Source organism: Falco cherrug, chromosome 13 (genome assembly GCF_023634085.1).
Source record: "Falco cherrug isolate bFalChe1 chromosome 13, bFalChe1.pri, whole genome shotgun sequence".
Taxonomy (NCBI): domain Eukaryota; kingdom Metazoa; phylum Chordata; class Aves; order Falconiformes; family Falconidae; genus Falco; species Falco cherrug.
In genome coordinates, this window is record NC_073709.1 from 30212344 (window position 1) to 30354519 (window position 142176).

Sequence of the window (142176 nt, forward strand, 5' to 3'; positions counted from 1 at the left end):
GGAAAGGTGTTGCAAGCTGCAACTGATATGTCATCTAGACATTTGCTACACAAGGATGGATCAAGGTCATGATAATTCTTCTCATACTCATCTCAAAACAACAGGTTACTTAAATCAGTCAATGTTTGCTCTTCTGTGATTGCAGTGGGAAAACACACATCTAAAAATGACCTCCTAACAGTGACGTTAGGCTTTCTGAGGTGTGTCTGTCAATTGGAAGCCATGGGAGTAATTTGCTTTTACTGTGGTTAGGCACAAGCGGAAGCTAGTCAGGTAGTAATGAGTGCTTTCATATGACTTATTAAAGTGTTAGCATCAATTATTTATTGCAAATGATGGATTTGTAATCTAAAAAGATCTCATGATAATGGACACCTCATTATGTTCTTTATTAATAGAAGCGGGGGAAAAAGCAGAACTAGTTTGAATTGCTTCAGTCTACTGTGGTCTCACCAAGTGGTTGTAAACACATCTTTGTACGATATTTCACTATCTGAGCTGGAAATAGAATGGACACCGTTACCTGTAAAGTAATCATTACTGGCTTGATGCTGCTTGTAACTGTCTTCATTATAACTACGGAATCAAGTGTCATCTGCACTTCAGGCACAAAATCTCATTGTACTAGTTCTAGAATGACTATGAGTGCCTTATTGATTATATCATTATGAGGATTAGTGAACTTCAGGGTGTTTAATTTGTTACAGCCATACAGAGAATGAATGTTGAGCCTAAGTGCTAAGACCAAAGTTGTATTAGTTGTCCAACCCAGCACATAAAGTTTTATGTGGAACTTCTGAATGTTAAAATTTAATCAAAATCTTAGATAGCATCTTCCTAATTGCATAAGCTTGCAGATTTTATCAGCCCTAGACCGAATACACAGGAAAACTCAATCACTGGTAACCATGGATATTAATTTAGAAGGAGTGGTAAGAAGTACACATCTCCTTCAGGCAGCAGCAAACCTTTTCAGATTCTTAATTGGCATAAATCAATGAAGAGCACTTTGAGTGGGATATGTCCTCTATTTAAAAGAAACAAACTTCAAGAGGCAGAATTGCTGAAATCTGAAGAAACAAAAGGCAAGATTTAATTGCAGTGGAGTTGGTGTAACTGTTAAGGGCTCTGGTTACCTTAGAGGAATTAGTAAAATATCAACTAGGAAATAGTTACCTAAACTTAAGAGGAACACTAGCAGCTTAATTAAGCAGAAGATACTGATTTTTTTACAAATGCTTCAGTTTTCACTTTATTCTGAGTTCTGGCTTTCAACCAGAGACAAGTTAGCACTGGCCCATCAAACTGCAGGAGAAATTTAATCAGCCCCACTTTCCAACTATTGTGCAAACAAATTGGCAAGATAAAATGACAAGTAAGTTCTACAAAGCTTGTGCAATTGGTAGTCCCTGGAGCAATTTGTATAACTATTCAGTTTCATGTCCCTTGGTGAAGGCCACCAAACTTTTGCAATTTTTGATTGAATGGACTTTTAATAATCAAAAATTAAACCTTCAAAAGAGGTGTAAACACATCTGGAAATGATCCTTATACATGATGGGAATGTTTGGACTGGTATGTGGACTGGGTTTGTCTCTGCAAGACAAATCTTCCTGGTTGGCCATGTTTATTTCAGGAGCGTGATCATTGCCTCTTGAAAGAATGTGGGGCAGGGTGAGATTGAGGGCTTGCTTTTCCCTGAGTTTGTGCATGCCAGATCTTCCTCTGAGGAGGGCTCTGCAGTGGACAGCTGATGTTCTGCTCTAAAAACGTTAGAGCAGAATAACTTACTGATACGTGGGAAAGTAGAGCTGTAATGAAAAGTCCTAGATGGTCTTGGGTAACATCGAGCCAATGTAATTATTGGGAAAGAGGAAGAATTTGCAGGCAAAAGGGGAGTGAAGAGCTTTAGCTATAATCAGTGATTTTTCCTGTGGTCTGTTGCTGGATCAGCTGGGAGAGTCTGGTGGAAATGTCTTTGTGTAGACTTGTGAATGCTCTGTGTAGACCTGGAAAAATTGTCTTCCCTGCCTGCTCTGCCACAGATGCAGGTGGGAGCTGGAAATGAAATCATGGGAACATTCTTAATTTAGCTCTGCAGTATTGAAGTTTCTGCTTTCTAAGAATTCAAGAAGGAATACTGATTTTTCTTTCAAGAATCTAGAGTAAATGAAAATCAAACCCATCGGAATTGGGTCCATTTCAACAAATTAATTTAAAGCAGTATTTTGAAGTGATAGAATTAGTTGGATGGTCTAGTAACTTTAAAAGCTCCTAGTACAGACATTGTAGAAATGGGAGTGTGGATTGATTGCTTCTATTTCTGTGCTACTGCTGATTTACTATATAATCTAAGAGTTCCTCTTAGTGCCTCAGCTTTTCCTGTCTGTAAAACTGCAAGTAACAACATTACAGGGTGTTGTGCAAATGTTAATTAATGTTCATTAGATTATTTTGGTAGCTCTTGGTAACATAGCAACATGAAGTTATTACAGGGAGAAATAATAATATGTGGCCCAGTACCAGCAATGTGCGAAACCGAATGAATATACCTGTTAAAGTTTTTAAAGCATAGATCCAATCAAATCAACCTTAAACAATGGGTAAAATAGACTTAAAGAAATCCTGTTACTTCTTACAAACTCTTCTCAAATCATTAATATGCACATTGAAGATGTAAAATTTCAGGTTTGAATTGCAACTTTAATTCCAAGCCTTTATTGACTTTAGGAGCTTAATTGGGAAGGTATGGGGTACATAAGGTCAAGTTTATAATTCTCCTGAGGATGTATACCCTACAAAACACCAAATGAAAATAACAATTGATGCTTTGTAGAAAAAAAATTCTGTATGGGGGGGTTTAGGATTTTTTTAATAAACAGTTCAATTGACCAAAACTACCCTTTCATTGAGGTCTGATAAGGTGCTTCCTCTGTGATGATACAATTCTACATCTTTGTACAGGTATAGCTTTGAAGTCACTGTTGTAGTTGGATTGCGTTCCCCAACAACGTCTTAGGTGTAACAGTATGAATAAATAACACAGAAACACTTCCATTCTGTTGTCTTGCAGGTTTTCTTGGCAACTTTTGTGCCCTGATATTTTTTCTGGCAAAGTTTTCTTTGGTAAAATGTCAATATATTTTGTATGTGCTTTTTCATCTGTAAGGTGTAGTTTTTGGTCTGTATCTGTTAGGTAAATTGGGTTACAGTCAGACTGTTTTAAGTTTACTGTTCATATTCTATTAATTTCATAGCTAAACTAGGAGAATACGACAGGATTATGTTGCATTCACAACATCTCCTTTGGTTTGCCAATTTATAAACAGTCCCTGGGTAATTATAAACACTTGTATAAACTTTCCAGAATGACATCATTGACAGTGTACCATTGAGTCATTTGAGGCATCCTATAATATGAATGAGTCAGAGCAGGAATCTTATTTGCTTTGTTTCTAGTATACTCTTTGAAGGATCTGTCTCTAGCATGTGTAGTATCCCACGTCTGACTTTGCAGTTCCTCTGCCATGTCTGTTTCCCAGCTAGGTTTTGTCACATGGGATTGCATAACTTGAGAAGAGGAATATGGTATTTCCAAATATTAATTTCTTCTCGCATCTCCAGTTAGGCTTTGGAGCATTTCTCACTCTGCTCTAGTGGATGATGAGGTGACACTTCAGTCCCTTGCTTTCCAGCAGCAAGGTAGCTATCTTGGCTCATTGAGACTCTAGCTCTCAGTCAATATTGGACTTGGGCCGTCCTGGCAATCCACATACCTCATGCACATTTATTACAATGAAATGTAGTTGGTTGTGGAGGGTTTGCCATGAGTCAAGCATAACTTTCATTTCAGGATTCAGTCAATGTTAATATTTGCTTAACTAGCAAATAGTTAGCGGGGCATTCTTTAATGTGCTTAAAGATTTTGTAATATTGATACCTGATCCTTATGAAAGTACAATAAATCAAGCAATGGGGCAGGTGCTGCCTCCATGCATTATCCTGTTGTTCTGGTATCATTTAGATAGTTTAAATGAACCGGTGCCTTCCTGTAGGTGCTGCCTCACTCCTCAGCAGGATGAGGCCCTTGTCTGAAGGAGCTGGAAACGGGTGTGGCAGACTGCATGATGCCCAAGTAGAGAGACACAAAAGGGAAGTGTCCAAGAATTCTATCAAGAAGAGGTTGCTATGCTTTTGGGGCTCCCACTGCACTGGTTTAACTGATACATCATGTGATATGGAGTGAGACAGAAATGGAAGCTGTAAGTGGTGAAGACGTTCTTTATTAGAAGAAATTGTCTGGGCTAGAGAAATCATACCTAGGTCTAAATTGCTCCTCTCTGAGACTCGCATGCGTATTGGAAAAGTTACGGAGGCTGGGCAAAGCAGGTAGGGATGCTCCATTTCAGGGCTTCCTGTCTAGCAGAGCAGGGACCTCACACACAGAGCTCATGAAGCCAAATATGTGTGAGAAGGAAGAAGCTCATCTAGGGTCTTCTGCTGTTTTATGCCTGAAAAGCTTGCTGTCATCCAGCTGTTTACTTCTAACAAATAGAGAAATAGTAAACTATGCTAGATTGCAGGCTTTTTTTTCTTAAGCTATTAAGAGGTGTCTAGGGTGACAAAACCCAAAATTAACCATTGTTTCTTTGGCAGAGACCGTCTGACAGGTTGGAGAGGACAGCAGGTGCCTATTTTCTACCTCTCAAGGGGTGAAAACAAAGCACTCTGTCGCTGTTGCTGTTTCTGTCTTTGTCTCTGGAGCTCTTCACCTTGCTTCTGGTCCTGACTTGTTGGAAATGTAGTTCTGATACTTTTGTTAAAGAATTCCAGGTAAGAGGTACCACCCAAGGTGAAACATGCCAGTTGGAAATGAGCTACAACAGCTACTGTAGGTGGTGACTGAATTGCAAATGTGGGAGCACATGTTTTTGTCTGCAGGACAATCAGGCTGGAAGAAGCCATCTGGCTTGGTCCTGGAATGCACCCACACTGCTGTGAGGGGGAGAATCCATTGCTTCACACTGAGGAGCCAGACACCTGGCCATCCCGCTTGGCAGATGGTTGTCTTTTCTGCAACCAAGCCTCCTCTCCACTGAGGTCAGAAATAAGAAGGGAGAGGCAGAGGAGCACTCCATATCCAAGGATGGAGGTGCACTGTCTTCACTCTCAAGGAAGTCGAGAAGGGTTAATGATTCCAGACTTGGGTCCGTAAGCTGCAGAGTAGAAGTAGGTGGCTGAGTAGGGGACAAATGTAAAGGGAAACACATCATCACCTTTCCAGATAAAAAGCCTAGCTCAGAAAGGTAATCAACCTTCTTTTGACAGTATGGTCAGAACTTGGAGGCAGCAGTGATCTGCTGTAGAGTGATTCTGCAGGCTAGCAAGTAGCAGATGTGGTCTGGAGAGACTGAAACACATGGCATGTGTCCTAAATCAACCAGGATTTTCAGGAAATCATAATAATCAGTGGAGATCCACAAGATGGATTAGATACTGTAGTGGCATCTGTTCAAGAAACTTCTCTAAGGGAATTGCTGTCAAAGTGTATTTATGATTCCTCTGTTTGGAATCTTTGATGGAACTTTTGAAGTCACAGTTTTGGATTAATCGAAGATAAAGTGGATCCTGAGTAAGAACTCAACTGAAAGGGGTAAGGGTCATGTCATAAGACGATGATTATGAAGGAGTAAGACTAAAAGCTGAAGTAAATAAGAACAAGAAGGAAACATTGAGATTTATCTGTTCCACCCTTTCCTTTCTTGCACTCAGAAGTTCTGTGGACCTAGATGGGAAACTCAAAATACCTAGTCAGAACCATAGATGAATGCCCGACTGTGGGAACACTGTGACCCCTGCTGGACTTGGTCTGTGGACATATTTGTGCAGACAGTCCCCTGTGTTGAACTTGGGTGCATTCAACTCAGTGGAGTGAGACTGCCTGGCTCCAAGAGCCCTTTAAGATCAGTTTCCCTGTTGTGGAACTGCTCAGTCCAGGCTCAATGCTAGGATACCTGGGAAGACTCTTAAAATATAGAATATGACATCAAGTAAGTGTCTTCTGACATGTCACTGGAAAAAAGCTCTAGAACTTTTTTAAGTGAAAACTCACTTGGTACCTCTTCATCAGAGCATTGCCATATTTGGAGAACATTGCCTATCTGTGCTTTTCCAGGCATGGGCTTTGCCTTGTTAAAGACTGTGTCATCTGGATGGTTCCTCCTTTCCCTTGAGGAAAGGGAGTTCCAATGCATTGCCATAACTTGACACCAGCTCTTCATTCTGACTCTCACTCTTGTAACTCAAAGATGTTTATTCAAAATAGTGTGTGAAATGTGGGATAAACAGATCAGCAGTTTAATAATTCTGGAGTATGCTGTGATATTGAGACATCCTTTATACAGAAAGGCTGGAACAACAATGCTGGATTTGGTCTTGATAATTTTTTTTGTTGGGGGGGGTCAATTAAGAGCGTTATAAAGTCTCACCAAGCAATAGTGACAAGAGTTTGCTTCTCCAGGTGAGGCGATGAATACTATCAATTGTATGATGATATTTAAATGATTGAACAGTATCCAAAATTGTAAGTGGTCAGTTACAATTGTTTGGAAACTTTGTGCATTGTGGAGCATGCTTCCAGGAGTCTGCATTATCAATACATCAAGAACAATTTGCTGGAATGATTTGTGAAGACTTTTTTAAAAATAAAAAGCATACAGGAAAATTCTCATTGTTTTGCCAGGACATAAATTGAAAAGAGGAAGGAAAAAAGTAATGTGGATTATTTATCCTGGTTTATCTTGATTGCCAGATTTCGGATCCCTTTCAGCTTTTACAGTGGAATAAACAAACAACTGTTTGTGTTAGGTTTTTTGAAGTTCAACATTAGTCAAGCTGTATGACAGAATCTGAATGTGTATTTTTAAAAATGTTTTTCTTTTCTTCCAGCCTAGGAGTTTCATATTTTAAATCAAATTTAGCTTATGCTATGTCTGTTTTTCCCAATGTTTTCCATCTCATGTGTGAAAGCTAGAAGACAATCAGCTTGCTGAGGTGTATTCTGGGTGTCCCGATGTAACACATCTCAATTGCATAAATGGATTTTGTAATCTTTTCGCTCTGTTGCTTGCACAATATGGATTAAGTTAATTATTTATAGCTTGTCAGGGCAGCTGTTGAAGTGTCCCATGCAATGCAAAAGAAATTGATTCTGATAGGAAGCCATCCAACTGTGCCTTGTCAGTGCAGTTAGGGCCAGAAGACTTTTGAATTAATAGATGAATTTAGAAATTTTTTTCCAGAGAAACGAATGTATCCTATTTGTTCCATCGAATAATTTTCCTGTGTTCATAATTTCTTTTTGAAATGCTTTACAAGTGTCTCTGTTGCTCCCTTTAGCGACTGGCGGAGCAGCCGCCAGGTGGCGGGCGGCCCGCCGGGGCGCAGCGTGCCCAGGGACCCCTCACCAGCATCACTTAGAGGAGCGGGGGGGATGCCCCATCACTTTTTTTCTTGCAGGTCCTTTTTCTTCTCTTAATGTCTGCTGATGAGAGGGGTCACTGCATTTAAGCTGGCCTTCACAAACTCTTAGCCTGGAGGAGCTGCCATAAGTGGATGGTCAACTGTATCTCACCGTTGGGGTCCCACTGTGGAGTGAGCAGGGCAGGCAAGAGAATTACCCTGGTGGTGCCCCCCTGGCCATCCCTGCCTGCCCTCACCGGGCACAGGGCCCGGGTGCTGCCTGCCAGGCCCTTGACCTTCTCCCGCAGTCCTGCCGCTGACCTCTCCAGCTGACCAGCTCTGGGATCCGCTCCCCCTCCTCGCCCAATAGGGGCTTGCTTTTTGCAAAGTCGCTGCTGAGTCAGGCTGTCACAGATCAGCAGACACTGACCATGAAAGTTCTTAATTATTTTTTTTCTGTAGTTTATCCTGAACATCGTGTCATCTTTCTGCGTCCAAACTTCCTCTGACGTCAGTGCAAGTAAGGGATCAGGGTCAATTTTTTTTTTTCTTACAAGAAATGCTGACCTGAACACTCATCAGGTTAGGAGACCTGAGAAACTTGAAGCGTGAGAAAAATACCTCATAAAATCAAAGATGTCGTCAATGGTGCCCCAAAACTGGTGGGTACTCAATTTTATTTATATATGGGGTTTTTAGTGGTTTTAACGTAAAAACCATTTCTTGTGCTAAAGGGATCTTCCTGAGATACAAAGAAGAGATGTGAATAACTACAAACTAAACCAGTTTGTATCTTAGACTGCAACATTACTTGAGTTGAGTGGCTGCACTCACTACAAATCTTTATCCAAATAAGATGTAATGGACATCTAGGACTTGTGATAACAGATTATACTCTGAACTCTCTAAACTCTCCTGCTCTTGGAAATTCACTGGATTATGCATTATGGAATAAGCTACTCACTCCATAGTTGTTTCTTAATTGAGAAAACAAAACTGTTCCAGGAAAATTGGTAGTACTTGCGCTGTTCTTCAAGCTTATGTTGCTTTCTCAGTGTGGGAAAACAGTCCAATGTGTTTACTTTTGTTTTAATTGATCTTTTTTTGACTTTGCATCCTTTTTTCTGGGACGTCAGTGCTGGGAACTGTAAACACAGTGAAGATATGTACATGTTATGTTTCTGTCAACAGAGTATAGGTTCTGGGTTCAGATTCTAGTCTCAGTGAAAACGGTGGGTGGTTTCCCCACTAGGTGGAATTCAGAAAGCATTTGATGTTTTATTTAACTTCTCTCCCACTGAGTACAGTGAGAAAGGAGCTCAGCTCTCAGTACTCCTGAAAATTTCACCCTTGATGTCATCACTATTTGTCCTGCCGTTTGGTCAGGTTCTCTAACTTCTCTGTACTGCAATAATTTCTTCAGTAAGATAAGAAACTCAAACTAGCTCTTTTAAATCCATGTAGAAATGAGAAGTGTGATGTGTAAAAAGGCTGGTTTTATAAGAATGTTCCTTTTCAAGGGATAGTTTTGTACATTTTATGATACTAGGAAAGTTAGATATAACTAAACTTTTTTTGTCCAAATAACAGTTCTACTCATAGAACTCATACATAGTGCAGACTACTCAATGCGTGACTCCAATAAATGGATCAAAATAGGTGTTTGAAGGCCAGCCTGGTGAAAGTCTGCATCCCATAAAGGAAGAGGCAACTATTAGAAATGGACCTTGCCTTTGAAGAATAAAATGTAGCTTCCAGAACAGTCTAGTGAGAGCCTGTCTACCATCACTTTTTGCTATTTCTAAAGTAACAATCATCATGTATCTAATTGGCTGCCACTCCTTGATCTTATGGGTGTTTGCTAGATTGTGATTCTTCCCCTAGTCTGTAGCTGCTTTGTCTAAAGTGGAAGAAGTGGAAGTGGTGACGCAGATAGTCCGTGCTCTGAACTGCCGAAGAGACTGCCAGAGTGGGGCCCTGTTCTTGATCTTTGTTCAGTCACAGTAGAAGTGACTGACAATAATAAACTTCTGGACTAGGGGGAAAAAATTTAAAAAGTAAAATCTATGAATACAGGCAAATATTAGCTGACCAGTTCAACAGATAAGTTTCATAAAATAAAGATCTGATTAAAAAATTGCTTCTGCCATGCACAGCTGTGATGTTGTGGTGATGGAAAAAGATCTGAGTACTTAGTATCTATGGCTTGGTGTTGATGCTAGAATCCTGTCAGTTCTTACTTATTTCACCTGTCTGTGCAGGCTACTGTTTGTATTTTTGTGCTTAATATTCTGTCATGTGTGGAATCTGCAGGAGGTTGCATGTTACAGACTCTACTGGCTTCTAAAAGCTATTATCTGCTGCAGTAATCAGTATCATAAAAATAACAACTACGTCTTTCCTCTGGGATCTCATAGCCTTTTTTTTTTTTTTTTCCTTCAGAGGCTTTTGGTTTAGTAGTTTAGATTGCAAACTTTGTGGCACAGAAACTGAAATGTCTCCCTCTTATTGGAAGTATTCTATTGTGGTAATATACCCAATAATACTATAGAACCACTGCTGCAACTCTCCTGGGACAGAAATGTCAGAGCATTTATGTATGGAATCCAGTTTAGGATTAGAACCATCAAAGTCTTCAAGGGAGATGGATTTGAAATTCTGGGTTCAACTCCACTGTGTTTCTATTTATATAAAATAGCTTCTACTTTGTTCAAGGGAATAAAAGCTTTCTGTGCCATCTTTAATAAAGTGTCTAATATTGGCCTCTCTGCATGCTTGAGATGCATCTGATTTATCTTCTGGAAGGATCACTGAAAAAGCATTGCAAAGAAACCATGGGTTTACTCAGCAGAAACCAGACAGAGGTGCGATCGCACATTCCTGTATTGCTAGTAAGAGAGATAACAGAGAGCAGAAAACAGCTAGGAGTTGGTTATCAATTTCTACAGTCCCAACCTTGTGTAACCATTAGGGCACACTTACCTTGTCCTGGGAAAAGCAGCTTTGAGAATTCCTATATATGCATATCTTTATACCTTATCTTCTCTTTTATCATTTTTCTCAAGTAGTTTTCTAAGCTGTTTGGTTAAAGCCTATCTTATCGTCTTAAATTAACAAGGTTGGTAATCATGTTTACATCGAGATACATCAGCAGCATTCTCCTGAAAGTACAGGTATATCTGTACTCTAGTTAGGTGTCTGCATTAGTCATGCTGGATATTTTATTGCAACAGCCCTGTAATTCATTTGTTGGTAAATATCTCAGCCTTGTTTTGCTGGCTTGAGTTCTACAAAGTAATCTCCTGCCAACCATGAAAACTGTCAGCTCTGTCTTTTCTATGCAGATATAAAATAATACAGGATACAAAATAAGTGGGGGAAAACAGTTTTAATAAAAAAGGAAGCCACTCCAGTTCAAAAGGGAGATGAAAACAGTGGTATTTGTCATCAGGTGGTATAAAGGGCAATCATGGTAAATGATCAGAAATATTTTGGGTCTAAGTTCATCATGCAAATATAGGAAGAAGCATAACAGAGGGAATACATTAATTTCTATTTTAACTGGTTTTCTAGTGAATACTTGAAAAGTGGAGGTAACTTATTCTTCATGAATTGGAAAGCTTCAAGAATGATGAAGATGTAAGCTTTCTGTTTAGTGCCTTTAAATGCCCATACCTGGGCACAAAGTCTGTCACTGAAAGCAGCAAGTCTGACTGAGGTACTTATAAATGAAAATAATCCAGGTAATTAATATATCTCTTCTGAGTAGTCAGGGATTTGTAGACATGTTTAAGATGTACATAATTCCAGGCTTTCCATGTGCAGTCATCTTTCTTCCCTGTCTAATAAAATAATTTTGGGAGTATGAAGGCTTTTTTATTCCAGGTTAAGATTGTAGGATATCAGGAACATGACTTAAGAAAATCTGTCTTTCGGGTGTGAGGTAAGATTGAAGGGGAAACACAGGACTTGAAGTAATTTGAGTAATATTTGTAACTTCTGTAATATATGCACAACATATTATCCAGTTTGTAGGCTGTTCAAGGTTCATTTTGAAAGCAGTTCATCTCTTCTTTCATGCACTGCTCTTGGAAGGGTGTTCTTCAATGTTACTGCTATAATGTTTATGGCTTTTCTATTTTTCACCTTAAATGATTCATGCTGAGTTTGTAGCAATTGATCTTGAGCCAGCACTGCCCATGATTTTCCAGTGGGTCTTCTGCTTTCCTGCCTGATGTTTGTCTGTTAATATTTACGTAGTGGCAAATTATTTAAAATGAATTTGTTTTGAAGGTAAATCAGTCTGGGTGATACAAGCTGACCACAATGGCTGTAATTGAGACAACTATCCTGCTTCAGTGATGATGATGATGGCATCTGCTCTCCTGCATTATACTGGTAACAAAACTCTCCTGAAATTCTCTGGGGGACTGGCTTGCCATACTTGTTCAGTCTAGAAAAGTACTTTTGCCAAGTGTCAGTCGTCTTAATGGTAGAAGCCAGTTGGGACCTATAAGGAAATCCTAATACAAGGTACTAAGAGGTACAGGTCTGTGCAGGGAGGCAGTCTTTTTCTTAGACAAACTTAAGTAGCTGGAGAATGCTCACAAGCTTTTGGTATGCAAATCCTTCCTAGACACAGCAGTCAAATATTAGGTTGATTCAGGAATCCTTCTTTTGTTAACAGAAGCAGCTGTGGATGATTTATTTTGAACAAACTGTCCACCAAAATACTGCATTCTAAAATGAGAAAGTGATTAACAGTGAGATACACAGGGCAGCCAGAGGAGTTGTGCAGATGCCTAGACAGGTTTAGGACAGTATATTAAATAGAAATTTACATCATATAGCTGGTACCACTGTTTCAAAAAAGGAGCTGTGTGCTGGACTGCATCCGGTGTATAGACAAGAGAAAACTAGATTAAATGATCTCTTGAACAAAATTCACCCATCCCTTCACCGGGACAGAAGAAAATAAGTGAGGCAGACCTCTGTGTAGAGACTGTCTCCTAGGAAGAAAAGCAGTGGAAAATTAGCCATGTAGGGTATGGGGTGGGAACAAGCTTTTACTGACTTAGGCTGATCCAGAAGCTCCTACTTGCCTGCTCAGGGATCTTGGAATATCAGGGCATTATTTGATGCCAGAGAGGAGGTGCTTTAGTAGCTGTTCAGAAGAATGAAGAGCTTTACATGGTTGTTGCAGCTGTCCCCTCCCCTTTCCTCCTTGAAATGCTGGAGATGGTGCTTCCACGTGTGACAAAGAGCAGCCAGTCTCTGCAAGAGGACTCTGCTGCTTTCATCCTAGGACAGAGGTACTCCTAGAATGTCAGCAGATGAAAAGGAAGAAAGGCCAAGAAGAAAGTTTAAAATACCTTACTGATTTTATTGAGTTATATTAGCAGGGCAGGGGTCTGCAGTTTCTCTTTCATGATACCCTGGAAGCAAGTAAAAGATGCCTGATAGGTGTCAAGTTAGCTGCTGCTGCTGAAGACAAGGAACACGCATTAACATGTCTGCTTGGAAAGAAGTTGCCTTTTGGGTCAGATATCTGAAACAACCTTTATTTGGTCTGCTGGAGCTAGGTAATGAAAGAAAAACTGCAAATAGAATTAATGCAAAAGTCTTGTTTCGCTAATAGTTCTGAAAACTAGTGACAACCGGTACTTCTCAACAGAAGGCAGAATTAACTAACTTAGTTCATTTCTTCTTGCTGCCAGAGGAAGCCAGGTGGTAGGACAAGGAAAAGAACTATAATTAAACTCCATCCATTTTCAAATGCAGCTGAAGAGATCATAATTCATGAAATTAATCCATACAATTAGACAATATTCATACAATTATAAACTGAACACTGAATGATTAGTGATTCATGAATAATGAGGTAGTATCCACTCACAAACCTCATGAGGAGATCCAATTTGTATTTGCTTTGTGACCATGATCCTTTTTAAACCTGTATCTGTAACCAGCAAATAATTTAGACACCTCATAAGAAAGTGCATGAAACTTAGGGGGTTTTTTTTGTTTTTACTCTGAGAAATGCCTTTGCAATAAGAAAAAAAATCTATGAAATTGCCATATGAGTATGAAAGTAAGGTATTGCGTATTTTTTCAAAGTAGCAAGTTTACTGCCTGGATTAAGATCCTGAAGATTCCATTTCTTTGAGATCTTTTGGGAGACTTTATTGGCAAAGTATGAATGTTCCTATCCAGTCAGATAAAAAGTCCACTTATTTCAGGAGCCAGTCTTCCACAGTGGTCAATAGGTGATGTCAGGGAGATCAGGCATCCTCAGGCAATACTCTGCCTTCACATTCACAGTCTATAATCAATACTATGTGATTATTTTTTTTTTTTATTTACACAGAGAACGCTCACAAGAAAACGCAACCACCAGTAGTTCATGCTCTGAAGAAGAATCTCTAAGAAGTAAGATATGGTGTGTAAAGCCCTAAGTAGCCTGGTGTGCCCTTATAACTGACTCTGATTGCAGCAGGTGGAGATCTCTTGAGATGTCTGGAAAGAGTGCTAGTGCATGTTTCCAGAAAGGCTATCTGTGCCAGCCACGGATCTAAAGCAAACAAGTTGTTTCCACTGGAAGGTGCTGTACACATGCTTTAGCAACAGTAGATACTTCATAAATTTGTAGAAGTAGTTTGACTATTAGAGAGAGGCAGCAGGCCTGCAGAGTTAATGTGAAAACCCTGGAAGCTTGATGCATGGGATACTGCATCAATGACTTGGGACTTTTTCTTTACTATTTGCTTTACAGAATTGCTCCTCGTAAATCCCTCCACAGAATCCTTTTCAGAACTGTCTGTTCTATTTGTTCTTTCCTTCTATTTTCCACAAAAGGAACAGGAGAACAAAGCAACACACCACCTTACCTTTGTTTTAAACCTTTTCCTTTTCTACCTCTGGCACTGGTTTGTTGTACTTTCATGTGTTTACCTAATTTTGTCAGTAAACTCCTTAGGTAGGAATGGGGTTTCTGTAAATTTTACCGTATTTATTGAGCTACACATATGGTCATCTGCCGAACAGATTATCATTATGATTGCAACAGCCAGGTCTGTGGGATTAATCAGTAAGAATGAGAAAAGCCAGCTGCTTTTTTAAAAAAATATTATTCTTGACTAATATCTATTGCTTTCTGAGCTTTTTACTGAGAGAGACTGCAGAAAATTTTGAGCTTCTAAACCATACCTATCTCTTAAGTTATGAATGGGCAAAGGGATGGTTTCTAAAATGGGAAACCTTTTAGACTTTGACTGACTGGTAAGTCAGAATGCTTTGTCTCATAACCAATTTGCATCTGATTGGCAAAATTTTTTAGTTTTAGCTCACTTGAGTTCTACACTAATAGAGATGTTCTTATGTTATAGAAGTTTACTGAGAGTTGGTGGCCTTCCTTTTTCACTCCTTTCTGTCACTTCTGGCAATCCATTGTTCTGTTTTGGGTGGGTTTCCAAAAATGGCTAGGAGACATCAATAGCACAAGCACTCTCATGCTCCAGAGTTATTTAGAGGATTTGGAAAACTCCTCTCCTAGGTGTCTTGGTTTGCTGCCTGTGAAATGGGTATGGTAATAGACTATCCCATCAGGTTGAGGACAGAATGAATGGATTTGGTACTGTATGATCAGTGACACTGCTGAGGACGGGGTCTGAAGTTTTATATTACGGTGTAATCTGCCTATAGAGGTCACTATTACGGATGTGTTTATTTTTATATTGCATACATCGGAGATTGATGGGTCAAAAATAAACATTATGATGGCATATCACAAGATGCTGTTTCTGGTTTAGCAGAAAGGGGTATTTTAGCTAAGGCTAGGCAAAAATTTGCACATGGGATTCCTTAAAAAAGAGATGACTTGATTACAGGTGTTCTTTAAACCTAAGAACAACATTATGCGTTATGGAAAACACAGATTAGGAAATTAAGTACGTTTGATTTTGGTGTTAATGCTGTAATGGTTAGTTGCTTTAAGATTGCTGTAACACGTTACCTGTGGTTATGAGTAATAATTATTTAAAATATTTCAAAACTACTTATGAGTACTAGGCTTGTACACTAATTTTGAGATTGATGCTTGCTACGTGAGGGTAGTGCTTGTGTAAATTTGCACAGATACAAGGCAACACAGCCAAAGATTTCTTGGAGAAAAGTGTCATTTTTCCAATACTCTTACACCACAAAGTGGGAGGTGCCAGACAATAGGTGTCAGCACTAGTTCAGCTATGCACAACTTTACTGCAAATGTAGATTAACAGCTGGTGTTAAGCACAAGTTTGCTGTGAACTATGCTTTCAGCAAACTGAATGCCTGTAAGGAAGTGCTGAGACAATGTTTGACACTTGTTATAATATAGCTTTTCTAAAGGATAAACTGGGCAATAGAATACATGAGTCAGAAGAGAAAAGCTGGTAAAAATAATGTGTGTATTGTATTCACTCTGACACATTTCCAAAATACTGAAGGAAGGACTTTTTCTTAGGCTTATGATGGGACTCAGTGATCTTAAGGGTCTTTTCCAACCTAAATGATTCTATGAAAATAATAATTTGATTAGGTTTTGTTGTTTTGTGAATTGTTCAGAGAGGTTCCTGGGAGGAAGACTTTGATGTAATGCTTTCCCAGGGACTTTAAGAAAACAAAAGGAAACCCACCTAATTGAAACTAACAAGCCTGGTATGCTGAAGAAGGAAAGCAAAGTCACAAAAATCAGAATGGAGCAGACAGGATTAAGTACAGTGCTAGGAAATTTCCATGAAACTTTAGAATTGTTGTTTTGTGGAAGAACTTAAAACTGGAATTAGGGGTTTAGAGTTCTTGTTTGTGAAACCAACACATGCCATATTTGGCATCTGTGGACAATTCTGTGAAAATTTCAGAAGAAAAACCAGGAAAACTTTATGCAAAATGTATGGTTGTGTAATGGAGAAACCAGAAGAAACCACCACCAAGAAACTGAAAGACAAAACATTCTTCAAAGAATTGGCTTTCCTTTTTGTTTCGCTGGCAACATGCAACTAAGTTTGAGGATGTGAGGATTAAGCTGAAAAAGGTAAGCCTAAATGCTTTAAGAACCCAGTGAAAACATTGTGGTCTTAGCCCAGCACCTCTTTTGAGGTGCTGGATCAGAATGTCAGTTCTGTAGAATTGCTTTTATCTGGACAAAAATACATGTTTAAATTATGTCCTTGCAGATAGTGTACTGTAGCTTTAAAACTGTAAGGAAAATAGTGAATTAGTCTTGTAGTCTGTCTCCTGGCTGATGTGCATGTATTGAAGAGTTTTTAGATAAGCAGGCGCTCTTGTTAGGGATCTGGGCATGGTGGATGCCCAGTGAATGGCTATAAACAGAGCTTTTTCTTGTCAATATTCAGTGAGGGATAGTTGGGAGACACACACGCACACCCCTCCTCCGGAGTTTGCCTTGTATTGCAAAATACTGTGAATTCCTGGCAGCTGTTGCAGTGGCACACCGAGTGCCCCAAGCCTGGCAGTATACTCTAAAGGGAATGCAGCTGAATTGTGATCTATTGCTATATAAAAGGGGGCGGGTCATTCTGCTCTTTCCAGCTCCTTTTCTGTCATTACTGCTGCAGAAGCACCAACCAAACGCAGCTGGCACGCCTCTTCGTTGGCTCTTATATAATATGGGGTTACACAGGGCAATGATGTAGAAATAAAGTCAAACATTCTTTAGGCAGACTCATATTACTTGTCGTATCGCTGGTGCTCACTTCACTGTGGGGCATAGGGCTGCTCTTGGAAGGGTGATCTGTGACCCTATTTGAGTGAATTTTGGAAAGGTGTGCAGGATGGCTCCAAACGAGACGGGGGATGAACTAGTGTTCTTTGTGAATGGTAAAAAGGTAAGGAAGATTCCAGCTTTCTGTACGGCTTGCTCCTGGAATGTGGCTTGATTACTTATTTTTTCTAGTCATCTTTTTCCTCTAAAGTTTTCTGATACTGTCACAATTGCCATGGCTTTTAAATATTAAACTGTGAAGACTATTGGTTTGCTAAGTGGCTTTTTTCTCTTCTTTGACTGACTTTATGTTCCTTTTACATTTTAGATTTGTTGGCAATTTTGTTGCAGAATTTACTGCAATTCTGAGAACTACTTTTTAAATAAAGGTGCACTGATTTAATACAGGCATTTCCAATAGAAATAATTTTAGTAATTACAACAGATCTGGAAAACCTAACTCAAATATAAGCATCTATATATAATTCATATGTTCAGTAAGTAATTCTGACATTTGATTTTTAAAAGGGATTTAAGTAAAATCAATGTTTGTTCCGTTTCTGTTTAAGAAGCTAGAAAACTTTAAAATCAAAGCCCATGAACTGATACTGTTTCCTACACCAACTGCTGATAACTACCTAAGAAGGGGCTGTGTCTCACAGGAGTGTGGGGTTGTCCTTGCACATGCTGGACACCTTTGAACAGTTTGTCCCAGAGCCGCCTCTTTCACTTTGGGCTTCCCCTGGCTAGCATTGCAGCCTTGACTCTTCAAAAGCTTGTAACAAGTCAAGGCTGCTTCTTTTATGAACTACTAGTGCCAAGTTCTGTTTCTGAGCTCAGCTCAATGCTAATCTTGCCCCTCGCGCCCCCTCCTTGCCTAGATACTTGGGCAGGGAAACTTATGCCAAAGCAGCTTCCAGCTGGGAAGCTTGGGGAGGGGAGAGGGGTGCATGTCTACTGCGTACTGTGGGGCTCAGAGTTTGTGGACCTTGCCTGTGCCCTGCTTAGGGGTAAATTACATGCAGCACTAATTTTGGGCTACAGAATTTTTTAATTCCTTGAGGGATCGCACAATATCCTTAGTTGGTTAGAAAGCTCTGTGCCCTGCCCTACAGACTGGCACAGGATTATTACCAATTTTGCTTTTGTTGATCTTTCATGCTAGTTTAGTCAAGTGTAAACGTGGATGAGATTGTTGCTACAATTAGGGTATTATAGTTATAAATTTGATCCTAAACTGGATTGGAATTTGAACTTTCCAAGGTACTAAAATATCAAAGTTTTGCTTTATGTAAGTATTCATAGTTAGGTGAAGAATGAAGTTTATCTAGTATGGATTCTAAGTTAAAGAGCTCTGAAATGTAATACTAATGTGGAAGCCAGCCCCGATTCTGAGGTTTTATAAAGAAGGACTGAAGAACTGAAGCTGTGTTCACACAGATTAGTAATGGTTCATATGTCAATGTTAATTGACATATCAGCTATTCATTGTTTCTAGAGAAAGGTGGAAACTTGAACCTCCATGTTAATCGTGACTAGCTAATTGAGTCTGGCAATCGAGATAGTGAAGCAGTGGCACAGGATGATCTGTGAATTTGATGAATTTTCTGCTATGATGGGCACAGATGGTATACCATTAACTTGTCTTCTTGCTCTGTGAATATTTTGGTGACTCCAGATCCCTCCTCTGTGAACATCAATTTTTAGGTGGAAAACTAGGAGCTTTTTGAGTCTTGCAGTAGGAGGCTGCCACAAGTGTGCTGGGCAATCCAGATCCTGATACAGACCAAGTGTGCTATCTTCTTTTCTTTTTCTGGTATGCTCTAATGAAAGAGAATTGTGGTTCTGGTGCTGGACCAGCTAAGATTCAAAACCAGTATGCCACTCACGGTAGGTATGAAGAGTTTATAAACAAATTCCTATATATGTTTACAGCTGGTGCTTCAGCACTGGCTTGTGCTCAGGTATTGCAGGAGCTCTGTGTAAATCAGTAGAAAAGCCCTTCTTCTTGGAGGAGACTCTGGGCTAACATATGAAAATGTGTATTAGTTAAAGCAAAAGAGAAGATGCTGAGCTGCACAGAACTGGATCTATGGGACCCTCTTCTATGCATGTGGGGTGAGGCAGAGAAGGGGAGAAAGAGCAGCCTAGACCCTAAAGGCTAGCAGCAGAAGACAACTAGTTCCTTTTATATCTGTTCTTGCTATGTCCTGGAGCTAATGAGCATGCTGTGAATGGCATTGACCTTGGTGTGTTTCAGCAACTTTATGGAACTGCAGTTCTTGTTTACAAGAGCCACATCTTGTAGTTGACCTTGTGCACGTGTAAAGGGATTTATCACAGTGTGATCTTGCAGTTGTTGGCTAAAAAAATGCACCAGGGAACGATTAATACTACCAACGGTACCAACTCATTCCACGTGTCCAGATTATCTCAGCATCCTTCCCTGCTGGCTCATGGAAGGGGCAGTGCTAGCAAAGGAGCAGGTTCCACTTGATCAGAGAGGAGAGGGCTTCCTGGGTTGTGCTCTGCCCAGAGCCTCTTTTTTTTTTTTTTTTTCTTTTTTTTCCTATTCCCTTTTTGGGTGTGCTGTCAAAGTGGCTTGAGGTACACCACCACCACAGCTCCCCAAATGCAGGTTTAAGAGAGAATTGGACTCATGGGGCAATCTGATTTGTGGCAACAAATGTGGAGTTTGTTGGGATATTTCTGCACACGAGAGGTTATGTGATGGAGGGGGTGGTGGGAGTTGGCCGGGCAAGGCTGCTGAAACAGCAGGAAAGCAAGTTAGGGTATGGCTCCATCCATCTGGAGTCCTGACTAAATACTCCAGTCAGTTCCCTGCAAAGAATGTGATAGCATGGCCAGTGGGAAAGGTTACTGCTGTGTGAATTCGTGACAGCTTGACATTGCTAATGGGTTGCTGATATTCTGTCACAGTACAAAACTGCTTGATAAGAGGTGGTTGATAAGATAGGGACTTTCACGGCAGCAAATCCTTCTCCTGCATTAGCTCAGACTGCAATGTTGTCATGAAAAAGTCTCCTCAGAACAGCTGAGCATACTTCACATTCAGGATTGTTTATTTTAAGCACCTGTTTACTTCACTGGGCATAAAGTTTGGCACACTGCTAAGGCAAAGTTATCTTGATAGCCTGCCTAGGCTAGAATGGAAAACACCACACACAATTTAAAGCTAATAATGGCAATTTTGTTTTCCTCAGCTGACGAATCTGTCTCATGCATATGTAGCAAGTAATTTTAGTTCAAACATGTGGAGTCAATATTTCAATTTCTATCCTGAATATTAAGAGGGGTTCCGTGCTGGAAGCCACATTAGACCTCTTTCAGAGCCTATGGATCTTTGATTGCAGATAGGAGCAGACAAAATAAAGGATTTTTTTGAGCTTTGGGACCCTCTGGGTCCTACACAGTGAATTACAAGTTCTCAGTTTGTTGGTTTAAAGCAGACAAAATGTTCTCGTGACCAGTAACAGATTTACATTGTGTGGTAATATTAATTTTTTTCATCTCTGTTCTTATCTTTTTCCCTAGTAAATGAATTTGAAATCTCTTAATGACTTTAGGAATACATACTCACAGATTTTAAGGTCTTAGGAGACCTTTGCTGTCAACTAGTCTAATGCTGCATGGCAGCCTGGTTAAAACCTTTCACCTTCCCTTCTTGCAACTAATTGAGTAACTAGGGACTAGTGATTGAATGGGAGCTTGTCATTCAGAAAAACATCTGTTTCTCATTTATAGACCCTGGCTGATGGAAAGGTTAGTGTGTTGTTTGGTAAACTGGGAAAGTTTCTGTTTTCTTTTCCTTTTTGTTCCTTTATTTACCTTGCACAGATACTGTTCTTTCAAATTAGTATACCCAGAAAGTTAGAGAGGATTTTTCAATTTAAATATGATGCTTTATGTAGTAAAAAGTTATCTGAGTTAGTGAAAAGCTGGTAGAGAAGATGGCAAAGAAAATACTGAGAGCCAAGATTTGTACATGAAATCACGGGGAAGTGAGCTCAACACCTCTCTGGACCACCAATGGGCTCTAGGAGTGTGGAGTACTGCTTAGGAATTTGTTCCGTGTAGTACTTGAAGCCTGAAGAACTACAGAGCCAGACCAGGCTCCCTGCTGAGATGATCTGAGTGCTTAGATTCCTAGAATCAGTGGACGAATAGATGTGCAGTACAGAGCAGATCTGTTGGGAGTCATGACTGTCCGTGCCATCCTGACATTTCCGACAAAGTTTCTGCATTTGATTAATTTTTAAGCTACCACATACAGTATAAGCCATAGTTTTGAATCTGTCAAAATGAAGCCATCAATCTGATGCAATATGAGGTTTGGTTTAAAAAAAACAAAACCAAAAACCTGAAATCCAGTAACTGAGCAAAAAGGAAATATTTATTTAATCACAATATCTAAGGAGGCCGATCCTACTCCCACTGAAGGCAATGGATAATTCGGTTTCTGTACAAGGACACTGATGGAGGTGAGAAAGAATTGTTTTGATGGGTAAGATATTCAGCTGTGAATCATATTGTTCTGGGCATCAGACAAGAGAAGATGTTATCCCCACCCACAGAGTTTTAAAATATTTTAAGAACAAATCACAGCAGGTGATTGTAACAAACCACTGGAGGAGTGACATGTTGCAGGATAAAACCAGCATCAATGACAACGAACAAAAGACAGGAACAGAGAGACTCATAAACAAGCATCCCTCCGTCAGGGATCTGAGGGCAAAGAAATGACCCCTTGCTCTCTGATGTGTGAGATTTGGTTTAATCCAGAACGCTCTCCAAACTCTTACCCCTTATCTCCCTCCTATCCCAAGCCTCTGCCAATATTGCAGATATACAGCTGCAGTGGAGCAGTTTGAAGTGACTGAAGTAGGAATCCTGGGCTATTGGTTTGAATAGGGTAAGAGTGTGTGGATTGTTCAGGATGTATTCTACTGCATAGTGGGAACCACTTTCTGATAAAGGTGAACAGAAGTTTGACTTTGGGACTTAACACATGCTCAAGTACTTCATTACAAGTCTGTGGAGCTGAGTGGCTAAATGAAGGCTTAGGGCTGCGTTTTGTTTCTTAACTTCCTGAAAAGGAGCCGTTGGACCAAACTTTTAATGGCTTGATTTGAGTACACAATGCGAGTGCTTCTTGAATTCTTTCCTTGAAAACTTCTTGAGACGTTTTCTCTGATCTAAGCATAGAATAATGTCAATGGTCTTTAATATTCTGAAGCTTTTTCTCTGTGCCTGGCTATCTTGGAAGCTGCTTTGGAAGGGTTTGCAATGGCTGTTGGCACAGCCCTGAGGAAGCAACTGAGTTTGACAGTGAGGGTATGAGTTGCTGGTGAAGGGTCTTTGACTGTGAAATGGCTCTGAAAGACCTTTTGTCCATGGGACATTTTTGGAATTATGTGCTCATGCCTGTTTACCAAACTACTGCAGAGGCATATACATGCTTAGTTTGAAACAGCTGGTCATGAAAGAGCCAACGTATGCTCTTACTTGGTTTTATGCATCCAGAAGGTGAGGGAACAGGAGCAGTCTGCTCTGAATAGCAGCAATATGAGTGCTATATGATTTACAGGGAGACATCCCCAAGCTAGAGGAATGAAATCTTGTTTCCTTGTAGATTATTCCCAGTGTAGGAATCAGATGTGCAAAAAGTGACCAGTTGTGTTTTGTAGCAGTGGCTTTATCAGGTATGATAAAAATGTGAACTCAAATAGGATGTATTAACTATGTCTCTTTAGAATAACCCTGTCACATGTAAAGGAATAAAACTGAAGCAGTACACAGGTTATGGAGGTTTCTTATCGGTAAGAAGAAAGGCTTACACGAATGACCTCTGTTCAATTTGCCCTTCAAACTGGGAGTGATTAATTTAAACAACCCGTAACTATTGTACTTAGGACTTGCACATGCAAGAGCCAAGAACACATGATTACATTCTGGCACACAGTGAATATGGAAAAGTTTCTTGATGCTCTATTAATAACAGAAAAAGGGGAAGACAAGCTCTGCAGCCATTTGGAGGCAAGGGGCAGAACTTTGGTTTCTGACCATTGGGCAGAGGTTGAGGTAAAATCTAATTTTATGTCTAATAGGTAACTACTAATAGTGTTGTTCACTAATAGCATGGAGCAGACTCAAAGTGCAGAAAAAATTTCTCCTTGGTTGGAATTCCACATTCCCACATTTAAGATGGCTACTAATGTCACACTGATTGATTTAACATTAGCAGGGAAGAAAGAGAAAATTCAAGATAATTGGTACTTGCTGGCTGTCCTGCAGCACCTGTATTGGTCATGTTAGGGTTTCCACTGTCATTTTTTTTCTCTGTGAAGTCTACTATTGATGCAGTTTCTGTCATTCTGTTTATCTGGTCATTTTCTCTGTCTCGTAATAGTGAGAAGGAGAAGGGACAGAGGTCAGTTATGCATGGTCAATAAAGATGAGATGCTATTTGGGGAGATGTCAGGAATTCAAAAGTCAAGCACAAAACAGTTCTTTATCTGCTCACCACTTACTCTGTTTGCCATTTTTGTTGAAGGGTTTTTTAAAATTTGCATCAGTGTGCCATGGCTGAAAACCTGACATATATAATGCTTATACTTTTCTTTGTCACACTAAATTCAGGGAAATGTCGTGTCTGGATACCTGTGCTGAACATAGTGAGGGGAGTTAATCACTGGTTCTGCTTCCTGCTTTGGAAAAGAAGAAAAGGCCAAACTTTCTCCTTCCAACATACCTGTGTTGTAAAGCCTTCTGTGTGTAACAGTACCTTTCCCTTCTTGCAGGTGGTGGAAAAAGATGTGGACCCAGAAACAACTCTTCTAACCTATCTACGAAGAAAATGTATCCAATGTCAGAAGAAATAGCAGAAGGGTTTAAATGCCTGCAGTATTTCATAATTGTTTACTGTTCTGCCTGTCACTTGAGTGCTAGGCAGAACTTGTGCGCAGAGTTTAACCCGGAAAAGATTACAGCTGGTATTCTAAGCTTAAGCAATAACAAATTTTAAATAATATACTTTAAATACAGTTTAAAGAATTCATTAGTGTTTTAAAGGGAAAACTCTCCGAAATTCTAGGAATTAGAATATGATGGAAAGAAAGCAATATTGAGATGACAATAAAATTGAAGGGAAGTTTAGTTTGTTCTACGCAAATTGTAAAGAAATTTCTGGCCAAAACATTACAGCCGCTTGAGCTGCTTGCTGTATCATCCAATAACTTGGTTATTACCAGATAGTTAATATCCAATAGCTTGGTTATCCTGTGGCCTGTTTATCAGATGACCTAGGGATGCAAACTCAGAGGCAAGGGTTCCCACCACATACTATGGGCATGTTTACGTGAGCGGATGCAAATGGTCACGTTTCACTCCTGTTTGAAACTGGTCGCCTCATGAGTCAGATTAGCCTCAGGAGCTGGGTAGCTATTACTGTGATGACCAGGCTGGCTATACCAGGTCTAGTTCAGTAGGCAGTGTCATCCCATCTTTTCTGAGTTTTTGTCTGACCAGCTGGGTGTGTACATTTGCCAAATGGTTCACATCTGTGTTGGTGTATTTCTTAAAAAGAATCATGCATATTTCCTTCACCATGCTGCCATGTCCTGTTTGTCTGGGTTCTGAAAGAAGTATGGGGGTGTAAAACACAATCCTCTTTGGGGTTTCCAGCAGATCAACAGCCCTATTTTGTCTGACTAACTTGGGTGGGTAAAGTTCAAGAGGAAAAATAAATGGCATGACTTGTGCCTGTGTGCACTTTTACTGCTAGACCTGTTATGTTTAAGTTCATTATTATCTAGTGCAAACAGCTTTGTGAAGAGGTAGTCGGAGCTCTTCAAAAGCTTCTGATCTTCTACTGACTTCTAATGGCTGGTGAGCTTATTTCATAGATATCTGGTCAAATACTTTGAGAAATATGTTTTATTGGGGCAGATTAGCACTGTTGTCAAGAGAAACGTTGAAAGGCATAGGAAAGCTGTATTTCTGCTGAAGCAGGGATGTGATTGTATGAAAAGTAGACATGGTGCTTAGGGACATGGTTCAGCGGTAGACTTGCCTGTTGTGGTTGGACCTGATGATCTTAAAGGTCTTTTTCCAACCTAAGTAATCCCATGATTGCTACGATTCTATGAAAATAGCCTGTTCCAGAATCTTTGCAGTAAAAAATTATTTGTAATTTCATTGTTACCAACGAAATTACAAATAATATGCAACATGAATTTTACACACAAGGAGGAGTCATCTTTGCAACAAGTCGAATTCTTGTGGTAGATTTCCTTACTGACAGAATTGTTGAATCGTTACTCATAAAGTTGAGCTCCTGCTCAACATTACTGAGTGCTTTGTCTCCCTGATTTCATTTACTTTTTTGAGTCTAATGGAAAGTGGGAACTGTTAAAGTTCAGAATTTTTTTGTTTATTCTAAGAATCTATTGGAATGTAGAATGCCTCCATATTAGGGCTTTGGGTGTTGATCTCAAGGCTCACATGCCAGCACTTGAAGCTTTGCTAATGTTAAATCATTAACATAACAAGAGTGCTTGGTTTCCAGCAAGAACTCCTTGTTAAGCCTTGATTGACACCTGTTTGAGCAGGCTGCTGCCAACAGTTTTTGTGTTTTCCTTGATTCCTGGTCTCTCAGTGGGCCTATGTGGAACCAAACTAGGCTGTGGAGAAGGTGGATGTGGTGCTTGCACTGTTATGATATCCAAGTATGATCCCTTTCGGAAGAAAATCCTGTATCCTTTGCAATTTGAACTCTTCAACAGAGAAATGAAATGAGGACACATCCAGGTTCTTGACATTCCAGACATGGTACTAATTTAAAAAAAAAAGTTATATAATGTATGTTTCTGCCAAAACATAATTCTTCACTTTCAGAGCATAAACTCAGAAGGCTAATGTGAGAACATATTTTTTTCTACAGCATTGCACAGTGTTGATAGGGAACTATTTTATTGTGCCCTAAAATATCTGCACTGACTCTAGCATGCAGGCTATCTGCTTTTCCCAATTCAGAAAACCTTTATTTTTTTTCTCTTGTAATGTAATAAACTTTTTGTTGTGATGACCCAAATAATTATTACTGTGATAAAATCTTTATTGCTGTTGTATTACTATAATAATCTGGTTTCTGTATGCCAGCAGATACTAACATTTTCTCTACTTCTATTATAACCTTCAGAATTACTCGTATTACCTGAAACAAACTTTCTTCCTGTTCTTACTTTAATTAATGGAAGAGTGAAGCAATGGAATCAAACAAAAAAGGGAATGGAAAGAGAGGATAACCAGGGATAGGCCAGGACAGGCCCTGGTTTATTTTTACTGGGGGGAATGGAAAGCACTGAAATCTTGGATTTATTTGGAATAATGTTTGGAGCTACTTTGACTTGGGATCATTTAACTCTAGTGGTTCTGCTTAGGAATGTGGCCTTGAATAAGGTATCTTTAGGGTCATTATTCTGCCTTGATAGAAATGAAATAAAATAGCTAGTTCCTGTAAGAATTTTGGCAACATTATTCTGTTTTCCTTCAGCCTGGACTCCTTCCCCGTGTGTACCATCTAGAAATGGTTTCCTAGGTAAAAGGCCAAGAGCTCTGTGCCTTTATGTAACTTTGTGAGTGGGCCAGGCCAGCTGTGTGACATCTTGGTATTTGTAGTCCACCCCTATAAATTACTTACATGGGTTCTGTAGCTTAACATGCAATGAGAATGTTTAAAGTTGTTATTTCTAGGTCAAACCCTACGGTGCATACTCAGTTTAAATTTCAAGCGAAGTTGATGAGAACTTTGGCTGACTAGGTGCTAAAAGATTTGCTTTGTAACTAATACCTGAATCGGATCTATTTAAGTTCTCCTATTGTGTCCACTGCTACAGTTTCTGAGTACTCTTTAATCCTCCGGTTCCCTTTTTTCTTTGTTGAGCAGCAATGTCAAATGAAGTGACCTTAATTTATTATTTTAGTCACCATACTGCCAATGCTTGCCTCTTCCCTGTTTGTGCTCTGCATCACGTAGCTGTAACTACTGTTGAAGGTATAGGAAACACAAAATCCAGGCTGCACCCAGCCCAGGTAAGATATTAATACCGGAACTTTCAAACCCTCTATTCATGTTTTCTTATGTTAATCCTGTTCCAGGGTGCTGGGACTTCCATCATGATGTGAAATTTGGGAGTGTGACTTTCCACATGAGTAGTCTTTACTTGCAGGAATGATTAAATGATGGAATCAAACTCCCGGGTCAATGCTGGAGCTCTGTTTTGCCCTAACAAGTTAACTGGCGCTATCCTAATGGTGCTAATTAGCACTTAACTGGTGCCAATGATTTCGTTCTAGGGCTACATGGCTGGACTTGGTCCAAACCTTCGTTCTAGGGCTACATGGCTGGACTTGGTCCAAACCTGGACAAATCCCGGGAACTGGGAAGACTGATGTGGTGAAAGCCTATATAAAGACTTGGAGCCAAGAAATCTGAGTTAGGTTTTGGCTTTCCTATGGCCTTCCATGAATGGCCTTGACTTCTTGTCTTGCATAGTTAGGAACCTTCACTGCAGTAACATTTGGTTCAGCAACGTTTCTGGAGTCCCAGAATATTTTTTGTGGGGAGGAGTGACAGGAATGCGAAGCCTTGCTCATCTAGCAAGGTGTTATAATGCACTTTTTATGGAAGCAGACGTGCCTCAGCGTTTTCAGAGATACTGCTCCTTTAAAGGGAAACTATGATTTATCTCAGTTGGTACAGTGGGCAGGACTTGTGCCAATAACTATCTAAGACAGTAAACAACAAAGTGAAAAATAAGTTAGACACGCATGAATGAATGGCACCTAGTTTGACCTTTGTTTGCTTGTTGTCTTTCACTTCCCTTCCCTGCAGATTCTAACGGCTAAGCTTTGAAATTCAGACTCAGGTCTATACAGGTAGCTCCAGCTTTTCTAGCATGGTAAATCTGAAGAACTCCTAATCTCATTCTACTCCAGTCTCATAAGACCTTACCTGGAGTACTGCATTCAGCTCTGGGGTCCCAAGCATAAGAATGACCTGGACCTGTTGGAGTGAGTCCAGAGGAGGCCACAAAGATGATGGGAGAGCTGGAGCACCTCTCCCATGAAGACAGGCTGAGAGAGTTGGGGTTGCTCAGCCTGGAGAAGAGAAGGCTGTGGGGAGACCTTATAGGGGGACTTATAAGAAAGATGGGGACAGACTATTTAGTAGAGCCTGTAGCTATAGGACAAGGGGTAGTGGTTTGCAACAAAATGTTCATAAATTTAGATTAGCTATTAGGAAGAAATTCTTTACTACAAGGGTGGTGAGACACTGGAACAAGTTGCCCAGAGAGACTGTGGATGCTCCAACTGTGGAGGTGTTCAAGGCCAGGTTGGATGGGGCTTCGAGCAACCTGGTCTAGTGGAAGGTGTCCCTGCCTGTGGTGGGCAGGTTGGAACTAGATGATCTTTAAGGTCCCTTCCAACCCAACCCATTCTGTGATTCACTGGAGGCTTCTAGTCGCTTTCAGTTACAGTGGGAGTTCAAAGCATAGATGCAAAGTGTTCCCTTCTTTGAAGTCTGCTTCACAGATTAATTGACCATCTCATCAGAGAACATTTGATGATAATCTCGGCTCCTCTAGCGAGATTGTATTTTAACAGGGATGTTACAGAAACAAGCACAATAAACTCACATTGATACTATCAGCTGATAATTGTTGTTACTTTTTCTCAGGAGAGAATAGCAAAAAGTCATGGGTCCCAGTGTGGCTTCTGCACTCCAGGCATTGTCATGTCCATGTATACGTTGCTTCGGAACAAACCTGAGCCCAGAATGGAGGACATAGAAGATGCTTTCCAAGGTAAATGCTCATAGCCCTGCAAGAGATGAAACCTGCTTTGCTTTCATTACCCCTGCTTCACCAAAAGGGATGGAGGTGCACCTTTGTTTAATGTATTTTGTTAAAGACAACTGATTATTATGAGGTTAAGAACTAGCTTTTCTGCTAGGAGATTGGCCAGGTGCTATGAAGTGAACAAAAATGGCCTGTAGAAGATCTCACAGAAGCTCATTGTTTGCTCTGAAGCAGGCACAAGTGGCCTCAGTCTTGGATTAGGACCTCACTAAACGGAGACCAAAATGTGACCTGTTCATGGGGGGGGGGGGGGGCTTGTAAGAGCCTCCACACCTTCTTGTTTATTCATTGCTGTCACAAGAGCCTGCAGAGGTGACAGAGAGCATTTATGCCAGCCAACCTCAAGTAAAGGACCAAGACAGCAATATAGGTGATGGAATGGGGCAGAATCCAGCTGAGTAAATCACCTGAGAGGCTGCTGTTATCGCTGAGCTAGAACTGTTACCATGCTTCCAGCAGTGACCTGAGGGGAAATGAGATGCAGGAGAAAGCAACCTCCTTGTAATTCAGGAGTTGGTATACTGATTAGGCTCACACAATTGAGGTAAATGAATACTGAATAGGGCAGACTGATAATTTTTTTTTAATTAATTTCAATTTAAAATTTCAACAAAAAGGGATGGTGGGATTGTTGCAAGATTACTAATGAAATTTTCCTTCTCCCGTTTTTTTTCATTAGCTTTATCTAGATTTGACCAGCTTTTGTGAGAAACAATAAAAGGTTCTAAAAGAAGAGAAGTTCTCAGCCAAATGACATAAAATCTTTATCCTTTTGTTTTGGCAATGCAGGGAACTTGTGTCGGTGCACAGGGTACAGACCAATTCTGGAAGGATACAGGACATTTGCTAAAGTAAGTGGCTTCAGATAATGTTTAAAAAAATACACCACGAGCTGAAATGGGGAAGAAGGAAACATACATGCTACAGCCACCCAGCTACAACAACACTGCTCCAACTCTTGACCCCTTTGTGTGTACTTCATGCATTAATAATGCAGGAAGACCAACTCTTTTACTCATTCCACTTGTTGGAATTGCAGCACTTTAATAAGATCTGCCCAATTGTCCCTTTTTTGTGTGTCTCTGAAAAACTCACTATCTCTGCATAATACAGCTTGCAGATAGATGATCCTTGACGTGGAAAAAGTGCAAAGGTATGGTGCATGAAAATGCACATACTGTGGGGGGGAATCTGATGAGAAAGTTGCTTTCTTGGAAGATCAGCTGCAGAGCAGAATAGCTCTGGAAAGAAAGTGGAGTCATTTCTGTATAGCTCCTGACCGGAATTAATCTGTTGGTTTGGGTGAGGTACGAAGCTTTGCCATAAGTTTTCACTAGTCCTTTTGTTCCTGAAGGACTACTGGAGGCTGTGAAGAAAAGTAGATCATTAGGTACTTCAGTGATTACTAGCCACTTGTGAGGCAACACCGGTATTAAATGTCAGAAGTAAAGAATTTAGAATGCTGCCCACTAATTCCGTTTCATTGTCTGGAATGATGATCACCAAAAGAGAATACAAGCAGTAGTGAAATCTATTACAATGGCTGGTAAACCCAGTTGATACAGTTGGGTTTCCAACAGGCTTTGTACAGTGTCTCACCAAAGGCTTTTAAAGACAATAAGCAGCCATGGGGTAAGAGGGAAGATCTCTGTATGGATGAAACATTGGTTAAAAGGTGGGAAATGACAGGTAGGAGAAAATGGTGTAGTTTTACAATGAAGGGAGGTCACTGGTGGATTTCTGCTGGGAGCTGTGGTGGGAGCAAGGTTGTTCAAGACATCCCTAAATGCAGTGGAAAATTGAGTAGTGATGTGAGAGAGTGAGTTAACTGATGTCAAGTTAGTCTGGGTAGTGAAAACAGTAACAGATTTTGAGGAACTTCAGAAGGACTTTATGAACCTGAGCGACTGAAGAACGGAATGGGATACAAGGCTCAGGGCAAATAAATGTGAAGCAAGTTACAGAATGAAAGGCAGTCCTCATTTCACATGTAAAATGACAGGCTGTGAGCAGACACAAGATCATCTTCCTGTTACCATGCAGGAAGATGATCTTGGAGGTATGGTAGACAGTTCCACGGAAGCATGAATTCAGTGCTCACTGGCAAACAAAACAAGTCAAAGGCTAGAGAGCAAACCAGAAAACACTGTCATGCCACTGTCTGCATCATGATTCTTCCTGCACTTGAGCGCTTTGTGCGGTTCTGGTCCTCTCATCTCTAATAGAGTATAGCAGAATAGGAAAAGATTCAGAGAAGTGGAATAAGGATCATATCTGTGGTAATCTGGCTTCCATACAAGTAGTCTGGGATGCTTCAGCCTGGAAAAAAGATGCCAGGGAGGGGAAGGGGCTCTACACAACCCTTACAGCGGTTTGTGTTGACCTCTGACAGAGAGCTACAAAATTGTGACTGTCAGGTGGAATGTGGACAGGCATCTGCTGTTTGCTGGCTCTTCCAATATAGAAGCAGTGTCAAGAAATGAAACTAGTAGGAGTAAGGTTGAAAACAAAGGCAGATGGTCTACCACCAGGTAGCTGACCTGCAGAACTCACCAAAGAGTGTTGTGGGTATCAAAAACTTACAGAGGCTCCAGGGGACTCTTAACAGGTACTTGGACAGAGCTACTAAAGAGACAGAAACCATACTGGGCTCAGGTAGTCCCCTGAGCTGAATGCAATTAGATGCAGGTGGGGTACCAGGGGTTGTATTGTATGTGCTGGTCCCTTTTCTCTGGGTATATCCTTTCAGCTCCAGCTGGACCAGAGATACTGGCTGAATGGTCAGAGTAGTTCTAAACCAGGTCTATCAGTAGACTGGATATGACCTAGACATCACGCTGCAGGACACTGCCTTCCACTGGCAAGGGAGACACCTACTTGCTTGGCACCTTCCATCTCCCATTCCTGCTTTGGGTATAATAAACGTGGGATCAATTTCTCTCTAAAGCGAATCAGGTCTACTTCATTTCTTTGGAATCTGCACGTTTTTTTCTCAGAGTTTTTGTCCCCACAGGACTTGAATTGCTGTGGCAGAGTAGCCAATGGCACTGGATGCTGTCGTAGTGAGAGGGAAAATAGCATGGTAAGCTGAATTTTAAAAGCCATAACCTCAATTTGCAATACAGTACTAGAGTTTTGATGCATTAGTCACCTCTCTGGCCCTACTGTGGTATACTGGCACATATTCAGAGCTGTCTGAGCTGGTCTGAATGTCTGCTTCTTAGAAAACACTGTGACTGCATATGTCCTGGTTAGCATGGCTAGCCATCATGACACAGGTTCTACTTCAGTGTGCTACATATGTTCCTTCTGAATCTGTGCGGTGCAACGCTTTCGTGAAATAAAATGGTGACAACTACAAGCAATGTCACTAGCTTCTGGTATATTGAAGTGATCCATCTTTCTGTGAAAACAGATCTGAAACCCACTTAATTCTGCAGTGTAATCTTTCTCAAACTTTGTAGTCCAATGATGAATGAAACCATTTAATCACCATTCCAATAAATTGCACAATTGGAGCATTTTGGTGTATCTGAAGGAAAAAAGTAAATCATATTTAATGTACTAGTTGAGGCACAAACAATGGAGGGCTGAAACCAAGGAACTGGGGCATAAGGTAGTATGAGTATAAAATGAGTTTAGGAAAGAGAGAATATAATTAAATTATTTTCCAGGAAATTTCAGTGAATTCCTGTGGATTCTTTTTTAGGAAGCATCCAGCATTGCATGGATTACTCCAGCAATTAAGGCTGCTTAGAGTTCTTTAGTCAAAGTAGTTTATTAATGAAAAGTATTACTGCAAATTTTTGTGATTGATAAAAGGGGAGGAATATATCCTGTAAACATTGGAATGTTGTGACTGTGTAGAATAGCTGAAGCATGCTTGTTTGTTCAGAATGGGGGCTGCTGTGGAGGGAAAGCCAATGGTCCAGGCTGCTGCATGAATGGAAAAGAAGACAATATGGTAAGGTGCCTCTCAAATATTACTTTTTTCTCTATTTCTGATGTTTTGAAGTCTTAGCTCTGTCTTGTTCTGTGCCAAAGCTCCATACTTCTAATTTATCTGTATTTATGTAAAGCAGTTTTTATATTTTATGGTGGTCTTGCCTCAAAAGAGGTACCTAAGATGTAATTTAACATGCCAATGTGGAAGTGATATCACTTTTGATTAGCAAAAGCCTGTTAGTGTGTTCAGGGTTCAGGTTTCTGACCAGACATGCGCTGTTATCAGAAAAAGATGACTGAAGAGCCTGAAATGCTGGTTCAGGTGGTATCTTTACACTGCATTTGCCATTCTTTGCTCCATGAAATAATAATAGGGATTTGACTGGAAAGAGGAATGAGTTAGGGCTGTATGTGGATAGCTTTCTCTGCTGCCCAGCCATTTGCTTTTTCTCCCTCGTAGGCAATGATCTCCTCCAGCCTCTTCAACACTTCTGAGTTCCAGCCATTGGACCCTACACAGGAGCCAATCTTCCCACCAGAGCTAATGGTAAGTATATTCAAACAGAAATAGTATGTGGTTCCTTGGTTTTGTTGCTCTGCCCAGGGTTTGAGTGCCTGCAGTGTCTCTGCCTTGAGGAAAAGGCAGTACACAAGATGGCTGCTGGTGAAAGAAGATGTGTGGGCATGAACGCTTCTGTTTTATAAAAGGGAAGGCTTTTAAGCCAGGGTGGCTTGAAAGATACGCAGGCCAAGTGGCTGCCCCAGCTGGCTGGCTTTCCTCTCTTTCTTACCATACGTGCTTGCTCTTGGGTTGCCCTCCTTTCCGGTCACTGCCTCCCCAGGGGTGAAACAGTGGCTGACATCTAGATTTCAGTTTAATAGGTCAGATGTGAACTTCTACATTAGACAGCCGTATCTGAACTAATCACCCTGTGCTCCCTTTATAGTGTAGGAAGAGAAGCATGAGCTATGGGATGCAGCTGAATGTTTCAACTAGATGACCTCCCAAAAGCACCAACTTCTCTCCACTCAGTGTAGCAGGAGTAGAAGTTGGCTGGCTCACACTGACATAAAAAGTTAAATGTGATTAGTTTCTCTCCAGGTTTCGTTCCTGTCTTTTTTTGGGGGTAGTTTTCTCCTAAGTAAATGTGTCCCAGACAGGAATCTAGTCCAGCATATGGCATGTTTACAGCTTTCTTCACATTTAACAAACAACTGAAATCCAGCCCTTAGTTCTGCTGCTGCACCCAGCCTAAACATGTCAGGAGCTGCAGCATGAGTAGGTTCCCATAGACCATAGCATAATATATATTTAGCTTGAGGTAAGTCCCCTCTGTTTCCTCTCTTAGACGTTTTCCTACCTAAGGTTGATCTAATGTTGCTGGGAGGCAGCCATGTTAGGCTGGTTTCTTCAGTCACTGGATGAAGGAATTAAAAAGGGAACCAGAATGTGGGCTTGCAGCTAGTAACTAAAATTCAGTGGTGCTAAAGACTGACATTTTTGCAGTGAGATAAGAATAGAAAACCCATTACTTCTAAGAATGCTGAAGCCATGGGCATCTACCAGAACTTTGGTCAGATGGAGCTTGCTGGAGAGGTCTTGCTGGGGAGATGTGGCAGCAGGATGCACCTGGCAGTATTAGGAAGGGAAAACTTTTGTCAGCATGAAAAAGACCCTTGTCACTGCTAGCGGAAGGATGGGGAATGGCTAACTGCCAACAGCAGTGTGGATATCACAGCCACCTATCAGTAACTCGACTGAAATGGAGCTAAGCCTGGCATAGGCGTGGGCAGCATGTGAGCGGGGATTCTTGGCTCGATGTAGGGTCTGAGCTCTATCTGAACTCACTTTGCAGACTCAGAGTAACAAGCAGCAGAAACAGATGTGTTTCAAAGGCGAGCGTGTAATGTGGATCCAGCCTACAACTCTCAAGGAACTGGTGGCTCTCAAATCGCAGTACCCCAGTGCCAAGCTTGTTGTGGGGAACACAGAAGTGGGTAAGAGCAGTTGGAACACTTTACATGGAGTATTTTGTGAGAACAGTGCAAATGTAAACCTCCTTCATGCCATTGCTGTTAATAATCTTTAGGATGTATGTAGGAACAAATTTTCTTCTCAGGTAGATTAATCTCACAGTGATGTTTTTCCATGGTGTTTGCTGTGTTGAGCAAAAAAAAAATAAAAATGTGGTTATCTAGACCTGAGCTTTTGTGCTAGTTTTGTGGAATTTTGAGAAGAGGGGAGTGACACAGCATTAGTGTCCTTGTAATCGCATGAATTCAGATGTGAAACCTGTGTTTTGGAAGATTTTTCAGTGAATAAACTCAAAACTTGAAATCTTACTGTTTTTCCCCTGAAAATATATACTCCTGCATACATACATGCTGAGGAGGAGAGTTCAGATGTATTAGTAATTCTGTTATCCTGAGCAATTGGTTCAGGAAACAATCCTCAAACTTTGTATGGCTGATTGTATTCATTGTTCTTTCCTGAAGGATCATGTACAACAATAGCCAGGTTGCACAAGCACTAAACAGTGTATTTATGATTATTGTAATCCTAGAAAAGAGTCTCTAAAACTTCTCTGATGGAATTCTGGTATTAGTGAGAAAACAGCTTTTAGTCTGGTATATCTGTGACCTTACATAGTCTCTGTAACAGATGGTCAATGAACTGGCTCTTTAATAGTCTTGTTGCCATTTCTTTGGGAAACAGTTAACTTAAGCTTTGTCACCTGCACGTAACTGAAGGACTCTTCTTTTTCCTTAAGGTATTGAGATGAGATTAAAGAACATGCTGTATCCAGTGATCATAGCACCAGCATGGATCTCCGAAATGAATGCTGTTCAGCACACTGAAACAGGTGAGTAAAAAAGAGGCAGAATACCTGTGAAGTGAGTGGGGACTCCACAGAATGACAAAGAGGATATGAAGGAAAATCCCCAGTCTAAAAACTGCTTTCTGTATGCATTGATGCCTCTCCTGTGCAGGGAATCGAGTGAGTGATATATATATATAAAAAATAATATATCAGAGGGCTTTCACTAGTATATCAGACATTTTATGTTTGGTGTTTTACGTATATTGACTGGGTTAATAATGGGTTTCAGTGGACAATCTTTTTATTTAGAAAGATTTTAAAATTAGTAACTGGGGGAAAGATGCTGGATTTGACAAGTCTAAGTGACTAAGTATTGCATTTATATTTGTGGTGGAAATAGGTCAACCTTACAAATAAAGTAATTAGGACAATGTAGTGCATGTGGCCCAATGTCTGGTAGCATGTTTAAGGTGTAGAAACTGGAGAGGAGGTGGAGTTCACTTCTTAAAGGCCAAACTAATACCTATAGGAGGGTGATATCGTTCATAATATAATACACTGAGGCAAAAGGGTGGTGGGTTACTTTCATGTGAGGGGCAGTACCACTATAAGCTGTGACTTAAATGTGATTTTTTTTTACTGAGAATGTGATGTTGACATGCAGTGTATACAACATAGTCTAGTGTGACTGAATGTCTTCTCTAAACCCTGCTCTTTGATTAGACTCAGTGGCATCTAAGTTTTATAGATAGTTATAACTGTCTTCCTGTAGCTTAATGTTTGGGAGAGCAACAATTCTTTTTGTTTGTTTACAGGGGTAATCTTTGGTGCTGCCTGTACCCTGAGCTCAGTAGAGGAGGTTCTGAGAAAAGCAGTGGCAGAGCTTCCTCCTTACAAAACAGAGATCTTCCATGCTGTCCTTGAACAGCTGCGCTGGTTTGCAGGGCCACAGATCAGGAATGTTGCCGTAAGTGACTCAGGAGCATTAGGGACTGGAATTGAAAGAGTCTGAGCAGCTGGCCTGCCTCATCCAGTGTCGGTGTGCCTTGTGCTTCTCGCACAAGAGCATTTGCAAACCTAGGCAAAGCAGCTAGTGCACATAAACCAACCCCAGGAAATGATAGCAACGTAGGTCTTAGCTGGTGTCTGTGCTATACTGGTATCGCAGACTTAGCAAGCAAGGGAAACCTGGCAGTTGTCCAGCTATTCCACTTCTGTTATCAGGATAAGTAGGGGAAACAGTAGTGAGATTTGACTAGTTTAACAAAAATGTATTTAGAGTGCTGGAAAAACTTCAAAGAAGCAGGAGTGTAGATTTTTGCCAGCTCAACTATGGTAGTTGTAGTGCTAATGTATCAGATTGGCCAAATTTTCCTCTAGTTTTAAAGGGAAAAGAGGAAGTGGGTTTGGTGTGTTCAAACTAGTTATACTAAAAGAAAAAAATATCAAGCAAGCAGATGAACCAACCTACCAAACACAAAATTTTGTTCCACAAGATACTGTGCCATACACTTATTGTAGCCAAAAAACTTAGGTTCCTGAATGTTACTGAAAAGATGCTCTATACTTTCATGACTCTTCCTTTAATTGCAGCTACAGTGATTGAATTTTGGCATTGTTGGGCGTATGTGGTTTGAGCACGAGGTGGTTTTGATGCGTTACCCAAAGACTGTTCCTAAAACTGTTTTGGGCGAGTGTTAGTATTGACTGGGACAGCAATTGATTTCATGGGGTTTACATTTTCCCACTTCATTAGGGGCCTAAAATTGCTGATGGAACAAAAAGCATTTATCAGAGCTAACCTCTAATGCACTGTGTATGTAGCAGTGCAGGATTACAAGATACTATGACTGTATCTTCAGTTTTTTAAATATTTATCTGATGCATATATTATCACTCTAGGCTCTTGGTGGTAACATAATGACAGCAAGCCCCATCTCTGACTTAAATCCTGTGTTAATGGCAAGTGGAAGCAAACTGACTCTGGTATCAAATGGTGAGTTCCTTAATTTCCTCGTGGCACTGTGGGGAGTTGGATAGTTAACAGACCTTTGCCATGGATTGTTAGGTCAGGTCAGAACTTGAAAGTGGAAGTTAACATTAAGTAAAATAGGCTTAGTCTGAGTCTGAGCCCTTTTAAAGGCTGAATTCCTAAAGCTAGGCCTAGGTTTGGCTTCCTAAAGCATTTTGAACTTCTATGCCATAATGAATTGCTGGTACTGTGTATGTATGTGTATGTTACAGACATGTCCTTGTGAAGAGCTGGTTGTAGATGTCTATTGATGTAAAAAAATAGACATGACATTGTTTCTGTCACTATCATACCTTGATCATTGTGGATTTTTCAGATAAAGATTTGTTTTTTCTGTGAAGAAGGCCAAATGTCTCAGTATTTGCTCTTAGGAAGATTTTTTTTTTAATAGATTTCTTGAAGTGGACTGTCTGATCAGTGATTTTCTCTTGTACTGGTTTGTGTGCAGCTTAGGGAAAGGGGAAAGAGGGAATTATGTTGGGATGTTGGAAACTGGTTCACCTGGAGGCTCAGCTTTAATTAGATAAAGGAGGGAGGTCTCTTTGATCAGTTCCTGGGCAAACAAATCGTGTGTAGGCAGAAGATGTCATAGATTCCATAAGGACCAAAGTAAATCTGAGAAAATCCTTCCTGATTTGGTGAAAGAGGGTGGAAAAATGAAAACTGCTATCATATCATGAGTAATTTGTGTAGGTTGAAGGCTTTCACGCATACAGTTTCCGTTCTTCAGCTAAGTTGTTCATTCATCTGCCATTGATCTCTCCTTGCTGTACAGAGGGCAAAAGGACTATCACAATGGATGAGAAGTTTTTCACCGGATATAGAAAGACAATAGTTAAGCCTGAAGAAATACTTCTCTCTGTTGAAATACCCTACAGCAAGAAGGTAAGCTTGTAGGAAAAGACTTCAATGTCCATGGAGCTAAATCACTGTTATCTGAGTGTAATTTTTAGCATTAGGCACCTTTTTCCATGGAGACTGACCTCCAAACGCAGTGTAGTTCCAAGTGGACCAGGAAGCAGCTAAATTATGTCATAAAAATCTAGCAACATGCTGGTTTTGGCAAGCAAGGAGAACTGGGCTTCATGGTAAAATACACTAAGCCCAAGTGCAAAGAACATAAATTTCATTTTGTCCGAAGCTTTTTGAATGGATTCAGTTATGATGAAAGGTGATGTTCCCAGAGGTCTCAGTTTTGTTGGCAAAATAGTACAGCAAAGGTGCTAGCAGTTCCTGAAGTTCTTGCTTAAATTCTGTGAACTGAAATGGGGAAAAGAAGTGGGGAAAGGTGTGTATGGATAAGAGGGAAGTTCAGTATCTGCATCCTTGCCTTGCAAGACTGAAACTACAAGGACTGATTATTGGGGCAATGATTAGCAATAAGGACTGATTATTATTTTGGCAATGCGGAGTTGCAACTTCAAATGTGCCTGCAAAACTTCCTTCAAACAGAGCAATGAACACCTCTTCTGTAGCAGCACTTACCATAACTAATTCAGAGTGTCTAAGAGAGAAACCTCTTTTTTCCCTTTAGGGCTGAGAACATCAGGCTGTAGTTTTATGGCTGTGAAGGTATTTACCTTTTTAGGGCTTAGAGCTAGAAGATGCAAGGATTCACAGTGTAGTGACACATTTTCTTTATAAATGGAAAACACTGACATACTTGAAATGTCATCATTTTATGAGGTAGAACCAATAAATCCTTTGTCTATCCTTTTTAGTTTTTCTAACTATAAAGAAAACACAGCTATTTTGTTTATGGTGTTTTCCCATCCATTTCTGAATAATTCTTCTTTGATCTTGTGATAATTGCAGGAAGCATTGCCTTTTGCCAAAATCAGAAACATGCTTGAGGTAGTCAATGGAAATCACCATATTCCTCCACCCATATGACAGTCATGGCAATTACCCAAAACAAATGTCTTGCAGCAGGGCAATGGCTTCACCCCTAGGTTATATGCAGCTCATTGATCTGAAAAACTAAAACAACTTTTGAACTTGCTACTTCATGGTTTCTTGGCTGATCTTTGCTCACAATCATCAAGTCAGAGAGACTAAAGCTCATCAGAGGATGTCTGAGGGTGCTGGCACGTGGCAGGCAAAGTCTTCTGGAACTGTGATTTCCTCACAACTGGAAGCAGAGCTGTGTCAGCACACAGCTAGATCAAATTTTTTGGTTTGTTTGTTTAAAACTGGTGTTGCCTCTTGCATTGATGTGGCTTGTCACACCAAGGGTAAGACTGGTGAAACAGACAGAATTACGTTAAAGAAGTTTAGTAGTTTATGAGATTCAGTGTTACTGCAGGGGAACTGAGCTCCAGGTAGTTTTTATCGCAGAGCGGCTGTTAAGGGAGAGGAGCTAACACCTTTATTTCCTGCAAGTTTGTGTGTCAGATATTTAAGATAATCAGGGAATAAAGATTTTTGAGTCTATACTTAGAAGGGGATTGAAGCTGAGCAAAGATAGTATTTAGAAAAGGAAACAGCTCACTGGATTAGAGGTAAAATATAAACAGATACCAGAAAAGAAAATTTGTATATAACAAGGCATTCCTAGAAGGACATAACCTTTGTTTAACAACCCTCTTTCTCTTCTGGACTATAAAAACATTCCTTGTGTTCCAGATAATGTTCGCAAATGTTATGCACCACTTATGATATTGCTTACTTAGCGACCATCATTTTTTTTATGTCCTTTCCCTTGCATACATCTTTCTCTATCACATTTGTCACTGTTACTTGATTTTTATTATAATAGTGTTCTATATTGCATAGATGTTTACTGGTTTTCAAATAGAAAAAGCCTGACAACACAATACTTATCTTTGAAAACCAATCTTAACCTACTGTTTGCTCAGTATTCCTGTCATAGGGTCATAGTATTGACCTGCTGAAGAGGCAGAAAGTAGTCATAAAGTCTTACTTCATCCTTATAGTTAGTATCCTCCAACCTTCATCTGTTATTGATCTCTGTATTCCACAGGGGTAGACTGAAAAAATTGACATGGAAACAATGTTTTTGCAGTTATGACTATTGCCTATGAATCTTTTTGATCCTGTGGATTTCTTTATGTGCTCCTACCTGGGTTTGCATCTTATCCAGAAGGCAAGAGGGGAGACTAACCTACGTCCCCAATATGCAACAAGGGTTTCTTGGTTTTCCTGTGAGAATAACTAACAGAAAAACTTAGAAACTTTCACTGTGATAGTTTAGAGGGGACATGCTCTGTTGTTTTACCAAGAGGTATGGAAGACATGGACAGCTGATGTGATGGTTACTTTACCTACACCTGGTAAGGAAAAATACACAGTACCTTTCCTCCCACAGAACTCTGTACTAAGAAAACTAAGGTGTCTTGTGAGGAGTGAAGGCAAATATTGGCCTTTTGTTGTAGTCATAGTATTGGAAGTCTTCTCTGAAGTGTGCAGTGAGAGAAAAGGCTGCTTTTTCTCCTCTTTAAAATCTAATTGGTTTAACAAGCAGAGTTGCAGAATGTCCTCATTGGGAGGATGCTATTGATGCTCCTCTGCTATTATCTGCTGGCTGCCTACTAATTACTTGAATTCAGGAAATGAAACACACCCTTTGGTTATATCTCCAGTAACAAGTTCTCTGTGCACAAAAGGGGTCTCTTGTGAAACTCTTCTCATTGCCAACAATAGAGGAATTGTTCTTTACAATAATGAAAGAATTGCTGTCCACTTCTGATTAGAAATAATTAATGGAACAAACTGCTATGCTCTGCAGAGTCACTTGGATAAGCTATTAGAGAAGAAACTTGGCAGAAAACTCTCCAGAAGGGCTGTACAAAGACATCAGATCCGATTCCTCTCTTAGTCTGCAGGATGCCTTAACAGCAATTTGTCCTAATCTGCCGGACAGGCAAGGGGAAAAACTGACTATACTGTGACTCCAGGATGACACTATCACTTGGCGTAGACTGGTGGATATTTACTGCCACTCTTCATAGGAGAGCTGCTGAGTTTTGTGAGTTGTAGTCACTGGTGGATTTACAAGAATTTCCCCACTCTGTGGAGATCAGCAGAGGATTCAGAGTAGTTACTGAGAACTGTATTTGCAATAACAGATTGAAATTGTCTTATATTAATTAGTCTGGTCTGTTCTAGAACTGTGAGACATCTGTTATTATTTCAGTTCTTGCAGAGTTGAAAGACTTCTGAAGGGGTTTAGAATATGAGTTTTACTGATTAGGTTTCCATCTTAGCAGCCTGGAAGAAAGAAAAAGTTGCTGAGGAACTGTAAGCTTGTTTACTAAAAAAAAATAATAATAAAATAATCTGTCTTGGTTCTTCCTCTTAAGATATAGAAAAAAATGTGATAGATGCAAGCAGATCTGTCAGAGCTCATTTCCCACACAGTCCTAGGTTGCTAATAACCATTGTTCCAATACATTGGAATTAATCATTGAATGATGTGAAAATATACAGCGCTACCTGAACAAACACGTTGTGCTTGGCCCTGCAAGATGAACCAACCAGATATAGTTCCCTGGAATAGCTCATTCATATAGAAATAGGTTAACACCTTGTCATATTTATACTCCAAAGCATGCCAAGGCAGAGAATAAATAAATATTTTCCTGTCTTCTAGGGTGAATACTTCTCAGCTTTCAAGCAGGCTTCTCGTCGGGAGGATGACATTGCTATTGTGACCTGTGGGATGAGAGTCCTGTTCCAAGATGGCACTAGCCGAGTGGAGGAGATAAAACTAAGCTATGGAGGAATGGCTCCTACAACGGTCCTGGCACTAAAAACTTGCCAGGAGCTTACTGGCAGGTAGGAATTTTTCTGTGATAAGAAAGGCTCTCTGATGTGAAGGTGGTGAATTTTACAGGATACTGTAAATACTATAAATTCTTTCTGATAGGACACAGAAGGAGCAAGTGGAAGAAGCGTAGCTATACTTCTGTGGCTGGCTGTGTTTTGTGTGATGCCCTGCTGACTCCAGTACTCCTTACCCTCAAAGATCCATGTCAGTCCCTCACTGAGCACAGTTTTCTTGCTAAATTTGTTCATCCATTGAAGTGGGCAGAAGCTAGATGTGGGGATGACCTACAAAACTGATTTTCTTTCAAACTGGGTTAAGAAATCTGTAGTCTTATCATTTAATAACTTTGCCACATCTTTAGAAAAGATGATAGGAGCTCAAGATGAGAGCGAAGCTGACACATATACTATAAACAGAGATAGAACAGGGGGCTGTTGCTTGAGAGCTTGCGGGGGCTGCCATGTCAAAAGAGTTAGTCTTTCTCCATGATATTTAGGTCTGAGTATGGGCTCTGTCACCTTTGTTCCCTTGCAGAGACTGGAATGAGAAGCTGCTGCAGGATGCCTGCCGCTTATTGGCGGGTGAGATGGATCTGTCTCCTTCTGCACCTGGTGGGATGGTGGATTTCCGACGCACGCTTACACTCAGCTTCTTTTTCAAGTTCTACCTGACGGTCCTTCAGAAACTGAGCAAGAACCACAATGGCACTGTGAGTGCTGCTAGGGAAGGCAGATTTTGGGAAGAACCACCTGTATGTACCGTCCTGTTGGGGAGGCATGGGGAGGGTTCAGATTCAAGCAGAGTCATACCTGATGGTAAACTCCATGTTGCAATAGCTGCCAGAGCTACTCTGCTCCTTATGCTGCGCAACAGTGACTAGTCTATCTTCCCACCTGCTTTCCTGGGGCATCCCCGCCTGTGCTGTGGAAGGATGTTGATTTGTGGGTTCACAGGAGGATTCCTGGACTTCTCCACTTGGTTGCATTACAGCTGCCCTCATGGGTCTGTGGCTGTTCTTTGCACAGAGCCTGAGCTTTGTTTGCCTTTCACCCAGTAAAAGTTGAATTATCTTCACTGGAAGATGGAGAATAGAGAATATCCTGGGCCACTGGGGAACGTGAGAAAGGGACCGGCAGGGAAGATGATTGTTCTTTAATATGTCTCTGGCAGAAAAACCTGTGTGAGCCCATCCCCCTGAACTACATCAGTGCTACAGAGCTGTTTCACAAAGATCCCATTGCAAATGCCCAGCTCTTCCAAGTAAGTAGCAGTACCTGCATGATGTAGACCCAGGCTTTTCTGCGCTTCTCCCTTCTCAGGTCGTCCCTCTGAGTATGGGCAACACATGAACTTATATAATGCCGTTCCTGAGGCTTATATTTGGGTCTCGGTCCCTTCCTTGCTTTAGGGTACAATGTCCTTTCCTGTTGTTGCCCAAGACTGTTCCTGACATGTACAGCTTCAAAAAAATTGCTGCAGGTAGCACTTTCCTCTTGCAGCCAGCTCCACATCGAAGCTCAAATTGTCCTGCTGCTTTTCCCCACTTACAGCCTGCTTTTCTTTGTATCTCTCAGACTTCAGATTCAGGATATATCTGCTTCCTTATTTCTCTGTTAATGACCTGTTCTCTTCAGCTTTCAGAATAGAAACTAGCTTCAGAACTTGAACCTTTCATGCAAGCTGTCACATAGCAGTTTGAAAAACCCGAATCCCTTTCACTTCTTTCTCTGTAGCCCCCTCTGTGTAGCCACTCCATCTTGTTTACCATTCTTTCCCACAGGGCTGAGTCCCCATCCCGTTCCCCATCTCTCTAGAATGTCTCATGGTGCCTTTTGCTCTCCCATCAATGCTTCTGTCTCCTGCAACCTAAGCAGTAGTAGTCAGTTATGTGTTTTACTCCAGGAAGTGCCCAGGGGGCAGGCAGTTGAAGATATGGTGGGTCGGCCTTTTGTGCACGTTTCAGCAGCCAAACAAGCATGTGGAGAAGCTGTTTACTGCGATGACATCCCTCACTATGAGAATGAGCTGTATCTAACACTGGTGACCAGCACCAAAGCCCACGCTAAGATCCTGTAAGTGTTGCTTCTGAGTTTGAGCTGTTGGAAGCATCCAGTGCCTGGTGGCTTAGAAAACAATGATCTGCCAAGTTGTGGGTGATGGAAAGGTTTTTGCCTTAGTGGGAACTCCAGTTCATTGCACATTGTTACGTGGAGGAGAGCTGTATGTGTTACAGCTGCCTTGCAAGTCTGCATGTGTAGGAGTATGAGGGAATTAACACCAGACTTGGAGCTTTGCTGAAGCACAAATCCCTCAGCCCTTGGCAACCTTCTTGCATGTCCCATCTCTTCTACTCAAGCATGAGGATTAAAAAGGAGCAGGGTAGGAAAGCATCACAGTGTCTAAGGAGATGCCGTTTTAATCACTAACCAGAGCATGCAGTTTGAATGTGCTCTTTCTACCTGAAAATTTAGATTGTAACGTGTGGTTCCACCACAGCACTCCAGCTGGTGAGTCAGCTGTGTGTGTACTGTCTTCTGGTTTTTGCCTTGCACGGTGCTTGCTTGCACTGACTATGATCAAGCCCCCTGCATAACAGTCCTATGTGAGTTAGCTTCAGCTGTTCGACACAGACCTGTTTGTGCTTCACTGTAGCAAGGTGGATAGGTCAGTGTTTGGAAGTGCAGCTGTCTTTGAATCTTGTCTGTGCGGGGTATGACCGATGCATAATTTATAACAGTAGTGACTAACCAACTCTAAAATGCCTATCCTGGCAGGTAATGTCATCTATGCTCTCGTATGAGTTTTAATGCTGTTATGTCGCAGGACTGATGGCCCCCCACAATCCTTGATTGTGCTTATGCTGTGGTGGCTCTGCGGGCTCTCATCTGCCCTCAGCTGCTTTGGTGTGGGACATCGCATTACATTGCCTGGTGTCACCCTCAATAGCATTGCAACGTGCTGTTCATTTCTCAGGCAATACTTCCTGCCTATTTAAGCTTTGTGTCCAGAGGTTTCCCACAATGGTCAAACATGGGGTGGGCACCATGGTGGTCATGGATGCACAGATGTAGCAGTTGACTCCCAGGTTATGAAAGAAATTGCTCTGTCATCATACTTGAACCATAGGTATTGCAGTGTGGTCATTGATGAGGGCTGCAAATGCATAAGCATTATTACTACTTCCAGTGCAGATGGGGCAATAGAGAAAGCACCTGTGCCTCTGACCACAGTATTTTCTAGAAGTTGCTGTACACATTCTCTTGCATTTGCATTGCATGCTCGTATTTCAGGCTGTGAGCCTGTATTGTTCTGTAAAGGAAGTACTAGAATATGTCATCAGGTGACGGAAGTATGTCAGCCTATGATTTTGGCACTCAAAATATTGGCTCTGAAAGCTTCTACTTCACCCGCATCAGATTTTGACCACTGAGTGGAAATTAGAAGTCATCAGCCTCTGTATTTCTAACTAAAGGAAACTGTCAGGGGGCTGTTTCTCAGGCGTCACTGCAGAACCACGGGAAAGTGAACTTTCCAAAGAAAAATAGCATTGTCTTCGGTTCCTGGTGTCTAAGAGTTCATGTGGGAAAGTTCATTCAGACATTTAATGTCTTTTTGAAAAAGTCTGTAGCTCACTGGGATGCATAAACAGCTACTTTCAGGCACAGTTTGCACTGGAGTTTCAGGAATCTAAACAAGCATGCTGAAAAAATTGCAACAATTTACAGAAAACAATAAATCATTCAGCAGAGACAAAGCCACAGCTTTTCTATTTGCAACAATTCCCTTGTAAAGCAAGCCAATTATATAGCCAGTGTACAAAACATTGCAAAAGAAGCTTGAAAGTATTTTGTAATATATTTTTTATGAAGTGCTGCTTATAAATTAAATTGTTTCACTTTTCTAATTACTTTTTCCTGCTTGTCAATTAGTTTTAAGTCTGTAAATGATTCAAACGATTTTTTTGTTAGATACCTCTTTTGCTACCGAAGAAAAGCCTTTCGTGAAGCTTATTGGCTCTTGGAGCATCATTTCATCCTCTTGGAGCATCCTTTTAAATACCCTACCACTTCCTCGTGATTGATACTCAACTTCTCCCTGACTCACAGCCACATTTTTTTCTAGAGTTGAGCCCACAGTAGATGATATATTTCTGCAGTAAAATTTCGTGTTTATGAATAGACAGAGAGGAATCTTGCCTTAACAGAATCATGGCAGCTAAGACCACAGTGGAGACATGCCATCACTAACATCTATCTGTCTTTGCTAAAGGGTATCAAGGGATACAGGTTAGGGGTTAACCTGCTGGGAGGCAGCTCTGCAGAGAAGGACCTGGGAGTGCTGGCGGGCAGCAGGTTGCCCATGAGCCAGCAGTGTCTCTGGTGGCCAAGGCGGCCAGTGGGATCCTGGGGTGCATTGGGAGCAGCGTGGCCAGCAGGGCGAGGGGGGTGACCCTCCCCCTCTACTCTGCCTGGCGAGGCCACACCTGCAGTGCTGTGCCCAGTGCTGGGCTGCCCAGGTCAAGGGAGACGGGGAGCTACTGGAGAGGGTCCAGCGGGGGCTGTGAAGATGATGAGGGGGCTGGAGCATCTCCCTGCTGAGGAAAGGCTGAGAGCGCTGGGGCTGTTCAGCCTGGAGAAGGCTGAGTGGGATCTTATCGATGCAAACAAATGTCTTCAGGGCGAGTGTCAAGGGGACGGGGCCAGGCTCTGTTCAGTGGTGCCCAGCGACAGGACAAGGGGCAATGGGCACAGACTGCAACACAAGGAGGTTCTTCTGAATATGAGGAAGAACTTTGAGGATGACAGAACACTGGGACAGGCTGCCCAGAGAGGCTGTGGGGTCTCCTGCTCTAGAGACTTTCAAAACCTGCCTGGATGAGACTGTGCAACCTGCTCTAGATGAACCTGCTTTAGTGAGGGCTTGGACTAGATGATCTCCAGAGGTACCTCCCAACCGTGACCATTCTGGGATCTATAGTACATGTGGTAATAGGATCAAGTTCAGGTACGCCTTAGGGAAAAGATGTATGATACAGTATAATCCAAAGAAGCAGACTAGTGATCGGACTCAGTCAGGATTCAGATTATCCATATAGATCCCAAATGATTTTAGTCTAATGTTGCCCTTTCTGCCTTGGTCTCACATGATATTCAGGTGACAAATTCCTTCTCTTCTGCAGAACCAAACTTCAGGGAATCAAGCCTGAAAATGTATTGGTATCTCATAAGCGCTGTCAAACACAAAAATGAGAAATAATAACACTGCCTCTCCTCCTTTCTTTAGTTCTGTAGATGCATCTGAAGCCCAGTGTGTTCCTGGGTTTGTGTGTTTTGTCTCCGCCAAGGATGTTCCTGGCAGTAACATCACTGGCATCGGTAATGATGAGACCATCTTTGCTGAGGACGTGGTATGTGGTTAAAAATAGCCTTTTCCAATCACACTGCTCAGGAGACAGGATTTATTTCTGTATAAGGTAGAGGAGTTCACTAGACAATAAGAAATCTTAACTGCCTAATTCAATAAGGCCTGAGTCCCTTTGCCCCACACCCCTCTCCTCTGTGTTACCTGCTTTATTCTTCTCTAAGCTGTAGGCTACTGGGACAGGCTCGCTCACTTGGTTACTGTCCAAAGTTGTTTGTGATTGTTTTCCCTTGACTGGTTTTAAAAAGACCAGTCTGAACAAACCAATGAAAAACTGCCCAAAAGGAGCAGATGAACAGAATTATCATGAGCCTCTCAGTAACTGCATATATACACTCCAAATAACGGTGGGTCCTAATCTTGCCTGTAGGTCACTTGTGTTGGTCATATCATTGGTGCAGTTCTTGCAGACACACAAGAACATTCCAGAAGAGCAGCTAAAGCTGTAAAGATTAAGTATGAAGAACTCAAACCTATTGTCACAATTCAGGTAAGATGGCTCAGATCTGCTTCTGCATTTAGCTTGGGGACCCCCTGGTGTCTAGTTAACTTCTGTTCTCACACATGGTTATTTAGCCACATCTTTTGCTAGTCTTTGTGGGTGCAGCAGGATTTAGATAGAAGGAATCTGCATATTTAAAGAGGACACACCTTTATGTGGTACTGATTGGGTGTACGCTAACTTGTTCTGTGTTATTTAAAGCCAAGATAAACCAAACTCTGGTATATAAATTGTGCTCAGCAAAAATTTGTTTAAATTAACAAGGTTACTATCAGTTACATTCTTACCTGCAGGTGCTTGCTTTCAATAGTCTCTGGTATGGTCCTGCTGACTTCATTGGTATTCATTCATTCTTCATTCTCTGGTTTATAACACTTAATAATAGGATGTGAAAACATCTCTTCTAGCTCTCACTGCACTGCTTTTCTCAGATTTCTGCAGACCACTTCTTTAGTTTCTAAGCTCATGAAATTAATTTTCAAGACTTCACTCTCCACTGTGAACATTTCCACTGACTGTATGGACACAGCCCTTAAGTGGCTTTTCTCAAAGATGAAGAAAGTAATGTCAACAATTTGTGTCATTTCATGCTTTTTTTTTTAACTAGTAGAGTTGTTGACAAGATTTCCTTAGGTGAAAGTAAAAGCAAATGATAATATCTAATACAGCATTCACATCTAGAAATGAGAAACACTGTATGAAGCTGTTATTGGGTAGAAATTAGGACCATGGGTTTCTAATTATTTGTTTAACGGTCAGTATTTCATACCATGTATTTTGTAATGTGAATTGTATTCATGTAAATACAAAGACTCTGAATTGTCTAGTACAGACATTGGTACTGTCATCTGTGGACAGAGGTTTTGGGTTGTTTGTTTGATTTCTGGGTTCACAAATGTGTGAGAACTTTTCCTTTTCTGAGACTTCTAGTTGTTTATTCAACCAGAGAAGATGAGAGTGGAGCCAAAAATGTGCTGCTGCTGATGTTGTTTGATCGTTCTGTGGATCTGGGTTGTGTTGTGGGTTTTTTTATTATGGAAAGCTTCAGTTCTGGCAAAAGTGAAATGTCTTTGTAGAGCTTCCCCAAGAAAAGTTATTGTATATTAGCTCAGAAGTTCTTGTGCTTTTTATCTTGGATATTTTTTCCTCAGTCAGAGAAAGCTTTGTTTTCACCCTGCTTCCACAAAAATTTCATTGTGTCATTGTTTCCTAGGAAGCCATTGAGAAACAATCCTTTCTTAAGACTATAAAGAGGATTAAGAAGGGAGATGTGAAGAAAGGATTTGAAGAATCTGATCACATTTTGGAAGGTGAGAATAAGCATTTATACTTCTTTTAAAATAGGATAGTTTGTGACAAAAGTCGAGCTATCAGCCTCCTTTTTATGCATATGAGACAGAATTCATGAAGTGAGGCTTGTGGGGCTAAATTAGTTTAATATTAAGTCTCAGCTAACTGTTTATATACAAATAGCTCATGAATGATTTAATTTCAATTTCAAACAGACTTGGATGCTCCCAGCTGTGCCCCTGTAAACACTCTCTTCCAATGAAAGGACACTTTTTTTTTTTAAAGCAAATATTCTACAAAGTGATTTTTTTTTTTTTTGAAACTTATCCATATAGGAGCTTTTTTGCTGTCCATACATAGTCTGGTCTGAATCTTCTAGACAGTCAGATTCCTTTAACCTGGTATACGATTGTATTTTATGAAAATGGGACATAAATGCATCTGAAAATCTGATCCACTAACATTGGTGGCTGTAGGTGTCATGAAGAACATGGCACTGCCCTGTAACGCTTTCTCAACATTGACCGTTGGTCGGTCTCTGAGGACAGGTTTTTTTTGGTGGGCTGCTTGGTTTCATTTAGTTGGAGTCTGCCGAGCAGGCTGTACAGACATGGGTTAACACAGCAATTATCAACAGTTGTTTAAAATCGTTGAGTTAGAAGGGGAGAGTGCCAGAGCCGTGAACTAGAATATTCTGTCAGACCAATGTTATTGCTTGGTGTATGTATCACGATCAATAGCTCCCGAGAGGAGGAGTCTCAAACATCGGACCTTTTGAAGGATTATGTATTTATCAATAAAAGGGTGTTGTATTCCTCTTATAGATCTGAGAGGGAAGTTTAATCAGTTACAGACACAAAGCCTGCTACGAAGGGATTATCTCAAAGATCACAGGGAAGCAAAAACCCCTTACCTCCTTGTGGAGGAAGAGGGAAGTTATTTAACAGAAACACCCATTTCCAGGTCTGTTGTTTGCTGTATTTTGATAGGCATTGCTGAGACTTTGCTCTGCAGTCAGCCACTGGCGCTGGCACTTCAAAGGTGTCAGAAGCTGTTAACTGTTTCTTGTAGTGCACCATATTGCACAAAATGAAACCACTGTGCCAGGCAAGGCAGAAATTGTTCTCAGCTAGAAGAATAGCTTATTTGAAAGGCTGCAGTACTGTGTGAATGCCAGGCCAACCCCGTCGAGGAGACAAGAGAAGGGCCCCTGCTACATATCAGAGTAGGCGTTGTCTCATACACGTGCCCATTTCTCACTGATGTACCTAATGAAGGCAACTATTTTGTTGTTGCTGAATTGAATAAAAGGAAGAGAGGAACAGGATTTCACGAACTGCTCTGAATATTAATTTTGGCAGCTGAATAGACCAGGGCCATGACTGAGAAAGGAGGTTGATTCTGACATTTAATAGCATGTAGCATGACTGGAAATTGTACCCTCAGCACTGCCAGGTAGGATGTCCTGGGAAAGAGCCACTGGCAGTGACAGAGAGATGATTCGAAGTTAGATCTTCTTAAGGCATTTTGGCTTTCTATTTTTGTTCCCCTGTTTCAAAGTGTGTAACCTTGTACTTGACCTGCTCAGCTAAACTATGCTTGATTTATTTTTATCCTTCATCTCAGTGGTGTTATGAGGGCAGTCTGAAAGGCACCAAATACTGCATCTTAAGGGATGCTAGGTTAATGGCATGGCGTGCAGGATTATTTTTGAAATGCCAGCCACTTCCACTTGTGGTTTTGGACTGAAGATTTCTGGAAAGTGGAGGTAGGGGGCAGTATCTGGGGTGCTTTTGGGTTTTAGGGTTTATTTTTGTAATGTTGAACCAGAAGTATCAATTTTAGAGCTAGGGATATCCAATGCTGGGCAATGCAAAGGGATTTCATTTTACACTTGTCAAAAAGGCAATAGCTTACGAGCAGTATGTGACAAGAGACAACTTAAAACACCAGGGACACCTTATTTTTGAGGCATTTCTTTCCATTTTCTAGGTGAGATGTACCTTGGTGGGCAAGAGCATTTCTATCTGGAAACTCATGCTACTGTGGCTGTGCCAAAGGGGGAAGATGGTGAGATGGAACTCTTTGTGTCAACACAAAACCTAATGAAGACACAGGTACTGCCTCGTTGACCTGCTACCTAAAAGGCATTTGTTTCTCAGTTTCAGACTAGATAAATGGTTGTTTTACAGTTGGTCCTATCTTGTCTTGAATTAAAAAAAAACAAACAACCAAACCAACAACACCACATAGACTTAGAGTTGGGTACTGGATCCAAAGTCCGTATCTATCCCACTTGTGTCCTGAATCTGCTTCCAGGTGACAGAGATGTTTCTGTTGGCGGCACATCTTTGTCACCAGGGATTGAACGCTTAACCCTTTCTAGAGAGGGTGCCAGCTGGTCAGTAGGCATGGCTGTTGAATGACATGTCAGAAAGAGGTGGTATAAGCACTGACTACATATACCAACTCTGCCATCTTGTGAGAGAGGCTGCTGGCACTATGGGGTGTCTTTGGCCTGTTTACTGACTCACCAAGACTGCCCAAAGGTCTCATAATAGAGTGAGGAGAATGGACAGAGTGGTATGGATGTCAGACTCTGTGCTAAATGAGACCTGTGTCTTGGTAACCTCACCTCATGTCAGTTTCTTCCTGAATCTGGTGCTGTCTGCTGAAGCACTGCGTGCCTTCCCACCTCAGAGATGAAATACTGAACTTACTGGTTCCAATTGCACCAAATCCAATTGCAGGACCAATAGGACTTGCAATATAACGGAGTATTTGCACTGCTGCTTTGATTGCAGAAAGGCAATATCTTGGTATCGTATCTAGTTCTCAACACAGCTCAGCTCTGTACGTGTTCTGCTGTTCCATTTTCCTTTAGGAGTTTGCTGCTAATGCATTGGGAGTCCCATCAAATCGGATTGTGGTTCGAGTGAAAAGAATGGGAGGAGGGTTTGGAGGAAAAGAGACTAGGAACACTATTTTGACAACTGCAGTAGCTGTTGCAGCCTTCAAGTAAGTTTGGGTGTGGGGAACAGGGCTTTTCCTTTCAGACTGGTCCAGCCTGCATCTTTCTGGGACACTATTTGCACTGGAGCACTTTCAAGACTCTTCATGCCTTGTTACTGTAGAGCTTATAGCAAGCCTGGGATTTCCCAAAGGATGTACCTAATGGCCTTTTAGCTGGTAGGAGGAATTGAACCAGCTCGGAGGGGCTAATCTTATGCGTGAATGTCAGCTTTTAATAGCAAAGGGGGAAAACTCCTTACTCTGCTCTGAAAACTCTTGTATCACAAATTATCTGCCTCTCCATCACAAACCTTTTAAAAATCCAGCACTAGCCATGCTTGCTTTGTGTAATAGGGTATGAGAGTCTCTTCCTTGCTTTGAAACTCCACTACACCAACCTTGGACCACTGTTTCTCTGCTCTTCTACAAACTGTCTCTTTGGTTTTTTGCCTTGGAAGGGTGGCAGGCCACTGAACAGAAATCCACACTTTTCAAACCCCTAAAAACTCAGGGAATGGACCTAGGCTATAACCATTTGTGAAGCATAGATTTGAAATGTTCTTCTGGTTTCTGAAGTTTTGATATAGGCTCGTCTTTAACTGTGCAAGTTTCTGTGGTTGTGAGGGAACACAACCTCTGAGATGACATTTGTGTAGCGTGCATAACACCACCCTCCCCAATACGGCCCTTGTAGTTCAGGATGCATCCCACTGGCAATGCTAGGTGGGTCTTGCAACGCAGTAGCAATTTAGTAAAGTACCTTTGGAAAAGGAGAGCCAAAATGAAGCTCCTGTACTTAAATCAGCTTTGTTTTTCCTGCTTTGAGCAAACCACCTGCTTTCTCTCATTAATCAGTAATACATCTGCATTTTTCTTTCCTTTATCTCCGCCAGCCAAACTGCTGTTTTATATCCCAAAGGTTATGAAATAAAATCTGTGGCATTCCCTAGATATTTGTACAACCTGAAGAGAGTCACTGGGAAGGCAGAATTGTTAGAAAATGAAGAGCAACTCCTCTGCTCCTTGTTTTCCTCCTTGGATAATAAATAAGCAGATAAACAAGGTCAAATTGAAGGCTAGTTCATACTTAGCATTATTATATAACTCCGTATGGCCTTCTCTTTTGCAAAGCTGAGAGAGTGCCTTGAGAAATAATCTGGAAAATGGTGATTGCTCAGTTATTAGCATCTGTCTCTGTAAGAGATTCTTTTTAATACAAGAGTCTCCACAAGAGTTTCAATGAACCAGGTCCCAACCTGAAGTTCTTAATTTTTTTTTTCCCTTTTTTCTCAGTCTTGCCATCTTCTTAAGAGGAAGATATGTAAACCAAGCAGTTTACCCCTAACTCCCCATTGCCACTCTGGAAAGACAATGCTCACCAAAAAGAGGAGAGTCTTGCTCTGTAGGGCCTGTATTGTGGTGTGTTTCAGGCTTTGCCTGATAAATATATCCTTTAACAGAACTGGCCGCCCAGTAAGGTGCATGCTGGATCGAGATGAGGACATGCTGATAAGTGGTGGCAGACATCCCTTCCTGGGGAGGTACAAGGTATGCATACATATGAAATGAATGCATGTTGACTCGGTGTCGTCACCTGAAATGTCAGAGTAGTAAAAGGCTGTGAAAAAATTGCTGCTCCGGTTGTTTCACTGCTGCTCTCCCCTGCTGCAAACAGATCAGGTCAGCTGGATTATAGCATTTTTTCTGTTAAAGTACTGCAGAGGTTCTTTTGGCTTAGATGGTTCCCTTCTTGTGACCTCAGCACAAATACTTCCCTCTTCCTTGTGACTGAGGTTTTGCCCCTTTCATAATCCCATCTCTTTTAGATGCTCCCCCATTGTTTATGGTATAATTCTACTGTTTGTTTTGACAAATTTCCTTTCCTCTTCAATCCCTATGCAACTGCTTCTGCTCTTCAAAACAAAAACCTGTTAAGGAAAGTGTGGCTGTGACAACTGGCCAGCACTTATTTTAGAAGAGGTCTCTGAAGCAAGATTAAGATGCATACGCAGACCCTTTACTGGGAAGCTTCCTCAGCTGCTGCCTGTGCTTGTCCTGTACTGCAGCAGAGGACAAGCCAGCCTTTTGCCTGCGTAAGGTCCATTCAGTTTTTGGAGGGAAGCATGAAACGGAGCATTCTATAGGAAACAGATCACTGAGGACACTCTCTTGACAGGTTGGTTTCATGAAGAATGGGAAAGTCAAGAGTCTGGAGGTGTCATACTACAGCAATGGGGGCAACTCTGTAGACCTCTCTTATGGTGTAAGTAAAACTTTGATGGCTAACTAGACAGAAGATATTTCCCTGTGCAACCTTTTACTCTGACTTCAGAGAGTTGTTGGCTACAGCATTGCTTGCACATCTTGCTCTCTGACATGACTGAAACCAGACCTTGCTAGGTTTCTGAAGCTTCTACAGCTGCTCTCTGTGCCAACTGACCTGCCTTGGCATGTGCCACGTAATTCTTATGGATGCTGTAATAGCTTGGATTAGGCAAAAGGGTCAAGAAAGTTTGCTTTGCATTACAGGGAGCTGTGATGGGAAACTTGTTGCACAATGCAAGATGACTGACAGTTCCCCAGCTTTGGGAAAAGCTAGTTCCTTGGTATTAGAAACATCCAAGTTAGTAGGCTGATCAGGGCAGAGTGCCTAAATCAGCAAGCTGCTTAAGGACTGGCTAAAGTTACCATTGCATTCACAGGCACTAAGAATAGGCCTGACTTACACATTTGTCTCCAAGAATTTTTGTGCTCATGAGTAAAAAACTTTCCTTTTCTGTTGTCCGAGTGACCAACCCAATAGCCTAGCGTCAGTCAAGTTTATTCTAGCTCCCTTTCCTAGTCCACTGAGTCTTTGATCATTTTCTGCAAAAATGAATCAATTTTAGTAGGAGAGAACTGCAAAATCTCTTGACCATAGCCAATTTGACGCTAGCAATGTGGTTGGTGCTGGGCAAAGCAGAATTGCAGAGAACTGTCTTTGTGTAAACCAAGGGCCTGTCTGAGAGTACATCTATGGGAACTGTCTTTTTGACCGTGTCTGAATCGGGGAACTAGCAAGTGCTCCATGTTGAAATAAGGTTGGGGTGTGCATAATCTCCTCTCTGTGCTGCTGCTGGAAGGGAGATCTGGGAACACAAACCAGAAAGAAGCTCTCGTCCTTTCCCAGTTTGGACCATTAGAGGACAAAGATCTCAAACCTTGCAGTTTAGATGTAGCTACTGAAAATCTTTATTTCATATAGCTGCCCTTACTGCCATAGCCCAGTTGCTGAGTCACTTAATATCAGCAAGCTTTCTTTTCCAGTAACAGATTACTCAGTGTAATTAAAAGAATATTCTGGTTCTTCCAGGTGGATAATGGTATTTAGTAGCAGTTTGGCTCAGCATGAGCCCGTGGCCAACAAAGGACTTTGAAGCTCAATCTGTCCCAGGGTCTCAAGTCTCAACAGAGAAGTATGCTTACTGTCCTGGCCTTCAGGAGGGTACCACTTGACACACCATTGCAAATGGACGGAGTACTGACTGCACCGCAGTGCTCATCCAGCTGTGGTGACTACAGAATTGCAGGATACAAGAGAAAGTGCTGGTTGTAAATTAGCTTCAGAGCTTTCTGTCTGGTTTTGATAGCTAGTAGGAAGTCTGACATGATTCATGGAAAATGTATTCACCCCCATTTTCCTTCTCTTCACCAGGTTATAGAGAGAGCCCTGTTTCATTTGGATAACTCCTACAACATTCCTAATGTCAACAGTGTGGGCATTGTTTGCAAGACCAACTTGCCTTCCAACACAGCCTTCCGTGGCTTTGGAGGGCCCCAAGGAATGATGATCGCTGAGTGCTGGATGAGCGACATTGCTCAGAAGTGTGGCCTGCCACCTGAGGAGGTACAGATCCACTGACACATTTCAGGGTGGTGCTGCCTTTGAGTAAGCTCAGGGAACTGAACTACAGAAAATCACTAAGCAGAAGAACTTTTGCTTCATTTTTGCTAAGCCCTTAGCAGAATCTCAAACTTTCTGTAAATCTGCCACATTATAGCATGGATTATCTTCTGCTTCATTATATTCCCTGAATAGCTTCAGTTGTGAAACACCTGCTTTAAGGATAGATATTAAAAAATAAAAAGTCCAAAGGCACTAAGTACCTTAATCTTATTTACAATGTGCTTAAGTCCGAACCTCTACTGAAAATTCCCAGCCTTAATGTTTTAGTCCCCCTTTCCCATAAACAGATACATGTCTGTTAATTCTATTGTCCTGTAGAGTGAGGGGAGGAATAACACTAGGAACCAACATGTTTTTGATGTCATCTATTAAAAAGACCTAGTCTGAAACATTAAACTTGGCATGTCCTTCATATGTCTCTTTGGGAAGGTGCGAAAGCTCAATCTTTATAACGAAGGAGACCTGACTCATTTTAACCAAAAGCTGGAGGGATTTACTCTACGAAGATGCTGGGATGAATGTTTGTCAAGCTCTAGCTATCATGCCAGGAAGAAATTAATTGAAGAATTCAACAAGTAGGTGTTCTGGAGCTGTCCTGTTACTGAGTGCGCCTGTTGCCTACTAACCTCTGAAGTTTTCTTAGCAGCTTGAGTGATATGAAGTCAGACCTTATATTTGCATTGACTTCTAAAAATTTCTCTGTTTGAAATATATGCATGTTCACTGTGGGAAGAAACTTCTATCAGTGAGCTGGTAGCTTAAATAAGGCAGAATTCAGATCTAGCATGACACAAATTTGTAAGGGAAATGTAGAAAAGGGAGAGGGTGTTTGCTAAGTCCAAGTAGGCTTTTCAAATGGCTATCAAGGTAATTTGCTTAGGCTTTCCCCTGCCTTATAGTCTTTTTTTTTTTTTTCCTAGTTGGCTTGTATGCACAACTGAATAGTTAATAATCCAGACAATTGCTTCTATAATGCCTCGGGAGCACCTTCAGTTTGGATTTCTTCCTGTTAGAACCCATGAACAAGCCAATTTTTCATAAAAATTACTGATTAACTCAGTCTATATTGCATTCAGGTATTTGATTTCTGCTTTGAAACCCAAGCTGTTGGAGGGAAGCGTAGTATTGAACTGCGATGAAAGCCTCATGAGTATGAGTAATGTTCTTTCCTTGCAGGCAGAATCGCTGGAAGAAGAGGGGGATGTGTATCATTCCTACCAAATTTGGCATCAGTTTCACTATCCCATTTCTGAACCAGGTCTGTAAGTGTCATTCATCTTTCCAGTAGAGAAGCTAGATTTATGCTGCCTCCTCCAGGCCCTCCTCTGTTTGTACCAAACGGGAGCCTTTCACAGAAGTAGTAAATTAGTGAAGAGCACGTATTTTTCAAACCAAAATGAGCAATGCAACAGTTACCAGTTTATATTGTCAAAAGACACCACAGTGCAGCTATGTTTCCATGGTATTGTGTTGTGTTAATTTCCCTGCCTATTCCTTCTTCCTCAATAGACTAAACACTGTTCCTGTATTTGACCTGACTTGATGGACTGTCAGTGGTATTTGCAAGTTTAGGTGAAGGGGCAGATTTAGGTTACTTCACTGGCTTTCTGAGCTGAAAATACTGACTGAGGTTTGTTGGGTCGTTGGAACTTCTAGTGAGTTGGTGAGATTAAACCAAACTCACCTCAAGTGTAAATTAGTGGCTTGAATTACACTGAATAATGATTTTGGTCTAGTTCTGCATTAATTCTCTCTATAATTTGTAACTGAAATCTGCTAAGGATTTCCCTAGATCATTTATGATGACTCTTGAATTAATGTTTCCTTTTATAGGCTGGAGCTCTGATTCATGTGTATACAGATGGCTCTGTGTTACTTACACATGGAGGGACTGAGATGGGCCAAGGACTTCACACCAAAATGATTCAGGTAATCATGAGTTTGGAGTTAACCACATGAGACATCTTTTCAGAAAAATTACACTCACTGTATAGTACTGCCTCAGACAGTTTGGCACTTCCTCTATGTGCATGCATAGGGTAAAAAATCATGACTAATTTCTCTTAATTGTTTCAGCAGCAGTGCTAGATTTCCAGAGTATTCTCACATTTAAGTATGAGAATTAGATTCTTCATCATCTTAACTCTTATTATCTAGATAATACAGTTTATGCTCACAATCTTCTTATGCTTACAAACTTCTGTGGCAATTTCATTTCATCCCATAAAAATACAGTTTACATATGCTTGCAATATGACTTTTTAAAAAAAATATATCTATCTGCGTATGCTAACAGCTTTGTACTTAAAAAGGCCTAAGGGAGCAACACTGCTTTGGCATGGAAATGAAAGGGGAATCTAATAGGCCTCTTTATCCTCTGATTCTTATAATTGTTGAGAGAGGAATTTAGTCTCACAATAGTGAAGTGAATGTCTGTGTGGCAAAAGTGTACATGTATGTGCTTGCACACATTCAGTCTGTGAAGGGCAAACCTAACAATGTTCTCATTAGCTTTCAGTCACCAAATTAAATGGGACTTGAACAAAAACGAAATTTGGGACGGGAGAGGGTAGAGGTTGCGGTGTGGATCCTAGCAGTGTAAGCAGTGAATGATAATGCTCATGTATCAGAAGAGCTGCTTACCAATTGTTTACCTTTGCTCTGCAGGTTGCTAGTAGGACACTGGGCATCCCAACCTCCAAAATTTATATCAGTGAGACCAGCACAAACACTGTCCCCAACACCTCCCCGACAGCCGCATCTGTCAGCGCGGACATCAATGGAATGGCCGTTCATGTATGGAAACGGAGTTATTTAAACTAGCGGGTTATAAGCTAGGACTCTAGAACATGAGAAGCTGATATGTATTTACTGCTTAAGGAAAACATAACCATCAAAAGGCAATTCCAGGCTAAGGATACCTTTAAGTTCTTTACCTACTATAACTACCAGCGGTGTTAAGTGATGAATGACCATATTTTTTTCAGGTTGTTCAAAATGAACAGAACAAAACATCCATTTAAATAGCTAGCTAGCTTCATAATTAATGCAGCCTTATCTATAACAAATATATTGTGTTACAAATATTAATAGTAGATGGTTTGTGGGCTGTGCTCCAGAACCTCTAAGTGTTGCCACACTCAGCTCTGATGTAGTGGTTACGGATACAAATATTTGCAGGGTATGTGACTTTTCCACTGAAAAAAAGGAATTTAGGACTGCTCATTCTCAGCTTTAAAGAAAAGGGGAAGAGTAATCCACAAAGTAAAATAATCAGGCTGTTTTTATTCTCTGCACAGATTGTCTGAGTAGGTTGAATTTTGCAAGGTATTTTTTTTGTGTGTTACAGATAATCTTGCTAGATATGTTAAGATGTCCTGCTATGACTTGGCACGGAAAAAGTTACTGTATAAATAGGTGGACTTCTGATATTTTGTGTCATGCTATGGGAAGTTCTGTGCTGTATTTGGGATTTCCTTCTGCTATCGGCACAGCCAATCTGCTTTAAAATCTTTTTCAGTCAACATTTCTTCCTATATAGCATGACATCTGTTAGTGAACTTTATTCCCTGTTGTGATACACTGAAGGCAATATTGATTTAAACAGAAGGTTCTTTGAAACTCTTACAGGGCTCTTAATACTATAAGCTGACTTTTCAAATCTTAAAATACTGCTTCTCTCTCTTTGTTTCTAGAACGCGTGTCAGACTATCTTAAAAAGACTTGAGCCGATCAAACAGTCTAATCCCAAAGGATCCTGGGAAGACTGGGTAAGCTGTTTGTGTCTGTCACAAGACAAGGGGGCATTGTCAATGATCATTCTAATTACCAAACCCTGTATGCAGGTGTATTCGCCAGGCCTTCTGCATCTTGCTAGCAAAGACAGTGAAACAGAAACTAAAACATCAGTTATGACTTTAATACTGAGATTTCTCCCAATCCTGGGGCCTGCCTGTGACAAACTTGACCAAATAAGTCTTGAGTGTTTATATATATCTTTCTATTTAGGCTATAGTCTTGGGCAGGAAAAAATCTGATTTGTAGTGAAGGGATTCTGTAATAAAGATGACTTTTTGTTGAGCTGCTGTCCGCCTCCTGTAGTGCTCCTTGGCTGCAATTTTTCTGTACCCTCAACAGTAAGAGATCGGGGTGCTGTAAGCCTCTCGGGCCATTTTCAGATCCAAGGTGGTCTTTTCATGGGAGAAGCTTTGACTTTATGATTTGAAAGTCAGGAAAAGATTCCCTGTGGCCTCACTGAAGTCAAGATGACTGTCAGTTTAACCTTTGTCTCTGAGGTTGAAAGTCTAACCTGTAGCTGAGAGCTGAATAAACAAGAGCAAGTCTTATCCCTCTGCCAACAGGCAAGTTCTGGCCTTGGTAGCTGCTGACGGGGCTATTTGGGGAAGCAACTGCATCATGACGTTTCCCTTGGCACTGCTGGTGCTGGGTAGCATGACAGCTGTCTGTCACTAGACACCTTCTATTCATGCTCTCCTGGAAATGTGTTTGAGGCAGCTATTTTGCAGGGACTGGCTGGGCAACTACTGTTTTCAAACTCTTGTTCACTTTCCCAGATTAAAGCCGCCTATGAGAACTGCGTTAGCCTGTCGGCCACGGGGTTTTATAGGTGAGTGAATATTCACACTGCAGAGGCACAGCTTTTACTCGATTGCATGGGTTGCAGCCAGGGAAATTCTGGGAGGATTTACAGCCCCTATCCCCCCCGTCAGTGCTCTGATTTAGGGCTGTGTTCCCTTTCCTACCTAGAAATGTTAAGCTGAGGAGAATCGGTTCCTGATGGAGCACAGCCCTGGGGGCCAAGTTGAGATCTCATGTAAACCTGAAGTAGATCTAACTTCACTCTAGCTGACCTAGGTCTGAGAAGGCATAAATGAAAACAGAGCTTTGCCTGGGGCTCTGCTCTGCATCAGCCTCGTGATTAGATTAGAGCTGCACTAGAACGGTGCAGGGAAAAAGGGGGCAGGAGTTGTCCTTGAGAGCAAAGCTGCTTACGGCAATTGGCTGGAGTGAGTGTTTTCAATTTCATTCTCCCATTTAAGCTCTTACTGGTTCCTGTGCTGTTCTGAAATGAGGCACTTTTCTTAGTCAGCTTTGTTGCTGGAGGAAGAGAGATCCATCATCTTTGAGGCAGAGGGATTGACATAAAAAACTAAACACAGTTTTCAGATAAGCCTATTTAGGACTAAAATACACTGTGAGCTCATTTCTGTTGCATCTCTGAAATGTGTTTTTTTCTCTTAACTAAGTGACTGTCAGTATTTTAATAAACGAGTGCTCAGATAAGGTATTAATACCAGATACAAAGTTTGTCTTGAACTGTGCTTAAAATCCGTTCTTGGCTTAATCCAGTTTTTGGTTCAACTTGATTACGCTCTGAAATTTCATGACCTCCAACAAACATTCAACTACACTCTAAATGCGAAAGATTTCTTACTGGATTGGTGGGAATGAGGTCATAATGGTCATCGCAAGCACTAAGATTCATGGGAAAATAAAGATGGCTGAAATAGTTTGATAGTTTCAGTCAGGGTTTGGAATACAGAACAGGTTTAGCAGATTACTATTTACAGTTTACACTTTTCATTTCTGCATGGGCTTGATGGAAGGGATGAAACAAAAGTGAATAAGGATTTCAACGTTGCAATGTATTTGTATTCAGTTTGACTGTTCATGGAAGGCTTGTGTTCATGTGGCTTTGTTTTTCTTTGCATCAAGAATTCCTGACCTTGGCTACAACTTTGAAAAGAATGAAGGGAGACCATTCTGCTACTTCAGTTATGGTGTTGCTTGCTCCGAGGTTGAGATAGATTGCCTGACAGGTGACCACAAGGTGAGGGGGTCAGCAATGAAATAACCCTCTGTGTTTAGGTGAAGGAAACATTCACAGGGAGCTAGAACAAACACTGGGTGTCAGCCTGTTCCTAGCTCTGCCATTGGTCTGGTGTGACCTTCAGTAAATTTCTTAACTCCTCTGTTCCACAGTGCAACAATCCGTAAAATATAATAAAATGATAATTATCTACCCAGTGGCAGGGATATTAGGAGGCTTAATGAATGATTGCAAAAGTTATTGGATTTGCTTAAGTAAGAGATAGCAGCACTGTGTTAGCACAAAAGAACAGAAACATACTGGAATTGAGTTAATGATTAAAAATAGCACTGAAGACTTTTAGAAAGGAAAAAAAAAATAATCAGAATCTGACCTAGTTGCTTATGCTCAAGTACAGAGCACTGGTGCTAGAAGCTTGGAACTGATATAAATTGGGTCCACTGGATCTCTGGGGAAAACTGCAGTGAGTCCCGTTGATTTACTTCAGGGATGAACTCAGATTAAAAATCAATACAAAGAGTTGAGCTGAAATAGATTGTTGAACACTGACCAAGTGTGGGTGGTAGTTGGATACCTTACTCATACAACACCATGGTGTACAGATTTCAGTGTTCTGTGCTGATTTATTCTTTATTTCTGCCTTTTAGAACATTCGCACAGACATTGTTATGGATGTTGGTACCAGTCTGAACCCAGCCATAGACATAGGACAGGTAAGCAAAATAGTGCTGCTATTTCCACCATGTTAAAGCGATCATACTGCTCTCAGGCTTTTCTAGATAAGCCATTATCCCTCTCCAGGTTGTGCCTTTGCAAACAGAGCACTTTCAGTTTGGGCATCCAATGAGGTGTTTTAGGCTAGCTATGAAAACAGTTTGACCTATGCTTAACTCTGCAATAGGCACAGAATTCTGTAGGAAAATATCCTGTTGGGGCTTTTTTGCCTTGGATTTTAAGACTACAGGATATTCCCCAGTTACCACCACATTGATGCTTTTTAGCATCTGCCTTGCCTAAGAAATGAATCCAGAGAATACTTATATGATGGAATGATCTCATCCCAGGCTTAATTTCTACAGTGTGACATGTGAGACTAAATCCCACACCTGGATTTTTTTATACTCCTATCTGTCAATATCAAGTCCTACTTAACTCAGTGAAAATTCTGTGAATAAAGAACTAGGGTGGTAGATTTTGTCCTCCAGCTACTGCTGTGTAGGAATCTCAGTAGAAAATTGAACCAGTCACTTAGCTTGCAAATTCCTTGGGCAGGGATAAGTTTACTTCCATATTTTGTGCGGTAATAATCACAATGATACCTCTCAGCAAATAAAGGTAATAAACACAGGGTTGTTTGATACACCAACAGATGAATCATTAGACACTCACGTGTGCTCATCTAGCCATCTTGGCTCTCTTGCGAACTTTAGATGTTGATATGGTGTAACTCCAGTGAAACTGCTGCAGGATGTGGGGTTTACAGGAGAGCACAAGTTGCAGAGCTCTGCTATAGTTAAAATGAAACTTCTTTGAAGTGACTTTTTTTTTTCTGAAAGAGACTTTTTTTGGAAGTGGCCAAGGAGACAAGGAGCCTTCCTGTCTTCACAGCCTGTCAGTTGGGTCTGGGAGTAGAGAGATCTATACAGAGCCTGTCAAAGGAGTCGTCTCCATTTCCTGTGTCCTTACATGAAACGCTGCAGAGGGTCTGGGGGCACGGGAGAGAGAGGATCTGCTGTGACTGGAGGAGCACAAGTACACAGAGCTGGGTTAATGAATGTCTGTGCCAAATCTTTGGACTGATCTGCCTGTCAGATCTCTGTGGGTGCAAAGCTTCTTCACATAAGGTTGTTCAGGCACATCCTCCTCTCATAGCTGTTCCCTTTTCTCTTTTTTTTTTTTAATTATTTACTTTATTCTCCTAAAGTTGACAGTAGAAAAATTATGCAAAGAAATCTTTAGTACTTGAATGGATCTGGAGGTGTTTTTGCAGGTGTCTGTGCTGATGACCTGAGAATGTGCAGGCACTTAGAAAAGCATTTATACTGAAATAGAAAGTGTAAAATAGTTTGTCTTCAGATATGTCATCTTCAGTCCTTTTAGTCTTCTTGTCCTTTGAATTACCAGCAAGTACAACTCAGTGTTAATCTGCCTGTGAAGGAATCAATATTTTGGCATTGGGTTTTTTCCTTGTTTCATCAGAAAATTCTTGTCCTGCATTTACAGTATATCTGTTTGCTTGTATTTGTAAACTGCTTCACCCGACAGTGAAATACAGTCACATCCATATGGGAACACAGGAATTGTGCAAAGTGCTGAGCTGTACTCAGCAGAAGGGACATGAGACAAAAACTGGGGAATTAGGAGGGGAGGGCTGAAAACTCTGGTGGAAATTGTTGCTGCTCTTGTGCAGGGAAGAACGACAACAAAAAAAAGAATGTAACTTTGTTTGGATGCATTTGTAGATAGAAGGAGCATTTGTCCAAGGCCTTGGGCTCTTCACCATGGAGGAGCTGCGCTATTCCCCTGAAGGGAACTTGTACACTCGAGGACCTGGGATGTACAAAATCCCAGCATTCGGAGACATCCCAACAGAATTCTATGTGTCTCTTCTCCGTGACTGTCCAAACAGCAAAGCGGTTTATTCATCCAAGGTATACCTGCAAGAGCTGCAGGCCTCCCACTGCTCTAGAATTATGTGAAGCTGAGTGATAATGATGCATGTGTGTAAATAGTTAATCTTGTTATGCTGGCTTTATTCTGGTGTCAGGAAGTTTTCCCATTCCTTACCAGAAATATTTACACTGTCCCTTATAGGTAGGAAGAACTGAAATAACCAGCACAATGCCACCCTGATTGTCCACCAGAGAGAACTGAAGTGGCTTAGCTGTGCCAGTTGTGCTGTCACAGAGGCTGCCAGCCTTCCCCTGCATGTCAGCTCCCTGGTTGCCCTTCCCTGGCACCGCAGCCACTGCTACGGGATAACATTTCCAGCACTGTCGTCCCCCAGATCTGATATACCAAGATCCTGTGTCTGAGTTCTCACGTTTTGCTTTCTTTACTGTTTCACAGTGCTTATATCACCCTTAAAGCTTCATTATTAATCCACGTGTCCTTCTGCTGTTTCCACTGCAGTCAGTGCTGTTCTCTGCAGTTAGCGAGGGCTGCACAGAGCAGGGCTGAGTGTAGAGTGTCAATGAATTTGCTTTACTTATGGTTTAACGGTTTAACAGCGCATTTGGAGAGGCCACCCCTATCTGTATATGCCCAGCCTGCCTCCTTACAGTTTCCCATTTCCCTTCCATCCACAGGAACATCTTCATCAATGAGGAGAACTTTTTGGGTGATTGGTGCTGAACACTTTGGGTGATAGTGCTGATGACAGAATTAAGAAAAATGGGGCTGGCAGGGACCTCAGTACTAGATAATACTTGTATAAACCCCAAGGGAAGCATTCCTGCTAGTTTGCAGGGACCTTCAGTGATGGAACAACACACTTTCTGGCCAGTCAACTCACCGCTGTCTCCTTATCTGATTCCCTTTCCTGCAGTTTTGGCACCATCCAAAAACCTGTGAAAATGTGTTAATCCCTCTTACCTTCACAACAGCCTTGCTGTGTCAGAAAGCTTACATTCTCCTCCTGTCTCTTCTTTAAATGGACTGGGTGTTGTTTTAGCTCAGTCTTTCCTCACTAATCACACCTGGCAGACTGGAGGCTGTTTCAGCTTTGTGTTTCCTCACAGGTAATATCAGGTAGACTGAAGTTCACTTCTGGAAGGCAAGGAGCTGTTTTGGCTTGGCCTTTCCTTCCTGATCACATCTGGGAGACTGAGAAGTTACAAAAAAGGAATGAGGAGTGGGAACAATTCCTGATTGTCAGTGGGGCTTGCTCATCTTTCTGTTAGCTCATTAGTCTTTCCAGGGCCAAGACTGTTTTGGGCTGCAGCCTCACTCTTGCTTGTGCTCTGTCTAGGCTGTGGGAGAGCCACCTCTGTTCCTGTCTGCCTCAGTGTTTTATGCCATTAAAGATGCCATCTACTCAGCGAGGAAGGAGTCTGGCCTGACTGAACTGTTCAGGCTGGACAGCCCTGCCACCCCAGAGAGGATCCGCAATGCTTGCGTGGATATCTTCACCAAAATGGTAACAGCTTCTGGTTTCACAGCCTGCTCCCTAGCCAGCCTACCCCACGTGGAATGTGTGTACTGGTCACAGTGGCCCAGGTCTGGGATTAGAACAGGATGGGGAGGCTGTGGCCCTGCGTAGCAGATCATTTTTATTTCAGGGATGTTACCCTTCGTTAAGATGCCACCAAATAAGAGAAATCCACAGAGTATGGGTCCCATTGCTAGAAGGGCTGCCGTACATTATCAATGGAATTGCAGTTCATCCTTCCATCCTCCAAGTGCTGTCTGTAGAACAAAGGCACTAACTTGTTATCCTGATGCTCCTGATTATCATCTCTTGGGGGATCACCACCACTAACATACCTTGCAGGTCCACTCTGTGATTTAGTGGTATCCCTCAGGGAGGAAGGGAGGGGAAGGTGTTACTGAAAATGCTTCCTTCTCTGGAGTATTGTAACCGCAGAGGAGCCTCCTTAGACGACATCTGACAGAGTGCAGGAGTTAACCCTGTCACTGTCTTTTCATGGGCTCCTCCTCTGTTACAGTGTCGTGACAGCACATCATAGGCGTGAGGCCCCACAGAGTCCTGCTGATTCCTGTGTGGCTGATAACATAGCTGTCTTGTCCATGCGGGCATCCTTCAGGCTTTCGTAAGCTTGAGCCCCACTGTGGTTAATTGCAAAACCTGTATGTCTTAGTCCTCCTCGCCTAACACCTGCATCACTGTCTGGGGAGAAGGACTCAGAAACGGTTTTGAGAATTTGTACAAACTGCTGGTTGTCAGGCCTCCAGCTAGAGCCAGACACAGCTGCTGACAGGAGTGCCAGGAGACAGACACCTCTGTGCTTTGAAAGGCTGGGATATCAGCTCAGATCTTCAATGGGACACAGTCACCCATCTCAAAGGGAGCGTGGTGGGGCATGCTGAACCCAGGCCAGGACCCTCATTTGTTGCTAACTTTTGTTTTTTCTCTTTACAGTGCCCTTCTGCTGAGCCAGGGACCTTTAAACCATGGTCTGTGCGTGTGTAAATGGGAAGTCTGCGGAGTAAACTCTTCCTCGTGAAAATGAGCTTACACCAGAGGGACCACAATACAGTACGACTGGGGGTGGGGGGTGGGGTGGGGAAGAAAAAAGAAAAAAAAGTAATCTGTGTTCATGCAGCTCATCCACTGATTAACGGAGCTTTCACATTTAAATGTCCAATCTTTGTTTTCTCTAGGAGAGGGAATTGCTGCAAGATTATAGCTGTGATGTAAATTCAAATGAAGAGTAAGTGGAAGATGATATTATCCAGGTGTAATTGAATAATCTTACAGGTTTCATTTAAAATTGCTGCAAGGACAGGAGACACACTTATTGCCAGTGTGAAATGGCAGGATGGTTGTTTCTCTTTTTTTCTATTATGGGGAAAAGATGGATCACCTTGTGATGCTATGGCAAGAAGGACTTACATGCATTGAACCCAGACAGACAGTTCTTTAGCTGAGATGGGGGAAGGCATGAGAGGCACTGAGGGCTGGACCCTCCTGTGTCCCCTCTGCACACAAGCCAGATAGGAGGAAGAAGAGGAGGAGTTTTGAACTAATGAAGATGGTCTTACCTATGTAACAAAGTGGTTTAGAGGAAAACCCTACAACGTGACCAATAGCTGATTTATCCTAAGTTAAATGATGATTGCTTTGCCTGCATCAGGGCTTTAATGAATTCTTAGTTCACATGCTACCTTGCCTTCTCGATTAAGGATAAAAACTAGAGATACCAAGAGGACTTCCAGCAAGATGCTGCTTCGTTTGACACAGCCTTTTCCTGCCCCACACCTCCGCGTCTTTCCCCATCTTTTAAATAGCAAAGTGCATCACAGACCGCGGAGCGACAGAGAAAGTTACTCATTGTTGTTCCCAAGGCAATTTATACCGGCCCAGGCGAGGAACAGAGGATGGACACAGCTGTGGCCTAGCTGGCTCTGGGTGCCCTTTAAGGTCAATCCCTTGCTGTCATGCTATGGCCTTGCTTTCTTTTCAAGACAACTCGTAGTTTTGCTGAATGTAAGAGAATGGATACATTTTGCTGCAGGGACTGCTGGTCTGAAAAATGTGCTGACTACATGATGACCTCATGTCTTCTGGGTTGAATGCATTTTTCATGTTGGATTTAATGTTGGGCATCCCTCTTCACAGGTTTTGTCACTGTCAGGTTTAACACTGTAGCATCGTGTTATCTCTAGATGATGTCAGCCACGTACTGTACCTGCTCATCATGTGCAAACTTTTATCTGTTTCTCTGGCCCACAGCTTTATGAAAATGTCCTATTTTCTATTTTTGCACTCCCAGGGCCATCAAAAAAATATGGTGCATGAGGATGTAACTCCATTACCTTATATGAAATTTTGCTCACAAACAAACTGCTTAAAATTGGCCTCCATTGTAGGACTTAACAATGCGTGCACAGTTTGAAATATTTTTTTCAAGCACTCCGGGGTATATAGCTTGGAAATGTGTAGATTTATTTCTCAGCCTAAAATACTATGGTTCTACCATCTAGAAGTTGTGAGTTGCAGAATGTATTTTGTGTCTGTTGGGCTTGCTATGTAATTATTTTGTTAATTGAAATATGATAATGGTGTTTCGTAAGCTCTGAGGTACTGGGTAAGAACACATTTTTGTTCTGAAAGTTGGCAATATGTAAAAAAAACCTCTTAGAGAAGAAAATGTCATCATTTGTGTGCAAGAACAGCAATCGGAGCCAGCATATTCATGTTCTTGGATGTCCAGGGAGGGATGCAAAATACACAGCCTGTGAGGCAGAGTGGTGCCAACGCTGTTTCTGTGGCATCTGCCTCACGGGATCGCTGTACATGCGAATTCAGACCAGGCCAAGAAGAAATACAGAGGGAACGTAATGTGTGTTAATGCAGAACGCGGGAGCTACAGGCAGAGCGCGTGATACTGAGGAGCTTCCAGCGTCATTTCTGGGGAAAGCTGCCAGCATTCACCAGAGGCCCCCTCCCTGTGAGGGTCCTGGGACGTGACAGGGTGTCACTAGCAGGGTGAGTAAGGACTCTTGATCCCCCCCAAGTTCTGGGGGCACCTTTTTCATAATTGCACAATGGGTTTGTGGCATCTCACATTGCCACAGTGACTGCCTGGTCAGGTGAAAATTTTTAAATTAGGTGTATCAAGTCTCTCTTCAGTGATTTGCTTTGTGCATTAATTTGAAGTGTATTTGCCAAGTCGTGTGTACATGCTGTGTTCAGAGCAGGCTGCTTCAGTGCAGACTTTAGCCTGTGCAGCCATTTTTGCTGCAGCATCACGAGCCGCTGTTTCCCAGGCGCCAGTCCTTGCCCACCTCGAGCCCACCCCAGCCCAGAGCCCTCTTACTACCCTTCCACAGCCAGTAGCTGATGGAAGGAGGAAACACCTTCCTTTTGGGGTGCACTGGGATTGAATGTAGATATCAAACACCTGAGGGGGGGCAGTGGTATAAAAGCAGGGTTGCAAAGCACTTAGAGATACGGGTTTTAAGGGTGTAAGGAAGAAGGGAAGCTTGAGGACTAATAGGAATTTACAGTGAGATGATGGTAAAGCCTGGTTGGGCTGTGGGCGTGACAGGGACCCTAAGGGACGCGAAGCTGAGACTTTTCATTTCACCTCTCCATCTTTAACGTTTCATTACATTGCTTTCCCATAGAACTAAGTGCCAGGCACCTCAGGGAAGGACTGAGACTTGCTGCAGAGGGCTGGCAGGAAAAGATGCTGCTGTAGGGTAGCCCCACTTAAACCGTGGCCTGTGCCACAAAGCGGTCCAAGGGCAGCTCTCCTTTGGGAGTGCACGGCGCTGCCCTCCGCTGGGTGCTGCGTCGGATCTTGTCACGCACATCGCACATCTGGCTGCACGGGATTTCAGCTTGCAAGGGACAAGCTGCTTACGGAGAGAAAAACGCTCCTTTCCTAGTACTTGTCAGTGAGATACAGCACGGATGCTTGACTCCAGTGCTATGTGTGATTGGAAATTTGCTGCTTCTCTCCTTCCAGAGCTGTGCCCTCAGAAGGGGAGCAATGCCATCTTGCTAAACCGTGAAGTATTACGCACAATAAAGGCACTTCAGTAACAATGGCTGTAACTGGATAGTTTGAGGGAGGGTGAAAGGTGGCCACCTGATCTGATGTCTTCATACTATTAATTGCATGTCCCTCGATGAGAAGGGGAGGCCAAGTTTTCAATAAATATTTTTAGATCAGTTCTAATCAACAGCTTTTGCTATTGTTCTTTAATGAGCATTGTCAAATCAATGTGTCTTTGTCACATGAATGCATGCGGGATTCTCTGTGAATGTCACAACATTGCAAAATAAAGCTAAAAAACATTCTGAAAACTGGTATGCTCTGGTAAAAGTCTGTCACAATTTGAAAGCTGGACAACTTCATCTCATCCTTGGTGTTTGGCAAGGACGGACTCTTTCCAGAGGCTGCGAGGTGGTTCACCTCTGTGGCCACAGCTGGCAGAGGCCAGGTGATTGCTCTGGGCTACCCAGCGGGACACAAGCCAGCTGAAGAGCCAGGGTGTCCCCCGGCCATGCTGGCAGCCAGCTCTGAAAGCCAGCAGTCAGCCCTCATGCTGCTCTACCAGGAGGAGCTTGCAGCAGGGAGCTGCATCGTGTTTTCCACACAGTGATGCATCCTGATGCTCTGAGGCACCTTCACGGGGCCTGCCAGCTGCTGGGACCAGGTGGAAGGCTGGCTGGCCAAGTGGTGTGGCTGCTACGTGGTCCAGGCTGCCGAATCCTTGTCTCGTTGCTAGTGAGTAGAGCTGAAAGCCAGGCTTGGCCTCTCTGAGTCAGCCCTGTGAAGGAGGGATCCTCACCCAAAACTTGCAAAGGGAGCAAGCGTGAAGTTGCATCCCTGGGGCCCTCTTGAGCCTAAATGCACAGATGTGAGGTCATAAAACAGGAACCGTTGACAGAACAAATAAGACCAAGTGAGGGGCTGGGCTGGCCTTCCTGAGCATGACAGGATTGGGAACATCACCAGTGGTTCCCCAGGTAGGTGTCCCACTCTGTGTCCTCTCTCACCTACCTGTACAGAGTAGACAGGCTCCAGGTGACATGCTCCTTCGGGAGCACTTCTTGTTATCTGCACGGGGAGGGGGGGGGCGGTGTCATGAAGAAGCCATTGCCAAACCTCTTGGCCCAAAAGGGAGCCCAGAATGCCAAATGGTACAACAGGCAGAGGGTGTGCGAGTGCTGCTGTGGCCTGTGGCGGTTCCACCCCACCCCAAACCACCAGGTTTGCCGAGAGCTCTTTACCCCAGCACAGTTCAGCTCACGCAGTTTTCCGAGCTCCAAAGCCTTGTGCTCCCCTAGTGCCTGCTTTTGCTGTATTGAAACACAATTCAGCTGCGTGAAGAACGTTGACTCCCTGTCCGTGGCCTGTCCCTGCTCTCTGATGTGCTGTTTGGAGCTGTGACATGGACAAGCATGCTGCCTGCAGCTGTGGTGCAAGGGTCTGTCTGTGACCCAGCTGGTATCCTGAAGCACTTGCGTTTGGATTAACGTTCTCTGAAACAGTCCCTCCAGCCGGGGTACTTCTACCAGGTCTCTGGGGTGCTGAGGAGGTCTGACAGAAAACTGCTAGGAAATGGGAAAGCAGCAAGATCCCCGCGATAGAAATGAGACAGTTGCTGCTTCTGTTGGAGGGACAGCTCGCTGAACATCTGCTCGGATAACCAGCTGTAGGTCCACTGCACTTGGGTGTCAGTGAACTTGGAGAGGAGGCTGTCTGCGGGCAGCCCAGCCCGCCGCAGCAGATGAGCCAGCTCCTGCCTCAGGAAGCCAAACACCACCACGTAGTCATACTGCACCAGACAGGGCCGGCAGAGGCTGACCAGTGGTTTCCAAGCCGCTCCAGCCTTCTTCTGTCCGCTGTCTAAAACATCCTGGACAAAGCTGCTGAAGGAAGGGTTGGTGCCCAAGCCTTGCATGAACGTGGAGATCAGCCTCTGGAAAGGGTCCCTGACAAAGAGCACCTTGGTGTAAGACCCTAACATGGCCTCGATCTCCGTCAGGTTGAACTGGCTCAGCTGTGTCTTTGGACCGTGCCGCCAAGGGTAGGGAAGCGGTACTGGGAGTGTCACGTTCTCCTCCTCCTCTAGCTTCTCCAAAAGCTGCTGCCATTCCTCCATCCCTGTCGATGGCACTTGGCAGTAGAGGAGGTCCAGCTTGGTGCTTACCCTCAGACTCGAGAGCAGGTAGGCTTTTTCCTCCCTGCTCCTTGGCATCCTGGTGACTTTGCCTGATCGGCTGCAAAAAGCTCTCAGTCTCTTCTTCCTGAGCTGCTGAACGTGTAAGAAGGTGTCCAGTGTCAAAGTGAAACCCTCCTCCGCCTCGGGGGCCAGGTCACCTGGAAACACCATTTGGAGATGAAGGTGAGGAAAGTCCGTATTAGACCTCTGCCCTGAGCTGGCACCCAGTGCAGGATGCTGTAGCAGGCTCTTTTCCAGTTATTCCAGTGTGGAAAGGACACAGCATGGACAAAGAAGATGGCGAGGAGAGAGGAGACCAGCCCCAGCAAAGGGCTCAGGTTTGCTGAGAAATGAGGTTGTATCCCCATGACCATGTGAGATCGTGGACACCCGGACCCCCCTTTCCCCAAACTGCTGTGTCCCAGAGGCGATCTTGACCGTAGCTTTGTGCCACAGACCTGTTCTCCACTAAATCAATTATTGCTTTGAACTCCTCACTTCTGACTGGGCTTAACTGAGGTGAGTTTACCAAAGACAGTCAGAAATATTCTGAGAGACTGAGTAGTAGTAAATTGGTTTGTTTTCACAACGCCCTGCAAAACTTTTTTGCATCTCTTAATTGGTTAACAGCTATCAAAGATCTGTGAAAGCAAAAGATTATTTCTAATGGCTGGGGGCAATTCAAGGATCCAAATGACGGAACTTCTTGCCTCACTTCCATATGTAAATTTTTTCTCCTGTAGATAGAAAGGCAAAAGCAAATAAAAAGCAAAAAGCAAATAGAAGCAGGAGGACAGCAAAGCAAATATAAAAGGCAAAAGCAAATAAAAAGGCTCCATGACAGCCTGTTTAATTTCTCAGATTTCAGCTTTGCTCTTTACTCTTTTTCTTATTTTTGATGTAAAGAGGCCATAATGAGTTTGAATACAGACAAAGAATGCCTGCCTTGCTATTTTTTTTTACTTCTAGCAGCAGCTAATCTGCCTCTCCTGCTCAGTGTAGGCATTTGGCAGCCCTGTGGGGGCGGTTTGATGGTTTATCCTGGCTCCTTGGGAAGTTAAATATTTCACACTGATTTGGGGACGCTGCTGCACAGGGAAGAGAAGCACAGTTAAAGTTAGGAAAAGGACACCAGGAACGAAGGCACAGTGGTGCCTGAAGCTGTCCTGGGCTACTCGTTGACTCACCCAGCCCCAGACTGACAGTGTCTGCAAAAACTAGCGATGACTTTGTCCTGGATTGACCAGGACTGGAGAGGGGAGGATGCGCTTTTTAGGTAAGAGAGGCATTAATCACTGACGTCCTTGCTCCCTTTGCCTCCCCAACAGCATTTCTGCCTTCCCAGCGAAGGTTTTGGGAGGTACCTCCAGCAGTCTGACACCTCCTTTCCCCACCACACCTGAGATCGGTGGCCTCGCTAAGGACATAAAGCTGCAGGGCTCCACAGCGGGGGCTTTCTCCACAGGTTATCCTGCCCCTGGCACTGTGCAAACAGGGTTTTCTGTGCCGTAGGCATTTGCCCCCCAAGGACCTCTAAAAAAAAGCTCTGGGACATTTTCCCCACAGCATAGACATGCTGCCAGCCCTGTTGCGGTGCCCAGGTGTTACCTCCTTGGCCGGCAGCCGGGCTCTGGAGAAGCAGCCTCCAGCTCAGGAAGGTGGCGATGCCCAGGGCGGCTGAGATGACGAGACGTTGAAGGAATCGCATTTTTCAGGTGCTGCTGTGGCACTGGGAGCCCAAGACCATGCCAGCAAGCAGGTGGGGACCTGGAGGAAGGTTCTGGGGAACTTCCTGTGTTTATTTAAGCAGAAACACACCCAGAGCTGGGTTAAAGTACTGTTTGGGCAGCAGCTCTGCTAGGGGCAGGGGAATGGCCTGAGCCACAAAAGCTGCCCCCTGCCCTCTTTACAACACGAGTTTTTGAGCCAGAACCTGCCTCTGTATTCAAGGCCTGTGATACCCACAGTGCTTGGCCACGCCAGGTGACTATGGTCCCTGTGAGAAATGAGCCCTGCACCCACAGCCCCGTGCAGGTCCTGCAGAACCTGGTGGTGAGGTGTCCCCAGTCCCTTGATGCACCTGGTTCTCCACTGGCTTCGCTTCTTAGGGGAATGCCTCTGCCGGGACTGGGGATCAATAGGTGGGCCGTGGGTCCTGCCTTTGTGGTGCTGGTGGATCTTTTAAGGTAGAAGCTAGGGCAGGGGAGGTGATGCGATGGAGCGCATCCAGCAGGTCCATAACTAACCAGGGAGTGGAAGCGCTGAGCTGCTGCCTGTGCCCTTTCTGCTGGGGGCTGCTTAAAACTGGTGGCTGCTGCTTGTTTTGTGAGAGCAGCTGGAGACCCCAGGCAGAGTGGCAGCCCCGTTATACCGAGAAGGGGGGGCACACGCATGTGGGCAGCCACATGTGCTGTTCCTCCTCTTCCCCAGGGAGCCACAGCCAGAGCAGGGAGTGTGACAACTGTGAAGACCAAGGTAAAGGGGACTGCAGCGGCCTGGGGAGCGTGACCTGCTCCTGTCCAGCCTCATGGTCATCCCAGCTACAAAGACATCAAAATCAGAATGATTATTTACAAATGACCTTGTTGTAGCGAGAGTTGCCACCTGCTGCCAGCAGCATCCCTCTGGCAGCCAGGCATGGGCTGGCGTGCCGCAGGGACGAGGTCTGGCTGAAAGACCCCGCAGCAGCGAGGGGCTGCGGTGGCCGAAGGAGAAGGGATCGGTGCCCCAGAGCTCGGGGCGAGCAGGTGGGCACGCCGGGCACACAGACCGGGACACCGAGCCAGGCAGTGCCCAGCGGGTGGGCCCCGGGGCTGGGCTGCATGGGGGCCTGCCGGTGACAGCCCCCCTCCCAGAGACGGGGCGGAAGCCAGCGCTGTGCCAAGGTGGGTTTGCTCTCCCTTGGACAGCCGCGACTTTCCCACCAGAGGGCGCTCCGCACCCGAGGACCCCCCGCCCGCCTGCGGGCGGTGGCCGAGCTGGGCTGGGTACCGTGCGGCAAATGCTACCCGCAGCTGTGGCGTAAAGAGCAAACCTCACGGCCATCGCAGCCACGTTTGTGACTTGTAAAGCCTGCTGGGTCTCCTTCGAGCCTTGGGAAAGCTGCTGGGACTCTGGGAAAGGCTGTGACGTGCTTTCCACCTCTCAGCTAGGAGGGCAGCTTGCCTAGGTCCCTCCGGGTGGTGGGATCCCCGTGTCGGCAGGTCAAGTCTCGCGGCCAGACCCTGCAGCCTGTCCCCCCAAACCCAGGAGAAGCACGGGACAGCCCGAGGGGGGTGCACGGGGGCAGGGGTGGACGGCCACCCTTTTCTTCCCTTCCCAGCAGAAGACATGCATTTTACTTCAAGCTGCAGTGCCACGCTTACTCCTCCCAGCCCGATGGGTCTTGGGGCAGGAGGGTGGCAGAGTGAAGGGTAAATATTAATTGAAAAAAAGCGTTTCTTGTGTTACTGTAGTGCTGATCGCCCTGCAAGGGCTGCATGGTCATCGGGACGTGACCGCAGCGCGAGGTTCTGTACCAGGCAGCACACCCTGCTTTTCCCTGGAGCAGGTGAGCTCTGTCAGCACAGAGGTTAGCAGGTTAGCCAGTGCAGAGAGCAGCTCTGGGGGACCAAACTGGTGCTCAGCAGCACTTCTCTGCAGCTCCCAAAGCTGCTCTTCGGCAGCTGGGCAGCATCATCTGTGGCCTGGCCGCACGCGGGAGTGGCAGAGCCCTGCAGGGGCTGCAGCAGGAACCCGTCCAGCTGCCAGCAGACCCAGCTGCAGCACGAGGAGGTCCTTTTTGTTAAAGGTCTGCAGTGAGGTTAATAAATAAAAGGGCAGAAGGAACTCTGCAAGTCCTCTTAGCTAAGCAGGTGGCAGCAGCACGTGCCTTCCTGTGTTAAAATATAACATTTCAGCAGGGGCTGTCCCAACCGCAGCCCTGGTGAGCTAAAGTGCAGCTGAAACTAGTAGAGAGAAATGCAATTTATTTTTATTTTACAGTCATAAGGTGAAAGCAAAGATATGTTCTCTGAGGGAAGAAAAAAACCAGGGAAAAAAAAACCCCTTTGCTTTGCATTGCCAGAAACAGCCCTTGCAGTTTTATCAGCGTGGGTCTCTTCAGAGTACAAGATAGAGCAGCGTCTGTGGTGCCTTTGGGACCTGCAAACAGGACGAAACTGCTCCTGAGCTGCTTGGGGCTGGGGCTGGGCAGCAGCTGCTCCGCCGGGGCTGCTTCAGGAGGGGCTGCCCAGGGGCTTGTGCCCCAGATGCAGATTTCCCTTTGTCAGCAGATGGTAACTGGCTCAGTTCGGTAACTGGAGGTCTGATTCCCTCTGGGTGCAGGCAGTGCTGGGGCTGCTGAAGCCCTGTCGGCCAGCGATGCCCGTGGGAGCTCCTGTTAGCGTCCAAGCACCACTCGGATGCTGCTGGTGGTCTCCGTCTTCCTCCTAATCAACAGCAACACTAACAGGCCGGGGGGTACAAGGACCTGGCACATCTGGCCTTACCCCATGGCTGCAGAGCCACCTCCCAAATCTGAGACTGCTGTGGAGGTGGATACAGGGAAGAAAGAAGCAGGCAAGCTCTCCTCAGCCATTTCAATGGTTAATGCAGTGATTTTCTGCTCCCCACCCCTCCCCGGTTTTCTTGTTGGGTTTTTTGGGTTGGTTTTTTTTTTGGTGCTGCAAAGTTTTCCCAAGTGTCTGTAGACACATTGCATTTAAACTTACTGCTGGGCTTTCCCTGCTCGTCTTCCATTCACTGCTTGGAGGTGGTCAACAAGGCTGAGGCTGCAGCTCTTGACCTGGAAGGCTTCCTGCCCTGCGCCCTGGGGAGGCAGCCCCCTCCTGGGCACAGGGGCTGAGCCAGGCATGGAAAGCCACTTCCATCCTACTATTTAATGCAATCACACAAGGGAATTAATTAGGAAATTCACTTGAAGTTTCACCTTATTTAGGAAAACTCTTACTGCTGTGAACGTGAGAAAAAGCTATTATCTTTTTCTTTCCACCAGCAATAAGATCGCCTGAATAAGGATTTCCAGATTTAGCCCCACTGATGGCTTGAACTGGATTGCCTCAAGCTCCCTTTTTTTTTTTTTTTTTTCTTATAGGACACAAACCCTTTGGAGATATTCTTATATGTTAATAAACATCCTCGTCTTCAGCCTTCCCGCATTCCTCCCACACTTCCAAATTTTGCAAAGTATTGTCTTGTGTGACCATGACCCGCGGGCACTGGTGTGCCGGTCCTCCCCCGCCCGCCCCTGTTCCTTGTTCCTCCTCTTGCCTGCCTGCGCTTGTGGGAATGTGAACTTTGCAAAGTGATGGCAAACACCGCCATCAGCGAGGGATGTTTTTACATCGAGAGCAAAGGAAGAGCAGATAGGAAACCTTCTTCTGCTGCTTCTTGTTTGAAAACTCAGATACGCCGTCCATGTTTTGCCTGCACAGCTGGGCCCGTTGCTCAGCAGAAACACAGGAGCAGCCGGACAAGGAAGGAGCTGCCCCATTCCCAGAGCATCATCTAACATAGAAAGTCATTTGCCTTCCAGAAGGACAGTCCTGAGAGCAGGGCTGCCAGGCTGCTGGCTGGGGATACGTTGCACTGGCTGGAGGAGGATTCCTTGGAATCAAACCAAAAAGTCAAGGGGTGGGGGTGGGTATTTGTGGATAAACTGGGTGCGCTGCAGCCTGAGCGGGGAGCCTCTTCTCCATAGCATCTCCTGATTCCCTGAGCTCTTCTCCGTGTGCTCACGGAGAAGCTTGGCTGCCCAGCTTGCTTTGGCCCCAGGGCACAGAGCTCCCCACTGCCTGCCCACAGGACTGCCGGAGTCTCAGGGGTTGCTTGGAATGAGGTTTGGTGTCTTAAATGCATGAACTAGAGCACATCTATAAACATCAGCTCTCGTGGTCCTCTAAGAGATTTGGCCAAAAGCATCTGTTCTTGGCTGCTTCCTAGTGGGGAAGGTTTGGGACTTTCTTCTACCTAGCTCCTGCCAGCTGTGGGCAGCTGTGGGGTGAGCCAGCCTGCCCAGCACCCTGGGCCCATCTCCATCTTCTCCAGTGCTTGCATTCAGTGCTGCCACCGAGCTGCCAGTGTTCGTGGTGGGTTAGAAAGGGGTGTCCTGCTGCACCGGACAGAGAGCGCCAGGCTGGCTTTAGGCAGGTGGGGAGAAGCTGGAGGCCACAGGGACCAACCGATGCAGCAGCATCCTGGGACTGGCCAGTTCTGGACCAGAAATAGTTACGCAAGGCAGAAAGGAAAGGAAAGCAAGTTCACATTGCACCCAAGGAGCGGAGCAGGTAGGACAATGTTTGGAGTGGTTGTACAACTCCGGCGCTTCCTGTTTTCCCGTGGGCAGGAGCTGTGATTGTCACTTCTTATTCAGCTCCTCATCCTGGGAGGAAGGCAGTATCGGGCTGTCCGGGGCAGCAGGATGTTTATGTGGTAGGCTGAGTCAAGGTGCTGCTTTTAATACTCCCCAGAGCAGAGTCATTGGGGGAAACATACATTTTAAATATTTATTTTTTTTTTAAAAAAAGGCTCATAAACACCCAAAGTGCTTTGGAATTGCCATGCTGGCTGCGTGGCTTGCTGCCAGCGCCAAGTGTCATTTTTTTTTCTAAGGCTATTACACAAGGATTTTACAAGGTGCCATGAACTATTGGTAATTTAGGGAGGATTCATGTAATTAGCGATGCTATATTGAGAAGCTTTGCTTAATTACTACATAAGCTGTTAAACTCTGCATCGACTCCAGCTGGGCCCGCAACAACGTGAACACCTAACAGTGGTGGAGGGAGGCTGGGGCCGCCACACAACCTCCACCTCATGCCTGCCCAGAGGAGCCCTCTCTTCCTTCCCTCTTTATTAAGGACAAGTGCATTTTCCTGGGAGAGGGGCACCAGGGGACTCCATGGGCCTGACCTTCCTAAAAACTGAGGGACTGCAGTCATCATCTCCCCGTGGAGGCAGATGGGAATCCCATGGGAAAAAAAATACAGCATGTTTGGATCTACACATGCAGGGGAAGGATGCTCATGGTGATGAGCAGCATCACCTCCATCCCATCATCTGCCGCGGGACTAGCAGACAGCTGTCCCACCACCTCCATCCCATCACCTCCCACGGGACCAGCAGCCGTCGCCTCCATCCCAGCAGCTCCTCATGGAGCTTTGCAGTGCTGCCTGAACAGTGCAGGACCTTTCCCCGCTGAGCATTTCTCTAACCAGATCTCAGTCCTGCTTTGTGTCCCGGGTACCTCCCAGCTCCTCCTGGCCTTCCTCTCCCTTCCTCTGCCTGTTACAACACGGCAGCACTGCAGGGAGAAACCCCAAGTGCTCGCAGAGAAACCAGGCAGCACCTGTGCATGCCTGGTAATTTGGAAAATCTAGTCCTCCACCTTTTCTTTCTCGTTTTTTTTTACTATGAAGCAAGCCTTGCCCTGGCTGTTGTGTTCCGTGTGCTTTAGGGTGCGACTCCCGGCTGCCCTTTGCGTTTTAGGGCCCTGACTGTGAGCAATTAGTGCAGGCAGATGCTTCTTTATTTCATCCAGATGCTTCTCCTCTTTGGACCACTCTTCCCTTTGGGACCACAGGAAGAGAGGGATTCTCAAAGCGCCTTCAGGAGCCATTTCCCCACCCCACCAACGTGGGGGCAGAGCCTCTGCTCGGCCCCCAGCTTCACGGAGGTTGCAGGGTATTCCTTGGCTGGCCGCAGCGGTGCTGCTGGGGGCTGCACAGAGGAGACTGGGCTCTGAAACATCTCAGGACCTCCTGGAAAAGAGGTGGTAGTGGTGAAAAATGTTGGAATAGCGGGAAGGAAACCTCAGATGTAAAACGTCACTCACTGGAGCCAGACTTTGATCTCCCTCCTGCAGTCCCTGAAGGGAAGGGGAGGTGTGGGCTGAGAGGAGAAGGGCAAAGCAAGGTGGGATCTCATGGGGTTTGGGCTCCTGTCTCCAGTGGGTCCTCTTTTCCTGAGCCTTGGCTCCCTCACTGAAAAATGAGGAGCCCTTCCCCAGGCTTCACACCCTGTGCCTGCTCCATTTTTATGGGGGGAAGTCCTTTTGCTTTACCTTTACGGCAGCATTTTTCCCTTTTCGCCTCTTTTTCTGTGCCGCTGCCTGGCTGGGTGAGGAAGGCTCTCGCACAGCCCGGTTGCTGGACATGAGGGGATGGTGTCTCAGGAGCTTTTGGCCCAGGGCCTGGCTTTTCCTCGTGCTCCCCAAAAGCTGAGCTTGTTTGAGGGCTCAGCCAGACGCCTGCCCCTCGCTCCTGGCCTCTCCCAGGGGATGCTGCCACACGATGCTGCTGGCTGCTACATTTACTGCCTTGCTGGTTGTTTCCACTATTCATGCAGCAACTCGTTCAATATTCGGAGATCTCTGACTCTTTCTGAGTGACTTTTAGAGGAGGCAGCAGCACAGCTCGCTTGGGCTACCTCCACACCTGGCTCTGCGGGATGCTATTTCCGATGAGCAACTTTTTTTTGGAATTCTTGAGTCTCTGTTTTACTGTACCAGAAGTGGCAGGGGGAAAAGGGTTTAAGGTCTGTTTGTTTTACTTTTTTGTCCAGACAATAAGCCAGCAAATACTCCCAGGTTGTTTATATTTGGATAAGGCTGCTCTGCGTCCTGTGAAAGGAAAATGACACATCTACTTCTCCTGGGGAGATACAGCGTAGGACAAACGGACCTCGCTGCAGGCACGGAGGCCAGAAGCCTCTTGATGCCACTCAAGTGATGCACAGGGTGGTCTGGCCACATTGGTCCAGACAGGGAGGGCACAGCAGGCGCCGAATGCCTGGTTTTTCCCTGTTGGTGGCATTAAGGTCGGGGGCAGATGCACAGGAGGGGCAGAGCTTGGTCCCCTGCACTAGCCCCACGCTGCTGCTGCTGCCTCCTCTCCCACTGTCTCCTGTGGGATGCAGGGCTGGGGGCACTGGGACGTGGCCTCATCGTTTTGCCCATCCAACAAGTTGTTTTCAGAGTCTGGGATGCGAACCACAAACCAAAATCCTGCTCCTCTGCATTTTTCCCAAAAGTGCAGCCCCTCTTGGCATGACGCTGTGTGGGGAGAGGACAGGAGGCACCGCAGCGATCCAGCCGCAGGGCTCTCAGCTGGCTCTGCTCGGCTCCCACCGCCCCCCCCGGGCACTGACCCCACCTGGGGACACCCCCACCCCTCAATGGCCCTGAGCCTCGCACCTTCCCGCAGCTGATGGGATTTATCTGCTGCAGACAGGACTGGCAGCAAAGCCAGGACCCAGCCAGCGGGGGTCAATGCCTGACGCTACACCAGGCAGCTGGCGGAGCCCCTCACCTCAACACAGACCTTCTCCCAGCGTCAGAGACTGCAGGACTCATGTGGGGATGCACCACACACAGCATCCCCCGTGGTGATACCCTCCCAGGGCCAGGCCCCGGGGGCTGTGCGAGCCTCTGGCCCCCATCCAGCTGTGCAGAGCCGAGGGATGCTCTGCCCTCCTCTCCTCTCCGCTGCCAGGCTCCCGCAAACCAAACACAGACCTGAGATGCTTTCACAGGAGCTGGGCAGCCCCTCCCGGCCAGGCACAAACAGCAATGTTAGAAAAACAACCCCAAAACATTTTTTTTTTTAATCTATTTTTTAAATTACTCACTTGGAGACAGCACTAGCTGCTTGCCTGACAGAGAAAGGTCGGGAAGAGGGAAAAACATGCGACCCCAAGGCCCCACCACACCACCGGTGCCGGGACGTGTCAGGGGAGAGGAATTTTCTTGGCTGGGGATCGAGCGCCTGGTTTGCCCTCGTGGAGCCTCGGCAGCTCCCGGGTGAGCTCTGCCAGCTTCACCCTGGAGCTCAGACAGCTCCAGCTGCGCCCAGCAGCGTCCTTCTGGATCTCAAAATTGGTCAGATTTTTTTTTTTTTTTTTTTTAAATTTCCTCACGGTTATTTTTATCTAAAAGTGAAGAAAAGAGAAAATTCTCTCTCTATTGTTTTTTCCCAGAGTTTTTAGAAGAAGGAAGAGGGGAAATTACTTTCCTCCCTCACTCAAAGCTGGAAAACGCTGCTGAAAATTGCCTCCTCCTCCCATTATTTTACTTTTATTAGTAAACCTTGCCTGACTGTCTGTAAATTGGGAATTTCTGCAGATATTGTCATTCTGTGAAAAAACCCTCTCCCCTGCCTCTCCCCTCTGAAGAGCCTACGTGGCTGCTGGAGATCCAGAGGACTGCTTTCCATGAGCTCAGGGCTTCGATGGACCCGTCTGGGGGTACCTGGGGAGATGGGAATGCAAGAGCCCTGCACTTCTATCACTCCTGTTTATCCACATCTTCATCTGTACATCTCGGCTGACAAGAAGTTGCCTCATTGCAAAATCTTCCATCACCGGCTGCCTACCACCCTCCCAGCCACCTCCGCTGCTCCATAAAGGACATCGCCAGCAGCATGGCTGGTCACCAACCCCGACAGCGAGTGACCCCTCCGTGCTGCCTCCTCCATTCTGGGGTGCAGCTATTACAACATGGCAGCATACTGTGTTAAATTACATGGATTTAAATATGATATATTCTCCCTATCCCCCTTCAAACAGTTGCTCTCAAACGGTTGTGACAATATTTTTCAGTGGGATCACATTTATGTCCCTGCAGGTGCTGAGGTGCATTTGATTTAAATCTTTCCAAATAGGCTGGAGACAAGGGAAGAGGCTTCTTATCGCCTGCAGCACTGCAGAACAAAAACGCGATGGTATGAATGAAAGGGCCTGGAAACACTGAAAAATCATTTGAGAAGAAAAACCATGCAAAAGAGCAAATGGCCGTTTCACACACAGGGATGATTAAGGAAGTGCTAGATCCCAGAGTCAAGGCAGTCTGGGTCTGAAAAAGCCCGAAGGATTTCAGCTCTGCTTCCCAGTGCAGGGCATAAAATGCAGCAGCTGTTAAAAGTCACGCTCTGGTGCTCCACCTGCCCCGTGTGCTGAATTCAAAAGCAGGCAAGGAAACTCTTAACAGGGCAAGAAAGGTACGAAATGGAGGAGCAGAGACCTCCGTGCCTGAAGGAAAGGTCCAGGAGGGGTGAAGGGCTGTCCCACCCCAACAGCTGCCTGGATCTATGAGCCTTCATCTTCGCCCCCACCTATTTCCACTGAAGGTGGCGGGTGGGAGCAGGTCCCATTTTGGGAGCTCTTTGGAAGCAGGGATTTCAGAGGCACCATTGGTAACCCTTCCTGAAGACCTTGCGGCAGGTTTGGCCTCTGGGAGCTCATGACCCTGGCTGAGCATCCTCAGCTGATTCTCCTGGTGAAGATGAAGAAGGATGCAAAGAAGATGGGTGATGGAGAGGTGGGTCCCTTGGGAAAGACACCTGCAAGCAGGCATTCACTGCTTGCTTCAGCCCCTGAAGGAGGGCAGGTCAGCAGGGAAGGGGTGGGAAGGTGCAGCAGACCCCATGCCAGAGCAGTGCTGCAATGCTCTGAACAGCTCCCGAGCGGTGGGAACAGGCATCACTGCTGGCATGGAAGTGCCACCTCAGCTCCCGGGGTTTAACAGGAACAGAGGACTGACGTGCCCCTGAGACCTGGCTCTTGGGTCCTCCTGGCTTTTTTAGACCCTTGGCTGGTAGTTTGGTGTTGCTCCAGCACATTCCCTCTCCCTTGCTCCTTCGCCAGCAGCCCCCTTGCGGAAGACCATGCTGGTGTCCCCAGAGAGCTGCCGGTGCCAGCTGCCTCTATAAATACTCCTGCTATAAATTCAGCACACTCGGTCCCTGACAGGCACAGCCCTGCCTACGATCACTGCGTTGCAGGGTGCTGGGCTGGAAACACCGAGGCTGTGCGCACTGCCGCATGAGAAACAGCTATTAACATCTTGTTAGAAGGCTTACATTTTTATTTGCAATAGATTAATAAAAGCGAATGCAATGGTGGCTCTCTTGTACTGCAACATTTCTGTCCCCTTGGTCTTATTTAATTCAAGTATTTTGATTTTTCTACCAGAATAAATCGTATTTAGAAAGCAAACTAAGACACGGAGGCACGCAAAAGCACTGTAGGCTCCGTGGCAATGGGCTGGGCTTAGGTGTAGGTGTGCTGGGGTCACACCTGTGGGTCTTTCACCATTTCAGCGTGAAGCTCCCCCTGGTTGCAGGATACGTCCTCCCATGCCAAAGGCTGGAGAATCCTCAGCAGTAGGGGGCTGAAGGCAGCTCTTGCCCCCCTGCCCCACTCGCTCTCCCCAGCCTGGGGAGAAATGCTGCCACAGCAGGATCTCTCAGGGTCACCTAAGGGACATTTCTTTGCGGGGTCCTTGCCCAGATTTGCTTTCTGAGCCTTTTCACATGGCGAGGCCAAGCACCCAGGAATGGCCCCACTGGATTAAAATCCCTGCGAGGAGGAGGAGGAGGAGGAGAAGGAGGAAAGCCTCGTGCCCACATGTCTCTGCGAGCCCCCCCCCCGGTTCCAAAGGGTCTCAGGGCTGGGCTGCAGCCAGAGCCGCTCTCGGTCCCGAGTGCCACATTTGCTACATCCACAGCCCCAGTGAGAGAATCGAGATTCATTCTTAAAAGGAAAAGACCATGCACTCTTCCTGTTCTCAGGGAAAACTTTCGCTCCCTTTTCCTCGCTTGCCAGGAGGAACAGCGTGCTGAGGGTTGAGGGAAGCTGCTGCTCGAGACCCAGGAAACATGTGAATTCCTTTTCACGTTCCTCTTGGCGCAGCTCCTTTTAGTACTTGAGGATTTCTTCCCTGGTTGTGGAGAAAAGCTGGCAAGAAGGCAGTAGGAGCCGGCAGGTGGCAGAGCCCTTGCTAGCCTTGTCCTTTCCTAAACGATGCTACTGACCTTGGTGGCTTTGAAATAAGGTTTTGGGGTGTGAGTGGCTGCCCAGGGCAGACATAGCTAAGAAGAGCAATGCTTTTGTGTTACAGGAGACTGGAAATCATCAGCATCCACGCTCAAAACCGCCTGTCCTGAAGTTGTGGTACTCCTGTGTCCTGCAGAGCATGGGCAGAGGTGGGGAGCAAACCTGGGGAGCATCCTCACATGTCCTGGTCCTCCATGTAGCACCGGGAGCTGGGCTGGGGAGCATGGGGGCTGTGTCATGGGGGAGTGGGAAAGGTGGCGGAATGACTGCTCTCCTGTGCTTAAATTTATCTCCCGATTGACGATCAGGCTCAAAAGACAGGATACACCTCCCTGGAGCCTGACAGACTCACAAACATCTACCTGGGAAGGATGGAAACCCAAACCCTGCTACTAAAAATACTCAGGCAAACAGAGATTTTCCAAAACAGAGTTCCGGAAATGCTAAATTTGGTGGCGATTCATGGAGGGAGGGGGATACAGCTGCTTTATTTTTTTTCCCTAAGACGAGCGGGAACAATGTAAATCCCAAACACCGTTCATCCTACCCCCTTGGCTGGGCTGCAGTGCTTTGAAGCGCCCATCAATAACCACGTAGGCACCGAATTCCCAAGAAGGCAGATTTGCTGCAAAAACAGGAATCCCTTATCGGGCGGCAGGAAATTCTATTTTTACATGAAGTTCAGATTAAAAATAAAAGGGAAAGATAGACACCGCGGGTGCCAGCTAAAATTAAACCTTGAGCTTCTCCCCTGCTGGTTGGCTCCTGCTGCTCGCCTGATTGAGAAACCGATGGTGAACACCAAGGAGCCCATTGTCACCAGCTGCTCTTGGTGGGATTTGCTCTGCTATGGTGCGTTTCTCCTCCCAGCGAGCTTTGAGTGTGGCTTAAATAAACCACCTTGGACCACTCCTGTGTCTTGAGCAAGTGGGAAGAGGCTCTTCAGTGTCTTCTTCATGTGGCTCCTTGACATATTTCTGAGCCAAAGTCTTCAGTTTCTGACTGCTTGGTGAGCTGCCCTGACCTACACTCAGCTCAAGCCTTTCTTTGAACAAAATTTCTGGATCCAGGTGGTCCAACATGATGTACTCATGCATCACGTGGGTTCATCTTGCTCGAGTGGCTCCACCATTGCTAGCTTTGCTCTGCTCCTCTGCAAGGGATGGACCAGCACATCTGGTCTGTATTTTGAGCATTGCTTTACGAAGTTCCTTGTGATCCTCAGTAATGAAACAAGCCCTGAACCACAGTCCCCAAATCGCTTCCTTTCCTGCAGTCCAACACTGAAAAGCAGCTGCCAAAACAGCGCTGTGGCCGTGTGTTTTCATTACCGCTGTGATTTGTACAACAGACACGGCCCGTTTGCAGCCAGGCTTTTGCTGTTCGGCACCTGAGGGCTCTTCCAGCTGGAGCTGCTCTCAGGGCTTTCCTCTGGGCTGCACCAGCTTCACCGGCAGGGTGGCAAGTCCCACAGGGACCGTCGGTGGCGAAGGTGGCCCTGTGGCACCCTGTCAGCAGCTCTGTCAGGCAGCTCGGTGCAGGCTTAGCTGTACAGGGCCTTGGACTAAAAGGCTTTTTGCTTGGCTTGCAAAAAGCAATTAAGATGTATCCAGAAAAGTCACCTCGTAAAATAAATGCATGAGGTGCACATCTCCTGACTAACCACATTATTTTTTATGTATATATATATACATCTATATGTATGTATGAGTACAATCTACCTCCTGCCTTTCAAATGTCTGTAGAAAGCAGGAGGGCTTTAGAGCTCAGGTGGGGGCTCTTTGCACCACCACAGGGTTTCCAGCTGGGTGAGAGATGCCCAAACACCACAGAGGGCTAAACCCAGCTCTTTAGGGGCTGCAGAGGCAGCAGGACACCTCCAGCTCACTTCATTGTCACGAGGTCAGGGATGAGTGCTTTGGGGACCAGCAGCACGGGAGCACAGCCTGTAAACGTTGCCGCAGCCCAGAGAAGCAGCGGGAGGAATGCAAAAGGCAGGCAGAGATGATAAACTGCATGTGCAAGTCCAATGTTTTGAAGCTCAACAGGAGCAATGGAGCCAATGTTTTGAGGTGGAGGGCCTCAGCCACCGCTTGCCCTGGGGGGGCCACCGCCAGCTGTGCCCAGGCTGACCCTACACAACTGTCCCCAACAGCTCCTCCGATTTGCCTGTTCCAAGAGGGGGCACGGCAAAAGCACATGGTGACCTTTTTGTGCAGCAAAGCTTTGCCCTGAGCCTTTGGCTACAACATACACCCTGAAAGGTTGCTTGGCTTGGGAGAGGTGCTTGAGGGCGCTTGCAGCCTTCACCAGGAGAAGAAAGGCCAGAAAAATTGAGTGGGGCAGCCTGAGTTAGCTAGAGCCCTGGAAATGCTCAGCAAAGGCTTGGCTGGCCAGGTGAACAGGAGTCGGAGAGCAGAATTTCTTTCACCTGAGCTGGTCTCCTCCTACTTAACACAATTACAGGCAGGTTGGAAAGGCTGGGGAGAGAAGACTGGTGTTGGGATGCTGCTGAGAGACGGGTTGTGCCATTGGAACAGCCTTTGGAGAACAGGTAGGGAAGGAGAAGGTGGGAGGGTGAATGATGACAATATATTTGGTGCTGGTTTTGGATACTCTTGGATGCTCAGGGTTGGTGGAAGCTGCCTGGGTTGGTGGTTCAGCCACAGGGTCTTTTTTAGAAGATGGCTTTTTGATCATGGAGATGGTAGGGATGCAGTACCTGTTGCTGCTTGGGTTTGTGGCTGGCCTGGTCAGCTGTGTGTGTTGAAATTCAATGTTGTAGCATTGTTTGCTTTGCCTGTTGGCTTGTGCGCTGCAGCAGGGGTGTGGGAAGAGCCCTTGCCAACCTTGCTAGCTACTGGGGGCAAGAAATTAAACTGTGTTGGGCAACCTCGTGTGTGAATTGCCACATGTGGCTTACGTGCAGTGGAAAATGGATGTCTAAAAGCCCACAACAATGTAAGTCTGTGATCTCTGCTATGTTGTGTAAGTTACTTCTCGCTTCTGTAAGATGAAGTGGTGAAATCTGGCTTAAAGGAAAAGTGATGTGAAAAGGTGCCTGGTCTGATTTGGAAAAAACTACCGATCAAAGGGCTGCTCTTCCTCCGTGGAGTGCTCTCTATTTTGAGCTTCACTCTGTACAATTATCTTGCTTATGCATAAAAGGTTTTGCTTTGCATGGTACCACCTTGCTGTTTTGCCCCCTTGAAACCACTGTCACAACTGTCCAGGCTGCTCCTGTGCTGCAGAAGATGGGGGGCTCTGCCACTGCCTTCGCCCTTCCCAGGGGCAGGGGTCACCTACCAGAGGATAAATGGAGCACTTAAATATGTTTTTACTTCATCTTCTGGAATATACTGAACTTTTAGCTATCTATATTTTGTTGAATCAAGTGCATGCAGTGATTTTTTTTTTTTCCCTTTCTGAAGAAGAAAGGTTTGTGAGGCCATGAAAACAGAGGTGCGCGTGAATGCCTTCGGGCTGGGACTGGGGTGGGGGCGGAAAATCCTCCACCAAAAGCCCCCTGGGCAGGGTAGCACTTACAGGGGAGGGCAACTGAAAGGTACCCCTTTCTCTGATACAGCCTGTTCAGCCCAGGTAGAGGAGCAATGGTCTGACCCCAGTAATCAGGAATAGTGGGTCTGGGAGGTGCGGTGAGGTGATGGAGAGGAGAGGGCTTCCCACAGAGGCCGTTGGGATCCCCGGGCTGCTGCGAACACAGGGCAATCTGCTCGGGAGCGCTCGGTGGCGACTTTGGGCTTTCAGGTGAAAGCCTGTGTCCGAGATCCCCACGGGAATGTAGGGCAGGCTGGCAGTAAGCAGGAATAGTCGCCCATCTAGTGGCTTTCCTCAAGCACGCGTATGTGCCCCAACGTGACGGAGGTCGTGCCGCCCCCAATGAGACCAGTAAATGCAGAGCTCGCGTCCCTCCAGGTTTCAGCTGCTTCTGCCTGTGCTAGAAAGAGTGAGTGTTGCTAGAGGCGGTGCGAAATGCAGAACTTGAGAGAGCGCGGGGGAGGACCAAAGGTGTGTGCCGAAGCTGATCCATCATCCCCAAGCGGTGATGGACTCTGCACGCTCCTCTCGCCTGCTGCCTCAGCTGACGCACTCGGGTTTCTTGGACCTGGTCCCCATTTCTCATTCAGCAAAACAGAACGGATTTTGCAATACAATGTGTTTGGGGGAGGAGGAAAAAAAACCAACCAAAACCTGTCAGTCCTTCCTTTCTGAGATGTTTGAGAGAGTCAATTTTTATCAGGGGAAAAAAAAAATTAAAAATACAAAAAACCAACCCAAAACTGAAAACAGGAAACTCTTATCAGCTTGCCAGGAAGCTCTATTGCTTTGTGGAAGTGTTACGCTACGGTCATTGCTACTTTCAGTAGCTGTTTGTGAGTAATTTATGGCTTTAAGATGGGCGTCAATCTTCCATGCAAGCAGGGGAGAGGCCCTAAAGCTGGAAGGGGTAGTGGTAGGAGCGGAGGGTGGAGGGGAAATACCAAGGAACAGGATTTGTATTATCTTACTACATATATTTACAACGATAAGATTTTCATTGTCTTCTATGGTAAATTATGATCCTGTTTTTGTTCTGTATTTGGATCAGGAAACAACAAACCTATGCCTTCAAAAAAAATGCCCAGGCTTCGTCTTAGTGACTGTTATTCAGCAGAAGTAATTGAGGGACTCGGGATGATATGTAATTTCTTGGCAGGGGAATTCTGAAATTATTGCCTTATGAAATTCTGTGTGCTCGTATTCCAAATGTGTGCAGGTGTCTCTGTGCAACTATATATATATATATATAAAAAAAAAACTTCTAGTGAGGTTTGCTGGTGCTTTTTCATGCCCCAGTTTTGGTGTGCCCATCTCCAACACAGAGGGCTTGTTCATGCCCAGAAGTAACTTCTTTTAAAATAGTGTTCGTCCAAAGTGCCTTTGGATTAACAAAAAAAAAAAAAAAAAAAAAGTGATATGCAAGGTAGTAAAAAGTATCTGAAAACTCTGTGTGCGTGTGTTATATATAGAGCTCCTGAGCTCTAAATTCGAATCTGCTGGGTAGTTGTGCTGAACAGTGCTGGCTCCTTGCCCATTATTTCCTTTTTTTTTTTTTTTTTTTGTCCCTAGTGTATCTGTTCAAGTGCTCTGTGGATTGCTGTCACCCAACATTATGGCCATCTTTCCAACAGAGCTATTTCATGTCCTGCGAGCTGTACTCGGCAGACCTGATGCGAAGAAGGAAGCCCAGTGCTTCTGCCAGGTTATCGGCTTTGTCGCCTTGACTGCTGACTAAAGTGCTTGTTTTATCTTTTAATTTGTGCTGGCAAATCTCTTTTGCTTAAAAACAACAATTAAACTTTTGTCTGGAAAGCTGAGCTTCTGGACCATGAAGGAAAAAGGGAATTTCTGAGTACGTAACCCATGACCAGCTCTCGTAAAGGCGGTTTGGCAGCGGGGGGCGTGCGGGGGAGCCCGGCCAGTATCCCAGTTAAGCTTGCTGGGTGCCACCAGCCGTGCAGAGCCCGGTTCTGTGGGTTCCTGAGCTCTGGCCTGGCATTTAGCAATGCACCGTGGTGTGACCAGGCTTTGGGAGTGTGGGGAGCGATGGGTTTTCCCGGGAGCAATGCATTTCTCTGCACGTCTTGGGCTCTTTCTCGGCTGCAGGAGCCCCTGTGAAAGCAGCATTGGCGAGGTTAAAGATCTCCATCCATCCGTCTCATAACAGATAACGAGCACGCTTTGAAAACTGGCTTCTGGCCCAATACCTCTCTCTGAAATGGATACTTAAATAGAAAGATCAACTTCCCCCCCTCCCCAGTTTCTAAATGATGCTCTTGAACCTCGTGGCACAGAGCGCCCTGGGTTCAGCATGTCGGCATCCAGCGCTTCTGGGAAGGAGGGTGGTTCCATTGCTCCGGGTCTCTGGGCAGGCGTAGCTGATACGCGGAGGTGCAGCATAATGACCGTGCTCGTGTGTGAACTCATTTTTCCCCTTTAATATGCACTTATCTTTCTAATAGCACATTTGAAGACATTTGTCTGGAACCCAGTAAGCAGTGGCCTTTTTCTCTCCTTGGATGACACTCGGTGTTTGCAGTAGCACTTTGTTAGGAAGTAAATAGCTGTTTGCTGGGGCTGTAAAAAAAAAAAATAAATAAATAAATCCCTCTTCCTTTCCTTGTACCTTATCTCGTCTTCCTGGGCAAAAGTCAAGAGCCTCTTTCTTTCCCCCCACCCCTTCCCTCTTGGATATACAATCGGATACAAATGATCCAAGGGCTATGACATGCCAGGTATTTTGCACACTCATCTCTGGGAAGCTGATAACAGCAGCCTGGTTTTCTTGGAAATGGCCTCTTGGCCTGCACGCTCTTGCTGGAGTCAGCAGCCGCTTGCGGGGCCGGGGGGTGCTCCGCTCCCTCACCCCTCCCGTGAGGCGCTTGGGGGCAGGCGGGGAGGTTGCATCTCAGTGCCTCAAGAATAATTAATGCTGTTAGCTCATTAGTAGGTCTGGTGGCTTAATTGCAAACCTCCATCCAGGGTGGTGGGGTCCTTAAAAGGTATTTTCTCAGGCAAAGGAGGGGGGAAAATTGGACTAAGAAAAGATCTGACCAGCTGTGGAGCTGGTGGGAAGCCAGGTCTGAGCATCCTCTGTCTCCAGGTGGCTGAGGTGAGCCTGCAAGCCCTGTGTCATCCTGACCCTGGCAGACTTTCCATGTAAATCACAGCTCGGACACTCATGTCTGCAGCAAGATGCTGTATGAGTAAATACCCTTCTGCGGAGAGGGGAAGGGCTGCAGCCTGCTCGGCGTGTGGGGGGACCGTGCCAGCTTCTGTTCGTAACCGTCCTCCTGAAAGGAAGCGGTGAAAGGCCGCCAGCCCGTCCTTATTTCTGTGAAATGAAGTGAAATGAGTGAGGCGACCCATCGGAAGCAGATCATTAGAAATATTTGTGACCTTATGTGATCCCTACAGGGCTGGGATAGAGGCTGCTGGAAAGGGTAACGTGTCCTCGTTTGTCACATTAGCAGTATATCATCTCCTGCTCTGCAGGGCTTAGTTCTCTCCCCTGTGAAGGAGAGACCCATGTTTCCTGCTGGATGTGGAGTAGCCACTCCAGGATGGTCGGGCAGACCCTCCACAGAGGCATGACCTGCTTTCAACACACTACTTGTACCAGCCTGCATGGACGTGGCACCTTGACCAACTCCCAGGAGTTTCTCCTTATCTCCTGGTCCCACCTCTGACCCCCTTGGGCTCCCTTCATGCCCGTGGCAGCTTCTCCTGAAGGCTGAGCTTGGAAACCACCTCAGCTGTGTTGCTTTGGGACCTGGCACGGACTGGCTTTCTTCAGGGGGCTGCAGGACAAGGGCCATCACTCTTGCCTGTCTCAGAAGGTCTTTGGCGTGTCAGGATAAGCACTTTTCTTGACCTCCTTCCCACTAACTGTGTAGGTTAGAGGGAGATCTGTACGTCCCCAAAGCCCTAGTGGGAGGAAAAGGAGGACAGAAAAGCCTCGAGAAGAGAAATCGCTATGAAAAACCACACAGAAGGCCTGTAACTGCTCCTTCCAGGTTCTCGTGGGAGATGTGGGACTCTGACCTTGGGTCTGTATGGAAATGCTGCCAAGGCTGAGATGATGTGATGCTTCTGGGGTTTGCCTGAGCTGTGTAGAGGACTGACTGAGAGGGAAAAACTATTCAAGCCTGGATTTTGCTGCTTTATAGGCAGCATGTGGTCTCTTCTCTGTGCTTTTCTACTGAAGTGCCTGAGGCTTGGCAGAGTCTCCTCCCCGACATCCCCTCTCCTCATAGACATGGGAACGTAGCTTGGAAGGCTGGGAAAGTACTGCAAGTGAAGGGCTGGAGCAATTGAATCAGCAGAGTTTTTCCTCTGAATTACTTATGCTCAAGAATTACTCAAGGAAAGTAATTCTGCCAGACCTCGCTGCCTCATCAGCCACCTTGCCTGCAAAGTGTTTTTGGGGAAAAATCCCAAATGACCGAAACCTCCACCACCATAAAGGTCACATGGTTGCACAGTCAGCTTTGAGACCATCAGTTTTCCATGGACTGCAGTGTGCTCCCTGTAGGCCTGGATGTTTACAAGGCAATCGGCCACTTTTGTTGCGTGGCGTTGCTGTACTGGACGGCTGCAACTGGTAAGGCGGAGGACCTGTGCGGCTCTGTGAAGAGCTAACTGCTGGCGGTAGCATGGACTGCCTACCTTGGGCTGAAGCAGGTCTGAACCAGAGCTTAAGAATGTGGTCCCAATGAATCATCAGTATTTTATCCATGTACTGATCAGGATTCCCTCTGAGACCTGGGCTGACATTCACCACTTGCGTAACTCTTATTCTGTCAAGACCTCTGTCCTCTCCTGTGCATGCAAAGCATCTCCGGGCAGTAAAACTTCTTTCTCAATTGCTCTTCTAGTTGCTGGATTATCTAGTGGCCTGGAAGAGCCTACAAAGTTCCAGACCAGCATTGAATGGCAACCACTAGAACATATCCTTTCCCCTTCCAAGGCTGCTCAGTTTCAGATGGAAGAGTCCGGTGTTGCGTGGCTCAGTGGGAAGAAAAGTTTTAGGTGTGCTTTGCAAACCGATGTTGGTGACGGCTGGTGGGACCCTGGGAAGCATGCCACCATTTTTTATAGTTTAGTTTGCAAGCTGTGATTTCTTGGCAGAGAGGATGGTCATGGGTCTGCTTTTATCCCTTTGGCATCCCTGAGTCATTAAAATGATGGTGATATTAATTGGAGAACTAATCTTCATTTGCGGTAAACGGCATGGGTTTCCTAGTTTGCCAAGTGTCTAGTCCACACTAGAACTGGATCGGTGGGTGCTATTAGTCGTTATGGCTGCTTAAACTGCTTATGATCTTTCTGTGTCTATAAAGGAATTAAAACTCCTAATTGGCATATGAAGGGACTTTTTACTGAGGGATTGGGTCCTTCCACCTAACCAAGGAGCAATTTTGCTTTTGAGAATTTAACATACCCGTTAGCTGCCAGCTGGGAGCCCAGCTGCGCAGTGCGGTACACACTGGAGTTGCCTTTGCTGTGTGATATACAGGATTTAAAGCTGGTTGGATGCAGACGATGCCCCCTTGCCTGTTTTGTGAACGGCTTCAGCATGGTCGGCAGGAAACGAGCTCTTATTTTGATACCTTTCCACTGTCTTTAGGAAAAAAGCTGCTGAAAACTAGCAGTTGAGGGAGTTAAGTGGCCGGAGAGCTTTCCCTGGGAGCCGTGCTTTCTTCTGGACTCTGCGCTCCCAGCACCTTATAGGGACCTTCTGTGACCACCACCATGCTGATAAATGCGTAGGGTGGTAGACTGAGTGGGGGGTAAAAGCTTTTTAGAGTTTTGGGTTGGCGTTTGCTTGCAGTGATCTTGTGCGGTGTAAGGAGAAGAATTCTGTGCATAAGCCCTTTGTTTGTCCGTGCAGCAGCGGAGGCAAGGAGGACAGTATAATCCAGGACCTATAAATATCTCCCACGTCCGTGTCTTCGGAAGACGTTAATGGAGCCCTTGCTGGTGCCTGTTTACACAACACGTAACTAGCTGGAGAAGAGCCCATTTCAAACCTAGCAACTCGTACAGTGTTTGAGGTGTTCCTGGCCAGCGGAGGCATGGGCGCAACGGGCATGCTGCGGAGAACGTGCGCTGTGCTCACCAGGCACTTCTGTCCCTTCGGGCAGAGAGGAACTGTTTCGAAGCACATTTGTCCTGCTTTCAATACCGGCTTTGTCACGCTACCTGCGGTGCCCAAAGGGACTGGAAAGCTACCCAGCCATTGACCTGCCTGCACTAGCCGTGAACTTATGCTGGGTTTCCAGACTTAGCCTTGTTCACCCCCACCACCCTTGCACAGACTGGGAAGAGGAGGGAAAGGCTCATAAGCACAGGGAAGGAAAGGGAAAGACCAGAAAATAATAGGTGCTGTATTATGAAAACTTCACAAAATATCTCGGGTGTTGTAGTCAAGCTGCTCCTCTGGAATAACTCAGTGCTGTTCTCCATGAGTGCTCCCAAACACCCACCTGTCAACCTTTGAAGCACTTGAGGGCTTCTGAGCCTAGGAGGGTGTTAAACCATGTCCTTTGATTTGCTGAAGCCTAAATGGGGGGTTACCTAATCCCTCTTCCCACATCTTGTCCCTATAGTAAGAGAAAGATTGAGATAAACAGTAGCAGAGGAGGAAGCGGTCAGTGATGCAAGAGGTATAGCGTGTTCCGAGGTGAATCCTGGAGCAGCTTGCCCTGGTTCCTGCTGGGCTTGAGGATCAGTCGCTCTGTGCAAGGTCAGCTGGCCCATCACTCTGTGTCCCCCACCAAAGGTTGCTGTCAGATGGACAAAGCATTAAGGCATAACCAGGACAGCAAGTTGAAAGAAGTTTCCAGGCCTGAATCTGAATTTTATTGTTGTGTGAAGTTTATGAAGGAACTTAAGATGATGGAAAAACTGATTCTAACCTTCCCTGTTTGATTAAAAATCCCTCTGAGCTCCAGCACGCTGGCTAAATTCCAGCTCACAGAAATAATTGCCTTTTCCTAAACTATGCACCTCCTGCCAAATCTTATTCGGGGAACTCGGTGTAATTACTATCCTTCCCCTTCAAATAAACGGTTGTATAGCACTGTTGATCCAATCTGCCTGTCATGTTCTATAGTAGAGAGAACTTAATTTTTCAACTAACTCATATAGCATGTAGGTACAGATTTTTCCTCTCTAAACCCTTCCCAGAAAGGAAGAGAAAAGAAAGACCAAATGCAGTTCCTTCTAGAGGAAAGAGAAAGGGATTCCTTGTTCTTCTGACCTTGTGGAAGCTCTTCTGTCCGAGGATGGGTAGAGAGGGGCAGGAGGGGATCAGGAGTGAGCGATACTGGCATGTTCATGTGATAATCCCCCACCCACGGGCATGAGCAAATGAATAGGTTCCTCTGTGTAATGTCGTGGGGAAACCTTGTCCAGTAATTGAGAGCTGCCCTGAGGAAAAGGCAGCTCTGTGGGACGCGGGTGATCGCCTTTGGGTGCGTGCCTCAATGAACCGGCCAGAATGCCCACAAGCCAGAGGGTTGTGTGCGCAGCCTCGAGTCCTGGTGGGCTGGAGAAGTCACGTATTTGCTGCAGATGTGAGAAACAGGACAGGTGGCTGGGATTGCCCAAATAGCTGTAACTCTGCAGGGAAATGAAAAGGGGAAAAAAACCAAAAAAAGGGTGCGGGGGTGTGCAGCTGCTGTCTGTGGGAAGGGGGTGGAGGAAATGTATGCATTCAAGGCCACGCTGGAGAGTCGGGCTGCTGTGCTTTTGTACAGAGAACTTCAGGGCGCTTGAGATTTGGTGTGGGGTTTTTGGTTGGTTGGTTTGGTTTGTGCGTTTGGTGTGTTGTGGGTATTTGTAGGTTTTTTGTTTTGGTTTTTGTTTTGGTTTTTTTTTTTTTAAGCTTCCTGAAGACCTTAGCAAAAGTGAAATGTGCTGCCTAAACTTACCTGAGTATGGAGGACTGCTCGTAAACTGCCTCGCTGCAAACAGCCTCTCAAGTTGCTGTCCCCTCTGTGACAGGGTTGCTTTGTCCCCTGCCTTGTTGCTGAACATCAGTGCAACCGCGTTAAGTAACTCCGAGCTGATCACTAAAATGCTCATGTTGGTTTTCCCCCTCCAACATGACGGGGGAAGTTGCACTCTGACAGCGCAAGTGGTTTCTAAGTGAGTGTCGAAAGAAAACCCCCACGCCACAGTGCTGCGGTGGTGTTCTGTGCACTGGAGCTGTGCTGACAGGGTGTCGCTCCCGAGTGAATCCTGCCCAGGCACCCCAGAGGCTGCCGTGGGGAGACGGAGCAGGAGCCTCAGCATGATGCGCAGAGGCAGGAGCTGCGGCAGGTGCTGTAGTGCTGGCATGCCCTAGCTGTGGTGTGGGGGGTGAATGTTGCTGCCAGTGACACAGAGAATCTCTTGCTGTCTTCTGTTTAAGAGCAAACTTTTTTTTTTTGAGATGGCTAAAGCACAATTGCTGTCCGTGCGATGAAAAGTAAACTACTACACGCTTTAACAACAGGCTAGTGGTTTGGTTTGTGAACTTGTATGCCCAAACAAGCAAACACAGGCGGCTTTGTGCCCTGAAAGCTGTTTGATACGTACTACAATGAATTTTTGGCCAAGCAGCTTGCCGGTGTGTACTGGAAAAAGACTAATAGACCTTACCTTCTGCTGTCCCCTTTGAGAGAACCAGTAATTTTCTGCTTTTAAAAAAAAAGCGTTAAATTTTAGCATGATACAACTGGCACGAGCGGACATCAGAAAACCATGCCTGCGCAGTGGTAGGGCTGATCCAGGGTGCTCTGTTCAGCCTCAGCCTGGAGTCAGATGGATGCAAATTCCACAGCAAAACCTGGACAGCGTTAGCAGACTGCACACTGTAACGCCTGCTAACCCAGGGGTTACTGGATAGTTGAACTGGAGTGACATTCAGTCTGCTGACTTTTCTCTAAATTTGCATTTATTGGTTCTTGCTCCCCACCCTACGATTTCCTCTCGCCCCTCTCATCCTGTGCAATGCCGTATGGAAACCCTGGCAGCCACTGCAGCTCACAGCCTTTATCCCCCAGCACCACCCTAACTGCTCTCGCTGCCTTAGTTGGTGCATCTCACTGTCCCTTTCTGGGGACAATGATCACTGTAACGAACCTGTAAAGAAAGGGCGATGAAAACAGAAGTAAAATTAAAGCCAGCAAGATTTAAGACTAAGGGTTTTTTGTGTTCTTTCCAGATCTTGATAAATCTGTAGCATTCCCATCTGTGACTGGCAGGAGGAAACTCTTTCGATATATTCCTTACCCTATATATGAAATAATAATTGAATATGAATGAAATAATAAAAAAATGAAATAATGAAGTATTTCTTTGGTTGTTACTTCTGTCCTGCGTTGAATAAGGCGAATCGTGGGTACAATTCCACTTGCTTCAGCAAGTGTCAAGGTCGTGATTAGGCTGCCCAAAGAGAAAGGAGACAACTGCGTATGTTACCCAGCCATTCAGCAGTGCACACCCGACTCTGGCAAGCCTGATCTGTACATGCACGTTTGGGAAATGCGCTAAGAATCATGTCCTCATTCTGTTGCGTGTGAAAATGAGTTGGGTTTTTTGGTTTTTTTTTGGTTTTTTTTTTTTTTTTTCCCCAGCTGCACTTCATTTTGCCATGTAAAGAAATAGACAGATCTGGCCTTTCTTTTTTAATAATGTTTTAGGACCAGGGTACAAAAAAGGTTAATGCATTAATTCTTAAGACAGGTGATAAATGTACTGCAATAAGCACATCCTACATACACAGAATATATTTCTCTATAGAATATGAACACAGAGATATAAAATAAGTTATACTTGTCTTGGTTTTTCATCACAGTAGGAGCTCAGCTTATATAAAGTGACAACAGGAATTGGAACAACACGCTGCTCCAGAGCAACAACAAAACCCAGAAGAGTGCCTGCGAGTGTGTGTGTGTGTGTTTGGGAAATAAAATAGGAAATCAAGGGATTTCTGCCAAAATCAAGTCTTGGAAACAAAAATTTCATAGAGCGTGAACGAGCAGGGGAAGGTCTCTTGGCTCAGGGTAGGGGTTCTGGAGGGAATAGAGTGTTACTGTTTGGTGAGGAGAGTGGGTGAAGGCTGTCAACATCTCCGCTACACCTGTCGGGGACTCGGGCAGTAGAGCAAGCTCTGCCACTGCCCTACCAAGTTCTCTGCTGTTATGGACCATCTACCTGACAGTGCGGGGTTTCTATCTTTACAGAAAGAATGGGACTTAGCAGCTTTCACTGTGCAAGGTGAGAATAAACTTATCACTTCGCAGGAATGATAGCCACCACCATTGTTCAGAGGGAAAACGCTATCCACCAGTTGTGAAACACTCAGTGAGCCTGGGAGCGGTACTCCTCCCTCCCAGCCCACCTGATGTCTACCTCTAGTGCCCCCTCCTTCTGTTCCCCTTGCGGGGGTGGTTCTCTTGGCTGTGCCTGCAGAACAAATCTCCCCCAGGGACTGAATGGAAGGTAGAGAGGACTGGAAATCCTTAGTGCTTGTCCCACAGTGAACAATGAGGAGCTCCAGTTGCCCAGTTCAAAGCTGTTTCAGATTTTATTTATTATTTTTTTCTTTAAGGACAGGGAAACATTTGTAAAATTTGCATCTAACAGTGAATCAAGGTTCCTAAAATTCTGACCTCTGGGGTTTAGTATCTAGTATTTTAGTGTGGTCTTATATTCATTAGGAAGTACTCTTTTTAGTTTGGCCAATAGCTTGGAGAACTTGTAGTTTCCTCTTCCCCATCAAGATCTCAGTCTCCTGAGGTCTGCGAGACCCATTAAACAGCAGAAGGTGCAGCCAAAGCTCAGGAGCGATACTGGCAGTTAGGAGATTTCTGTCTGTGCCTACCCCACTCTCAAAACCATGCAGCCCACTTCAGGTTTTTCTTCTATTCCCACTTAACAGATTCTGTTAGTCTCAACATCCTTTCTTTACCTTCATCTTTACAGACTACACATGAGAAAGCAGGGACGTTACACTGGAAGAGTTAATTGCATATTATCACGAAGAAGATTGGACCTTTTTGTTCTGCTTTTGTTTTTTTCATACAGCAAAATAAGTACAAATCCAAAGGTGATCTCACATCTAAAGTATAATTTAAGTAAACATGTTTTTCTAGATCTTTTTTCCCCCCCTTCCCTCTGCCCTGTAACCTTCCTTTCACTCTGTTATTTTCCTTTTGGATGGAGGGAGGAGATGGGAAGGGAGCTCATTTGGCAGCTCATGACCCTCCAACTTGACTTTAATGAGATGATTCGCCAAGGCAAACTCCTCATCATCCAGCATGCCATCTTTGTCGATGTCAGCCAGTTTCCATATCTTGCCCAGCACCGTGTTGGGCAGCTTAGACCTTACCATCTCCTTCTTTGCATTGGCACCAGTTATTTTACCATCAACAGGTGACAGTGTGTAGAAGATCTCATCATACATGGGCTTGTCCCTGGCCACCACCCACTCAGCATCATCGATCCCTTCACCAGCGCCTTCGCCGTAGCCATGGCCGAATGGACCATGCAAGGTGCCCTCAAAGGCTCCTCCCTTCACCATCTGCGTTGGCCGCTGCGACTCTTCCTGGCGTACGAGCACCATGAGCTGGGCGATGTCATTAGCCAGCATGTCTTCCACAGTCTCCAGCAGCTTGCTCTTCAGCGGCTGGAACTTGCTAAAATCCTGGGCTTGCAACTGATCCTTAAAGTTGGACAACATAGCAAGAGGTGAGTGACATGGCCATGCACAGTGCAGTGACAGTGTAGAGTGGGATGCCTGTCTCCTGTTGGGCTCAGAACCCTGCTATTGCAGAGGAAGAGTGGGGAGCTCAGCATTCCCTCCTCTGATAGCCCTGCTCCTCAGCATGTGATGGGGTCTCCCTGGTTGGCCTTGCTCTTACTTAAATCCTCTTTAGGTCCTACAGAAAATGACCTTCTCAGCTTACAAAGAGGGGCTGACATGGTACAGAGAGGGGACGTAGTTTACTTGTGATGGCCATATGCAAGTAAGACTCCTCCTTTCCAAGCCACACAGAAGCAATCTCCTTGAAGACCAAATTGTTCAAGGCAAACTGGTTATGCAGCTCTTGCTACATCTTGCAGCCAGTGCTCTGCATTCCCTCCCAGTCTGTACTCTGGGAAGGAGACGTGCATCTCTCTGATGCCATAAAGACAGCAGCACATCTATAAAGAGGTGAGCACGTCTTTACAGCATGGCTCAGTTTCTGTAATTTTCACAGCTAAGCAAATTGCTTTGAGCAGGGCCTGCAGATAATACCTGCAAAATAACCTACAGCTTTATCCTTTACCTTCTGCTTGATAAATCTAGACTACTCACTCCTACTGGATTGGAATGTCACGTTTAAATGCTTAAACACACATTTTTAACTAGCAGTGAATGGGATCCTCTATTGGACACACTCTATAGATCCCATTCCCAAGAACTTACAGAAAATATACTTTTAAAAAAGAGCAAATGTTGTGTTTTCCATACGAAGCTAGTAATGACTTCAACAGCTAGCAGCAACTCGGAACAGGTTTCTGCTTGGACTGAAGCCACACAGCAATGTATCAGTGTCCAGCATTGTTTGAATATACAATACAAGGCTCTGATCCAAGGCCCTTTGAAGTCTCTGACTGACTTGAACACTGGGTCAAGTCTCAGCTCTGTGAACAGAAAACCTGCTTCTCTGCTTAAAATAGAAAAGGGGCTGTGAGTTTTCACAGCCCCCTTTCTCTCCTAGAAGCAGAGTGAAGCAGAAGACTTAAAAAATACAGCTCTTGAGGAAAGGGGCATATGTAGGCTTTTTGGGATACAGCTTTCCTTTCGATATAAATTAACAGTATTCTTAGGCCTGAAAATATGCAAAAGGAACCTAGAATTAAAAATAAAGAAAAACAGAAGAAATTATTTGGTGTAAAGTGCTATTCAGGCAAAGATTTGAGAAATGCAGGCAGCTGTAGCTTCACATGAGCTCTAGGTGCAAAAAGTGTTCATGCCCGAATATCGCCTGCAACATTATTCCAAGGCCCGTTTCAATTCATTTGTTCAATTTCATTTTCAATTTCAATTCAATTCAACAAAAAAAAAATTTCAATTTTCAATTCAAAAAAACATATTCAAGGCCTTTCCCACAAGCAACGACAATCAATGTCTGCATGGTTTCTGTCATAGTCCCTGTGATTACTGTCATGCTCCTTCCTTGGATGTCTGGTGCTCCAGCCAAGATGCCACTGCTTACCTGCATCTTTCTCAGATTAGGGAAGTCTCCTGGTGAGATCTGATGCTCCCGTTCAATCCGGGCATAAATCTCTCCCAAGTTGTTAACAAGCTCTTTCTTTTTATTGTCTTTCCCAAACATCGATGGCATTTCTTTCTTTAGGGAACTGATGATGTAGGCGTGGACCTGAAGGGCATTAAATGATACAGAATAAAGAAGACGGGTGTTAAAGAGCACACCACAAAATTCTTCCCAACTGAGTATCTGTGCCCAGGACTTCAACCCTATCTTGTCCCACCCTGAAGAGCGAGCCCAGCTCCTCAGCTTGCCTGTACCTACTGGTTATTACTCCAGTGCTAAGTGCAGCTCAGCTGTGCACACTGTGCTGAGATGAGGTGTGAGGACAGCGTATGAGTCCTGGGCATACAGACAGTGATGTTCATACACACCTCCTGGAGGGGAGTGATGGTTTTTTTCTTCCACTGGGCATGGCCTTCCAGGGAATAGCCCCTTTTCAGTCCAAACCATACAGATTTTGGAGCTCCCTAGACTTAAATGTTTTAGTACAAATACCAGTCCTTAATTTATGTGACATTCTGGCTTTTTTTTAAGTGGACTAAATGTTTTCTCTTAGAAATGAAGACCTTTGCGCAGAAAGCTTTTTACAGATATTTTGATCTCTTTTCTCCACTGATGTGGGGTTATTCCCTGTATTCTGAGGAGCTTCATTCAGCTCATTTCAAATATTCAGAGATACAGCAGGCTTATTTGCCATTCTTGTGAGTCTCCACCTCCTCTCTGTCCATCTAAGCCAGGTATCTCTCTTGGCTAAGAAAGTTTAAGGCAAAAGACCTGGAGCTTACCAATTCCCTTGGTATGTGATTCTGACATACTGAATTGGTCCTAAATCAGTTAGAGCAACTGCTTTCAGATCCCTTCAAGTGCTACCTGCTAGATACAGATCTGTGGCTATCTTCCTTGCTCTGGCCTGTCAGGCTTACGCACCAAGCAAAGGAGATGCTTTCTGCCCTGAAGTGCCTAGGCCTGAGTGAAATGGGCTGGAAACAGCAGGATCCATGAGCTTTGCACGTTGAACCGGCCCAAACCACTTCCCCATAGCCTACATACTGCAGACAGCCCGAACTGAATGCTTGAGGGTTTCTATGCCAACACCCACCTTGGCCAGCCGTGCTCGCTTGATGAGATCATTCAGCTTCCTCAGGGCTGCGTTGCGGGGCAGGCTCTGGATATCCCTGAACAGGTCCTGCTCCTCTGCCTCAAACAACTTGCGGTTGTCGGGGATGAGCAATGGATGGGACCAGAAGGAGCCAATGTAAACCCTGATGACCTCAGGAGTGTTGACAATCTTTCCTAGGGACCACATGAGGGCACCGTACACCCGCATCAGCTGTTGAGTCTCTATCTGGTCGGCCTTGTTGAGGACAACTCTCATCTTGTCCTCGTGGTTCTTCAGGGCCTTGATGACCTCAGAGAACTCATCAGAGATGTCCAGCTTGTGTGCGTCAAAAAGGAGAATGATGCGGTCAACCCGCTCTGCAAACCACTCCAGTACAGCAGCGAAGTCATAACCTGTGAGGGGGGGTAGAGGAAAAACAGAGATGTACATGCATAGGAGTAGGGAAGCCTCCCTGCTGTACCTGGCCTATGCCACCTGAGGATAAGCTTGCAACGAGGAAGCTTCCCCAGTAGATCAGGTAGCTTGGTAAAGGAAACATGAAACATCATTCTTTGTCCCAAAGAAGGTGGAGATGAGGCACTGATCCTCACACTGAAATGCCCAAGATGCGCGCAGTTAAGGATAGCTCTCATCTCCGCATTAAGAGATCACTCAAAGAAGTCTTAAATTTGTGATACAGACGCTTCATTCAAATGCATATAAGGAGAAAATGGCCATATTTAAGCAGCTGCTGCAGAAGCCTTACATGTGGCAACAGAGGCAGTCTAGTTTCTGGATTGCTGGCCATCAGCATAGCCTACAAAAGGCTGCAGAAAGCTGGATAATTGCAGTACTTGCACCCAGACTGGTTTGAGATGCATATCTCTACTGCGTCATAACTCTCAGGTCTTGTTTGGTTGTGCGAGACTAACTCTGTCCCATCCAATTCAAAACCCAGGATGCAAATAACCTGCCTTACCTGAGCGATTGTCCTGTCATACCTGCTGCATGTGTACGAAGCAAAATGACTTGTGTTTACTTTGCTGAGCCCTTGACGCTTAGAAGGCAGCATTGCTGTGAACACCAGAGGTGGACTCAAGCTGCGAACAGCGGGTTCAAATTTCCTATGCCTCAGAACCAAGGATAACGGCTGCGCAGGGTTAGGCTTGGGTTCATCTCTAGGCAATATAGGGCGTGATAAATAGTGTGTGGAGATGTTTTTAAAACAACAGTAATGACAGCAACAAAATGACCTTCTTTCCTAGCTCTGTAGTGCGTTTTCACCTTCTTCAAAGCCTCACTGAGAGACTTGTGCTCTCCCTCTGCTCTGTCAGATTGCTCTCTTATGTTGTGCAACACTTGAGGTTATCTGTGTTGCCAGAGTGCTCCACTGTTAGGAGCGTTCTGGACAGAGCATAAGCTATTTGCATTCAAATAATTTAACATACTATTTTAATCTTGGCTTTCATGAATAAATGTACGATAATTATTAGTTCAGTGCCCCCCCCACCTCCATTTTTTTTTTTTTTTTTTTTCTTTCTGCCCTCTCCAAAACCTAGAAGGCAACCAGTACATCCTAGTCTTTAGAGCAGAATGACAAAAGGGAGGATGACTAAGCTCTGATCTTGACTTACCAATGGCCTTTTCTCCCTTGTGATTAAGCAAACTGGGGTGAAATGCTGGCTTTCAAGTCAGTAGTAGAGCCTACGTGAACTTTCTCTTCAGCAGGATAAATTGGTATTAACTATTTTCCAGTGAGAACTTTTATACAACTGCAAAGTATTATTACTTGGTAGTGTTTTGTTTCAGTCAGTTATAGTTTGCTCCTTACAAGAAAAGGGCAGGAGAGGGGAGCACTCTTGGATGAGGACAGCTTGCCCTGCTCTCTTTCATGGGATCTACAGACACTGTAGATGGAAACGATAGATGTTTGTCCTACCAGCGGCCTTCTGCTCGCTTAGGACACTGGTGCCTTCCCTAGCAGCAGCAGGTAATGCTGGGCCCTGTCTCTTTGCTCAGCTATGTTTGATGCCGAGAACTTCAGAGAATTCAGAATTAGTATTGCCTGCTGAGCATTCAATATATTACATTGATATCTGTATATCTTGCCTGGTCTCACCTCAGCAACAATCATGAGTCAGACCCTCTTACAACCAAAATAAACTTGGTCCTGCTTGCTTTCAGATAATAGTAGCCTTTTAACATTAGATGTTCTTACTGTATGGAGCTTGCCTCTGTTATCTGCTGTAAAGCTACGCATGCTGACTCGTTCCCAAATTGTGCTAGGAGGCAGCGGCAGCAGGGCAAAGTCAATGCCAGCACCTCATTTCACTTGGACTGGGTTCAGGCTGCAAGCTGTCCTTCTGCAAGCAGATCAATGAATTTGCAAGTGGGGACCCCCCATGGCATGCACACCCACACCTAATGTTTTGTTCTGCCTGGGCTGTACTGAAAGTCATCCAGCATGGCAGGATAGTTTATTCTTCATACACAGAGCTACACAGTTTGCTTTTTCACCATGGAAGCAATGAGTCAGGGCATCTCAATTGTTGTGGAGATGTTTGTGCATTTAATCTTGTCAATCTCATTGACTGGGATGCTTTCTTGTTGAGCTGGCACATGTTTGAATTGCACCATGACTACCATTTTCAACCTTTTTCTTGGGGGTGTGTGTGTGTGTGTGTGTGTGTGAATCAAGAGGGAAACAGAGTTATTCTCTCTAGGGCGCCTTGTAATGCTACAGTGATGTCCTGCCACAGATCACGTGAGTGGTTTCCTTCTGACAGCAGAGGAACAGCCACTGTTAGGCTCTCTGTTGTTAACAGCAGCTGGGATGAGGTGTGGAGTGTCTGCACCTGACAATCACCCCACTTTTTAGTGATTCAGTGGAAGTGGGGACTTATTATTTAGGTAAGAAAAAAAAAAAAAGGTGACATTGGAGTTTTGGTATTAGCTGAGGACTTGGGAGACTGCCCTTAGCCCTTTGATCTGTCTGGGTCTCAGGGTTTGTCCAAAAGTATCTTTAGGTGCTTAGCTCTGACTTTTACCATGCATCAAGCCTGGATCCACAGTAGCACTTCCAGAGTATCTGCTCTGTGAGCCTCTCTTTCCTATTCACAAACCAAAATGTTGCTTTACCCAACGAAAGGGAATTAATATCTGCTCAGACCTTTTGTATGTTCCCAGCTGCTACAGTAATACACACACAGTCTTGAATGCCCCTGTGGACTTCATTAGATGTCTAGATTGATTAGCAGACTTTCTTTCCCAGCTTCTTTGTTTGTTTGGAGACAATCTTCTGACAGTGGTCTCCTACATACCTCTATTAAACAGAACAAAGCCCTGGGGAGTAACACTTGGCGATGTTTCAGAGCAGTCACATCAGCATGGACTCATCTGCATCCCATGCTGGGACAAAAGCCCAACCTACACATTCCTCTTGTACGTCCTGCTTGCTTTGGTGCTTAGGGAATGTGGGAGACCTAAGCAAGAAATCAATCTCTCTCTCTGCAGTTCTAACAAGTGCTCGTTGCACCTGCATTCTCCTGTATGGAGGTATTTGGCAGGAAAACCAAGGTGAAAGCATATGTATTTTGATCTTAAGTGACAAAACACTTCAGAGGAAAACTATCGTGAGTGGTACAAGTGTTCCTTACCGTGTAGCATGACATGTGGAAAGGGCAGGTGGGCAGGTTGTCTGTTGACAGCTCTCTGCTTGGAGTCACTGACTGTGATGGTGTTTTCTCCATCAGATAAGTACTTAGAGAATTGCTACATAGATGATTCATAGGGTTGACACTCCAGTTTTGCTTTTAGCATATAAAAGAATAGACTGTTAAAACATTTGGATAGCAGGGTAACAATGTAAAACCCTAATGGCAAGCCATTAATAAAGCTGTTTAAATTAGGTCTTAAATAAATTAGGTCTTAAATAAAGGTCTTAAATTCATGTTTTAATGTTTGTTTCAGAGCTTTCATTTCTGGAGGACTCTTCAATAGCATAGAGAACTCAGGACATTTTGCCTGACTCCAGCTAGCACTGGAGGTGCTCAATACCTGAAAACATATGAAGCTCATTCTGTAACTAAATCTAAGCATTATAGCCTCACTTCGATCTCTCCTCCCTGCCCCTTTTGTATTTCACAGAGGCATGGGGCCTGACTCTTCTGGCAGTTTATTAGTGTGTGAGCTTAGACCAAGAACTGATCTTGATCCAGAGACAAATTAGGAGTTTTTGAAGTTCCACTCTAAACGAGTTAAGTCTCTTTACACCCTCTCTCCGTGTTGTAGAGTGTTGCTAAGGCCTCTCACAAAAGCAGCCAGTTACTATCTCTGATTTGGCAGTGTTTCAGTGATGGGTGAAGCTATCCACATAACATAGCACAGCTTTATTATGAAGTTACAGGGCATTTGGGAAGCCATCTGCTTGCCAAAGCTGCACAAATACAAACCCATTATTACAGGGATGTTCAGACAGAAATGTAGAGGGGAGAATTTTCTGTTCAGTAATTCCTGTCTGTTTGTGGTTACACTTGCATTTCTGTTGAAAAATACGATGCATATTTAAACATTCTCTAGTATCACTGATGCAGCTTCTTTCACAACCTCCAGATAAGGTGAACACGAATAGAAAATTAATCCTAACCATACAGTACTAGAAGGACAAGATGAACATGATAATAATTTTGTTCAATCGGACATTTTTTCATGGGACAGATTTCCTTCTGACTGAAAAGGACTCAACAGATTTAGCACAAAGCTGACAAGTCAGCAGAACTGTCAGTGGATCCAGTCTACAGAGAAAATGATCTTTCAGACACCCTGCCACCTAGACTCCATAAGGCAGACTGGCTTAATGAATACTTGTCTGTGCACTACTGGAATACCTGGCAGCATGCATTTCACTAAGATCTAGCAGGATGATGCAATTACATTTCTGTCAAGTCAGACCAGGCATGATACAGTCTTTATGCTGACTGGGGGAAGGAGGATGATACCTGACCCAGCAGAAAATCTGCCTGGCTGTAACATTTTTAAGCCAATTTAAACCAGCAATGAGTGTGCATGTATTGGTTCAGCATTTCTAACTGTGTAGCTAGACTGGTTGGTTGGGGTTTTTTTTGTCTGATAGTAAACACGCTACTGGATTTCCTGTCTTGTGGAACCATGGCCACAGCCATGGGGGGATGGAATGGGAATAGTAAGATCATGAAATACTGAAAAACCTAAAGCTGCTGCTTTGCACCAGGTATCTCACAGCTTGCTGTCACTACTGCTTTTAGCAATACACCTCTTTCCTGCTGAATTTTAGTCACTGGGAGCTCCCTTCTCATCCTTCTAAAGCTGCTGTTTATCCAGTGACTGAAAATTCACTAGATCATGGCCCACTATAGAGCTGAGTTTTATGGTTGTGTCCCTATTTGTCAACGGATAGATTGGTTTTGTGTGTCTGAGGACAGCATCAGAAGATGGGTTGGTTGGCATAGTTTACACTGACTACCTAGTGAAAAAGCAGCTCTTGGAGATGAAACAAATGCTATTCCGGGGAGCTAATTACTTGATCTGTATTTTTAAATTGATTAAGAGGGGTTTGGGAGGCTTAGTCTAACTGGTCACAGTGATACCCTGCCTGAAAGCCCTTCAAAGTCCAGGGAAGAGGACTATGTCATGGCAAAACAAGCAGGCAGCCCACACTGGAGGGGGAGAATGTGCCAGGAGGGGCAGGTGTTACCTGAGCGTGACAGATGGCTGTAAGCAAAGAAGGAAGGTGACACAATGGTCAGAAGAAGAAAATGCGGGGAGGAAGGGAGGGGGAAGTGATACATCTCTTTAAGGAGACACAGAGTGGGAAGGAGGGTGGGTGCCTGTTGTGAGACCCAGGGAGGGATGGCACAGTGCAGAGATGAGGGTGCTGGGAAGAATATGAGAGATGAAACAGCTGGGACTGGGTGGAGGAACAGTAATTTGGGCAAGTTTCTCTCAAGGTGAGGAGCTGGCGGTGCCAGCAAGGAAAGGACAGAAGGGAAGATGAAAAGCGAAGGATGGGTATTGGATATACATTGCAGCTCGTCATAAACCAGCTTTGTAAAAAGCTGCCATACTCCTCTCTGGAAGTGGCTGCCTTCCAAAGGGATATAAAGAGATTCCTGTAATGTATGTCTGTGGGTGTGTTGGGAAGTAGACAGAAGTCCCTCATGATGAAAAGATTTCTATGAGTGTTACAGGTCATAATTTCTAGAGCAGGTCTCGGCTTGCCGATCACTTTTGCCTTTGCCTACATCCAAAGCAGCACTCTGTCCTGGAGCTGCTGATTCACAGCACTAGGAGCTACATCCCCCAGCCAGTGCTCTGCATTTCTTCCTCCTCAGTACCAGGAACTAATGGAAACATTACGTATGTTTTGGAGACTTAAAGGTTTCCAAAGCAAAGGCAAAAGGACTCAAAGCACAGCAAATCTGCGTTCTCCACTAGGAAAGACGGGTGGGTGTCGGACTTCTAATGCTAACATTTACATTAACCAGTACCTGGAGTGGCAGACTGGCCTTTTGCTTTCATGTTGTTTACTGCAAGGGTTTCAGGGTTGGGAAGACTGGGAGCCTTACAGGGCCCTTGCTTTATGTCAGTGGAAATTGTGTGAAACCTCACTTGGCATATTCAAATCAGGTGGAGCGAAACTGATGACAGCATTGCCCAGAGCAAAGTTTCCCTATAACAGCCTGTTTAGCTTCTATGTACGCACAGCAGAACTTGTCCCCTCTACCCTTTACATATTTACGTCTTTGTCATTTGTGACAGATGGATCGAGTGTTTCTTCGTACTCAGGCCAATCCTGAAAACAGTTCCTAGCCAGATTTCGAGACCTCAGAAGGCATCTGAATATAGGCCAAGTTTTCCGGAGAGGTCAGTGCACAGCAGTGCTGAGGCATAGCTGTAATTCCAAGGAAGTTTCTTTACCATAGTGTCCAAACACAAACTAAATTCTCCCAGTACACATAGTTTAAGCCTGGGGAGAAATCGTGTTTGAAAACCTGGCCATCAGTAACTGATAGCTGCTGCCAGTGACCAGGAAACACAGTCATCCTCCACTGTTACTCAGGATGCTGAAAGAATACATGATGGGCATAAATAATGCAAATTGATGAGATAGTGATGGGCACAACTATCTTTCCTTGATGAAATAGATACTTAAGATATTTTTGGAGTGCACAGTGCACAATAAAATGGACAAACTGAACAGCTGTTCTAAAAATCAGACTTGTTTGGTAACACAAATTAAGTGCTTATTATATGTTAAACAGGAATTAAAAAAAAAAAGTGCAGCCCTTTCTATCTGTGCAACTATTTAATCTCAGTTCTTTTGCATTCTTTTTTTTCTCTTCCAGTTCTGGAAGTGCAAAATATAGCAGTATTTCCAAATTAAATCATGGAGACAGCCCCTCCACCCCCCTCCCTGAACAAAATCATGGTTTGGTTTTCCCCAAACCCAAATATAATCTTAAGCTGTTGTCTGCATCCTGCTTTCAGGTCAGAAGAGTTAGGCTCGTGGCTTCGCATATTCCTATGAATAAAAGGGATTACAGCTGTGCAGATTTTCCCCTCATTTTTGCATTGCTCTTAGAGGAAGCGCAGAACTGTGACTGTAGGAGCTGAGCCTTTCAGTGCAACACTATGTGTTTGTCAGATTGTGATAAAATCAGGCAAGTTGGCAGAGCAGCTACTGCACTGCAGCAATGGAGGTGAACTGGGAAGTCAAAACTACACAGTGCACTTTCACCCTCCCAGGCAGAGTGAAATACAAAATATAAGCAAACATCACCAGCAGGGAGTATTATAGCAAATATTTGAAATGCCTCCCTTTTAGAGGCTTTCGGGGTGGATGCTTTCAGTTGTGTATCATGCTGTTACTAGCACACGTGACAAAACTCTTTGGGAAAAATATTTTCTTGTTGCCATTGTACCCTAAATATGTTGCGTGAAGTGGGAGAACATCAATTCCCTTGGTGTTTGCCTTTCCCTTGCAAGCATGGCTATTTGAGACACAGTCAGTCTGAGAGCTCTGCACCGCCTAATACTGTTGCCATTAGCATTTTTCTTACTGTCAGGCTGCTGAGTGACTAAATATCCTTGGTGCTGAAGCTGCTGGTCATTTGGGAATTTTTCCTTCCCAGGAGACACTGTAAGGCTAGTGTGTGTGTGTATGGTTTTGATTTTTTTTTTTTTTTTTTTTCCCTTGGCTACGGGAAACCTGGGCTGCACTGCAGCCAGCAGAATGGAACTGGGTGGAAGGCTGGAAAAAGGCTGGAATAGTGTGTACTGGAAAGAAAGCCAACGGGGAATGATGCTGCCAGTCCTCCTGGGTAGGCCCTTGTGCTCACTGCTAACACAGTAAAGGGAGGAGGTGACATATATAGGGTGAAGATGAAGTAAGTGTTCACGACATACTCAGGAAGTACTACCCTGAAACAGGGATCAAACACAGCTTGTCCAGGGCATCACCCAACTTGGCAGACTTGGATCTGCTTAGCTCAGGGCATGTGTAGGTTGAGACGGATGGTTAGTGGAGCATGTAATGCGCAGCCCCCAGGGATGGCCCTGCGACTCAAGTGTATGAGCTGCTGTTACCAGGTGGCTCAATTAGTGTGGCAGGCTGCACAAGATGAATTATGAGGAATTCCTAACTCCTGCCCTGGCTCTGCTGTACTGCATGACCTGACCCGTGGTCATTCCCTTCATCCTCATTTATTTCAGTACAGTCATCCCTTTCTCATCCTCCCTCCCAGCAGGGTGGCCTGGGCTCATTATGTGACACTAGAACAGTGTTTTGCAAATGGATAGCATCTGTATTACTATCAAATTGTCAAAGCAGCCAAGACTGTGCTACTTTGGTACAAATATCTCCCCTATGGGCACCTCTGCAGCCTGCTGTTGCCTCAGGCTTAGCTGGAAACAATAAAAAAACAGAAGGACACAGTGTGAGGGGCATGTGGACATTGTCACATAAGAGGGCATGGATCTAAGACCAGAGAAGAAATGGCTGTTCTCCAGGCAAGGACCATTCAGAAGAGTGAAGGGCAGGATGCTTTGGGCCATGACATCCTGGGAACTTCCCAGGCCTGTAAATGAAACCTGTATATCCTAGGGGTCTAGCTACCATACCTGTGACACCATGGGTGCCCACCATGAAGAACTGCATGAGTCACAGGAGCTCAGCAGGACAAAAGTACTGCAGGCAGCTCCTTGGCTACATGTTTTACTAGAGCCTGAGTGCAGCAGCTGTGTCAGTGCTGGTGATCTCACTGCATGCCAAGGGGACGTGGACTTCAGCTATGACAGACTGCATCACCCTCAACTGCTTGACAGGCCTAAACTTGTTGGTCTGCTACTGGGAAACTTCATGGGCTGCTCTGTGGGGGGAAGGTGGCTCTTAGGATCATGTACTGGTGTCCTGGAAGAGAGCCAGCACAGTACTCCATTTCTCAGGACGACACAGCATTCCCTGGAGGAAAGTTTTCTACCCACTTGCAAAGCCCTGCTGCTGGCTACACAAGGCTGACTGCAGTAACACTGGTGCTTCTGCACACTGGCTCATCGGGGAAGGGACTGAGTTATCTGTCATGTTAGTCTTTCCAACAGCAACAAGGCAGTGAATTTAATTCAGAGTTGAGTTCAGACAAATGCAAAGCTTCAGAACCTGGTCTTGGCCCCTGATTCATTCCTTTAAACTCCATTTCCTCACTCCTGCTACTTGAAACATGGATGTAGTAACAGCAACAGCTATTGCCTTGAAATGCAGGGGTGTAAGGTGGCCCTCGTGGGTTGCTAAGCTTTGATACATGGTATTCTGCTAAGCTGGCACTGTAGATTAACTAATGCTCTTGACGTCTAATGCGAAAGGAGACAGACTTGCGATGTTCCCAGTGAAAGGAATTTCCTATTTTTAGAAATACTGCTGTTTCTCATGGGATGGGCAGGCTGGGAAAGTCTGCCACATCTTTTGCATTTTTACTTTTCCCTTCAATCTTATGACAGAAAGCTGCTTTACTGTCTACTCCCTTCCCTGACCCTGCTTCACAGGTACCCCGGTCTGAGGGTCTTAAAACCTACTAGTATCAAAGGGTAAGGAGCTCCGCTGTTCCCGGCAGTGAATAAATTTCTAAGTGTCTCTTGGGAAACCTCTGCGAGACTCCCTCAGGTCTTGCTTCATTCCCAAGTGAAATCCGAGCAGGCTGGAAAGGTATAGAAGGGCAGAGGCATTTTGTTGTGTCAGCAGTTTTAAGCACTGTCTTGTTTTCTGCCTAGAAACCACGTTATTGCTCTATCTGCCTCCAAAATCAACTTGCTAATGAGGGCAGCAGGCTTCTTAGCTTGGTAGCAAATGCACCAGCCTCCACTTTTTCCTATTCCTCTTCCATGGAAGCTGGGAAGTGAGCACTCCATTTCAAACACCAGCTTCCTAGAGATAACTTCAAGCAAATGCTGGCAGCAGCCCTTCCTAAACATAAGCACCCCAGCATTCTTTTGACTCTTTCTGCTCCCTGGGCTGGATCCCCTGCAGACAGAAATTGCTGGAGTTCTGCCAGCTTCAACAAAGCTATGTTGTTCTAAACCAGATGAGGATCTTGCCCTGTAACTATTGAAAGGCCATCCGACATAACCCATGTGACCAGTTTCAGGCTGCCCTGGATATAAATGGTGACGTACTGAGATCCCATCTACCCTGTACTTTTAACTGCTGTCATTAGGTCAGTCAACAGCCAGGATGTGACAGTCCCCTTGTCTGGTTAGAGGTGTAGCAGAGCAAATTCTTGGGATGGCAGGATGAGCAGGAGGTGGCTGGGCTCTGTCTAGAGTTCTCATCTCCTGGCAAAAGGGTGGAGTGACCACACACTGTAGTCACAGGACCAATGCATAAGCACTTAATTGCACTAAGGGCAGAAAAGTTGTCCAGGAAGAATTTGCCCCATGTGCTGAGACAGGCCTCCAGTTCTACAACTAGGTATAGCTTAAAGAATCGGGACTCCCCTTTAGCTTTCTCTGCTTATGAGGAACATTCCCTTAGCTGTTTCCAGATGTCTGGGGAGGCGTTATTGGCTTGGGTCAAAATGCACCAGTGAGCTTCCTAACAGCGTACAGCTGTGCATCACTGTGTTCTGGCATTGCTGGCATTTACCAGAGTAGCTGCAGGAATCACAGAATCCTTTAGATTGGAAAAGACCTTTAAGATCACAGAGACCAACTGTTACCCTAGCACTGCCAAGTCCACCACTGAACATGTCCCTAAGCACCACATCTGTATGCCTTTTAAATATCTCTAGGGACAGTGACTCCACCACATCCCTGAGCAGCCTGTTCCAATGCTTGACAACCCTTTTGGTGAAGAAACTTTTCCTCACATCCAATCTAAACCTCCCCTGGCATAACGTGAGGCCATCTCCTCTTGTCCTATGGCTTGCTATCTGGGAGAAGAGACCAACTCCCACCTCACTACAACCTCCTTTCCAGGTAGTGGTAGACAGCGATAAGGTCTCCCCTCAGTCTCCTTTTCTCCAGACTAAACAACCCCAGTTCCCTCAGTTGCTCCTCACAAGATTAGTGCTCCAGACCCTTCCCCAGCTTCACTGCCCTGCTCTGCACACACTCCAGCACCTCAACGTTTCTCCAGGAAAATGCTGTGGGAAATGGTGTCAAAGGCTTTCCTAAAGCCTAGGCAGACAACATCCACGGCCTTTCCCTCATTCACTAAGCAGGTCACCTTGTCGTAGAAGCATATCAGGTTAGTCAAGCAGGACCTGCCTTTCATCAACCCATGCTGGCTGGGCCTGATCCCCTGGTCATCCTGTACCTGCCGTGGGATGGCACTCAAGACGATCTGCTCCATAACCTTCCCTGGCACCAAGGTCAGGCTGACAGGGCTGTAAAATGGGACACCAAGGCTCACTGGGAAGCTGATAAGAGAAATTTTGCAAAAGGAGGAGCAGTACGTTTTGCAGGAGGATATTTTTAGTACTGGAAGTAGCTGGAAAATAGGAAAATCTTGCAATATATGTCAGGATTTGAACTGGTGAGGAGATTTGGGAAAGGGGTTATGGAAACTTCTTTAGGGATTTGAAATGGGTCCATTTTGACTTGCTTTTTTTTTTTTTATTGTATGAGGGAACAAAAATATTTCCTCCTAAGCAAGTTTTCTTCATAGTGGTAGGTCCACAAGAGAACTGAGTTGCTTTCAGTGGCATTTTTTGACTGAAAAATGTTTACATCGTGTAATACATATTTTTGTTTACCTCTACTTCTAAACACTTTCTGCTGAAAGGAGGAATGCTTGTACAGCATGTTTTTCAGCCTTCTGATGATGAAGGCTTGTGTGTCTTGCTACCTTTTGTAGACTGCCTGGAAGGAATTTATGATCACTTAGTAGTGCAGAGACCCATGGTGAAAGAGCTTAATGTGAGTCTTCAGCTAACTCTAGCTGTCCTTTATAGCTTTATTGGTGCTTCTTTAACTAAGGTTCCTGTGGTGGAAGATCCCAGTAAAACAAACTTGGCTCTGTGCAAGGTAGCTGCTCAATTAAGAGAAAAGAACTTGCAAGAACAATTTTAATTCAAAGGAGCATTATAAAAGTGGGAAAGGCATGAGTCATCAGAAATCTTATGGGACAGAACACTGAAACATGGGAAAGGCCTCAACACTTTGGGTAGAGCCTGTGCTGCTGCAACTTAATTGTGCATTGTTAATAGGCAGTGTGAATGAGAACTGATCTTTCCAAACCTGAATGCTGTGATTACTACTCTTAGCTTTCTTCCAATGAAATGACGGAAAACTACCAACTTTGTCTAAGGAACCAGCAAGAAACTAACTCTTACAGAGTAAGAAAGTGACCACAGATGTTAGGTTTAAAGCATCAAGATGTTGCCCACTTCAGAGTGCCAGCCCGAGACACTCAGAAGGTCACTGAAAGACTCTGCTATTCATCAGATCCATTTAGCATCCCGAGGATTTCCAGATTCCCCATGGCAATGAGGAACCTGGGTGCCAATGGCTCTTAATCCCAATCCAGTCCCATGCTAGGTTTAGGGAGCCTGGCCAGTACAAGAAGCCTGCTAGGTCAACTGGAAAGAAACCAGGTTGATTGCAATGGGGGCCTTGCCCATGGCTTATCAGTAAGTCACTGGAAGCAAGTGTTTCTGCAAAGCAGGTAGGTATTAATTGACTCTTTCTGATGGAAATCAGTTCCCCTGGGAAATACCTGACCGTGACGGAGGTACTGCTGACCTTGTCACCAACCTTCCCTGAAACCATTTAAATTCTTTATAGCAGATTACCCACATTCCTTTGGACTCAATTTGCAAAGTCGTGCTGTACATCTGAGAGGCTCCTACTAGTGTTTCCGTCCACATCCTGTACAGCTTGAGGTGAAACTCCTATATAGAGTCCCTTTGGTTTTCAGTGCTGTTGTTTAGAAGAGAACTGAACTTGGGACTTACCTCTGCTAATTCTCTGTTTTTCTCCAGAAAGGATTCCTGGTGTATCAATGACGCTGATGCTCTCTAACACGGGATTAGGTAGCTGAGCACAAACAAACCTGTGTGAAAATAAATGTGTTTGAAATAAAAGAAAAAGGTATCTATGATGTGCTGAACATCACGGGCAGTATGGGACAAGCCAGGCTCTGATCTCACAACTCTTCTGTTGGAGCTTGGAGCTACTGCTGATTTAAAGAAATGAGAAAAAAGCTAAACCTGAGCACTTTCTCTTACTATTTTGTTGCTTCTGGAACATGGGTCTCAGTGATGACCTATGACAGGGTTTTTTTTATGTGACCCCCAAATTGTGAATTATTAATGAAAATGTGGAAATCCAAATGTCTTCATTTGCTCTTTAGATTTTAGAGTGAAGTGGTATTTGTTTTTCTTCACTTTAGCGTTCCCCTGCAGAGTCCTGAACTTAAGTGAACTGAAATAACTCGTTAAAAAAAAAATAAATCAGCAATGTTGTAAGATATTCATTCTTTTTCAAATCTGTTCTTAAACAGACAAAGTGTGCTATTCTTGCACCATGGAAATCCTAAAGCATAGGCAGCATGAGATCTCAGGAGGTGGTTTAGTCTATCCTCTGGCCTCAAGGCAGATCAATCAGATGTTTGTCTAAAGTGTTCTTCAAATCCCTAACGATGTAGACTCACCAACCTTTGCTGGGAGTCTACTCCATTGCTTAATTATCCTTACAACAAAACCGCTTTCTTAATGTCTACTCTGAACCTCCCATGCTACAATGCCTTTGTCTCAAATACAGTAGACATGGAAAATGATGTATTTTTCCCCTCCTGTCACAACATATATTACTGTCATCCTGTCTTGCCTCAGTCTTTCCTTTAAAGAAAACAGTTTGTGTTCCCATCCCCATCCACCCCACCCCCAATCTCTTTCAGTTCTCTCTAGCTGCCTTTCCAGCTCATTTCTAAATCCCTGAAGACCCTTGCGGTTTTCCTTTGAGTCCTCTCAAACTGCTCCGTATACTTCTTCAGGCATGATGCCCCAAGCTGACATGGCACTCCAGCTGTGACCTTGCCAGTGGTGAATACAGTGGATGGATTGCTCCTTACCTCTTACATATGACAGTCCCGTCATATCTTAGTAAGATGACTGCTTTTTTAACAATAGTATGACACTGTTGACTTACATTGTTTGTAATTCACTCTTCCCCCCTCTGCAGCTTGATTTCTGTGTAATTGCTCTTTAGCTAGTTGTTCCTGTCTCGTATCTGTGCAAATCACTGCTGAAGAGTAACTTGCACTTGTTCGTAAGTGGGTTGCAGCTCATCTATTTCAGTTGCTGGTAACAGCAAAGGACAGTAAAAGCCTATCCACTGACATGGTTGGCAGTTAGCATTTCATGGATAGCCTTTTTGTGGTGGCATTCCAGGCAGCTATAAATACGTGTATGTATATGTACATATGCATATTAATAACGTGGTGTGACATCCAGGCATAAAAACACATGTTACTGTGGGAGGAAGCAGAACCATATAAAGGATGGGGGTTGGCACAAGGGCCATTAGATGCAGTCATGGCAGAGCCCTGCAGTGCTCTGACAAGTGGCTGGTTCTGCTGAAGTCCCTGCATTTATGAACTCCTCCAGGCTAAAACCTCACCCCAATTTTTCTACTTGTATGACTCTGAGGTGATTCTAACAAGAGTGAATCCTCATGGGTTAGATTAGTGTCTTCTCTCCCTAAGCTGTCAGCTATTTCAGACCACATATTACAGTCTCTCTCTCCCACATCCACAGCTTTGCAGGTGGCAGCAAGGAGCGTTTTTGAGTGTGTAACACTTCATGTAGAAGTAGGGAGCTGGCTTGATTCTCCTGTTGAGTGCCAGGCACTGCAGCAGAGAACAAAAGGCTCAGGAGGTCATGTTATTTCCCTGTCCTGTCAGCCCAGGTTTGCTCTCCCATTGTCATAGCACTACACATTCCTTGTGGTCTAATATTAAATGGCTCAGGCAAGGGGATTTTCCACCAGCTTCTCTAGGGAAAGTACTCCACGGGAGATTTCAGATATAAGGTCAGAGGCCAGCATGAGTGAGTGCATTCTGGCTCTGTTGGCAAGATTGTTAAAGTTGCTGCCTTCCTGCTGTCCCAGCAGAACTGCAGGACCTCAGGGAGCATGACCTAATTGTATCTGGGGCCATACGAACATGGTGCCAGACTAGACTTTCACTACCTCTACAGGCAGAGCATGGGGGTGAAGGAAGAACCTGTTACCCATGATGTCTCCCACTGCTGACAGAACAAAAGCAGGACTAACTCCACCTTAGTTTCCCAAGACAGACTTTGGTGGTAGAAGGAATCTTACAACCAAGCCAATGTGATATGAAAGTAATGGCTGAGATTCCTGATTTTGCTCCAGGTCGCTGGTGCCAAACGAGTCCTCCTGATAACGAGGTGCAACCTGTAATCTCTCTGCTGGGATCCTTCCAGAGCTGTGGTACTGCCAGCAGAGCTGGACTGAGGAAAACAAGTCCTCTCAACACCCAGGAACCACCTGGGGCAAGGAGAGGTGGACAACAGACAGGGTACTGCAAAGCTGCTATCCTCCTCTCAGCCCTGTCTCTGCCCTTAGCCAGGAAGGTATGGGCAGGCGTTCCATCTCCGGGGAATGAAGGGAGGGAGGAGACAGGCTCTGGGCAGCACAATTAGCTGCTGTCTCCCAGCCAAATCCTGACTGTATCACTCTTCCCTTACTTCCTGGAAGGCAGCAGATCCTAGTCTCTGCCGGGAAAGGAGTACCAGTTGAGGCTGGATGCTCACTCCTGCTCCTCCATTTAGCTCCCCTGGAGCAGCAGGCTCTGCACCCACAGTGATGTAATAATCATTCACTTTAAGAAAGAAATATGTAAATATCTATAATGAAAACCAAGAAAGAATTTGAAAAACAGAGGATGTTAATCAACCCTTGCAAATGGGTTAACAAGACATGGCCTTGGGAGAAGGAATAGATACTGTAAATAAGTCAAGCTTAGAAATAACAAGATAAGCTCAAGAAGAATCAAAATGTTTTACTGTGTGTTAAGAGTTGTGCTGTGTTTGTGGATTTACCACCTAGAACCCATCTCTGCACTGATAGGCAACAAACAAGCATCTCTGTTCTGTGTGTGGATTAGCTCTTGCACATAGGGTGAAGAACCCAGATTTGGAACAACAACAGGACACGGGGCTGTGGGCCACAACCAGCAGGTCGGTGTGAATGCTACTGCCTTGCGCTGTTCTGTTCCTTTCCACTGATGCCCCTGTCAATCATCATCTTTAACCATCCACCGGTAAAATTGACTTGCCCTCTCTTAGCTTAGAGGCATGGCTTTTGGAGATTACTTCCCTTCTACAGATTTCTTGCTCCCTGCCTCCTAGCTGAGGTCAGTGCCTCAGCATACGCATAGCAGCAGCAAGATCTGTGGAAAGCAGAGACAGCTCTGCATTCTCTTGCCAAGAGGCCAGGCCCACAACAGGAGTAAGTGTGGGTGGCTCAACCCAGTCCAGTGAGTGCATCCTGACTTACATTTGCTAAATTTTTGGCCCTCTGAGTCAATTCTTGCATGTGCTTAATTTCCTAATTAGCTGGGTATTAGCATCTGCATTTCCAGCACTGTGAAGCTCATGCTGCTGATCTAGTCCCCCTTAGCATGTCTTCCTCTGCCAGTTTAGAAATCATTACCCCCTTGTGGTTTTCTTTCAATCTGTCAGCAGAAAAGGCATTAATTAGCTGTTGTGGCTACTCCCTGCATTACTAGCAGGACTGCCCTTCTGCTGCTGAATCACTGCTGTGCTCCTCTACCCTGCTGTCCTCACAGGCACATGCATGACTCCTTCCTCACAGGACAAGGAAGAGTAGTAGGAGAGTAACGGGAGCACAGCATGATGCAGTGAACTAAGCTAATGGACACATATTCCTTGCTGTGTTAGGAACAAACTGCACTCTGGACACATCAATCAACCAGTTCAGGAGCCTTTGCTTTTTTGCCCTCCATGTCTGGCTTCCTTACTCCTTATGTTGCTTCTCCTCTGCAGTGAACTGGCGGCCAGCTGTGGCTGTTCCTGGCTAGCAGCAGAGCTGCTCTGAATGATATTCTCTTCATCTACAGCCATGAGGCCTGTTATTTTCTTCGAGCAAACCACCTTCCTCCCTTGGTGTAGGGAGTGGGCAGACCCCACTGTTGGCCAGGTGCAGATGTTCTGAACCCTCTAAAACATTGAAAACATCTCCAAGTCTCTCTGGTGCAGGACCATGTTGAGGTATTTGAACGATGAGCCTGTGAAATGATCTGACGTTGCTTCCAAGTCACCCTGAGGCACTGTGAGGTTCTCTGCACCGTAGCAACGCGGTTGTCCCACAAGCAGGTTCCATTACCTGGTGTGCAGCACTGATGCGCACACCGACTTGAGGTATTTCGATCTTTTTATTCTAGTTTGCATGAAGTTGGGAGCTAGTTGGTAATCCACAAAAACTAGCTCCTCTCCTCACACATAGTAAAACATTTCATACATTTTGAACAATTGTTTACAATTAGGTTTAGTCACACAATTCTCATTGGTTCTTATGAGCCTCTTCTCCATTTAAAAGTACAGTATTATTTTTTTTCACCTCATGTTCTGTGGGGAGGGGGCTTTGTTAGTAGGGGTCTTTCTTTGCTCAAGGATGGATCTTTTAGTATGCTAACTGGGACAGTTTACAGGTAGTTCAAGTAATTTTGTTTGGTCTCATTAACCATTTGGTTCTCCTTGAGCTTATCTTGTTATGCCCCAGCCTGACATTTTTATGATGTCTATTCCCTCCTCCAAGGCTATGTTTTGTTAACTGTTTGTAACATTCTGTTTTTCAAATTCTTTGTTTTTCATTATAGACATTTACATATTTTGTCTAAATTTCAAGTTAAGTAACAGACTAGCCTTCTATTAATCACTTATCTAAGACCTGGTCCCTACATCTACAGCCCCCGGATCTACAGCTCCAGCTAGGTCCCTCTTCCCTCATCGAGCTTCTCCCCACGCAGGTCCCTTTCCCAGTCTTGCTGCAGTCCACACCAGCACTCTCATGGTCGGTACTGGTAGGAGATGCTGTACTCTCAAGATAGATAGTCTATGCTCAGAAGTTAGAAAGGGAGCAAAAAACAGGCTTTCCTGGTCATTTGGCTGAGCAGCTGCCATGTTTGCAATGTCTCCCACACTGTGTTAGCAGGGAAGGCGTCGATGATGGGTGTAGTCAAACAGTTTGTTCCCATCTGCCTGTAGTAGCACAGTGTGTGCTCATCTAGGATATGGGTGTGTGTTATCAGCTTCCTGCAAGGCCTAGATCCAAAATTCACTACGGTTGGGCTAGGTCTAGGGGTTGGAAAGGTTACATTTCTCATGTCTCAGAGCCACTGTCCAAACTCCCTGCTACATTTTCTTTTTTTACAGTAAAGACATTAGAGTTGTCATCAGTTTGCACCTGAAGTTATATGTGTAAGGCATCAGAATGGAGAGGGCCTGGTATTGTTACAAGGGGGATATTCAAGCAATGCTTAAAAATGCAAAAAACCAAAGGTGTGCATTCTTGTGCCAGTTCCACTTCTCTGCTGACTTCAGTGGCTACATCTGGTTGGACTATGTAGTTTCAGGGAACTGAACTGATTGCAGAATGGAAAAAGCTAGGAATATAAAAGCAAGGGAGAGCAAAGTGTAATAGAAGTTTATCTCTAGAGTCCTACAGGATGAGCTTAACAGGCTGCGCTGTAGTTTTGTTTGTTCAAGTAAAATGAAAGTTTGTCCCATCTGATTTGTTAATCTGCTCTTCAGTGGCTTACGTGCACCTGGTAGGACTGTAATGGTTTTGCATCAACCATGTAAATTTGGAAAAAAGGAAGAATAGTGTAATGCCTCTATCCCTTTAAATTGCTAGCTATGCTGCTCATTAGGTTCTAGTTTTATTCTCCAGAGCAACTAAGTTCTTGAGTACTGACCTGTTCAAAAAGGCATTGCCAAAGGCGTTGAGTTTCCTGAATGGTTTTTTGGGATCCACAACCAACGCATTTCCAGGAACAATTCCTTCCACATCTCCTTGCATAACTGCTATAAAGGAGTCAGTTGTAGGCTCTGGTCCAATCCTCATCCCTGGGAAATCCTGCTCCAGCAGGTACCTGTAGGTGAAAAAACAGGGTGTGGGCATGAGACATGAGCTGCCTAAGTCCTAAGTGAGTTGTACCAAAGATTGCACTGTAATTATGAAGCTCAAGAGCATGGATACTTCTGAGACTATTTTTAGCATTGTCACTGAATCGTTTGATAAATGTCATAGTAGCTTTTCTACTCAGGATCTCCACATTTAAAGCTTTCCTGTTTCAGGTAGATTAAGAAATCAAGATGATTATAGCTGCTAGGAAGAGATTCTCATGGTGTTTGATCATTTTGTGTATTTTAATCCTTAAGACATTTGGAACAGATTTAGCACAGCAAAGTAAAAACAGCAGTTCACTGCAATCAGAGTTAATCCCAAAACCTTACTGGCCTTTGGTGCCAATATCAATTACTTCACTGCTGCTCATTTCAGCAGACTCATCCAACTAATGTGCTTAGCCCCCAGTCCAAATCAGTTGCTCAAATGCTAACTTCTCCTGTACTTGATTGGTGGAAGTCTCAAATCTCCCTTCCTGCATGCTTCTGCAATGCAACTACAGGTTTGCATTACAAATTGCTCAAGCATATTGAACACTAAGCATGTGGGTAGCAAAGTATACCCCAATATTTGTTATCAAGCTAAATAGTACAGTAAGCATCCCTTATTATTTCCTAAGCCCCTGACAGCCTCTCTAAAGGCAGTGTCTGGCAAATTCCAGGGAAAAATGGCACTCATGGGGCTGTAGGACTTTGAATAGGACTCTGGCAGCACATTCTGACTTACCCTGCCAAATTCAGGGTGGGTTAATGGTATGCACGGGACAGTTCCCTGTGGTTCATGAAGGAGCCAAATGCTATCATTGAGGTCAGGTCTGTGCTTGTGTGTGCAGAAGTCATCATACCTGCTGGTCCTCTGCTGAAAACTAAGACCACTGCATCCATGTGGCTTGCAAAAAGTACCTAGAGCTGGTCTAGCTCTCAGTATGGGATGGTGTTAGACTACCTGACCTGGTGATAAGCTATTGACTGTTAGATGAGGAACATGCCTGCCAGGTTATGGAATTTAGTGTAATACTGTGTGGCTTGTTGCCAGAAGATAGCTGACATTTCCTCTTCCATTGCTTTGACCTAGTATGTATTTATCTTTTCTACCTACTAAAGATTTGCTGTGATGTTAGAAGTAGATTCAGGGGATGGGGAAGAAAGAAAATGGGAGAAGGGCTGAGGATTTTTCATGACTGAGACCAGTGTGTTTAACTCAGGTGAGTCTTACCAAAGAGGGTAAGTTCCTATGTGAGGTACTATAGGACCACTGGCATGGAGCTTGTGGTTATTTAGGGGTTCCTGCTTTCACCGTCATTTTAACAGACTTAATCACCAGTGTTTGAGGAACAACAAAATATTGTGCTTATTCAGCATGGTCCTTTATTGACACCATGTTAGCAAACGTGTCTTCAATTCCCAATGGACCTAAAGGTAAAACAAGCAAATGTGCACTCAAGACATACTGTGAATCATGCTACTTATCTGGCTTAGTGCACCTGAACAGCTGCAGCAAGAATAATTCCAGTAATAATATCCATATTTCCCTTAGGAGCTGACCACCTCCTTTATTGGTATTTTATCATGCATTTTCTTTTTCATCCAAAGGGATTTTTCAAGTCTTCTGCTCACCAGAATGCCACCAGAAGTGACTTCTCTTAAGGGGAGCAACTCTGAGATAAAACAGCAGCTGTTTAGCAGTTCCCAAAATACTGAAACAATCCAGGAAGGCAAATAGCCTTCTGACCTCCTATACTAGGGTGGGTACAGCCTACCTACCCAAAGCCTATACAGAGATTCCTCAAACTTTTATAGGAAAGTAGCTCATTACTTAACAAAAGCTGACTGCAGCTAATGCTGGGGTGTGCCACCTCTGTGGCTGGTGTCCACAATACACCTTCCTGGCAGCTACAGTTACTTATCTCTAGCTTGAAGCAGCTGAGAACAGGGAGGAGCTACTTCTCTCCCACCGAGGACTCTGTAGACTATCAAATGAATGTTCTTGGCTCCATTCCCTGGAAAGCTCTTCACACCGAAACAACCATTTGCTAGGTTAGAAGCCACTTGGCCAGACTCTGGAAACTAAGTTCAAGCTTGCCTGATGGCATTTCCAAAGCGTTAGCTCCTGATGGACACTGCTGTGATGCTAGTTACTGCTATTGGCTTTCCTCTGCTCCTGCTTTGTATTTCACTTTTTGTCTGACATAATATATTTAAGAGTGATATACAGATGGGCAGTCACTGAATCCATAGAAATCATTGACCTCTCCCCTTGCAAATACTGGAAAGAAAAGAAACAGGTAGGGTTAACAACTGTCAATGCAACAAGTGAAGCACTTCTGAGAAACACCCCTTACTCCCAATGCTAGGTCACAGCCTTGCCATAACAATAACTTGTTTTTTACAGGTTTGAGATGCACACAGTATACAACAGCTTTTGAGCAGCAGGGAAAAAAAATGCCTGAGGGTTTTGTGTCATTTATGGGCAAAGCTTCTGAGAAAGACTAAGCAGAAGTCCTGCATGTAATAGAAACATTCCTCCTCCAGCCAGGCTGCTCAAAAGTATTTTATCACAGCTCCACACAGCTAGTGTTTCAAAGCATTTCTGTGTTTCTTGTATAATTTTAAAACAACCCAAAAAAACCAACCAAAAAATCCCAACAAAAGCACTCTCATGCAGAAGTAGTTACAAACCAATGTTAATTGACTTAATGTGCAACAAGTACTATGAAATCAGAGAGATTATTTGCACTGCCTAGCATCATAGCATCTATTTTAAGTAAGGCTTCTCTGGGAGATTCGGGTACATTATGCAGCAGGGTGGCTGCAGCACAAGAATCTCATTGTACACAGGATAAATACAAGGGGATTTATTGACACTGTCTGATGAGGGGGGAGGAAGGCACTTCTGCTAGGCAGTGCCACAGTCTGCCTCTGCTAACTCAAGCAAGCTGGAGAACACATGCAATTGTCCCATTTGTAGGGATTTCTGGGAGAGAAGAGCAAACAATAGCTGTAGAAAACACCAGCCAACAGTGAGCAACTTCCCCTTCCAGTATAGGGTGCCTTACTCTGAGCTGCTGAACACCTTCAAGGGCCTGGGGGAGTGACCTTCAGGCAGGCTGGAAGCCTGCACAGGGTGCCAAGCAAGAGGTGAATGGTTTATTTTAATGATGAAACTGCCTTTTGGAGAATTGTCTTGGAGAAAAGAAATTGCCAATTGGAGAATTGGAGTTGGTATGTGGCTGGGAACATCATACTGTTTGCCCCATTTCAGGCCTGTCCCTGCTCCTGGCAGGGAAAGGTGAAGGACAAGGGCAGGAAAGCTGTATTAGTGCCAGCCTGGCTTTGGGTACCCTTTCCCAGGTAGGTTTGGAGCAGTGTAGGAGCCAGGCAAGGAGATCCCGGGCTCTCTGGGCAGGAGTGCCTGCAGGATGTGGGGGAAGGGGCTGTTTGCCCACGATGAGTCATGCAGGAGCTGTGCAGGATGCTGCTGTGTGTGGCAGCAGAGGTGATGCAGAGCAGGAAAGGGAAGAAGGGCAGAGCAGGAGGAAGTGGAGACAACAGTCTGGTGCAAGCAGAAATGAAAGGTTCAGGGCCACAGGGGGAGGTCACACCAGAGCTCTGTGGGTAGCCTGTGACAAAACAGTATGGAGAGACCAGGACAGAAATGATTAGCTGCAGGAGGAAGGGGTGGCTACACCAGAAAAGCAAGCCATGTTGACAGTTTGTAGGGCTCTAGCAGGCTTGTTTGTTTTATTAGCAGGATGGCTGGACACAAGCCAGGACTATTTTTAGAAAAGACCACAGAATCTAAGTTAATTAGGAGAGTAATGTTCTGTCCTGTACTCCCACCCTCTTACAGGAAACATAAAAAGCAATAACGTTATCAAGGCAAGCTCCAGTGACATCCTGCTGTGGCTGTCAGATATTCCCAGGTAGAGGTGTTGCCTTGTCCTCGCCGTCACAGCCTTTCAGATTCCAGCTCTGCAGAAAAGCCTCAGCCAAATGCATGCTGAGGAAAGAAATGGGAGTGAGCAAGAAGAGAGGATACAGCAGGAAGCAGGAATGGAAGAGCTGCAGTTAGCAATGCTACATCTTTCACACAGCAAAGCAAGGCTCAGTTCTCTGGGTTCCTGAAAGCAGGAGAGAGAATAGCTTAGTTCCACAGAAAACAAGCCAGTGCTCTGGTCTTGCTTCACTGGCTTTGACCCACACAACTTACCTCCCTCCTCCCCACCTCAGCCTTAGGAATGTTTCTCACTGCTGACCTTGACTGCTCTCCTTCCACCAGCAGCTCCTGACACAAGAAGCATCTTGCCTCATTGCAAGATGCTGCAGAGCCTTGCATTTCTTCCTTGTTTCACCTCCGATTCCCCAAGAACAAGGAAAGATGTTTGGGACAAACCCACCTTAGATGGACAAAGGACCTTAAGTCACTTTTTTTAATGGTGTACTGGGATCTAGGTGAACCAGGACCAAGTTCAGTGCCACTAAATACTCATGTGGAATAAGTCATCTCCCTAAATTGCATGCCAGTACAAGCAGGACACAGTATAAGAGTGGGATGGATACATAAGGATAACACTAATTATACCCATCCTGACAAGATTATGGAAGAGATGTCCAGAGGTTGTTTCTTGCTTCACTACTGCCAAGACATAATGGTTGTCTCCCCTCCCACTTCTTCCCCCAGTTGCCTTTAACTCCTCCCTGCTCTCAGTTCTAGCTCCCACTCACCTTCCCACAATAACTCTGGATGTTAATCTGATGCTTATCTCTGCTCTCTGATGACCAGTGCCTGCAAGCTGATGCTGGAAGCCTATCACAAGCAACACTTAGTCTTCCACCACCATCTGCCCTTCTTTGGTTGGGAACGTATTGGAGTAAGATCCTCACATCCCTCCTATTATTACAAGCCCTGGGGTTCTCCACGAGTTCTCAACTTTCACCTTTTTATGCACTATTTTACACAGGGAATACTCTGTCTTCCTGGAAGGCCTTCTCAGGTCCATTTTGCACTCCTGTGAAGCAGAAGCTCCTGGTCACTTCTGCTTGACCATAGTCTCTGGCTAGGCTCATCCCAGTACTTCCCACAGAAAAGCCTGGGAGAAGAGGACAGAACCATGAATGAAATCCCGTGGTCAGAGAGGCTCAGATCAGCTTGCTTACAGCAAAGCAAAGGGGGTGCTGCCATCCCACATGCTTCAGGCAACCAAAACTTCTTATAAAATGAGCTAAGGCTTACAGGAAAAGGACTTCACTGAGCAGAGAGGGGCAAAGGCAGGAAGTCTGCAAACAACAGCATGCAGGTGAGACTGCAGGGAAATGCTGATGCTGGCAGTTTGGAAAGAAGCATTAGGAAGAGATGCTCTAGTTGCACCACCAGCAACATGGATATTCAGCAACCTCCTGGTGTTCAGCAGAGGTTCTGTTCTGAGTGTCAGTAACCCAGAGGACAGAAAAAGCCTTTCAAATAGGTTTGGTACCAAATCACAGAACAAAGATCTGGGGTGGAACCAGACAGCTACGCTATCCAAGCTAGCCTCTCTAATTTTCAGAGGAGTAACTCCCCTTCCACCCAGCTGCCAAATGCTTCTTTGCGTCATTCATGCCCATTCATCATCTACCTGACCTGCTCAGGTGAGCAAGGCCTATTTTACTCAAACTTTGTTTTCCAGGCACATGAAAAGGTAGCAGAAATGTATTCTGTTCTTGGCTCCTGGCTGGGACGCTAAGTAGCAGGAATACTACAATACACAACCCCCCCCCACCTGCATTTCTCAAGGTCACTCCTTAAGAAGTGCAGTCAATTTGATTCACCTCTTTCTACTTTCCACAGCCCCCGCCTCCACCAAGAAATACTGGTAGAACAAAGGGCTGGCTGCTTGTGGCTTGCGTCCAGATTTACACTGGGGTAATTCCACAGATTTCAACACAGCCACACCAGAAAAAGACTGGAATTTAACGCTAAGCTTATGAATCACATAGGAAACACAGACAGCGCAGCTTCAGCTATGATCCCAAGAGACTGCCTGCTGCAAGTTGAACTAGCAGCCCGAATAGAGATCCCTGCAACCAAGTCCAGCTGGAAAAGTTTAACCCTTTCTTCGACAGTTTCACATCAAACCTGCTACTGGCAGCTGCTCGCTCTTTATAGTTAGGAACAAGCTTGCCACTCCCAGAATCTCAGCAAAGCAGGCCACAGTTAAAACAGGGCTAACTTCTGGAGCCCTGAAGATGGGCAGGTTTCTCTTGTGCACACCCCCCCACACACCCGAGCACATGTGCTTCTCAAACTAGGCTCTGTGCATCACCTCTGGGCACAGCGCGGAGAAAAAGACACAAGGGTGAGACACAGACTCTCACAAACCCAAGCACACACTTTAAGGTTCCCTAGCTCATAGGTTGCCCCACCACCCAAATGCTACATCAAGTTGAAAAGAAGGGCTGTTAGAAGGGCTACCCTGCCTCAAGCGGTCACGGAGCAGCCCTTGCACTTTGAACGCGCAAGGGCCCCAAGTGACTCACATCTCTGCTCCAGCGCCCTGCCCGCACTCCTCAGCCCTCCCCTGGGCTACTTTTTGCCACGTTGGTGTTTCACGGCACCTCTCACACCACCCTGTCCCTGCGAAGGGATACTGCCAGAGTTTAAGTGGAGGCAGCTTTTCAGTTGAAAGCTGTTGATGGGTACCGGGGGCACAGGGGGGGAACAGAAGAGGGATGCAGGCACACCCGGGAGGGAAGCAGGCAGGTGGGTTTTACCTGATGAAGGTGGTCTTCCCAGTGGAGTACTGCCCCACAAGGAGCACCATGGGCTTGTTGTCGAAGTCGGCATCCTCCAGGGCCGGCGAGTGGAACTCGTGGAACTTGTAGTGCTCTTCCAAGGGCAGCAGTTTGGTTTTGTAGAGCTTTTTCAGGCCCTCGCTGACCGTCTGAAACACCTCGGGGTCCTTCCTCCGGCGGTCATCGGTGCCCAGCCAGCTGAACATCTTGGGGCTGCCTGAGGCCAGTTCCGCAGCGAGCGCCGAGGCTGGGCCGGGGGGCGGCACGGCTGTGGCTGCCGGCGTGGGCTACCCCTGCATGCCCGCCCAAGCCGGGCGGGCGGCGGGGCTCAGGGGACGGCCTGGCAGGCCTCGCTCCCCTCGGGCGCCCACCCGGGAGGGCCGCCTTCCGTTACGCGACCCGCACCGGCGGCCTCAGGCAGAAAACGGTCCCCGCGGGAGGCTAAAAAAGCCGCTTCTCCTCACAGCCTCGGCCGCGCGGCGCCGGTGGACGCCGCCTACCCTTCACGCCGCCGGCTCCCGGCGTGGGCATGCCGCGGAGGCGGGGCGGGCGGTGGCGGCGGCAGCGCTCTGCGAGCGCGGCGGGCGGTGTTTAAGGGCGGCCCTCCAGGAAATGGGCCGGCGCCGGAAGTCGACGGCTCCTGGCAGGCGCCGCCCGTTCTTCCCGGCGGGTGAAGCCGCAGCGGACGGCGCCATGTTGAGACGGGGCACGACGCGGAGGAAAAGCGGGAGGGGCCGGGCCCGCTCCGCGGGGTGCGGCGACGCACAGCGCCCCCTGGGGGACACTGCGGGCATTTGTAGCCCGGCCGCCATTTTCTTCCCCTTCTCCCCTCACTTTAAAGTAAACCCCTGCATGCGCAAATTTGACAGGACTGACAAGTCAGGGCTGACAGGACAGCTGCCGAGTGAAGGCAGAAGCGCTTTGGCCAAAGCCTGGACGGGTTTTCCAGCGGCGGCCTGTCTCCCGGGCCGTGTCCTGTCAGCCGTGTTGCTGGGCTCTCCACATCACTGCTGAGTAGGTGGGACAGGGCAGGGCATTTTTCCTAAAATATCTCCAAATGTCGTTTTCACTTGAGTTGATCCAGCGACCGGGAGATATGTGGCACAAGCAGTTCTGGAAGTGGCCCTGCCGTGTGGCTGGCTCCTGCCCTTCCCCGCCATTTGCAGGCAGGAGGAGCCCAGGCCCAGCCTGCTGTAACTGGAGGCAGTGGTGCAGTTGTTTTTCATGGGCCGGGGGACACCCAAAGACACCGAACAACCATCCAGGTCCCATTCTATGCACCTGGCTGTAGCAGCAGGCATTTTCCTGGCTGTTCCTGTTGTGTGATCCCAAGCACTTGTGTGCTCTGCAGCTGTGAGGTAAGAGCCACGGCTCCAGGGACCAGGTTTCTTTTTCTGGAAAAAAAATAGCAAGCTGACTGTATTTTCTGAAGGTCAGGCTTCTCTGCTTTCCTGCCAATGCCTAAAGCTAGTCTGAAAATGGAACTATGTTTTGAAACCTCTTTAAGAGTAACTTTCCTCGTTTCTTTGGTTTTATAAATAGAGACTTTTGGCTTTAAGAGTTTGATGACTCCTTTCCAGTAAAAACTCTTGAAAGGCCCATAGAAATCAGCATGATTTGGCAAGATTTCCTCATTTTGTAGGAAAAAAAAATCATTTTCATCTTCTAGATAGTTCTGCCATTTAAGGGCTGTGCTTCTCTGATGCTGTGGTGGTATTTCTGCAGCTATATATGGAGCCTCTTTGGTGCTTGCCTGTGATATCCTCAGAGCTGAGTAAAGGTCAGGCCAGGAAGCCTTTGATTGTAAATCTCCCCAGGCCACCTTGATGCCCTTCCTGAATACAATGAATGGGGGAGGAAAGCAAGGTTTCTGTTGGGCAAGCTGCAGGAGTTGACTGCTTCAGGTATGGTGGAGGCACGCTTGTCCCACATTTACAAGCAGAGGATATGTATTAATCATGAAGTTGCACTAATGATAAAGATGTATACCCGATGGCTAAACGGCCAAAAAAATGTTTCCTTGCCTTGTCTGAAGAGAGTCCCTTTCCTTTGGATTCTTTATCACCGAGGCAGATCACAAGGAATCTTGACAGGTTTTATAGACTTTCTGTAGGTGTCTCACAAACATTGCACAATTTTATTTATTTTTCAGTCTGTTTTCTTAGCCATTTCTCTCTGAAAGGCTGACTTCCTCAAGAACTCTCTTTACCTTAAACCACAGTGCTTGTCAGAAACAAAGGGAAGTAAAATTAGGCAAGGAAGTTTAGAGTATAATTAGGTTTTTCTTTTTGCCAGAATTCAAACTGAAAATTTTAATCTGTTTTCATTGTTTAGTCCTTTTCATTTCTTAAACAGGGCTGTTTTAATGGATGGCTTTCTGTTGGACAGATTGGTCTTACGGTGCAATCTTTAGGCATTTTTTTTAAATAATTTACATTTTTGTAGTTTTGAGAGCAGAAGATGAACAAAACCAATTAAATCTTTTTTCCAAATGATGGTTTTTCATTTAAAATATCACTGCTGGAAGAAGGGCTGATTTTCTTGAAAGTTTCTGAGCTGTTCAAATAGAAACCACTCTGCTGCAGTGCCCAGGACATACACATATCTGATACTGATGGGGGTCTGCTACTGCCCTCTACTATAGAATTTCTCTTTTTCTGTCACACTGTGACAGATTAAACTTTTAGCTTTGTATTTTCTTAGCCATGTCCCTGCTGTTGGTAACATTTGGTAACTAAGTTGGCAGTCACTTAGCTGGATGCTTGCCTTGACTGGGAAGAGAGAGACTTTGCTGGAGAAGATTCACTTCCCTGTTCCTGGAAGTGAATGAGGCTGGACTAAGTCATGTAGTATCTGCATTCAAAATGAAACCTCATTTTTGGGGGTGAAACACAATGTTGTATAACTGAAACTCATTTAATGTGATACCAAGTCATGGTGATGCGTGTGTTTGCTTATCTCCTGCCTTAGAATGAATAGGTTTTCTTCCTACGAAAAGATCGTCTGAGGATGGGGACGTTAGGAAGTCACCATGTTTGAAAAGAGGTGGTGACTCAGTCAGTACTGTAACACTTTGACTGTTTGAAAAATCTTGTGGGAGCAGTGTAGTTCAGTAAAATTAACTTCCTGCTAGTGTAGTTACTGTCACTGTTCATTACCAAGTAAGAAACCCGAAAACCCAGTGTCAAAAGTTCAGGTGGCGATGGGTTCAACAGGGAATAGCTAGGTTTGTGGAAAAGGGATGAGGGGAGAGGAAGATGCAGCGGGCCCCCAGAATTAAACCAAATATGCCAATTTGAGAAGTAAGAGAAGGAGAATTTCCTCTGGTTCAGCTAGATCAAACTTCCCAATCGCTTGCTGTGCCATGCGGCCTAGGAATAAAATAATTTCCAGCGTAGTCTATCCTTTTCCTTACTCATTGCTTTGGTTTTACAACTCAGAAAGCTGCGGCCTTCCTTTCCTGTCCTCATATGCTCCTTCATATTCCTATGAAATATTTTACTTTATGTTTCTCTTACCATTTTTTGAAGGTGGCTTGGTATGCATATGCTGTCCTTTTCCCTGCCCTCTCCATGCTGCTGTTACCCCCTGATTGCCTGGAGTGGAACAAGGTGCTGGTACCCAGAAGTGCACCAGAAATAGAAAATGTAGGGTTGGATAATGTATTCCCACAGTGAGTGGGAAGCATGCTTGCCTCCAGAGAATTCACTCCTTAAATATATGCAGCAAAGGAAGCGTATTGCACATAGGGGACCTGACCCTGTGATGTCTGCAATAGTGCCTAATAAGCACTAATAGAAAGAAAAATTCTCATGAGTCCTTCACCGTGCTTGCAGTGAAGAAACTTGGAGGTTTCTCCTGTAATTCTTGGATGGTTTTGACTGTCTCTGTCATAGGACGTTTACTTCCTTCAAACTTCTATAAATCTTCTTTTTAGAAATTGTTACGATTTAGTGATTGACAAAGTGGATAGTCTGTCATGGCCCTGTCTGTTCTGAAAAAATGTGGGGGTTTTGAGTGTATTTCCTTTCTGAGCTTTTTCTTACCTCAAAGCAGAAATCCTGTTCTACCTCGTCAGTGATGTATGGAGAGATGTGGAGTTTTGTGCTTTGAATAGTCAAATGGCTAAATAAACAAGGAAGCTGCCATCCACTGAAGCAATGGGTGAGTCAAACGGTAGTCTGCATGATGGGCTGACCTCTTCTTTCATGCCTTCTGTGGAATATTTCGCACTGGGTTCTTCAGAATTTTTCTGGCATTACTCAATATGCTTTTTTTCCCCACCTCCTGCTTCTAACACAGTGCTTGATAGGGTAGAACGCTCTCAGGGTTACGTAAGCGAGAGAGAGAGGGAGATACATAAATACACACATAGGTAGAGATAACATATATACTATTTATAAGTAGCAGGCATCATTGCCAGTGGAATAATTATCCTTCGCTGTGAGGACACACCTGGAGAAGGTAGGACATCAAACGCCAAGTGCTGTGTAGAGGGATTTGGTGCTGGCATTCAGCAGTCATCTGTGGCTAGCAACAGTCAGGATTTTCCAGGGGTTTGAAAGGAGCAGAACCCTGTCACCATGGTATGCTGTTGAGAGGAAGCTGTGCTCTAGGACATAATGGGTGTATTAGTTATATGATGCTGCTGGCCTTGCTGAATGCAGCAGCTGCTGCTTTACTTTTTTACTTTTTTTTTTTTTTTTTTTTTAACTTTTACTTCTGGAAGTGTCCAAGGGAAAGATAAAGAGTTTGTATCAGCAAACCCGAGAAGAATGGGTGCGATGTAAAGCAACTAGATGAGATACATCAGCTGCCCTGCATGTGACAGCTCTGAAGTTTCTGCCTGCCAAATGGTTGGGAACACAGGCTGGTGCTAACCTAGATTTTGTGTGCCCTTGTTCTCTCAGGTTTGCTGTTTAGAGGCAGTTTAGCAGATACTTGATCACAAAGTATTCTGCAGAGGTCAAAAGTTTCATCTGACTTCAAAGGGCTTTGTGGGCAGTCAAAATCTGTAATGATTAGGATGATTATGAATAGGGTGTTGTAACCTTAAGTGCTAAAGCACAGACCTTAAATAAATGGGATTTTTCTATTTCCACTGATTTTGATGTAGCTTGGACAATTTACATAGCAAAGAATATGTATTTTATGTTCTCAACCAGTCTGTAAAAGTAAATCTTTGGTCAGAAGGTATTGTTTGAAGTTCTGAAAGCCATCCAGGCATTTTTGCTAGACCTTTTGTTAACATCAGCAGGACGGTCTGGGGCAGGCTCACTGCTCGGCCTTGAAAATCTCAGCACCAGAAGGTGTTTGTCAACTTTTGGGCCAATAATCTAAGCACTAGAAATTCAGGGCAAGGTCCTCCACCTTTCTGTATGTTCATTTGTTTTGTGAGAAAGCACAGTTCAATGTTTCTTTTCAGGATATCTCTATTTGCTAGAAAGCCCACAAGAGTGGGAGGCAGATCTGAGTTTTTATTTCTGAAATACACCACTATGTTTAATCAATCTTTAATCAAAGGCTTGAAATTGTACCTGCAAGTGCCATTTTCATACTGTGTGTTTAGAGACTAATAAAGATTAACAAAGCCTAATACAGTCACATTTCTATTCTAATGACTGCTAATTTCTGTAGCTAATGTTCTGCTGTATTACAAGAATGGTTATAAAAGGTGGCCCTGCATCGTTTGTTCTGTTCACCTTAAAATTTATTGTTTTGCATGCAAGTATTTGCTCTGTTCCACACAATCAGGAGTGGCTCCTCAGTGCAGATACAGATTGTCTTCATTGAACCAGAGGAGCTGGACTGAGCTCTGTCAGCTCCAGGTTTAGCCCTCGAATTGCCAACTGCCCCAGTGTTACCCGAGATACATCCTCTCACAGAGAGAGTAAGAGGCTCTCAGAGAATTATTTCATGGTCCAATTCCTTTTACTGAAAGCAAAGGGTTTGCTGTGGATACTTCAGATTCTCATTTTAAGGCCTAGGGACGAGGCATCTGAGATGCTGAGAAAGATCAGAGGAGATCATAGGATGCTAATGTAGTAGAAGGACTTGTGTCAGATGGCAAACATTAACTAGGGGAATGTGCAAAGAATAGAGAATCAAATCCATCGAACCTACTGGTTCCTGGGTTCCGTCTAAAGCTTTTAACCTCTGTCTTCTACACTTGGCTGCTTTCCCTTAGAAATTTTAATTGCTGGAAGAGATACATATGCACACACTCTGCTCCACCTGTGCCAGAGGACACGGTGGGACACTGATTCAGTCTGGTTCAGTCAGTAACGTTTCTGTGATTTCCAGGTATACCTTGGCTCATCTAAAACTGTATCTGGCATCTGCTTGTACACATGGGTGCAGCCAGACAGCAGGCAGAAGGTTAAAACACGAGGTGGAACAGCCTGTGGCTGTCTAAGCAGTGACTGTTCACGACACATAAAATGCTTCATTACATCTTTTGATCAAAGATTTCTAGGTAATTTGGAAAAGAGTTTAAAACAATACACCTACAGGCAGGTTCACTTGGGAGGTTTTCAAAACACATAAAGTAGCTGCATCATTGACTCTCAACATACACTGTTACAGTTGGGGCTGCTGGCTGAGTTTCTCAAAAATAAGGCTATGTATTCAGGTGATTTAAAGCTCCTTTTTTGAAAGGCTTGGTTTTTTTCATGCTATCTCTGGGTTTCAAGGTCTATCTATAACATTTAGTTCTTTTTCAAATAAATGCCAGACTGAGGTGAGAACTAGTGAATGATTTTATCAGGCATTGTGCTCTGCACATCGCCAAATCAAGTCTCAAGTATTTGCTCTTCAGTGTAAATCTAAGTATGTCAATTCCTCACCAATTCTTTCCTTGGGGAGCAACAAAATGAGAAATTCTTTCACATACATGTTTTGTCTGTCTATATAAAGTACAGCTAGTATCCAGTCTGTTTTCTTCCCCTTGTTTTTCTCTTAAATCTATCTATCTCTCTGTTGCTCATATTGTTGTAGCCGTGAAGGTCAATGGCTGTAAAAAAGGCAAGGTTTGGAGGGAGGGACAGTATTTTTCATCTGGAGCAAAACCAGACAAGTTGTTAGGCACTTAAATCCTTCTTCAGGTCTGAAATGTCTACGGTACAATAGAAAATTGAATTTTTGTTTCCAGGGTTATAATGTGAAGATTTTCTCTTGGTTGCCCTTGAGGATTAAGTCTTGTGGATCAGTTGTAGAGTGGTTTTATAATGAATGAGGGCTCTGTGTGGGAGGACAGCACAATTGGAACACCAGAGAGCTTCAGCTTCGATGGGAGTAACAATCAACTGGTTCCTAACTGGTTTCCTGGGGTGCCTGGGGCAGTGATTTTGAGTCTCAGAGCCTCCTCTGCAGGGAAGCCTTCCAAATACTGTATAATTATGGCCTGTGAACCATTTATTGAACTTTATAGCCCAATTCATTTTTTCAGTCCACACAATAATGAGAAGGCTATGATTATGATCACCTTCTTACCACTGATAGGCATGATTTGCCTGCTGAGATTTTAATCATGATTTCTCCCAGGAGCCCACCACTTGCAGGAAAAGGTGATAGCTGCTAGTGTTTAACATAGCTGCTAATATTTAAAAAGGGCTGTGAGATCACTTTTTGCTGTTTTCAGTGGTGGGATGAGAAACATCTGTCTTGGATGTCACAAGAAAAAATACCTCAGCATGCGATTTCATGTGTGAATCTGTGGTAATCAGCAAGATGGAATGTGATCTCTTGGGGAAGATTGTATCATTCTCCAAAATGAGGAAAAAATGGCAAAAAACTATTGGGAGGATTGTGAGTAATAACTTTGTAACATCTAATGTATTCCATTTTTCTGTTAGTCTTTGGTTTCTCTTGCCTTTTTTTTTGAGGGGGGGTTGGGGGTGGGGGGGAAGGGAGTGGTGGAAATAACCACATGCCAGAATGTGATTGAATAAAGGCTGTCGTTCATATTGCAGCAAGTTATAAAAATATCCTGGAGAGCCTAAAATAGTCCAGAGAGAGACTGAAAATAGCCATGTGTATGGTTTCAAAGCCCCAGTAAAAATCAGTGGGGTCACTCATTTTGATTGCACTCAGCTCTACAGCAAATGTAAAGCCTTGAAAACACAGTGATAGGTGCTGGTTTAGATTTGGGTGGGTCCCCACTCCTCCTGGGAGTGCCACCCCTCCTACCCCCCCTCCCCCCAGCTAAGAAGGAAATTCTAAAAGCCATGATTAAATTGACTTTTTATACTTGTTTTAATCATCAGGAATTCTTCTGGAGAAGGTGTGCCTCATCCCAAGAAACCAGGAGTTTCCAGCAGGACTGTGCAGGGTGAGATCCCTGCAGAATCCTCTGTGGGAAAAATTATCCTGGTATTGCTGTGGACATTGCCATGCCTTTTCTGCTTTGCTTGAAAAAAAAGAAGTCACCTGTGCCTTTAGGCAGGAGTATCTTTCAAAAACACACCCCACCCATTCAGCAGAACTACCAGACTCTGCTGGAGACCTGCTTGAAGAACAAATGCCTGTTCACAGATGACACCTTCCCTGCTCACATAAGTTCTATTGGAACAGGAGCACTGCTAAAGAAGCTACCCCAAAATTTACAGTGGAAGAGGCCACATGTAAGTGATTTGCAGTGAATACTCTAGTGTAGTAGGGTAATTTCAGCTGATAGCCAGCAAATAGATTTAGCATTTAGCAGACTGCTTTTAGACTTTGATTTAGGTGTGCTTTAATGCCTCCAGAGATTATACCAAAATGACACAAAGCTATCATTTTGGAAGCTGGAGTACATGGAGCTTCATAATTGCCTTTAAAGCATTTGTTGCCCAAAATCATAATTGGCCTTATTCAGTTTATATCCAGTAATGCTTGGAGCAGGTAGGGAGAGCAGACGGAGGGAGCAGGGGGAGTGTGTGTCCTTGGAGCTCACATCTCCAGTGATCCCACCATCTTTTCACGATGACAGTTTTCATGCCAATGATCCTGCTCCCCAAAAATCAAGATCTTGACCTTTTAGATTGATGACTTTCTAGACAGTTCTTAGCCTTTGACCTCTCTCCCATGGACAACAAACCATTGTGATGCTGGAGGCTGCTACTTTCACAGGCAGTGGCAGGTGCCTTATCTTCTTGCTGGGCTGCTTTTTTTTCTGCTTAACTGTTTAGTCTATTGTACTTGGAGCAGTCTTTTCCCAGCTCTCAAGGCTGAGCTTCGATCAGGACCAGTAACTGGCTATCAGTGAGTTGTTTGTAGTTCTGGGGCCTCTGTTTTCTGCTTGTGCCCATATTTCCAAGGCCTTTGCTGGTATCCCATGCTTGAACTGAACATCACGAGAGACCAGGTTGTAAGGGCTGGTCACAGAGCAAGTTCTCATAACAAATGGATAGATAGCAAGCCTAGGAGGCCAGGCCAGGAGCCTGGCACAGTTAGATAAGGCCTGTTACTAGCAATGGCAGTTCTGTTCTTACTGAGCCGCTGAGAAACATACAGACAGTTAGATCTTCCTAAAAGCAATGTATAGAATTAACCAAAAATTTCAGTAACACTGACTCCTTACGTTACTGTGTCTGTAAGGCAGTTCTGCCAGGTAATAGCAGATATCTCCTAGCTAAGTTAATTTCTAGCTGTCACATTTTGTCAGAGTTAACTAATTTCGTAGAAGGGCTGAGTTTCTGCAAAACTCATGAAAATTACCAGGAAATTAGGAGTACATTTGCAAAGCAAGCAGGAGACCTTGGGAACAGCAGACCTGGTTCTCAGAGTTTCATATGTAATTTGGTCTCACAGACAGTTTGTATTAAGTCAGGATCTGCAGGCAGAGAAAGAGTGGAGTCCTCAGGGACCTGAGCTGGGTTGTGCTGGGCACTGCAGCTGAGGCAGCTGTATCAGCATAGAGGTATTTGGGAGGGAAAGGTTAACATGAGTCCTGGCCTCTACAAAGCCCTTCAGGTGTCCCTCCACCCCAGAGATACTGAAATGGACTTGACACCTCCTGTGTCTCTCAGTCCACTGTTCTGCTGCTCTAAAACTGCCTCGTGAAGAAGGCTGGCATTTGCTCTGAATACCAAACTTAGCCCAGCAAAGGCTCTCTGCGGATGGATGCTGTGCATCCTTCAGTCCCTGTACTGCAGATGAAATGCTGAGATTCTGCTGTTCAGCCTGCAGGCTTGTAGCTTGCTGCATCTATGACTGATGGCCTGCAAACTCAACACCCAAATTCACCGAGGATAGGGGTTGGTGTCTAATTACTCTAAGTGTCTTCTGAGGGTTTGCTGTTTCTCTGCTACTGCCTGAAGGGGAAACCAACAGTGTGAAAACTAGCTTGAGCAATTTGTGGGTCATTCAAGTGAAACATAAGTTTGACACTTAGGTTATTAATTTAACCCCAGAGGCAGCTGTGAGAAGAAAAAAATATCAACATTATTTCTTTCTCAACAATTATTCACAGACCCACTCTTGTCACAGTAACAGGAACTTCTGTAGCAGCCATTGGTTAGTCTGTAGCTTGATTGTCAGTCAAATTGTGGAGATGTCAGCTAGGTTAGCTGAAAGTTTGAACAGTTATGCTATGCCATTTTAGTTTCTTTTAGCAGAAATTTGTTGGTAATTGTGGAGGAGCAGGGCTGGCAGGTCTGAAGGGTTGTCTTCCAAGCAAGGTGTTTGTGGAGACCGATGATAATGTATCTCAGCACCAGTGGCTTAAATTAGAGACAAAATTCAGTGTAGACCAAGCACAAATGCTTGCCCAGGCTTGTGTCAGGTTAGTCAGAGCACATAACGTTAGAGTTATACACAAAGCAAACAATGTCTGCTGGAACAAAAGGGACCCTAAGTATTTTGAAAGCTTTGAACAGGCAGAAGGAGTGTTTTGTGTCAATATCCATGAGGGTTTTACACCCTAGACTAGGAACTCACTGGATTTCCCATCTTAGAAAATTTCAGCTCTGCACACAGAAAGTCCTTGACTTCAAGCTAAACCAGCTCATATTACTACTGACTTGACTCTTTTCCTCCTTTTTTTTTTTTTTTTTTTTTGGTTGTGTGCTTCCTAGGCTTTGCACAGAAGTCCAGTATTTTATGCTGCAAACAGAAAGCAACTTGATCTCTGCCAAGGATTGGTGGGTGAGGAAGCTCGTTTGTAAAAATATCTTAAGTGTTCTTACACAAGGTGACATTTTTCATGTAATTTTTGACTGTATAAAACTTGACATAGAAATAGAAGGTGTGCATATCCTTATCTCTTCACTTGGCATGGAGTGGATGAAGCAATCATTAAGATGGGAGAAGCTCAGTAAAAATCCTGGCAAGCTTCAAGGTGGGATGTGAGGGGGTGAGAGGTGTCTCCACAAGCTGAAATTGCCACTCTGTGTTGCTTCTGTGCGTGCTAATACTGCAATAGGAAGTGATCCTGTGCTCTTAATCCTCTGTAATGTTGCTGTTTGATGATTGAACAGAGACCACAGAAGCAGCAAAATCTGAGACTTTTGCTATCTTTGTATGTCAGGTTTAGTGTGTGTGTTCTCTTCTCAGCTTTGCAGTTAGAAAAATGATTTTTATGCCCATGTTACCTAAAGTAAAAGGACATAGTCATCTGCAAAACAGGTAGGAGCTGGACTACATTAATTTTTAAGTGTTTTAAGCCCCTGAACAGGAAGTCTGATAAATACAGTCTTACATGTGAGAGCCATTAGAAATTATTTTTATTTTCTGAAAAAATTAATGTTTTCAAAGAAAAAGGGAAAAGTTTGGTTTTTTTTTTTTATA

The 142176-nt window shown here is 44.6% G+C and overlaps 4 protein-coding genes across 5 annotated transcripts in view; 2 read left to right on the forward strand and 2 right to left on the reverse strand.

Annotated features, from left to right (window-relative positions):
• The first annotated feature begins 7951 nt into the window (after nucleotides 1-7951).
• On the forward strand, nucleotides 7952-68015 carry XDH (xanthine dehydrogenase). Of its 2 annotated transcripts, XM_027797909.2 has the most exons (38): nucleotides 7952-8123; nucleotides 11755-11859; nucleotides 24043-24100; nucleotides 25899-25995; nucleotides 27226-27334; nucleotides 28983-29109; nucleotides 29953-30014; nucleotides 32177-32245; nucleotides 33059-33127; nucleotides 33569-33655; nucleotides 34965-35106; nucleotides 35880-35972; nucleotides 36746-36897; nucleotides 37833-37926; nucleotides 38738-38847; nucleotides 42575-42759; nucleotides 43286-43460; nucleotides 43922-44011; nucleotides 44654-44823; nucleotides 48035-48158; nucleotides 48543-48662; nucleotides 49888-49984; nucleotides 51957-52081; nucleotides 52849-52982; nucleotides 54437-54524; nucleotides 55153-55239; nucleotides 56671-56862; nucleotides 57352-57497; nucleotides 58099-58180; nucleotides 58756-58851; nucleotides 59590-59718; nucleotides 60618-60692; nucleotides 61497-61549; nucleotides 62659-62773; nucleotides 63421-63486; nucleotides 65236-65424; nucleotides 66744-66911; nucleotides 67875-68015. In XM_027797909.2, the coding sequence occupies exons 4-38, from the start codon at nucleotides 25958-25960 to the stop codon at nucleotides 67923-67925; spliced, it is 3909 nt and encodes a 1302-aa protein (XP_027653710.1). In that variant the 5' UTR covers nucleotides 7952-8123; nucleotides 11755-11859; nucleotides 24043-24100; nucleotides 25899-25957; the 3' UTR covers nucleotides 67926-68015. The 2 variants fall into 2 exon arrangements, with proteins under 2 accessions (XP_027653710.1, XP_005434058.1); XM_005434001.3 differs by lacking the exons at nucleotides 7952-8123; nucleotides 11755-11859 and adding an exon at nucleotides 17100-17345.
• Nucleotides 68016-71136: 3121 nt separating this feature from the next.
• LOC106631748 (carbohydrate sulfotransferase 9-like) lies at nucleotides 71137-75969 on the reverse strand. The gene is made up of 2 exons (XM_014287283.3): nucleotides 74744-75969; nucleotides 71137-73293 (listed from the first exon to the last, which is right to left on the reverse strand). The coding sequence occupies exons 1-2, from the start codon at nucleotides 74841-74843 to the stop codon at nucleotides 72482-72484; spliced, it is 912 nt and encodes a 303-aa protein (XP_014142758.2). The 5' UTR covers nucleotides 74844-75969; the 3' UTR covers nucleotides 71137-72481.
• Nucleotides 75970-99191: 23222 nt separating this feature from the next.
• EHD3 (EH domain containing 3) lies at nucleotides 99192-130996 on the reverse strand. The gene is made up of 6 exons (XM_005434003.3): nucleotides 130390-130996; nucleotides 123429-123605; nucleotides 117421-117518; nucleotides 103940-104352; nucleotides 102784-102948; nucleotides 99192-101243 (listed from the first exon to the last, which is right to left on the reverse strand). Exons 1-6 carry the CDS (start codon nucleotides 130614-130616, stop codon nucleotides 100716-100718), a joined length of 1608 nt encoding a protein of 535 aa, XP_005434060.1. The 5' UTR covers nucleotides 130617-130996; the 3' UTR covers nucleotides 99192-100715.
• A 7684-nt stretch (nucleotides 130997-138680) lies between these two features.
• Nucleotides 138681-142176, forward strand: part of CAPN14 (calpain 14) — a 21629-nt gene continuing 18133 nt past the window's right edge. Inside the window, exons 1-2 of the mRNA XM_055726174.1 lie at nucleotides 138681-139031; nucleotides 141465-141534. Coding sequence (XP_055582149.1) covers nucleotides 138801-139031; nucleotides 141465-141534 — 301 coding nt within the window. The 5' untranslated portion in view covers nucleotides 138681-138800. The remainder of the gene's footprint in view (nucleotides 139032-141464; nucleotides 141535-142176) is intronic.

What these genes read in the sequence shown, in the direction of transcription:
- XDH (XM_005434001.3), top strand. Translation starts at nt 17,292, where the DNA reads ATGGCTCCAAACGAGACGGGGGATGAACTAGTGTTCTTTGTGAATGGT. An exon ending in CACAGATCAGGAATGTTGCC is followed by an intron (nt 36,898 to 37,832) that starts GTAAGTGACTCA and finishes TTATCACTCTAG; the next exon opens with GCTCTTGGTGGTAACATAAT. An exon ending in GCCTGACAGGTGACCACAAG is followed by an intron (nt 62,774 to 63,420) that starts GTGAGGGGGTCA and finishes TCTGCCTTTTAG; the next exon opens with AACATTCGCACAGACATTGT.
- EHD3 (XM_005434003.3), bottom strand. Translation starts at nt 130,616, where the DNA reads ATGTTCAGCTGGCTGGGCACCGATGACCGCCGGAGGAAGGACCCCGAG. An exon ending in GGCAATGCCTTTTTGAACAG is followed by an intron (nt 117,519 to 123,428) that starts GTCAGTACTCAA and finishes ATTTTCACACAG; the next exon opens with GTTTGTTTGTGCTCAGCTAC. An exon ending in CTAATCTGAGAAAGATGCAG is followed by an intron (nt 101,244 to 102,783) that starts GTAAGCAGTGGC and finishes TCCAACTTTAAG; the next exon opens with GATCAGTTGCAAGCCCAGGA.
- LOC106631748 (XM_014287283.3), bottom strand. Translation starts at nt 74,843, where the DNA reads ATGCGATTCCTTCAACGTCTCGTCATCTCAGCCGCCCTGGGCATCGCC. An exon ending in CCCGGCTGCCGGCCAAGGAG is followed by an intron (nt 73,294 to 74,743) that starts GTAACACCTGGG and finishes TGGTGTTTCCAG; the next exon opens with GTGACCTGGCCCCCGAGGCG.